Source organism: Pelobates fuscus, chromosome 3, assembly GCF_036172605.1.
Source record: "Pelobates fuscus isolate aPelFus1 chromosome 3, aPelFus1.pri, whole genome shotgun sequence".
NCBI lineage: Eukaryota > Metazoa > Chordata > Amphibia > Anura > Pelobatidae > Pelobates > Pelobates fuscus.
In genome coordinates this window covers 175,762,706-175,884,601 of record NC_086319.1, presented here as the reverse complement: position 1 = coordinate 175,884,601, position 121,896 = coordinate 175,762,706, and the positions used below count along the sequence as shown (strand labels likewise).

The following is a 121,896-nucleotide window of genomic DNA, read 5'->3' as shown; positions in this document are numbered from 1 at the left end:
TCATCATTGAGTAAACTTTGACCCTGCCTGTACCTCACAGTCAGCAGACACATTCCAGCCAATCAGCAGCAGACCCTCCCTCCCAGACCCTCCCACCTCCTGGACAGCATCCATTTTACATTCATTGTGAAGCTGCATTCTTAGTGAGAGTAGGGACAGTGTAGCTGCTGCTGATTTGATAGAGAAATTGATAGCTAGGCTCAGTGGCGTACACACAACCCATGGGACCCCTGTGCGAATACTGATCCGTGGGCCCCCCGCGCGTGCACTTACTCTGCGCGAGCTGGGGCCCCAACACATGGTGGTGGGCACCTGGTCGCAGGGCTACGACCCGTGCAACCACGGTATGTACGCCAGTGCATGCATAAACACATACACTTAACCCCTTAAGGACACATGACATGTGTGACATGTCATGATTCCATTTTATTCCAGAAGTTTGGTCCTTAAGGGGTTAAAGGACCACTACAGACACCCAGATCACATCAGCTCAATGAAGTGGTCTGGGTGCCAGGTCTCTCTAGTTTTAACCCTGCAGCTGAAAACATAGCAGTTTCAAAGAAACTGCTATGTTTCACTGAGGGTTAATCCAGCCTCTAGTGGCTGTCTCAATGACAGCCGCTAGATGATTTTCTGCAATTCTCACTGTGAAAATCACAGTGAGAAGACGCTGAACGTCCATAGGAAAGCATTGAGTAATGCTTTCCTATGGGCGGTTTGAATGCGCACGTGGCTCTTGCCACGCATGCGCATTCGGAGCTGAGAGGCGGATCGGGTCGGAGAGATCCCCAGCACCAAGGGAGTCCGGCGCTGGAGAAAGGTAAGTGCTTAAGACACACACACACTCTCATGAAAAGATGCACACATTTACTGACAGACACACACTCAGTGACAGACATACATACACACTCACTGACAGACACACACTCACTAACAGACGCACACAAACATAATCAGTAACAGACACACACACACTAACACTAACACACTGTCATGTCTTAACTGGCGGTATTACATTGTCTCTTCCGGGTTGACGGAGCTTAGCCACACCCCCTTCTCCGACGCGGTCTCCCCACGCTACATAATGAGACCGCGCCATATTCAAGACGCTGGATTATTGAAAAGCGTTACCGCGAAATCAAACCGGCTAGCAAGATTCCTCTAAACCTTTTGTGCACCGAACCCAGACTGGAAAACTATTGACCCACCTTCTCCTCACCTCGACCGCGGCTTGTTACTGGATCTTCTTCTTCCTGCTTAACCTCTTCCCTCCCCGGAGGAGAACTTAGGGAAACCTGGACTTCCACCATTGAAAGCTAAGTCATATTTGAATCCGTAATGGGTGACTGCCTGCTCTCAAGCCTGCTTACCTCTAAACCCAAAACTAATCATTCCTGCTGCAGCCTGCTCTCAAGCCTGCTTACCTCTAACTCCAAAACTAATCATTCCTGCTGCAACTTTCATTTCTTATTTTGCTCCTTTTTCATGGACTGGCAAACTCCTATCTGCTATACTGCATGCATACCAGAAGTTGCTTACTCCGTTTAACAAACATTCACTTAATTAAAGATACAGTACCTGTGTTATTCTCTAATATCCTAGTCATCAATCTAAATCCTAAGAGATCTGCAGTTGTTTTCCATTTAAATACATGTAAGCATTACAGAATAATCCAGCCTTTGTAATGGATCCAGCAGATTTCAATTCTAAATCTAATGTGTTGAATCAAAGAGTCGATACACTTGCCCAAGGCATGCAAGACCTACAGGTTGCAAATGAATGGATTCTTACTTATGTAAGAGACTTAAAAACACATACTCCTCATACTGTTATGCACTCGGCTAGCGACCCTGCTGTCTGTAATCCCGAAAAGTTTTCTGGAGATCGATCCAAATACAGGGAGTTTCTTAATTCCTGCAAATTATTGATTGCTTTAAAACCCAGATCTTATCCCACTGAAAGATCTAAGGTTTGCTCAGTTATCTCCTTTCTAAGAGGTGAACCTATGGCCTGGGCCCATTCCTTTTTGGAGAACGATGACCCCATCTTAGACTCATTGGATGATTTTTTTGAAGCCATGTCTCTTCTTTATGAAGATCCCAACAAACAATCTACAGCTGATTTAACCATTAGAACCTTACATCAAAAATATAGACCCGTCGAAGACTACATTGCTGAATTTAAAAGATGGGCAATAGAAACTCAATGGAATGACATAACCCTACGCAACCAGTTCCGAATTGGGTTATCCGAAGCAGTAAAAGATTAACTTTCTAGAACTGAACTCCCTACTACATTAAATGCTCTGATTCAACTGTCAATCAGCATTGACAGAAGGCTTAGAGAAAGAAAGGCCGAAAAAGCTCTCTCGAGTTCATTATGGAAAAAAAACATTCAGTCCTTCAAAAACGCCTGAAAAACCATCTTTACAAACAGAACCTATGGAAATTGGGGTAATAAGAAGTCCTCTCACTCTAGAAGAGAAAACCAGAAGACGACTATTAAACCTCTGCATGTATTGTGCCTCACAAGATCATGTGATCCCAGAATGCCCCTTATTGAAACGTCCAAAAGGCGGTAAGCATGCTTATATCACTTCTATACTAAGTGCACTTCCCTCAAAGTCAACCACTCAATTCTCCTCTATTTCTCTCATATTACAGTGGGACAAAGAAAGAATTATGACTGAAGCCATTATTGATTCTGGTGCAAACGGGGTGTTCATCGATTCATCCTTTGTGTTCGCAAAAGCACTTCTGTTTCTGTCAGAGTGATTGATGGCTCCTTCATATCCTCGGGCCCTATACTAAACGAAACCATTCCTTTAAGAGTAACCACTAACAATACTCATACCGAATTTCTTATATTTGATGTTATCTCATCACCTCTTTATCCGGTTATACTGGGAATCAACTGGTTAAGGAACCACAACCCACAAATTACATGGTCTCCCTTCTCTCTCACCTTTAGCTCTGCTCATATTCCAATCTTTCAGGTTATTGAAGAACCAATTATACCTTCCTGTTATTCTGAGTTTTCAGATGTATTCAGTAAAAAAAAAGCTGAGACACTTCCACCTCATCCTCCCTATGATTGTCCAATAGACCTCATACCTGGTGCCCCTATCCCTTTTGGGCACATCTATCCTCTCTCTGAATCAGGGTTCATTAGACCTTCCAGCTCACCTGCTGCTTCCAGTATGTTTTTTGTAAGAAATAAAGACCAGACTATACGTCCCATCATAGATTACAGAGCTTTAAACAAAATAACAGTTAAAAATCGTTACCCTCTTCCCAGAGGCGGCTCTAGACTTTATGAGGCCTTAGGCGAAACGCAAACATGAGGCCCCACTAACAAAAAAGTGTCACATATACACATTGACGCACTGTCTACCTGTGTATGTGCCTGAGAGTGTGTCTGACAGAGAGTATCCTTGTGTGTGCGAATGTATGTCTCTGTGAGCATGTTTGTGTTTTTGTCTGAGACCCTATGTGTATGGGGTAGCTGATGGTGAGAGGGAGCGGGGGGTGTGATGGTGAGAGGGAGTGGACGGTGATGGTGAAAGGGAGCGGGGGGTTGATGGTAATGTGAGAGGGAGCAGGGGGTGATAGTAATGTGAGAGTGAGAGGGGGTAATGTGAGAGTGAGGGGGTTAATGTGAGAGTGAGGGGGTTAATGTGAGAGTGAGGGGGTTAATGTGACAGTGAGAGGGGGTAATGTGAGAGTGAGGGGGGTTAATGTGAGAGTGAGAGGGGGTAATGTGAGAGTGAGAGGGGGTAATGTGAGAGTGAGAGGGGGGTAATGTGAGAGTGAGAGGGGGGTAATGTGAGAGTGAGAGGTGGGTAATGTGAGAGTGAGGTAATGTGAGAGTGAGGTAATGTGAGAGTGAGAGGGGGGTAATGTGAGAGTGAGGTAATGTGAGAGTGAGAGTGAGGTAATGTGAGAGTGAGAGGGGGGTAATGTGAGAGTGAGAGGGGGGTAATGTGAGAGTGAGAGGGGGGTAATGTGAGAGTGAGAGGGGGTAATGTGAGAGTGAGAGGGGGGTAATGTGAGAGTGAGAGGGGGTAATGTGAGAGTGAGAGGGGGTAATGAGAGAGTGGGGGGGTAATGTGAGAGTGGGGGGGTAATGTGAGAGTGGGGGGTAATGTGAGAGTGAGGGGGTAATGTGAGAGTGGGGGGGCTAATGTGAGAGTGAGAGGGGGTAATGTGAGAGTGAGAAGGGGGTGATGTGAGAAGGAGGGGGTGATGGTGAGTGGGGGGAAGCTGAGGGTGGTGACGGAGGGTTATGCTGAGGGTGGTGATGCTGAGGGTGGTGGGGGGTGATGCTGAGGGGGGTGGGGGGTGATGCTGAGGGGGGTGACGGGGGTGATGCTGAGGGGTGGTGAAGCTGAGGGTGGGGTGAGGCTGAGGGTGGTGGGGGGTTATGGGGGATGGTGAGGCTGAGGGTGGTGGGGGGTGAGGCTGAGGGTGGTGGGGGGTGAGGCTGAGGGTGGTGGGGGTGAGGCTGAGGGTGGTGGGGGTGAGGCTGAGGGTGGTGGGGGTGAGGCTGAGGGTGGGCAGGGGTGAAGCTGAGGGTGGGCAGGGGTGAAGCTGAGGGTGGGCAGGGGTGAAGCTGAGGGTGGGCAGGGGTGATGGTGGTGGGGGGTGATGGTGATGGTGGTGGTGGTGGTGGGTGTAGCTGAGGGTGGTGGGGGTGAGGCTGAGGGTGGTGGGGGTGATGGTGGGGAAGGGTGATGGTGGTGGGGGGTGATGGTGGTGGGGGTTAAGCTGAGGGTGGTGGGGCGTGAGGCTGAGGGTGGTGATGGTGGGTGATGGTGGTGGGGAATGAGGCTGAGGTTGGTGGGGGGTGATGGTGGCGGTGGTGGGGGGGTGAAGCTGATGGTGGTGGTGGGTGTAGCTGAGGGTGGTGGGGGTGAGGCTGAGGGTGGTGGGGGTGATGGTGGGGAGGGGTGATGGTGAGGGTGGTGGGGGTGATGGTGGTGGGTGGTGAGGCTGAGGGTGGTGGGGGGTGAGGCTGAGGGTGGGGAGATGGTGGTGGGGTGAGGCTGAGGGTGGTGGGGGTGATGGTGGTGGGGGGTGAGGGTGGTGGGGGGTGAGGCTGAGGGTGGTGATGGTGGGTGATGGTGGTGGGGAATGAGGCTGAGGTTGGTGGGGGGTGATGGTGACGGTGGTGGGGGGGTGAAGCTGATGGTGGTGGTGGGTGTAGCTGAGGGTGGTGGGGTGATGGTGAGGGGGGTGGGGGTGATGGTGGTGAGGGTGGTGGGGGTGATGGTGGTGGGTGGTGAGGCTGAGGGTGGTGGGGTGAGGCTGAGGGTGGTGGGGGTGATGGTGGTGGGGTGTTAAGCTGAGGGTTAAGCTGAGGGTGGTGGGGGGTGAGGCTGAGGGTGGTGATGGTGGGTGATGGTGGTGGGGAATGAGGCTGAGGTTGGTGGGGGGTGATAGTGACGGTGGTGGGGGGGTGAAGCTGAAGGTGGTGGGGGTGAGGCTGAGGGTGGTGGGGGGTGAGGCCGAGGGTGGGGAGATGGTGGTGGGGTGAGGCTGAGGGTGGGGTGATGGTGGTGGGGTGAGGCTGAGGGTGGTGGGGGTGATGGTGGTGGTGGGTGAAGCGGAGGGTGGTGCGGGGTGATGGTGGTGGGGGGGTGAGGCTGAGGGTGGTGGGGGTGAGGCTGAGGGTGGTGGGGGTGATGGTGGTGGGTGGTGAAACTGAGGGTGGTGGGGGGTGATGGTGGTGGGGGGTGAGGCTGAGGGTGGTGGGGGGTGATGGTGAGGGTGGGGGGTGAGGCTGAGGGTAGTGGGGGGTGATGGTGAGGGTGGGGGGTGAGGCTGAGGGTGGTGGGGTTGATGTGGTGGGGGGTGAAGCTGAGGGTGGTGGGGGTGATGGTGGTGGGGGTGAGGCTGAGGGTGGTGGGGGGTGATGGTGGTGGGGGTGAGGCTGAGGGTGGTGGGGGTGATGGTGGTGGGGGTTGAAGCTGAGGGTGGTGGGGGTGATGGGGGGTGAAGCTGAGGGTGGTGGGGGGTGATGGTGAGGGTGGGGGGTGAGGCTGAGGGTGGTGGGGTTGATGGTGGTGGGGGGTGAGGCTGAGGGTGGTGGGGGTGAGGCTGAGGGTGGTGGGGGGTGATGGTGGTGGGGGGTGAAGCTAAAGGTGGTGGGGGTGAGGCTAAGGGTGGTGGTGGGTGGTGATGGTGGTCGGGGGTGAGCCTGAGTTTGGTGGGGGGTGATGGGGAGGGAGAGCCTACCTTTCCCTGGTGGTCCAGTGGGCTCCCTGGTGGTCCGGTGGCCCCTGCTCCCGGTCTACAGCTCCACAGAGCTGCAGACCGTGTAATCTCGCGAGATTCAGAGCGTTGCCGTGGTAACCCGCGGCAACGCTCTGATTGGCCAATTCTCGCGAGTCACATGGTCTGCAGCTCTGCACACTGCGGAGCTGCAGACCAGTGTCTGCGGTGGCCGGCCTGGCAGCAAGGAGGGGCCTCGCACCCGGCGGCATAACGGGCAAGCCGCCGGGCCCCCTCCTGGTGTCAGGTCCTCGGTCACTGACCGAGGACCTGACACACTCTGCCAACAGGCGGTTTAGGCGGCCGCGAGGCCCCAGCCAGCGCGAGGCCTTAGGCGGCCGCCTAAACCGCCTAATTAGAGAGCCGCCTCTGCCTCTTCCCCTGATAAATGAATTGATTGAACGGTTAAAAACAGCTACCATCTACACCAAGCTTGACCTCCGTGGGGCATATAACCTTATTAGAATCAAGGCTAACGATGAATGGAAAACTGCTTTCCGGACCCGATATGGCCTTTATGAGTATCTTGTGATGCCTTTCGGCACTTTATAAATGACATCTTCAGGGATCTTCTAGATGTTTGTGTTATCATTTATTTAGATGACATTCTTATATACTCTAACAATCCCGGAGAAAACAAGATACACGTGAGATGGGTGTTATCCAGGCTCAGAACGCACAAATTATACGCTAAACCAGAAAAATGTATTTTCAACGTTAATGAAATTACCTTTTTAGGATACGTTATTTCACCTCTTTCGATAAGCATGGATAGTTCCAAAATCAACTGTATCCTCAACTGGCCCATTCCTTCTAACGTAAAAGAATTACAAAGTTTTCTGGGGTTTGCCAACTTCTATAGAAAATTTATTAAAAATGACTCCGACGTAGCTCATTCACTTAATCTACTTAACAGCAAAAATCATCCTTTCACTTGGAATGAAAAGGCTCAAACAGCCTTCGATTAATTAAAAAGAAGATTTACAACTGCTCCTATTCTTCAACTTCCAAACCCCACATTTCTCTATGTCCTGGAAACCGATGCTTCAGAGACAGCCATCGGAGCTGTCCTCTCTCAACACAAAACACCTCAAGAACCTCTTCATCCAGTTGCCTTCTTCTCACGATCCATGTCTCCTGCTGAGAAAAACTACCCTATTGGAGAAAAATAATTACTGAGTATAAAAGCAGCCTTCGAAACCTGGCGACATCTTTTTGAAGGAACACAAACTCCTATAATGGTATATACTGACCACAAAAACCTTGAATATCTTCACTCCAACAAGACTCTCTCTGCTAGGCAAGTAAGATGGAATCTTTTCTTCTCTCGGTTTAATTGTCAAATTGTTTTTAGACCCGGATCCAGAAACAAAAAGGCGGATGCCCTTTCCAGAATTCACCAAGATCTTGACTTGAGAGGTCCTCCTGTAACTGGAACTCCTCCTCATACAGTCATTGGAATCATAACGTCCCTTCTAGATGACATAAAAGGTCTAAGCGAAGATGCTCTTGAACTTCCCAAGTCAACCAAACTATCAAAGAAAAATGGTCTCTATTATTTCAATAACAGGATTTACATTCCTCCCATATTCCGAAATAAAGTACTCAAATTTCATGATTCTCCTTTGGCTGGTCATCCTGGAATAAAAAAGACCCTAGAATTATCCAAGAGATATTATTGGTGGCCTCGCCAGGACAACACCATCGAATCCTATGTCAAAACTTGCTCAACCTGACAAAGATCCAAGTCTGAACATCATCAACCATTTGGTCAATTATTGAATCTACCGATTCCGGAAAGGCCTTGGCAATCCATTTCTATGGACTTCTTGGTAGAACTCCCTCCTTCTCAACATCATACCACCATTTTAGTAGTAGTGGACCGCTTCACGAAAATGTCCCATTTTATCCCCTTGAAGAAATTACCCTCATCATCTGAACTTTCTAAAGTATTCCTCGATAATATAGTGAAACTTCATGGACTTCCTGATGAAATCATATCAGATCGAGGAACCCAGTTCACCTCCAAATTCTGGAATGCATTGTGTTCTTCTCTCCATATTCAACGCAAACTATCTTCAGCTTATCATCCCCAAACCAATGGGCAAACTGAAAGAGTTAACCAATGCTTAGAGAAATATTTACGATGTTATTGTTCCCACCTACAAGATGATTGGATCACATGGTTGCCTGTGGCCGAATTTGCATACAACAACTCAGTTCATACCAGTAGTAAAATGACTCCCTTCTTCTCAAATTATGGGTTTCATCCCTCTTCGTTTCCCACTCATATCATTCCTTCTTCTAACCCCACCGTTTCAAATCAAAACTCTTACATGTCTTCCCTGTTTCTTAAATTGCATGAAAATCTTAAACTCGCATTGTCTAATCAAAAGAAGTTTTTTGATACTAAGAGGCAACCTCCTCCAGCTTATAAAATTGGTGATCTTGTCTGGCTCTCCTCAAAAAACATGTCCACCGGGGGGCGGAGCCTAGCAGCTAAGCAGCCCAGACGTGTTCAGCACGAGCTCCCACGTCTGGGTCGAAAAACAGGGTGTTTCACCCCAAAAAACGGCACTTACCAACCGCAGCTTCTACTGCTGACAACCGGGAGAGGCTGCTGCACCAAACGGTACCTCTCCCGTTCTTCTACGTTAGTGGATCAACCAACGAGGCTTGCGGCCTACAGAGGACTGAGTCCGGGAGAGACGGCCGCTCTCCAGGATCTCCAGCAACGAGTGGGCACCCTGTGAATCCTCCCCCCCCCCCGGACCGGTGGGGGTCATCCCGGTCCATACCACGCGAACCATACGGAAAGCGGGTACCGAAGAAAGCGGGAAGCTGTTAAACTGTGATCTCCCCCAAAATGGCGGAAACAGTTTCTGCAAGCGACACGAGGCAGACCACAGCAGATGGATGCGCTGCACTCGACCGCATGCTGCTACACATCGACGAGGTCTTCGCCCGGTTCTGGAAGGACTTAGACGAACGCGTAGCAACGGCGGCTGGGGGAGAGAAAAACGGACGGAGGCGAGCAGGGGAAGGGGTAAGTGGGACCATGCCATGCCAGGCACCACAGCCCACCGAGCACCCAGGCCGCACGCAAACAGCCCTTCTGGGCAGAAAGCCAACGAGAAACTCACCCCAAGAGCCACAACGAAAGGCCCCTCAACAGCCGACGCAGCATGATACTCCCAGGCGGATTGCATCCCCAAAGCAGCAGCCAGCGGCACAGAGGAAGGCCCCACCATGGCGGCGAGCAAAGCACCATCCGTCGCACCGGATGCGGGTACAGCTTGGGCCCCACACATCATCCTGGCACAAGCAGAAGACAAAGCAAAGCCGGATCCATAAGAGACATACCTCTACACAGCACAGAAGACTCCCGGTACTCCCAGCGACTACCACCAAAGGGTCTGACCGAGCCCACTTGCCAAGACAGGAGACGGGAGGCCTGGGCTACCCTTCAAATAGACCTGAAAGAAAACGGAAGACCGGTCACCATACAGCCCACGGCAACAGAGCTCCACTAACGGTACACGCAAAGAAAGTGGTACTGCAAATCCAGCAGAGCCAGAGGAAAGCCAGGCCACACAGAGCCCCACGGAACAATGGCAGAATCTACCCAATAGCCCTGCTCTCATACAGGCTAAGGCGATCGGCGGACTCGGATACCACCTACCCGACCGGAATAGGCTGAAACAGGGCTTTACAGCAGGCTAACGGACACTCTGAACTCAGCATGGCAAATTCACACAAGCAATAAGTTTGTTCTCTCTTAGTTTTGGCTGCCTCCAGTCCACGGTGGGAGCGGTCCCAGTGGTTATACCCATGTCGGTTTAACAAGTTTATAAGCTGTTTAACATGTAATGTAATAGCTAGTACACCTAACACATAGATAGGTAAACGATATGTTATCAAATGCCTACTAGCCTACTTACACACAGCATAATTTATCTTAGTATTGAATATTGTCCGGCTACTACTACAATGCATGACATATTGGCACATCGCAGCCTTACTAGCACAGACAATCTGACACATTAAACACTAATTATTCCTTTGACAGTATAACTGTTTAGCAGAACGAGATATATATCTACATAAATACATGTAAAGAAAATGTGCGAATACTAAAAAAAATATGTGCAGAACCCTCCACATGCTGACCAACTGTTAACAAATGCTTATGTATATGCTTGTCAAAGCTGTTGGGGCATGACGAGCCCACTTGTTATGTTTTACTTGCACGCAAAAATAAAGAATTAAAAAAAAAAAAAAAAAAACATGTCCACCAACCGTCCTTCAAAGAAACTGAGTTCCCTCTTTCTTGGTCCTTTTCGAATATTGTCAATCATCAACCGTAACGTTGTGAAATTGAAGCTTCCACCTACTTTGAAACTTCACCCTGTCTTCCATGTTTCCTTGCTCAAACCTCATCTTTCTGACCCTTTCCATAGAGATGCACTTACTACTCCTGATCCTATTTTGGTACAAGGTGAAGAGGAATACGAGATCCAAAAGATTCTGGATTCACGGATCCATCGTGGCTCCCTGCAGTACCTCATTAGGTGGAAAGGTTACGGAATCGATGAGGACACCTGGGAAAACTCCTCTGTGATCCATGCAAACAGGTTAATTACCGCATTCCACAAACGCTATCCGTCGAAACCATGTTGATAGCACCCTGTGGGTGCTCCTTACAGGGAGGGTACGTACGGTCATGTCTTAACTGGCGGTATTACATTGTCTCTTCCGGGTTGACGAAGCTTAGCCACTCCCCACGCTACATAATGAGACCGCGCCCGATTCAAGATGCTGGATTATTGAAAAGCGTTACCGCGAAATCAAACCGGCTAGCAAGATTCCTCTAAACCTCTTGTGCACCGAACCCGGACTGGAAAACTATTGACCCACCTTCTCCTCACCTCGACCGAGGCTTGTTACTGGATCTTCTTCTTCCTGCTTAACCTCTTCCCTCCCCAGAGGAGAACTTAGGGAAACCTTGACTTCCACCATTGAAAGCTAAGTCATATTTGAATCCGTAATAGGTGACTGCCTGCTCTCAAGCCTGCTTACCTCTAAACCCAAAACTAATCATTCCTGCTGCAGCCTGCTCTCAATCCTGCTTACCTCTAACTCCAAAACTAATCATTCCTGCTGCAACTTTCATTTCTTATTTTGCTCCTTTTTCATGGACTGGCAAACTCCTATCTGCTATACTGCATGCATACCAGAAGCTGCTTACTCCGTTTAACAAACATCCACTTAATTAAAGATACAGTACCTGTGTTATTCTCTAATATCCTAGTCATCAATCTAAATCCTAAGAGATCTGCAGTTGTTTTCCATTTCAATACATGTAAGCATTACACACACACACACTCTCTTACACACACACTTACACACACTTACGCACTCTAACACTAACACACACGCTCACACACACGCTCACACACACACTAACACACACACACCAAAACACACACAAACCAATATGTAATATAATAGCAGTCGGTTTCCCTCACGAGTGTGCGTTTCACTCATATCTGGTGTCCCAATAGCTTGCATTTAAAAACAACAAAACTTTTTGGACTGTAATATAATAGCAGTCAGTTTCCTTCACAAGTGTGCGTTTCAGGGCCTGCCAGGGCACAGTGTCACACCAGTGCAACTCATATCTGGTGTAACAGTAGTGTACATTTTTAAAAAAATAAATTTTTTTGACTGTAATAGATTGAATAGCAGTTAGTTGTCTGCCAGCGTGTGTGTCAGGCTCACAGCGTATACTGTGCCCACTTGCCCAGTGCCACCACTCATATCTGGTGTCACAATAGCTTGCATTTAACAAAAAAAAACGTTTTGTTCTGTAATATAATAGCAGTCGGTTTCCATCACGAGTGTGCGTTTCAGGGCCTGCCAGGGCAAAGTGTCACACCAGTGCAACTCATATCTGGTGTAAAAGTAGTGTACATTTAAAAAAAAAAAAATACAATTTTGACTGTAATAGATTGAATAGCAGTTAGTTGTCTGCCAGCGTGTGTGTCAGGCTCACAGCGTATACTGTGCCCACTTGCCCAGTGCCACCACTCATATCTGGTGTCCCAATAGCTTGCATTTAAGAAAAACTAAACTTTTTTGACTGTAATATAATAGCAGTCAGTTTCCTTCACTAGTGTGCGTTTCAGGGCCTGCCCAGTGCCACCACTCACTCATATCTGGTGTCCCAATAGCTTGCATTTAAAAAAAACTAAACTTTTTGGACTGTTATATAATAGCACGTATATACGTACAGAGGCCACGTACCCTGAACTTGAAAAGTTCTGAGGACATCGTTGACTGGCTAACACAGGACACCCAATCTTCTACAGCTTCCGCTCGGAACCTCGACGCACCATCCTCCTCCAGCTTAGCTTCGGGCACCTCTCAAGTTACCACTTGCCCGCCTGCCGCCACCACCAACACTAGCACCACAGCCACTTCACTTGGTATGTCAGAGGAGTTATTTACACATCAGTTGGAAGAAATGAGTGATGCACAACCATTATTGCCAGAGGATGTAGATAACAGGGATATGTCTCAGTCAGGCAGCATTACACACGTACGGTGTGATGATGATGATGTTGTACCCATTGCTGCTTCCTTTGCTGAGTTGTCAGATACAAGTGAAGCGGTTGATGATGACAATGCATCCGTGGATGTCACGTGGGTGCCCGTTAGAAGAGAAGAAGAACAGGGGGAAAGTTCAGATGGGGAGACAGAGAGGAGGAGGAGGAGACGAGTTGGAAGCAGGGGGAGGTCGTCGCAAGGAGCTAGTGGCACAGTCAGACAGCATGCATCGGCACCCGGGGTCAGCCAGACAGCACGCCAATCAACGTATGCTGTTGCCACCACCAGAATGCCGTCATTGCAGAGCTCAGCAGTGTGGCATTTTTTTTGTGTGTCTGCCTCTGACAACAGCGATGCCATTTGCAACCTGTGCCAAAAGAAACTGAGTCGTGGGAAGTCCAACACCCACCTAGGTACAACTGCTTTGCGAAGGCACATGATCGCACATAACAAACGCCTATGGGATCAACACATGAGTACAAGCAGCACACAAACTCAAAGCCGCCATCCTCCTCCTGGTCCAGCATCTTCAGCCACGTTAACCACTGCTGTCCTCCTTGCCCCCTCTCAACCATCCGCCCCTCCGTCTCTCGCCTTGAGCAGTTCCTGCTCATCTGCCCACAGTCAGGTGTCTGTCAAGGACATGTTTGAGCGTAAGAAGCCAATGTCACAAAGTACCCCCCTTGCCCGGCGTCTCACAGCTGGCTTGACTGAACTCTTAGCCCATCAGCTTTTACCAAACAAGCTGGTGGAGTCTGAGGCATTAAAAAAATTTGTAGCTATTGGGACACCGCAGTGGAAAGTACACGGGTGAAATTTCTTTGCACAAAAGGCAATTCCCAACCTGTACTCGATTGTGCAAAAGGAAGTAATGGCATGTCTGGCACACAGTGTTGGGGCAAGGGTCCATCTGACCACTGATACCTGGTCTGCAAAGCATGGTCAGGGCAGGTATATCACCTACACTGCGCATTGGGTAAACCTGCTGATGGCTGCCAAGCATGGAATGCGTGGCTCTGCAGAGGAGTTGGTGACACCGCCACGACTTACAGGCAGTCCTGCTGCCACCTCCTCTACTCCTCCTACTCCATCCTCTTCTATAACCTCCTCGGCTGAGTCCTCTTCTGCTGCTGCGTCTTGCTCCACATCAACGGCACCCCCCCAGCTCCCCAGGTACTGTTCCACATCCTGGATACGGCAGTGTCACGCCGTCTTGGGGTTGACTTGCCTGAAAGCAGAGAGTCACACCGGACCAGCACTCCTGTCCGCGCTGAACGCACAGGTGGATCAGTGGCTGACTCCGCACCAACTGGAGATCGGCAAAGTGGTTTGTGACAACGGAAGAAATTTGTTGGCGGCATTGCATTTGGGCAAGTTGACACATGTGCCGTGCATCGCTTGCTGGACCTGCGGCAACGCTGGAAGAGGATTGTGAGGAAGAGGAGTGAGAGGAGGAATGTGGCTTTGAGGAGGAGGAGGAAGACCAACCACAACAGGCATCCCAGGGTGCTCGTTGTCACCTATCTGGTACCCGTGGTGTAGTACGTGGCTGGGGGGAAGAACATACCTTCATAGAGATCACTGAGGACGAGGAACAGGACATGAGTAGCTCGGCATCCAACCTTGTGCAAATGGGGTCTTTCATGCTGTCGTGCCTGTTGAGGGACCCTCGTGTAAAAAGGCTGAAGGAGAACGACCTGTACTGGGTGTCCACGCTACTAGACCCCCGGTATAAGCAGAAAGTGCCTGAAATGTTATCGAATTACGGCAAGTCAGAAAGGATGCAGCAGTTCCAAAATCAATTAAAAAGTATGCTTTACACAGTGTATAAGGGTGATGTCACAGCACAACGGGAATCTAACAGGGGAAGAGGTGAAAGTAATCCTCCTCCTCCCACGACCACGCCGGCAAGGACAGGACGCTTTACAGACGTGTTGTTGATGGAGGACATGCGGAGCTTTTTAAGTCCTACGCATCGCCACAGCCCTTCGGGGTCCACCCTCAGAGAACGACTCGACCGACAGGTAGCAGACTACCTCGCCTTAACTGCAGATATCGACACTGAGGAGCGATGAACCCCATGACTACTGGGTGTGCAGGCTTGACCTGTGGCCTGAGCTATCCCAATTTGCGATAGAACTTCTGGCTTGCCCCGCTTCAAGTGTCCTGTCAGAAAGGACCTTCAGTGCAGCAGGAGGTATTGTCACCTTTATTAAGATGAATGAGGGATGGATCCCGAAGGGACTGACAGTGGGCGATACATTCGACTAAAAAAGGCCTGATGACGGGGACTACTTAACACACCACTCCTATCTGGTGGCACATTAGATTGCATGCGCAGTGCCCCAAATTTAAAGTAGGAGGACCGACCAAGCATCTTTTTCCATTTCCCGCTTCCTAAAATCGATGCCTTATATACACGTCCCCTGATAGGGGACGTAACAGGGATTAAACTGATAAGACTAGTACTACTTAACACACCACTCCCATCTGGTGGCACATTAAATTGCATGCGCAGTGCCCCAAATTTGAAGTAGGAGGACCGACCAAGCATCTTTTTCCATCTCCCGCTTCCTAAAATCGATGCCTTATATACACGTCCCCTGATAGAGGACGTAACAGGGATTACACTGATAGGAATAGTACTACTTAACACACCACTCCTATCTGGTGGCACATTAGATTGCACGCGCAGTGCCCCAAATTTGAAGTAGGAGGACCGACCAAGCATCTTTTTCCATCTCACGCTTCCTAAAATCGATGCCTTATATACACGTCCCCTGATAGGGGACGTAACAGGGATTAAACTGATAAGAATAGTACTACTTAACACACCAATCCTATCTGGTGGCACATTAGATTGCACGCGCAGTGCCCCAAATTTGAAGTAGGAGGACCGACCAAGCAACTTTTTCCATCTCCCGCTTCCTAAAATCGATGCCTTATATACACGTCCCCTGATAGGGGACGTAACAGGGATTAAACTGATAGGAGTGGTGTGTTAAGTAGTACTATTCTTATCAGTTTAATCCCTGTTACGTCCCCTATCAGGGGACGTGTATATAAGGCATCGATTTTAGGAAGCGGGAGATGGAGAAATATGCTTGGTCGGTCCTCCTACTTCAAATTTGGGGCACTGCGCGTGCAATCTAATGTGCCACCAGATAGGAGTGGTGTGTTAAGTAGTACTATTCCTATCAGTTTAATCCCTGTTACGTCCCCTATCAGGGGACGTGTATATAAGGCATCGATTTTAGGAAGCGGGAGATGGAAAAAGTTGCTTGGTCGGTCCTCCTACTTCAAATTTGGGGCACTGCGCGTGCAATCTAATGTGCCACCAGATAGGAGTGGTGTGTTAAGTAGTACTATTCTTATCAGTTTAATCCCTGTTACGTCCCCTATCAGGGGACGTGTATATAAGGCATCGATTTTAGGAAGCGGGAGATGGAAAAAGTTGCTTGGTCGGTCCTCCTACTTCAAATTTGGGGCACTGCGTGTGCAATCTAATGTGCCACCAGATAGGAGTGGTGTGTTAAGTAGTACTATTCCTATCTGGTGGCACATTAGATTGCACGCGCAGTGCCCCAAATTTGAAGTAGGAGGACCGACCAAGCAACTTTTTCCATCTCCCGCTTCCTAAAATCGATGCCTTATATACACGTCCCCTGATAGGGGACGTAACAGGGATTAAACTGATAAGAATAGTACTACTTAACACACCACTCCTATCTGGTGGCACATTAGATTGCACGCGCAGTGCCCCAAATTTGAAGTAGGAGGACCGACCAAGCATCTTTTTCCATCTCACGCTTCCTAAAATCGATGCCTTATATACACGTCCCCTGATAGGGGACGTAACAGGGATTAAACTGATAAGAATAGTACTACTTAACACACCAATCCTATCTGGTGGCACATTAGATTGCACGCGCAGTGCCCCAAATTTGAAGTAGGAGGACCGACCAAGCAACTTTTTCCATCTCCCGCTTCCTAAAATCGATGCCTTATATACACGTCCCCTGATAGGGGACGTAACAGGGATTAAACTGATAGGAGTGGTGTGTTAAGTAGTACTATTCTTATCAGTTTAATCCCTGTTACGTCCCCTATCAGGGGACGTGTACATAAGGCATCGATTTTAGGAAGCGGGAGATGGAGAAATATGCTTGGTCGGTCCTCCTACTTCAAATTTGGGGCACTGCGCGTGCAATCTAATGTGCCACCAGATAGGAGTGGTGTGTTAAGTAGTACTATTCCTATCAGTTTAATCCCTGTTACGTCCCCTATCAGGGGACGTGTATATAAGGCATCGATTTTAGGAAGCGGGAGATGGAAAAAGTTGCTTGGTCGGTCCTCCTACTTCAAATTTGGGGCACTGCGCGTGCAATCTAATGTGCCACCAGATAGGAGTGGTGTGTTAAGTAGTACTATTCTTATCAGTTTAATCCCTGTTACGTCCCCTATCAGGGGACGTGTATATAAGGCATCGATTTTAGGAAGCGGGAGATGGAAAAAGTTGCTTGGTCGGTCCTCCTACTTCAAATTTGGGGCACTGCGTGTGCAATCTAATGTGCCACCAGATAGGAGTGGTGTGTTAAGTAGTACTATTCCTATCTGGTGGCACATTAGATTGCACGCGCAGTGCCCCAAATTTGAAGTAGGAGGACCGACCAAGCAACTTTTTCCATCTCCCGCTTCCTAAAATCGATGCCTTATATACACGTCCCCTGATAGGGGACGTAACAGGGATTAAACTGATAAGAATAGTACTACTTAACACACCACTCCTATCTGGTGGCACATTAGATTGCACGCGCAGTGCCCCAAATTTGAAGTAGGAGGACCGACCAAGCAACTTTTTCCATCTCCCGCTTCCTAAAATCGATGCCTTATATACACGTCCCCTGATAGGGGACGTAACAGGGATTAAACTGATAGGAATAGTACTACTTAACACACCACTCCTATCTGGTGGCACATTAGATTGCACGCGCAGTGCCCCAAATTTGAAGTAGGAGGACCAACCAAGCATCTTTTTCCATCTCCCGCTTCCTAAAATCAATGCCTTATATAGACGTCCCCTGATAGGGTACGTAACAGGGATTAAACTGATAGGAATAGTACTACTTAACACACCACTCCTATCTGATGGCACATTAGATTGCACGTGCAGTGCCCCAAATTTGAAGTAGGAGGACCGACCAAGCATCTTTTTCCATCTCCCGCTTCCTAAAATCGATGCCTTATATACACGTCCCCTGATAGGGGACGTAACAGGGATTAAACTGATAAGAATAGTACTACTTAATACACCGCTCCTATCTAGTGGCACATTAGATTGCACGCGCAGTGCCCCAAATTTGAAGTAGGAGGACCAACCAAGCATCTTTTTCCATCTCCCGCTTCCTAAAATCGATGCCTTATCTACATGTCCCCTGATAGGGGACGTAACAGGGATTAAACTGATAAGAATAGTACTACTTAATACACCGCTCCTATCTAGTGGCACATTAGATTGCACGCGCAGTGCCCCAAATTTGAAGTAGGAGGACCAACCAAGCATCTTTTTCCATCTCCCGCTTCCTAAAATCGATGCCTTATCTACACGTCCCCTGATAGGGGAAGTAACAGGGATTAAACTGATAGGAATAGTACTACTTAACACACCACTCCTATCTGGTGGCACATTAGAGTGCACGCGCAGTGCCCCAAATTTGAAGTAGGAGGACCGACCAAGCATCTTTTTCCATCTCCCGCTTCCTAAAATCGATGCCTTATATACACATCCCCTGATAGTCAACGTAACAGGGATTAAATTGATAGGAATAGTACTACTTAACACACCACTCCTATCTGGTGGCACATTAGATTGCACGCGCAGTGCCCCAAATATGAAGTAGGAGGACCGACCAAGCATCTTTTTCCATCTCCCGCTTCCTGGGTGGAGGAAGAGAGACCTTCAATGACATCAGTGAGGACAAGGAACGGGACATGGCTAGCTTGGTATCCAACCTTGTGCAAATGGGGAGTTTGCGGTTGTGCAAATGGACTGTTTGCGGTGTGTTAAACGGGGAGTTTGGTCTGTCACTGTGAAGCGAGGCGTAACCCTTACACTACCTGATCGATACAACATCATACCTGATGTTTTAAAGCACGTTATTCCAAACAATTTAGGAATGTTAGGTGATTTATGCCCTTTATGGATTAAAACCAGACTGCATCAACTATGTAATTTTCCATGGGAGTTTTGCCATGGACCCCCCTCCGGCATGCCACAGTCCAGGTATTAGTCCCCTTGAAACAACGTTTCCATCACTATTGTGACCAGAAAGAGTCCCTGTGGGTTTTAAAATTCGCCTGCCCATTGAAGTCTATGGCGGTTCGCGAACATTTCCGGAAGTTCGCGTTCGCTGTTCGTGAACCGAAAATTTTATGTTCGCGACATCACTAGTGCAGACCCCTAGAATGTAACCTTGTTTGAGCAGGGCCCTTAATACTCAATACTTAATACTCGTATGTGTCCAACTAGTCTTTTTTCCCTTTCCCATTGACTTCTCCTGCCTTAGGTTGAAAATAGCACAGTGTGCTGGTTATGGTACTTGGAGCGTTCTTTTAATATTTTTTTAGAATCTCAGGTTGAGATTCTGTTACAAACATTGGTAAGCAATCACATAAGGATTGGAGCCAGCATTCTCTCTCTGTTGTGCAGATCTGTCTTTCGCTACCTGTGTAAAATGATTCTTTGCCATAGGTAGCATTCTATGAATCACCCAATACTCACTGACAGGGTTTAACGATTATTTGTTCTTTTGTGTAACTTCAACAAGATCACATTCTGTTTGACCAGCAGGAGCTTCAATTAACTCTTTCATCATGTCTTGTTTGAACTGAGGGGGAAGGGGGAAGCAGCTTTTTATTCAATGCAAAAACCTAAAGTGGTCAACGTAATTCCTTTAAAAAGACCACACATTCTAAGAATTCCTTAAAAATCCCTAGAAAAAATAAATAATGTAATCATTAAAAAAATAATAAAAGTTATATATATACTGCATTTTTTTCAGTGAACTTCAACAGAGGTGAAGGCTCTCAACAGGACCAAAATGAGCAAGTGGAAAAAGTAAGCACTATTATAAATATTTAAAACACAAAATCTCCATGCTCCAGGGGGCACAAAAACACAAAGAAAACAAAAAGTTTTTTCCTTAGATTTCCATGCATATACTCGTAGGCATCTATTTTCTCTGTGGACTTTCCTGTTGATTTTTGCCCGCTCATTAGCTTTTGATGGTAAACTGCGTTCTGCTACACTATTCAAATTCAATACAATGTGTCCTAACTAGGACTGCCGTCTCCACTGTTTTCTAGGACAACTACATCTTCTATAGGGGATAGAGTTGGACATGGAGTGTTGTCACATATTATATATAATACAATTTGTCAGCTTCAAATGAATAAATATAAAGAATTGCCCCCACTGATTAATTTGTTAACTCTGGCAGCAGATCAATTCATCATACTACTAGGCAGTGTTATTTGTGAACCACATGAAATAAAATATCTTTTCTAATATTTTTTATTACTGGTGCAATGTTTTTCTAGTTATGTGTAGGTAGGAAAATATCCACATGACCGTAACATATTTATTATTGTAGTGACAGGTGCTTATCATTAAACACTCATTCACTTATTCACTGATGCATTTTGGGAGTTCTCTTTTAACAGTTAAATATGGTTATTTTATGTTTTGGAATAAATTACAGATACAATTATTTGATTGGGATGTCCAGCTTTCCTGTTAAAAACATTGCTATGGGATTATATATAAAAAGGCATAAGAGGCAAATTTAAAAAGGAGCAAATAGAAATAAATTGCCATTAGACTTACGGTGACTGTTCCACAAAGCACGCTGCCCCATAATGCCTTTTTTTTTTTTTTTTTTTACAAAAATACCCTCAACGAGTTTTCATGATATGAGTTATCAGTTGAAACTAGCATGTTTTTCTTGGATGCACAATTAGATATTTTCCACAATTCTAGATAAGTTATATCCATACAAATGTAGAAAACAGAAAAAAATTCCCCTTAGTCCTAGATCAACAACAAAGTTAGACCTATGGCTGGGGGAATGGGTCAGAATGGGTGGTACCAGCTCCACCAGATATGGGCATGAACCCTTTATTTAAAGATAATGAAAAAAACACATACAATGCTAAGGTTGTGCCCTTGTGAAAGGGCAGCTACAAAGCCGGCTGGTAAGGTTGTTGGTATAATATATATTGAGCCTGGATGAATCTTAGGATCTGGAACCCAATCGACAGAAAAAAGGCAGGGTAAGGAGAACGTTCCAACAGAGCAATATTTAAATGCTGTTGGATACAGTGCCTTAAAAAATATAAATAAAAAATTGAAACTTTATTGGCCTATTACAAGATAAAAGGGATACATGAGCACCTATGTATCAACAGATTGGCTCTGTTATCTATAGTAGCCTTAAGTATCTATCCTTGGTATATAGTAAAGGCCTCCTTGATTGGGGCTTATGCCAAGGAAGCTTAGGCTAATATTACCCTAGAGCAGCACGTACCCTTCAAGATCTCTCTGTGAGGTCGATCAGTTAGGTTGTGAGTCCACCCAGTCTGGACAGAGTGTATTCATAGGTATGAATAGCAGATATTGGTAACAGGGAGTAGCAAAAAAGTGGTAACAGAGAGAGCAGTGAGATCAAAGTAAACGGTTGGAATAATAATAATGAAGTCTAATGTAGCAACAACCTGACAGGTTGTTGCTACATTAGACTTCATTATTATTTTTCCAACCCAACCGACCTCACAGAGAGATCTTGAAGGGTACGTGCTGCTATATATGGATTTGTGAGGTATGAAAAATAAAATAAAATCCACAACTCTTAATCTTGTAAACTGCCTGTCATTTGAATCTGGCAATCAGCATAGAAATGATAAAATGCAAAAATGAAACAATGTTCCTAGATATCTCTTTATTTCCAATATTTGTCCTGGCTTTGACTTATCTGAACTGGATTGTGATGTCTCCTGCTAAAACTTTAATATACAGGTTATACTTGAAAAATACCTTGCCACGCCGCATTGAGGCAGTAATTGCTGCAAAAGGGGCCCAAACCAAGTACTGAGTCCATATGCATGCTTATACTTTTCAGAGGTCCGATATTGTTCTATGTACACTCCTTGTTTTATTGATTGCATGTAATATTCTAATTTACTGAGATCGTGGATTTGGGGTTTTCATGAGCTGTAAGCCATAATCATCGCACTTATGACAAATCACGGCTTGAACTATCTTGCTTTGCATGTAATGTGTCTATCTCATATATTAGTTTCCCCTTTTACGTTGCATTACTGAAAAAAATGAACTTTTGGACGATATTCTAATTTTTCGAGTATCACCTGTAAATTTAAAGAAAACAGAGCATCGCATCTCATTTAAAAAGTTTAACACAAGGTATAAGGTGATGTTTAGTTTTTTATTGAATGGTGTAATTTCCACAGAAGAGACAGACCTTTTCTAACCTGTATGTTTAATGTTGTGTTGCCCTTTATCAAAAATAGTTTTTAACACTCACGAACTGCAGGCAAGAAAAGGCCAATCTTAAAAATCTCTTTGCATGCAGAATGTATTGTATGTGTATAAGTGGTTTCAACTTGCAAATAAGTTATTTTATTTATTTTATTTTACCTTGGTTCTCAGTGTTTCAGAATTCTTGATTGACATATTACAAAACTGATATTTATGCCACTCTACCCAAGCTAAAACACCCAGCACATAATTTTCCAGTAAATAGAGGCCACTATCCCCATCTTTAATAGCTAATCTTTTTAAAGTCTTTTTAAAGTTTTAACATATCACATATATTGCTTTAACTGTAAGATAGCTCACTGGGTTAACACACCAATTAATAATAGAACCTTCTGTGGTTACATCTCCTGAGGTCTGCATATTTAATACTTTTGAAACTGAATGAAACATTTATATCTCGTTGTTGAAAATAATAGATGCAGCTATTATTCTATCTATGCTATTTTGTTACCAAATAAATATGCAGGAATATCTACAGCAGATATTGTGTGAACATATTTGAAGAATCTTTCAATGCATAATTTTTAACATGTCAATTTATTAAATGACAATATCAGAGTTATTTACATAGATCCATCAAAAATCATAGGGTCTTAAATAAAAAGAGCAATATACCCAGAAATTGGCCAAAGCTAGTCTCACTTCATATCTGGGGACAAGAGAAATGCAGGTTTTTTTTGCCATTCCTTTTGAAACTTTATGCACCTTTTTAGCACATACATTTAGATTATACATGGAACTGAGGGAAATTGAAGAAAGAAAAAGTTCCTAATCTTGTGGGGTTTCCATAATGTGTACCTTTATTAATTAATATTAAATCCAAAACTTAAATTTGAATACAATATTGGGTTCCCTTTTCTGTTCTCTGCATTTTGCACTAGTACAGTAGCATTACTTAGTAATCAATTATGGTTTGACATTTCAACCAAAAAACTATTTAGGAGATTTTAGAATGAGCTGTCGATGCATTTTTTTTATTCTAACTGGCGTGATAAACACTGAAAACTCAATATGCATAATTCAAGTCAAAACAGTTCATTTTGACCCTAATTTTCCAGATTGAATGTTCAATTTCCCACAATTGAATGTTTGGTGAATAAAACTACAACTCCTTGTCAAATTTACAGATTGCAATACAGAGTAACCCTTATTAGTGTATGTGCATTAAGGGATCTGAATTATATAGTATAAATATTATATCAAATAATGATAAATTACACAATTGAAGTTATGAGATGTACAGTAAAATGAAATGCCACTATTTGATAACTTATCTCAATTATAGGTTTCCAATAGAAATATATAAAATTTGATGGTGGTTGTTTTAATTTATTTTGGATAATTTTTGCTGATGTGCGCAGCTGGGCATTGAATGTATACACCCAGTAAGAATACATAAAACCAGAGCTATAATTTTCAATGACGTTCAATATATATTTGCTCTTTTTAAAGGGTCGAGGTGTTTGTATGTGTCATATAGCTTCTCCTTCACCACAACCTGTTCAAGTATCCTTTCTGCCTCAAAATATATTATCTTAGCTTCTCTTTTGGGGTGGATAATAATGACATCTATAATAAATGTTCTTAGGATCACCTTGGATTGATCGCCACCCTGGGTTAAATGGCAAGATTCTCAGTGAGCAGAAAAAAAACACAACATAGTACAGAGTTACAATAAATAGGAATATAGAACAAATGTATGGGGATGGAAGTTTTGAAGTCAGCCATACACCTAATTCCGGGTATGACACAGATTGTTCCCGGTAAGGTTGAAGAGCACTGGGCTAATGCCCGTTGTAGAGCAAAATACTTAAAATACTTTAAAACCAATATAAAACCATCGTCACTGCGCAGATTGCATCACATTTATGAGACTTGCCACGTTGATTTTAATCCCAGTAATCTCCTGAGTACTGCTTAGAGGTGAATCAACACCCTTTAACGTGGCTATGCCCCATCACTGTCCTGATGCTTCTGTCGTCGTAGGCCATGTAACTGTATGGTGACAACTGAACACACATGCACCACAACAACATGGGATTTGTCACTGATCCACGTCTCACACTATGTCCTTGCATGCTATTCAGCAGGTAGTGGCCAGTGACTGGTGAATGGGTGGCTGGAAGCAACGAACATGTTCTACTGTGGAACTGTCGCTTTCTACTGATTTCATGTATTTGTTTAGAACAGCAAAAATCTCGTTGTTTAGAATCTGGTATTTCCGAATTCGGTCTGCCATCTTCTTCAGAGGCTGTAAAAACAAATTAACATATTCATGAACTATTATTCAATTTAGGTTTTATTAGTGTACCTTTCTGGGACATTTTTACACATGGTAGGTAGTTTAATTGAAGGCACACAAGTCATGTTATTTGACATTTCGAATTAATAACCATGGATTTTTTTGATGACTGATTTTAAATTAAATATTTTGTATAATTTGACATTTCTAATTTAAAGATATGTCAAATTATGTTTCTACTTTCTTGCACTTTGGGGAAATCTTTTTCACTTGTACTTTATACTTCCTAGTAAACTATATATATATATCCATCAAATATATACACATATGTCACATGTGCCTCATCCCAGGGCCCTATGTAGCCTTGTACTGCAGAGAGCCACAGATGGATTTTTTCCCCCAAGTAAGTGGATTAAAGGAACACTATAGTCACCAGAACAACTACAGCTTATTGAATGTGTTCTGGTGAGTAGAATCATTACCTTCAGGCTTTTTGCTGTAAACACTGTCTTTTCAAAGAAAATGCAGTGTTTACATTACAGCCTAGTGATAACTTCACTCCTTAGATGGCTGTTAGAGATCCTTCATGGGTCATGGCTGCCTAAAATGCATCCAAACATTCAGTATCTCCTCCCTCTGCATGCAGACACTGAACTTTCCTCATAGAGATTCATTAATTCAATTAATCTCTATGAGGAGATGCTGATTGGCCAGGGCTGTGTTTGAATTGTGCTGGCTCTGCCCCTGATCTGCCTCCTTGTCAGTCTCAGCCAATCCTATGGGGAAGCATTGTGAATGGATCAAGCCACCACTTCTGATGATGTCAGAGGTCAGAGAAAGTTCACAGGCAGAGGCAGCAGTACAAGTACGATTTTACTATCTTTAGGGAGGCAAAGGGGGTCAAGGGGGCTAGATAGTGGTTTTAACACTATAGGGTCAGGAATACATGTTTGTGGTCCTGACCCTATAGTGCTCCTTTAATCTAATAAGAGCAGACATTAGGCTGTTAGAGTAGGACCTGCCAAAGATGGGGTACATTGACGTTGTGGCAGGCTTATGCAATGTATGATCTAAACCCCCATTATTTTAGCCTAAAAATTTTTTTGAAAATCTTTCAACATTGAAGTTGCTGTTTAGTGCATAAGTAAGTGCGCTGGATCTTGTGTATAGTATAAATTGGCCCCCAGCAGCACTCCATTTATGCATGTTCAGGTGAGTGCAGCCCCCTGGTTTCATATATATATCTCAAAAACCAAAAAGGTTATGGTGGGGGAAAAATTGTGATTGAAAACCCCTTCCACCTGAAGTCTGTGGATAGCTAATACAATGTTAAACAAAAATCTGCACAACAGTCAATCCATAAGACCAAGCCTCAATAAGCAAACCAGTAACCAACCTCATGCTGATGAGTTGCATTAACAATGAAACAGCTGTCCATGAGTGGTTCACTGGCTTTGCATCTTTTCCTAAGTTGTGTTTCAAAGCTGTTGTATACAGCAAACACAGACTAAAAGAAATCCATGTTTAAAATTGAATGATTCTTTGTTAAACTAATTTGCATATGCCTACCCAGAATCCTTTGGGGTAGTAATATCACTGCAGATTTATGATTTCTGAGGGAAAAGCAAGTCTTGTGGCTTGACTCGTGTGCAGATTTTGGTTTAACATTGTATTAACAATATATATATTTATATCAACATTTATTTATGGTTTGTTTCGTGAGACTGAGTTAATCTGTTTTGATTTGTAAAAGTTTCAGGAATTGCTTCTTAAAAAACATCTAATAGTTCTTTTTTTGTTTCCAATTTTCACACGTACACACATCAAAAGTACATTTTATTTTCTTGAAATGATATTGGCAAAAAACTATTTTGGAGATGCTCCTGGATTTTTCCTACATATTTGAACTCATTATCTAGAGATTTTCTGTCTATCTATCTATCTATCTATCTATCTATCTATCTATCTATCTATCTTTATCTATTTCTTTTGTAGAAGTACAAAGAGGTAAAGGGCATTTGGTAAGAGAAAAGGTGCAAAGCAGTTAGAGCATAAACTCACCACATTCTTTATGATTTCATCTTTCCCATCCTGGCGTTGCACCTTCAGTAGATGGTAGCAGAAGTCAAAGAGATCAAAGCGGCGCTGTTGTCCTAGAAGTACAATGATGGCGCAACCTGCCCAGTTTAACCCGTCACCAAAGCACTGCCTGCAGAGGAGGTAACAGAAAAAAGTGCCAAGAAATGCATTAACTTGAAGAAGAATTAATGTAAAATAATGAATATGTAACAGAACAAAACATATAGTGAAGGAATAGCAGTGGCCTAGTAATCAGGTACTAAAAAGAGAAAAAGTAACTTCATTGTAGAAAGAAGAAACTGAGTTTAACAATACTAATATCAAAATAAAAAGAGTATTATATGAGTCTTACAAATATTCAAAGGGCTACTGACTTTGATTACTATTATGATACATCATTATATATTTTTACTGCTGAATAAGTTGAGCTTTTCGCATAAGGTAGAGAAAAACACATAAATGCTTAATGCATGGAATAGCATTGCTGAAGTAAACAAGCATACAGGTAATGAAATGAAACAAAAATCAAATGAAACCGAAAATTATTTGTCTGCATAATATTCAAGTGATGCATGCACGATGTCACAAAAAAGACAACTGACTCACTCCGCTGTAAACTCATTGGTTCCCACAGGGATGCAATATACAAACTGCATGGCACTCCAGAGCCGGTGAAACTCTACACATTCATCCACATGCATTACGCCATTGGTAGGGGGTGGTCCTCGCCAGATGGGATCCTGCAGGTAGCTGCGGATTCGAGTCAGGATGACTTCAAACATGGAAAGGCCACAACACAATCTCTCTTTGGTCAGAAGGTCTCCTTCCCGAGCAATGGCAATTTGCTTAGAGAAAATATGTGAGAGAGTACAAATCTGTGGATCATGAATTATATTTCCATTGAAATATCAATGGTACAAAAAGAGGACATTGATTTTTCATATTTTCCCTCAGTCACTGGTCTGTCAGTGGCTAACAAGTCATAACAGGGTTATTCACTAAAGTGAGAATTCATGGTGAATTCAAAGTGAATTTCAAATTTTACTTCAAAATAGCTGGATCTGTAGTATAGCAAGGGAGTATATGCCAGATATACCCAGTGTACTGAAAGATAAGAACAATGAAAATCACTGGGTAATGAATTAAACATAACCTTTAATAGATTCTAGTTAAAAATATAATATAACTCTTATATACTAATACCATCACCATAGTTTTAAAGGAATATTCCTTCCGCTGGAGACACAAATATGTGTTTAATCAATGTAGGACATAATGGATCCTGCAATAAATCAGAGCTTCCAATACAATCTGGGTCTCAACTCGTTCCGATCGGAGCTAAAACAAAAATTTCAAGCTGAAGACAGAGTGAGGGTAAGGTAGGGAATTTTTGCTTCAGCTCCGATCGGAACAAGTTGAGACAAATATTGTTGCAACCATATTTATCAGATTGCAACCAGTATATCTGCCAGTTACTTTTTAACTTTTATGTAGTTGTCAATTTTACAGCTCAATACATTCTTAATAGGGCTGAATACCTTATTCTTGCACCCTTTCCCTATAGGTTCACTGATTAATTCCCGTGGATCTAAGGGGGCTCATTACCGTAAAGACAACAATCTCTACCCGTTTGGTGATATTTCAGCAGCTTCACAAAATGGTACTAGAAGCTCCAACAGACCGCAGGATATGTTACCTGTCTGAGGATCTGTCAGCTGCTTCACATAGTTGTACTAGAAGCCCTGACAGATCGCAGGATCCATAAATAAGTCCTTTACTGATCTGTTCCTGTTGATCTTAGGGGACTCAAATCACGATTTTCAGCCATCTGGGGTTCTGTCAGCAGCTTTATATACCGGTATTGGAAGCTCTGATTTATTGCAGGATCCATTATTATGTCCTACATTGACTAAACACATACTTGTGTCTCTAGCAGAAGAAATATTGTTTTAAAACTATGGGGATCATATTAGTATATGAGTTATATTATATTTTTAACTGGAATCTATTAAAGGTTAAGGTTTTTTCATTTTCCAGTGATTTTCTTTGCTCTTGTGTTCCAGTCTGGCATATACTCCTGATTTACTCTGTCTTTTTGTATTTAAACATCCTAGAATGTTGTCTTAAATGTAAATTGTCAAACCATTTGCAAATGGTATGACTACTTAGACTGGGGGGTACCAGGACACTTATGGCACCATAATAACATCAGTGCTCCATAGTGATTATGGTCTTTGGAGAGTTCCTTTAATAATGGAGACCTGTGTGTCAGTCAGCACTCCCTAGTAATTTAATGTACTGTTATAATTATGTAGAAATTGCTTATGACACATATGTGAAACACTCCTTTAGTTTTGCAAAGTGTTTCACAAATACCACAAAAACTAAATTCTTATGGACCATATAATAGGTTTCATTTTTAATGTGGTAATTAACCTTTGAAAGGGAGGTATTTAAAAAAAATATATATATAATATAAATACAATCTTTCCTCTTAAACTACTTCTCTATATTTGTAGATATCTATTGAATTAATTGTTTTTGTTTTTTTTTTTACAGATACTTTTTGAGCAACTCATCCTCCTGTAAGATCAGTCATTGGTTTTATTCAAAAACCTAAAGAGGTTTATTTATAAAAATAAAAAAATAAAAAATATAATTCTGGGGTAAACTCTAAGGAAGGTAAAGAAAGTACTGTGTTACTGTTGATTTGTATAGTGTGCACACACTGCTCAGATATGTGGACAGACACAGCACAGAATATAGCTTTGTCTTTAGACATCAGGTACAGAAGGAGCAGGCTTTTGCAGATGACTACAGTTATATGCTGCTCTGTGCTCATATGACAGATTCTTTTAGCAACATAATCTAGGCAAAAAGCATAAGTCCTCATGGTGGACACTTAAAATAGAAAAATATAATTTCTGTGGTTATCTCCATAGCTTTGTGTGTAGTCAGTTTTGGCTATTGTCCATGTGTGTTTGAAGTACCTGGCCAGAGTGCATTCAGCTTACTGAAGGAGGTTGCGGTGTTTTAGGTCATTGTCCTACTGGGTCATTTGGTTATATTTGCCCTGGGGATGGAATTTGCAGGTTTTGTCTTTTATGTCATTGTTCTGTCTGTCCATGGAATTACAAAAATGTTTATTGTCAGTCAAACAGTAATCTTCCAAAAAGTAAGATATATCTATATATATACCTGTGGAGTTCCCAGCCTTTCAATTAATGGAACCAGATGGAGAGGGGCATACTTGGCTTCCAGTCGTTTCATCCTCACCTCCAATCGTTCACCCTCTAAAAAACAGAGAACAACGTGGGAAAGACATGAAATTACATTGTGATAACCAATAACCAGTAGGAAATGTCACGTGATAACCTCAACAGTGTGCTGGCTCTTTTAAATCACCACCATGACTTGCCTTTAATGTAGACACGTGGCAAAATGTTTTGGAAGGGTGCAGCATGAAGAAGGTCGCACACTTCCTCCTGAGACTGGAATACAAAAAGACAAGGAGAAAGAAGTGACCATTAGATAAAGTGAACCATGTACAATACCCAAAGATGTATTCAAAGACTAGAGTTTGGAAAGCTGGGTGTTATTGGTTTATACACCCAAACAATTATCATTAGGAAGGCAAATAGGATGGACTTGCCAAGTGAACTTCATGGCCTATATTAACACCCTTTTGAATTCAATAGAGAAACTCGGCAGAGCTGTGACTGTAATTAAAGGAATACTATAGGGTCAGGAATGCACTTTTGTATTCCTGACCCTATAGTGTTAAAAAAAAAAGATTTTAAGTGTCTGCCCCCACACCCCCCATTTAATAGGGTTAGAACTTGCCTTCAACCAGCGCTGACTCCAGCTCCTTTGCTGAGATCATCAAAATTGATGATTAAAGCTAATCCATTGTTTTCCCATAGGAAAGCATTTGGAGACTATCGCACATGTGTGGAAAAATGCTGAGTTGGCCAAGCAGCCAATGCATCTCTATGGGGAAAGTTCAGCGCCTCCATGCAAAGAGTGGAGATGCTGAATGTCAGTGCTGCACACCCAGAAAGCATCACTAGTGGTCGTCTGAGTGACTGCAATGTAAACCCTGCCAATGGAGGTGTCCCTAGGGAGCAATGTAAATACTGCCTTTTCTCTGAAAAGGCAGTTTTTACAGCAAAAAGTCTGCATGGACTGACTGTACTCACCAGAACAACAACATCAAGCCATAGTTATGTTGGGGGCTATAGTGTCTATTTAAATTTTGCAGAAAGATATAGCATTTGCTACTTTTCCTGCCAGATTCAATGGCAGCACAGAGTCCAAGAAAAAGATAATATGGCATTAGGTCTTGTGGGGAAACAGCAATCAGTCACAAAATGTCGCTACTAACAATAAGTGGTAGCTTATAGCAGCTACAAATTAACACAAGGTTTCCAAATTTATGTAGCCAATCAGCTTTCCCTACAGATGTCAACCAGGGCATATTACCGACTTGCTGATAAACACCTGAGTATGGGCACTTCACCCTGTGTAGCTGGTAGTAACCGGTAAGTAAACTTTCGCAACAAGGTCGGAAAAACACTTTTTGCTTCAATATTAAGTAGTAATTTAATGTTGTTAACCTCTGTACACCAGGCCGGAAGCCTTTAAAGTTAATGGTAGCCGATAATGAAGAGTGACAGAGTTGGAAACCAACCAACAGAAAGCTGCCCCTAAATAGTGGTAAGAAGCTGCTTCCATAGAAAATAATGGGAGCCATAATGGGAGCCACGTTACTTAGCTACCGGCTTTCGAGAATTGGCTACTGGTAAATTCCTGTCACTGCTGTTAAAATTTTGCAGTCAGTAACCAGCTGCTACTCTCTAAAAGTAGAGCTAGAAATCCGGTAATAATAAGCAACAAGCCCTTATTGTTTTATTTTATTTAATGTTTGACTTTTTACAGTGGCACTGTCACCGATAAATGTTAAAGGTGTGTTTCGGATAAATTGGATAATTCAGTCTATACAGTATTAACTAACATATGTACAGATTAAATTATACACATACCCCGAAACTGCATTCATTGCATACACGTGGATATTATAATCATGGATAACATGTATTGTATCATGCACTCATCTCAAAGACTGTGTGTTCCTTACCAGAGCTTGCTCTATAAGCAGACAGAAGAGTACTGCATTTCCCACCTCTCGCAGGCTCTGGAAAACATCAGTCTTTAGCTCTGCATACTCTATAATATCCTTCAGCTGGTGATGAAAGAACTCCAGTATCCCTGATTCAGTGCAAAAAGTTCAATGTTAAAGAGCTGGCAAAAAAAAAAAACTGACAGCCTGGAAAGGGAAGCTACCAGAAAGCATATTACCTATTACATGGAATGGGAAGGGATGAGGAAGTATATAATATGATGTGTAATATAAGAGATACAGTAGACAAAAATAAAAACTATACACAATGTTTTATATTCTTGACAAAATTTACATAAATAACCACTTTTGCAATTTATGGAATGAATAAAAAAAGAGACCACTGGAAAACAGACCGTTTGGATTTGGTTTTATTTTTATTACTCCATCCACTTTATGTTCCTTTTCAGACTTACCAGGAGATCCGTACTCGTGACGTGGCAGCCGACAGATTTTTGGCATGACCTCAATAAGTGTTTTGACATACTGGAGAATGGTTCCCTGCAGCTGCAAGTGACAAGAAAATCAAACTGTTCAATGACACAATGAGGGACATTTATAGGTGGAAAGTGCTAAAAAGTAAAACAGTCAAACCAACTTTGCTTGAAACCTCTGTATGTTAAAAAGTCGAGATCTCTACACTACATTTACCAGTGGCAGACCATTGATTTGCAATCATTTATTTTTCATGTTTTTAATAAAATGCTTTAAGGGATACTATAAGTCCCAGGAATACAAAGCTGTATTACTGGCACCATAGATCCCTTTGCCTCCCCCATCCCAGGCGCATCACCACTGCAGTGAATAATGGGTTAAAAACCATGTATTTACTTACCTTACCCCAGCACTGTTGTCCCTCAGTGCTGGGTCATGGCCCCGCTTCCTCCGATGTCCAGTGACATCTTATGGGGAAAAATCTGATGCTGGATGTCCTCATGCAGAGTTACTGGAACTAAGGTCCATTAGGATCCAGGAAGCGCCTCCAGTGGCTGTCTGGGACAAAGCCACTGGAGGCAGGCTTAGTGCTGCAATGTAAACATTGCAGTTTCTGTGGAGCAATAGGGACAGTGCACTCAGACCACTTCAATGAGCTTAAGTGGTCTGGGTGCCTATAGTGTCCCTTTAACAGCTTTGCTCAAGGCACCCAGTCCATCATTTATAAACATTCACAATCTCCAATAATTAATGCATTTCTTTACTCACAGCATTATGCAGAGTTGAATTCCCTCCATTACATGAGGTTTTCAATTGGATGATTGAGCTAGGGGCAATTGTACTTATTCCACATGGACATTATATCCATATAACATAAACTGTTAAAATTATTTTTTATCTAATTAACCTAATTTTTTAAATTCAGCAACTCAGTTTCCTTATATATACTAAGATGTAGGATATTTGGCATCTTTATTTTTAGCTGTCTACACACAAACTTGCTGTTTATGTGATAGATAAGCATGTAGAGTGTAAGCTCGTTTGAGCAGGATCCTCTTCAACCTATCATTCCTAGTCCTAACTGTGGCAGTCCTAGCCACACCTCCCCTGACTGTGACTTACACAGCCTCCATGAAAAAGATTGTTTACTTTTCAAACCAAATTTACAGCACCGTGTGCTTACTTTAGCAATTTAACGTTGAAAAAAATAATGGTTTTCAGAGATGTGTCAGTGGCAAGGGCTTCATAAAAAGGTTGATTTAACTTCTAGTTTAGCAGTGAGACTGCAAAAAATTATCTATACACCAAAACTGCTTCATTAACTAAGGTTGTTTTGTTGCTTAGTGTGCCTTTAACTATGGACATAACAGACAAGTCCATTTGTTTATATCTGCTATCTTAATTTGTGTATATACTGTATACTTAGTCAGTTTTGATCTAATTTATAATAAACATCACAGTCTGTATCACTCAATGAGCTGGATTTAATTACCAAAGATTAGCTTATCACTGATGACTAAATAGCCATTTTCCTACTGCAGAGATAAAACAGAGCCCACTGAGTCATTCATTCTGTGATTACTTGCAATCCATTTCAGATAACGGCATCTCCATTCATAAAGCCTCCCTCCTGTACACAAGCTCTCATTTCACTCCCTTCTCACCAGGCTCTTGACGATTTTAAGAAGCTCTTCCATTACTACTGCAATTCCCTGGTACCCTAGCAGGCGGCAAATTGTTTTGAAGTGAGGAGGTCCCACAAAATTCCGATACGAGCTATATATGTGGCTGTAAGCAATATTGAGCGGCTGTAGGAAAAAGGACCAGAGGAAAATAATATTTTTTAAACACAATCAGGTTTATAGAGATACATTATATCATATACATTTAAATAAAATATTTCGAAACAACAAGCTTTCAGGAATTGCTCATAAAAGCCCATGGCTCCAAATTCTGTTAGTCCCGTAAATGTATTTCCAAGATTCTGCCATACCAAGTTAGATATTACATGAAAATGTCATTACTAAGACAACGAAAATAGAAACACCAACATATCTACTCAGTAAATAAGGAACAACTGGCAATATTTAAGCTGCATATGAACAATATTTTACAAGCAACAAACATGTTAAAAATCAGACTAAATCACATTGATGCATTTAACCTTAGTAAGTATAGCGTTTACCTACAGATGTAAAAGCCTAATGGCAATCTGGTATCTCTAGTACAGGAGTGCCCAAAAGGTAGATGCCCAGATGTCTTAAAACTACAGCTTCCATGATGCTTTGTCATTGAAAAACCATTTTCAAAGGTATGCAAAGCATCATGGGATTTGAAGTTCTGCCACATCTGGTGATCTACCTTTTGGGCACCCCTGCTCTAGAAGATCTGGTTAAACATGGTAGGGCTCCTAATACAATACCAGGCTTAGTGATTAGGTTTCTTAAAGACTATTAGATTCACTGACCTTTGACCCATACAGGTAATACGGCTGGACATTAGCAGGTTTATCTCTTTGTGGCTCCTGTGTGAAGGGAATTGCAGTACGGACAAACCTAGAAATATGATACCAAAATGAAAAAAGCAGGAATGATTTCATCAGCCTTTCATCATTCTTTCAATACAAATAAAGTACCATATAGTGTTTAGCAGAGCACTTGATTTGTATATAACTGATCAACTACCAATACTGAAAGGATTATAGGGAGCTATACAGGGTATAAGGGTTTAGTAGTGAAGTTAAATACCACAGGAGTGCATTGGACTGCCTGCAGCTTTAAATTTACCACAAATCATACAACATGTTTAACTGATGATGCATGCAACTTGGCATTTCTACGTGTGCAGCTTTAGAAGGGGTTGGACTGGAATGGTCAGTGTTATAAGACTCACTTCCAGCCCCAAAGTATCCTGTACATCGGCGAGGTGGGGAACACTACCCACAATATATGCACTGGTACAATTACATTCTCTAAGTCACACACATTCTGATGCACTGATACTCCAGCAGTTAAGAATTTAGCATTTCTTTTTCAATGAGATATGGATGAAACCTTTGGATATTGGTGTGCATGAGAACTGATTTAGACCATCACATTTCTAGGCTACAGAGGATGCTAATTTTCTCTGAGGAGCGGCTATCAATAAGTCTACCTTTAGATTTAACATAAGTATTGCTTCAAAGACTACGGAGTTAAAAGGAAACAAATTAAAGGACAGACTGAATATTTAATGATCAGTTTTTAAGAGCACAGCATGAGCACCGTAGCTATCTCAACAATAGCACTGGGCTTTATTTTAAGTCCTTGAAAATACTGGAATTTATCTGTGTTTGACTTATCTGGGACACAGAGTGCTTTTTACATAAATTTGCATAACAGCAATACACTGATTTCTCACTGAGAATGTGGGAGTCTGTAAGCATTTTAAATAAGATATTCTACAGTTATTTTACCATAGGTGGCATTATTCAGTTCCAAATCCTTAAAAAAAATGACACCCTACAATTTAAACCATCTTTAACCCCTTAAGGACACATGACATGTCTGATATGTCCTGATTCCCTTTTATTCCAGAAGTTTGGTCCTTAAGGGGTTAAACATCATTAACTTGTAAATGTAGAAAAAAGATACTCCCTTAATATTTAACAATAACGTTTTGTGTATTTTCAACATGGACAATTCACCATGAATACCCCAAATTTGGGTGCTGAGACTCACCTGTTTGTTGAGCCATTGTAGCAGTAGTTTGGCAGAAAATCAAAGTTGAGCTCCCAGAAGACATGTAGCGTGTTTCTCCCATAGGGAGCTGAAACATTATGATTGGCTTCTCGGAACATAGCATCAAAACTGTCCAGGGTCAGGTGCTTGGAGAGTAGTCGGTGAGTCAGCCGATTAATATCAAGAAGCCATTCCAATTCCTAAGATTAAAAAGCATTGCAAGGAGTTAAAAAAAAGGTTGGCTCAGGTGTTACCTTTATCTGGAAATCATATTTTTGAAAAGATGGAACTCGAGTATGAAATTACAGAGCACCATTCATGAGTATTTTCAGCCTCCCTAATAGCAGTCACAATAATTCCTACGTACTTTCCATGTTAAGTCATCTAGTGTGTGAAGAGGAGTGGGAGACCACTGTCTATTACAGCAACTATTTATCTTCCCTGCATTACAAACACACAGCACTGGAATATGCTGCAACTTAATGTGCCCTCAACCTGCATTGAAACGCCACAAAGTTTTCCATTAAGGAAGAAATTAAATGGAGAAAAAGCAAACCATTGCTTACAGCCTACATCCTTTTACAAAGCTAATATATTGCCAAAATGTTTTTTTCACATCTTACAAATATTTGTAAGGTGTTGATGTAGCTGTTTAGGATATTTTATAAACCAGTGTATCTTAACGTTTTGTGGAAGTGAGCAAAATGATGTCCACGGCATTATGTTCTTGGCTCATTCTTCAGTTGTAGAATTAGCTCAGGATGCCATTCTTCAAAGGTAATATGATATATAGTGAAACTAATTCAGCAAAACACCTTCTTTAGGCTTTTCCCAGGGGCAGATATATATGTTAGGCAGCTTTCTTGGGTCCAATAAGTAAGATATATCATGCCAACCATAGGTGACCCATAAACCATAATTTAGGGACTTAAGTTTAGATTTAAATCCAGGGATTAAACTATTGAAAACTATTTATTCTTCTTCCAGATGAATTCCTTTAGGCTGAGATATCACTAGGAGGGGTCTTTGCGTAAATGTGAGCTTGCGTGACTGCATAGATAAGAACTCCCAATAATATTTTAGTCTGGACCCCAGGTAGGTTCCTCCGTGCTCTCTATGTTTAGACAATCTGTTGCAGTGGTGAACCCCAATTCTTTTGCGCTACAAGTCCTATAATTAGACCAGACATGCTAGTATTTACACCCTTGCTCCATTGTAATCCTTATATCTAACATGAAGAGAGATAGAAAATCTAATAAACACCCTAAGCACTGTAGCTTATTGACAGTGGCAGGACTCACCACGATGGAGGTCAGGTCCTCACTTTCAAAGCGGCTGATCGCCTGATCCAGAGATTTATACATGGCAGCTGAGATCCTCTGAGTGATTAGTCTGTTCAGGTCAATGGATCTCCCCAACAACTAATTGGAAGATAAGAATGAAAATTACAAATCACTGTTTTTCACTGAATGTTTGAATGATGATAACACTTGTCATGAAGCTTCTTACGGTCCAAACAGATCATTTGGATTTAATAATGGTCACTGTTCTACTATTGGTATTTTCAGGCATATGGTCTATATCTACTTTGTCTGTTACCAGTGATATCTCAAATTGGCTTTAAAAATACATTTTAACCGGTTTGTTGTCGTGATAAAAATAACCAGTGTTATGCAATAACCTGGGTATATTATGGGACGGAAACATCAAACTTTGGCTGATAACGGCTGCTCACGCAATGATGCTGATAATGGACTACAGAAAACAGAGTTATTACTCCAGTCACTAACAGAGTAGCAGTAGCTCACAAAATAAAATATTTTTTGTTCCAGTCACTAAGTAAAGTTTTTGGCGAGTTACAAATCACTGAAGTGAGCTCAGCAATAGATGGGTATATAAGTGCCTGGGAAAATACAAAGGGAAACAAGCTTGATTGTGTGTTTGTAGGACTGATAGTGGGAAAATAAAAATGTCTGCTTATAGAAAGCATGTGGTATTGTCTTAAAACCAATAAACAAATATATGGCGTGTGCATGGTCTTTTGGACTCTTTAAACAAATATGCTTATTATTACTTATATTTATTAAAGTGACATTGTGTTGCCACGAGTCCTCATGGGCCATCCGCTAATAATCTGTCAAACTGTTTATGAGCTGAGGTTCACAGACAGCTGGCACCTTGCAAGCATGGGTGCAGGAACCAGGAGGAGGGGATGAGGGAGACAAATCACCACAGAAAATCTGATGTAGCTTTAATGATTGTATGTTTCACTGTTTAAGAATGATAAGAAAAACAAAACGTGCTAGGAGTTGGTTATCCCATTCTATAGACTACCTAGCGATAATATATCATTTTGCCTGAGAAAACTGCAGAAATCTGTATGCTCCGTAAGTGGGGCTGGGGTTACTAAAAAGGCAATCCCCCCAGATTTTATTTGGTTCCTACGCTGATGTCTGCAAGGTAAGAGTCAAGCTGTGTGTTAACAGTCAGACAGATTGCTGGCACAGTGCCCAGGGACTCTAGGTACTATAACTGCTGCAAGTGTGCTGAATGGTCATTGTGTCTTGAATGCTCTCTTGAGATATAACTTTTTATGCTCTTTTTTAGTATGTGTATCAGGGGTAAGCATCATTTGGCACTCCAGACGTTGTAGACTACATCTCCCCTGATTATTTGCCAGTAATTTGGCTGTAAGAACATTGTGGGAGATAATGCTCACGGCAGCATCAGGAGTGCCAAAGATTGCCTACCGCTGATGTTGGCCTGCCTTCTTCCCATGGTACACCCTGCTGCCATCTTTTCCCCAGGTAAATGACGCACATGCACACAGCCATTCACATTATCTAAAAGAAAATGTGATTCATCAGGCGAGGCAGACTGTGGCTTTGCAGCCCCATATGCAGCAAATTTGTGTGTTCTGACACCTTACTATCTTGTAAAGCATTAAGATTTTCAGTAATTTGAGCTATAGTAGCTCTTCTGGGTGATTTGACCAGACAGGCTAGGCTCCGCTCCCCACGAGCATCAATTAGCCATGGCCATCCAAGACCATGACGCCGGTTCAGTGACTACTACATACTGGGAAGACCCCACAAGACATGATGTTTTGGAGATGCTCTAAACCAGTTGTCTAGCCATCACAGTTTGGTACTTGTCAAAATCACTCAGATTTTTTCATTTGGCCAATATTTTTTCTGCTTTCAACACATGAAATTCTAGAACTGACTCTTCATTTGCTGCCTTTTATATCCCACCTCTATTATCAATGTTATTAATTACACCTGTACGTGGTTTTAATGTTGTGGCTAATCGCACATACTTACATTTATACCTATGCAGTTGTCAAATATGAATATTTTATTTTAGATGTTTTTAGGCCTGCAATGTCTAGTTAATACATTCTTTATATCTGTCTTTTGTTGGGTTGGGGAGCAGGGGACTCTAGAATTTGGTACCTACAGGCACCTTATCAGGCTCTAATAAGAGATCAGTGTGAGTGAAGCTGATAACATGTCTTAGCTACAAACAACCACGGGAAAGAGGGCAGATATTAAGAAGACAGTGATTGACTATGGGGCAGAGTCATGTGTGCAGCTCATCTGACATTGAGTTGAGTACATAGTCAATATATGTCTAATAATATATGTCTAATAAGGAAGTATTTTTTGGCAAAAGTAATGAGATTTGATTGTGGATAAAAATACAGCATGAACATGAGGCCAAAACTTATCACATGCACTTAATATATGTTGGTGCATAGATTCTCCCCCAAAAATCCATGTCTCCCACCTGCACATGGCGCTGCTTAAGGAGAGTTTCATAACGATTAGATGGTGGATATGGAATAATCACGCCGTAATTCTTGCACTCTGCACGGAAGCGTTTATCAAGCAAAACACTGTTGAAGAGAGAAGACAAGCTGGTTAGAACAACATTTTCATTCTCTAAAGGTATTCCTCAATACAGTGCTTCTGAAATCAGTTTGCTCTGTGCCACTAATGATCTGTTTAATTTGTATCCTCCACTGGACGAACTGGGTGGTCCCTAAATCAAGGACTGTTAATGGTTTGTGAAAACTGGTGTAGGAAGTACTTCATATCTTTGGAGGAAACAATGCAACAATCATTTGAAACACATGATGCATGTACAAAATAAAGTAATTTTATGTATGGAGTAATTTTATGTATCTACCAAACAACCACCAGAGGAGCCTCCTACTGTTTCACAGAGTCTAAAGCTGTGAAATGACGCTGGACGTCCTCAAGGTTTGCATGAAGATGTCCAGCATCCTCAAAATCCCCATAGGAAAGTATTGATTTTTAATCCATTAATTGCTATGCAAAAGGGGGTGGGGGCAGAGAGACAATCCCAAAAACTATAGTGTTCCTTTAAATTATGCTAATTTGCTAAATTATGCTAATTTACAGAATTTTCTTTTCACTTATGCATTTTATCTTTATAGTGACTTCTATAGTTTTTCTGGTAAGTATAGTCAGTCCCTGCAGGCTTTTTAATGTACACACTGCCTTTTCAGAAAAAGGCAGTGTTTACATTACAGCATATGAACACCTCTAGGTATCACTCCTCAGACGTCCACTAGAGGTGGACAGTGTACAGCACTGACGTTTAGTGTCTCCACTCTCTGCATGGAGACGCTGAACTTTCCCCTGATTACAATCAAATATACTGAGCTAAACAGGCTCCTATACATTGAGTTTATGTGTCTCTGTTTTGATTGAGGGTGTGAAAGTGTGCAATTCTTACCTGCCTGACATGGCTTTGTAATATGCAAAGATCTGATCAGATAATTTGTACACAAATTGATCAAAGCACAGATTGACCTGTAGCAAAAGTAAAAGAAAACACCAACTTATAACATTGAGGAAAGAAGGCAATATTAAGGTACAATTTAAAGAAGAGAAAGAGAACATTACCCTAATTGAGAATACGTTTAATGCCCAGTGGCATAATTAATAATTTAGCTTTTGGTAGAGCAGCAAGACAATAATTACTAGCACATCACCTACAGTCATTGTCACTTCCAATACATAAATGTATATACAGTTCTTTCATATGTAATTATTGCCTTGGTTTGATCATTTTTGGATAAGCTTTACAAATGATTCAATATTTTTGGATCAACTTTTTAAATGATGTATCTAAAGATGTCACCATTTAAGTCTGAAAAGTTAAGTCTGAAAAGCTTATCCAGAGAGAGTTGTACAAAAGCAAACAAGAACAAACAGAACCAATTAAAGGGTTTCATTGATATATCAAAAATGAACACAAACCCTGAGAAAACCATGAGAAACGTATGCTGCAGGACAAGTACACAAGAGCACAGGAATTTATAGAAAAAGAGATCTTGATTGGAGAATGAGGATAGATAGATACACAGACATATATATATATATATATATATATGTATATGTATATATATGTATACATATATATACATATATATATATATATATATAAATAGATAGATAGACAGACAGAAAGAGAGAGAGAGACAATCAAACAGACGGACAGAAAGACAGACAGACAGACAAATATAATACCTCTAGATACATTCACAGTGAAAAATACATTTAAATTATCTGTAAATGCGACAGTACTGATGCAAAATGTATGTCATCTTGTGCAAGATGTACAACATCCTAACCAACAACTTCCTGTTTGGTGACAGTGCTGTAAGTATCATTGGCATCTCAACAGTAGTTTTTTTTGCCAATATAACCTTTGTCTCCCTTAATGTTGTTCAGAAGAAAATAAAATATACTTTTAGTGTGCGTTAGCGTGACAATTGAAAACAAAAAAGCGAACAATTAGAGGGTTTTTAAGAAATAATACCTGAAACTTTTACAATTCAAAAAAGTTTCACTTACTTTCACAAAATAAACTCTTTTACGTTACGGCATTATACGGAGATCTCTACCACTGTCAGAAATGCAGCACTCACCTCAGCTTCAATCTCATCATAGAGAAACTGCTTCTTGAATTTAGTGAGAGCATAGTAAGCACTGTCATTATACAGATCCAAAGGATACAGCACATACCTAGGGAACAGGATAAATGTTAATACGAATACACAAGAAATAAGACTGTCCACATTCAAGTCAACAACAAAAGGGAAAAAAAAAAAGCACAAAAAAATTAAAACTCATTAATATGATTCTGACATTAGCCTCCCTTTTGGGTTTGTATGAATAGGATTGAAAGCAATCCCACTCACCTTGTTCTGCTATTATAGTTTATTTTTTGCATATTCTTCTAATTTTACGTATTTCCATAAAACAGAAAATAAGTACTGGAACAAAGGAGTGGCAGTTTGAAATGCACAAGCTCTGGTGTGAAACAACTCCCTTTAGAACGTTAGTCAAATTGTACAGCTCTGCTACTAAAACTAGTCTTTTAGCTTCAGGTTGTATCATACCCCATTGATTAATACCAAAAGTATTGGACATCCAGATTTTATCAGGTACATTTTGCACTAAGGACTCCTCATGGGCTACAACTGATTTCTGTTTAGACAACTGAGTGATGACTATTGTGAGATTTCCACAATCTCTTACTCCATCATGGACGGTTCCTTAGTCTCTAGGATGTGGTCAGTAAGGATCCATGGCATTGACATCTCGATAGGGAATTGGATGCGCCTTCCCATTGTAAGCTCCAGGAAGAATTCACGGAACCAGAGCTGGGAAAGGTCACAGCACTGCTGCAGAGCCTCTGAAAATCAGAAATACAACTAAATTAAAAAGTAAACAACATAATCTAAACATAATCTAAAAAAAGTAATATTACTTCATTATAAATGTGTGCATTAGACTTTATTTCCCACTTTTTTTTACGGGTGCCTAAATACAGCCTCTTTCTAGAGTCAGTGCTGCTTCAATATAAATTGTTTGTATTAAACAGCAAAATTAGTGAAGCTCAAAAATGCATATGCATTCTGAAACAGAGCACCATTGCATTGCTCAAGGAAGGAAGCCTACATCTGATAACAGAAAGGTTCCCTATGCATGTTTCAGTTTTAGGTGCATTCTGATGGACTGTTTTGTGCAGAGGTAGACAAAATGTGGCACTCCGGTTTTAGACTACATCTCCCATAGTGCTCTTACAGCTAAAATGATGGCAAAGCATCGGGGGATGTAGTCCACAACATCTTGAGCGCTGGTTGTCTACTGTTGGCTTGGTGTTTCCTTAAAGTGCACTTTGCACAAATCTTAGAAATTTCTATAGACATAGTAACTCTGCTATATTAGCCATTTACCGCTGAAGTTCAGTAGGTGAGTGAAAAAGAAGGAGTGCTTGTGAAACTCTTCAATGGCTTGTACGATAGGTCCATCCAGGCTGCTGCGTAATGTCTTTTTTGAGCCACTTTTATCAGCAATCAGAGACTCTAGCATTGTGCGAACCATGTACAGCTACACAAAGAGATAATAACAGGAATAATTATATGGGCTGTGGAAATATACCATGCTTAACAAGGGTTATATCACAGTGAGAATCAAGCCATGATTAAAATAAATATTTATATTTATAATTAATAATAATTATAGAAAGGGGAATAATATGATAATGCTCGTACATAAAGCTGGAGAACAAAACCACACAATAATAAAAAACAATAATTAATAAAACATGAAACAATTAACTGAGAATGCAACGCATTGTAACTACAAAGAAAATAAATAATTTTGGAGTCTAATAATGACCTGTGTACTGGAAGGTCCAACTGCTCTCCGAGGAACTTTGATATCAAAACCACCTTTTGGGTCTTTTTCTCCACGTAGGCACGGATCATTGGGTGGTTCTCGACCTCCCTCCCAGTCACAGATTGTCTTACGTATAGCCTGTAGGACACTAAAAAGTGGGAAAACAAAACGAGTCAGTCCGGCAGACATCTGATTACAAAGAATTATGCAAATGCTGTACAACAACTTTGCTGTTCCATGGTTTGACATCACTGCTATACTCTATTTAGGAATTACAATAACACATTATATCTACTGCACACTTTTATGAGCAATGCAGTAAATTAAGACTGTTTTGCACAATCATAATTATGAATCTCATAACAATATTGATAATCAATAAACTGTTTTATTGCATAGCAAAAATTATTTTTATTTTTTTCAAGAAGCTGTCTGAATGTAGATCTGAATTTACAATCAAATACCATCCCCAAAAATGATAATTTTACAGGTAAAGCCAGAGTAACATGAAGGGGTATACGAATGTGGCTTACATATAGCTACAGTCACTAATCTTTTGTATTGTGCATGTAAAAGAAAGATTTGTGTGGCTTTCAGTATTCAAAGAGAGGGGTAAGTACTCTTCGGCCAATGGGATGGTCATGACAAGAATCCTACCTTCCAGGATATTTTTTTCCCCGATATATAGTTTTTATCAAAATAGATAATAGAACAAGTAAAAATATACAAAACATGGTACATGGTGCAGGGGGTAACGCTCATACATTGCGAGTGCCGATCATACATTCCAAGATATTTTAATGTAAAGTAAACTATTCCATAATCTTCACAACAGTATTCTTTAATGTAACGTGTTAAAACTAATCATCAGGCGAAATCTGTAATTATTTAACCAACTGACAAACCCCATCCCTTGGATGGTTTAAAAACCCATACCTAATCAGAACATTTTTCTTCTTGCGCACTGCCTGTCTGAGAGGCTCGCGGAGGATGCTCTGAGCAAAATCCTGTAGTGCAGCATATATTGTATTGCGTATGGCTTGATTAAACACACTCTCCATCCGACCCATGAGCACCTGTAGACCCTTCACCATTGCAATCACCTACAAAACACATGTTCAAACGTGAGATGCACAGTAAAACAGTCAGTGTTATTCAAGTTGTAGATTCAAAGTGGATTAAAACAATTTAGACCAAATTAGCTGAAATGGAAGTATAGTTGGCTTTGGAATTTTAAATAATAGAAACTTGGTTCATAAATATCATCAGTAAGAAATGGCTATTTTACACTCTCTATATTTACTATAATACTATGTTGAATGATTAATTCAATTCTGGGTTTTTTGTTTTTATTTACATATTCTATAAAGTGAAATGGAATTTTATTTAAAGCATATAACTTTAAGGTCTTCTTCTGAACTGAGATAGAACACATCTAATTACTTCGCAGAAATGTAGCCTGCCAGTGGTAATAATATAATATAATTCAAATCTCATGGTTGACCCTCATCAGAGATTTTTTTAGTCCACAATAGCTTTATATGGCAAGTCGCCACTTTAATAGGCACATAAAAATGAATAGTTAAAATAGCACTTGAACTAATAGAGCCCAAGTCTTAATAAAACCACCCATCTCTCTATCAGAAGATTTAGAATGGAGATGTCTCCCTAATGCTTCTCTCTGACAAGCATTTGACTTGAAAACGGGGTCACTGATGGGCAAAAAGGGGTACATCTTGATTAGATACATAGATAATTTCTGTAGCTAATGAAATGTATGTTTTTAAGGCTTAGGAAATAAGTATTTTAGTATTTAAAGGAACACTATAGTCACCTAAATTAATTTAGCTAAATAAAGCAGTTTTAGTGTATAGATCATTCCCCTGCAATTTCACTGCTCAATTCACTGTCATTTAGGAGTTAAATCACTTTGTTTCTGTTTATGCAGCCCTAGCCACACCTCCCCTGGCTATGATTGACAGAGCCTGCATGGAAAAAAAAACTGGTTTCACTTTCAAACAGATGTAATTTACCTTAAATAATTGTATCTCAATCTCTAAATTGAACTTTAATCACATACAGGAGGCTCTTGCAGGGTCTGGCAGGCTATTAACATCGCAGGGGATAAGAAAATCTTAATTAAACAGAACTTGCAATAAAGAAGGCCTAAATAGGGCTCTCTTTACAGGAAGTGTTTATGGAAGGCTGTGCAAGTCACATGCAGGGAGGTGTGACTAGGGTTCATAAACAAAGGGATTTCACTCCTAAATGGCAGAGGATTGAGCAGTGAGGCTGCAGGGGCATGTTCTATACACCAAAACTGCTTCATTAAGCTAAAGTTGTTCAGGTGACTATAGTGTCCCTTTAAGTAAGTGCAAATTGTTTAAACTATTAACATTGATTGAAAGAAATGCATTTTGGACACAGAGTTTCCATTTAAAGGGACGCTCTAAGCACCATAACAACTACAGCTTAATACAGTGGTTCTGATGCACACAGACTGTGAGTGCAGTCTCTGTAATGTAAACACTGCCTTTTGTGAGACCCTAACAAATATATATATAAGCTAAGTTTTAGCAGAAAAAAGACCAGAGAGTGATGTCTATTCTTTGATTTTTTTTTTGTATATGGCAGAAGTATTTGCACCGGGCATAAGTATTTGGATGAGTGCAGACCTATTGTGTACATATATAAATATATATATATATACATAACGAGGAACAATATACATAACAACATGGATGTCAGAGTATGGCGTGGAGTATTACAAGTTACTGTTACCCCTATATTTCATGATCAATGCTCTTTTTTTATTATAAAGATTTACAGGTCATTTATTTGCATGCCTCTAGAACAATCCAAGATCCAAATGTCCTGTGCAATATATGGCAGAAAATAAATTCGTAATGTCTAGATGAAGACTATGAGATTGTCCTGGAAATTTTTCCATACCTCCACAAAGGCAAATTTCTCTTCACTGGTATAATTATACCGTGTGGCTCGTTCATATTCTTCTGCGGTTCCAGGGCAATCTTTGTTACAGAACTTGTCAGTGGGATGAACCAGCTTCCACGAATACTGGGCAAAGAATAAAAGCAGACAAAAACCCTATTAGTGGGGACAATTATCTCCCGAGCACTAGAACAGCAATTATTGTGAGAATAGTTTGTGTGTCTATTCAGAGAACCAAGCTAATTATTGTAGCATTTTAATGAACAATGTAACCTGGCAGGATCTCTCTGCAACTTGGAACTTTAATAGTCACATCTAAAGAACTGCTGAGTTTAGTTATAACTGTGACTACAATATGAGGATTTAAAGGGACACTATAGTCAATAGCCTGTCCCTGCATGCTTTCTAATGTAAATTCTGCCTTTTCAGAGATTTCCATGATTATTTTACAACTAAAACTCTAGTTTGGTTGAACTCCAGAGCCTTAAAATTGACTAGTAACCATTTTCAGCTGATATATATATATCAGCTGAAATATATATATCTGCCACATGATGTTAATGGATTGGAGCTATATCATGGAATAGCAGCATCCAGGGAGATCACCTGGATTTATCAACTACACAGACTTATTACTGGACTTTTATTTGCATTTAAGTCTGTTTCATACAGTTTCACATATATAGTTTTCTGTTCTGTGTGATTATTCTTTTTCATGTAATATATATTGTCACTGAAATAGAATATAATTTGCTGTAGGATATCATCCTTTGGCAATATATTTTGAAGTTTGACAGAGATTAAGGGTATTCTCCTATATTTTGTATGTTCACATTTAAATAGTAGAATAGAGCACTGTAGGAATACATGTTTGTACTCACAAAGCTACAGTGTTTCTCTAAGGCTGATAAACAGTGTCAAGGTTAGTCAGACTTATATGAGGCCAGGTTGCTGTTTGTTTACCATTGTATGTAAACACTTGCAATCCCTTTCATTGTGTTGAATGAACAAGATGGAAATACACTTTTTATCACTCAAATCCTACATACATAGTTACATGTTTTATTGCCAAACAAATATTTGTTCCTGATATCCTTATACATAACAGTAAAAATATCTGATCAAATTAAATGTGAAACATGCAAAGTTAGGTAGAATATCAGATGGGGAAAACACAATTTTCACTCGTGACATAATGATAATGAGTGGGGGGGGGACCTACTGTCCTCCCCCTCTCCGGCCCCCACCTGGGGCGGCGGGTGGGGGCCATAATGATAATAAGGGGGGTGGGGGGGAACCTAGTGTCCTCCCCCTCTCCGGCCCCAACCCCTGGGCAGCGGGTGGGGGCCATAATGATAATGAGGGGGGGGGGGGACCTTCAAGCCATCCAATAACAGTGCTCTGTGTCATTTCACACAGCGTGGGAAAATTCCAAAGAACTTTCCCACGCTGTGTAAAATGACACAGAGCACTGTGATTGGATGGATTTCAAGCCATCCAATCACAGTGCTATGTGTCATTTTACACAGCGTGGGAAAGTTCGTTGGAATTTTCCCACGCTGTGTAAAATGACAAAGAGCACTCTGATTGGCTTAAACCCACCAGAGTGTTCTTAGCCTAATTGCAGGGCGGGGCAAGGCTTTATAAGCCTTCCTCCGCCCTGCAGAGCTCAGTCTGTGTGGAGCCCTCCATGGGTGAAGAAGGATTATTTTTTTTGCGCTCAGGTTTTTTCTTTATCATCAGGTTTTTTTTTTTGCGCTCAGGTTTTTTATTTTATTTTAAGTTCGACGGGTATGATGTTTTTTATTTGGCCCTTTTTGGGGCTGAAAAATGAAGATTTTAGAAAAAAGAAGACGTTGAATGGTAAGTTTCATTTTACTTTACAGGTTAGTTATTTTATTCCCCCCTCACTATTTTTTAGGGTGAGGGGGGTAGGTAGGGGCCTTTTTATTTGGGGGGGGGAGGGGGGGGGTGATTGACTAGGGGCTTGGGGACCCCTAGTCACCTTTGATGGGGGGGGAAATTTGACTTAGGGCCCCCACCCGTGGTGGGGGCCGGGGGGGGAGGACAGTAGGTCTCCCCCCCCTCATTATCATTATGGCCCCCACCCACCAACAGGGGTGGGGACGGGGGAAGGGAAGGACAATAGGTCCCCCCCCCTCATTATCATTATGGCCCCCACCCGCCGCTCAGGGGTGGGGGCCAAGGGGAGGACAATAGGTCCGCCCCCTTATTGTAATTTATGGCACCCACACACCGCGTAGGGGTGGGGGCCAGATAGTAGGTTTTTTTTTTACAGTGAGCAGCCATAGGCTGCTTACTGTTTAGTAGACATGCCCCTACTCATGGTATAGCGAGTAGGGGCATTCGGGAGATTTTATTCTCCTTTATGCTAATATGGGGGTCATATTGACCCCCATAGAGTGAGGGAGGAAATGGGGGGGCTTAGGAAGTGGCGGGGAGCACTGCTCCCTGCCGCTTCTATCTTTACATATTACAAGGAGAGAGCTGCGCGCCTGTAGCTCCCTCCTTGTAATAAACTGAACGAACAAACGAACACTGATACACAGTGTTAGTTTGTTCGTCTGATTTTTCTATTCATTCATTCGTGAATGAATAGATGAAATTCCCGTTCGCATGTCCAAGTGTTTCACTGGGCATGTGTGGGAATCTCAGTGCTATCTAGTGTGGGCAGATGACGTGTTCCACAGGGACTTCATCTACCCACACAAAGATGGCAGCGCCCTGAATATAGATCGGGGCAGAAAATAAAGATTAAAATATGGGGGGCCTAGGGGCATTTGGGGGTGACTAAGGGGTCAATTAGATGTAGTGGAGGGGGGTTTAAAAAAAAACGTGATTTGGCATGACAGTGACGTTTTAAGGGGAACTGTCACTTGTCAATTTACTGCATTGAACAAAACATTCAAAATCACCTAAAATTTGGGGCGGGGCCTGACCGCCATGCTCGACAGTCGCATGCTGTGCTAGCTCTCACAAAATATTGTAAATAACTCCTGATTCTAGCTTACTCTGGATGATTTTTCGGCTTGGTGGTGAGCCCGCACGTTGCTAAAGGGAAGGTGCATCTTTCGCTGACTGGAAGCAGCCGGGTCTGGCCCGAGCAAAGGCAGACTGCAGCTCCCGGGGCCGCGGCAGATGAACACATTGGGGAGGCGGCCGCTTCCCCAGCACCTGATCGTTAACCCGACTACTAGGCCTTTCCCCCCCCACCCCCCGGACATATAGTGTGCCTCACTATTACTGTGTATGTGGGCATTATCCAAGATGGTGCCAGAGCAGCACGCACCGACACAAGGCCCTCTCCAAGACCATCTCTCAGAAGCACTTGACCGGCTGTTTGATGAATTCTGGGCCAAGATTCAGAGCAGATCATCTCTCATGGCACAAGTCTCTCACCTGGAGCAGGAGAAGTGGAGTCAGCACTTCAAAACCCATGTGGGGAAGGACTCCCACACTATAGGTGACTGGGTCCGTGGGAAACTGGTGAGGGCTCATGTAATACCCCAGGGCAGGTGCGGGGTCCACATTCAGACACCCTCTCCAGCTATAACACTCCTGCACAGGCTGGGCATTGGCTGAAACTGACAAACCTTCAATGCATTGGCCCTCTACCATGAGGTGCAGGCAGGTCGGATAACTAGCGTATAAGCCTACCATTATTTCTTACCCACTTATACAATGGGACACTCTCCTGCAGTGAACGTTTATTTGGTTTTGCCTAGTATGTACCCCAAGCATGCCTCTGTGCTAGATCGTATAATGTGGTACATACCTAGCCAGCATGATTTAATTTTTCTATGCAATCACCATGTCTACTATATTTTCTGTGCCTGAATATCCTCTCTAAGTTGTATCAACATTGCTTATTCCTACACCTACAAAAGTGTGCGGATTATCAAATGCCATACTATTGTTTACTATGTTGATATAACTGAGCTTGCTTCTGCTGTTGTGGCATAACAGGCATCTTGGTATTTATCTGCACAACAAAAAGAGAGAATTTTTAAAAATCACCTAAAATTTGTGGAAACCTTTTCTTTTTTTTTTTTTTAATGTATTGCCCAAATTCAAAATAAATAATAATCACTATTTAGTAGATACACATTTTTGCTCATCGGTATATCACAAAGAGTTGAAGATGTCTTGTCTGAAGTCTAAATCCTCCACTTCTTCTCCAGCCTAGACCTTCTGTGGCAGTCCAATCATAGACTTCACAATGCAGCTCAATGAGAAGTATTTGCAAGACAGGTGCTCTGAGCAATTGTCTACCTTTAGCGTTTAGCTCCGCTGCGTTAAGTAACAAGGAAGAAACAGGACCAGTTGTCTGAATGACAGCCAGCGGGGTATAACAAGGTTTCTTTATAAAAGTGTCAATTTAAACTTTTTGTAAAATGAAAAAAAGTGATCACACTCTTCACACATAAATCACTTCAGCCTGGGCTGGGCCTAACAAGCAAGCTGAGCAGTCGCATGATAGCTGGGCTCCTGCTTTACTAGCCGATTATCTAAGAATATTCACCATAACCGAGATTGCACAAAAAACGAGGTGCACTACCTGAGTTCGGGGTACCCTGGTGAAAAGCCTGATACTTTACCCAAATGTTTTTGGTGATCAGGGGTCCGAGGTGGTTCAAAGGCCTGCAGATGGTGGAGCTAGGGAGAGACGGCCCCTCTCCTTGTCCCTGCAACAGAGGTGTGGATCCACCAACATTCTACCCTCCCCCCCCACTGGACCGGTGGGGGTGATCCTGGTTTGCTCCTGAGAGGCAACCCACCTGCAACGAACTCACATAATGGTGCTGTGCGAGCAGAATGTAAAAGCGGTGTCAAGCAAAATGGCGGAAGCAACATGCGCTCCCAAGTACAACGAAGAGAAGCCTAACTTGTTGGCTAGGTTGGACGACCTATTCAATGTCAATTGGCACTTAGGGAGCAGCAGGCTAAAAAGCACAAACCTGAGGAGCACTTACCCATGGTGTTGCCGGCACACTCCCTTCACGGATACGCACTTCCTCGAGAAAGAGAGGGCCCGAACATGGCGCCGAAGACGGCAACATCTCCCACAGGCTTGCAAACCCATATGCCAAAACCTAAATCCAGCTCACAACCATGGAGAAATGCAGCTAACCCTGCTCCAAGAAGTCAGTCACATCCAGATCCGGCTAGCTCGAAGAGCCTGTTTCACAGCTTACCCTGGGTTTCCGCGCCACTCGGACCCTGCAAGCCTCAATATGCCTGCCTTATTCCCACAATATGCCTGCAGGTCTCTCTGCATTGAGACTCTCCTGGCTGGAGTGTCGAGCACCCCAGCGAGGCATGACCTGAATACTGAGCACAGGAACCTCCATCTTACGCATGGTCTTTCAGCAATGCACCGAAGATACATATACTATGTGCTAAGCATAATAGTCGTTCATTTTACCGTCTCCTGCACGTTTTTACTTTTCTTTTCTGTTCTCAATGAGGGACTCATACCTAGCTTACCTGGGAGGCCTCATGGGAGGATTTTTCAGTCACAGTGCCTATAGTGGGCATCTCTATACTCTGATAGTCTATTACTAGCCTGCACTGATTTCATGTTGGCCTGAAACCATTCTTCCTATTATAGTGGTTAGTCATAGCTAATGACTTATTTACTATCTACCATGTTATTGTAATATTAACTACACTTCAAGCTCTCTACCTATACCTGTTACCATTGTACTGCCGTAAGCTATATCCTATATGCCTAGCATGTTCCATATTATAAAAAGTGCAGTCTCTCTTATGACATTTGTTAGCTACACCGCTCACGTTCACTCTCGTAATTATCTGCTAAAATGTCTCTCAGCCTGTATGTACCACTCCTGAACGCAAAACGTATTCTTACTAAAAATGTGCTGTATTATAGATTGCCCTATACTGTATAACTGTGTATACTTATTCTATTGCCACTGCTGTTGGTGCAGTGCAAGACTGTCTGTTCCTCTGAAGCACAAAAAAATAAAAAATAAATAAAAAATCACTCTAGCCGGCTTTAGGGGCCTAAAGTGTCCCTTTAAACCAGGGGTGTCAAAAAGCTGGTCCCTTTAAACCAGGGGTGTCCAGATGTTGTAGAACTACAACTCTGCTGATGTTTTGCATGCATTTAGAATAACAAAGCATCATGGAATCTGTAGATTCAAAACATCTGGGGATCTACCTTTTGGACAACCCTGCTTTAAACATTTAGCAAATTACATAATAATACAGTTCAGACATGGTAACATTGCACATGAAGATGAGAAATTTAAACATTCACCTCTTCCAAGCTGAGTGCTAGTTGCATAATGACTGACAGGGAGTAAAGATGGAGGCACCCAGTTTCAGAAGAAATAGGTGTGGGTTTTTACCCTTAATTTAATTTTCACACCTCACAGACAGAGATGAATAAACAATATATCAGTAATCCTGGGAAATTATGTTATCCCTTAAATGAACGGGCATCTATTTCTGACCAACAGAAATGTTAGGTCTCTAGTACTCACCACTTCCATGACATGCGCACTCCACTTGGACAGTAACTGCAGACCCCTTAGAGCTAAGTCAAACAGCTCCCTGTATTCTTCGTCAGACTTCTGGCTGTCCAAACCTGAGCCAGTCACCACCTGTAAGCAGGTAAACAAGTATAAATAATATACTAAAGAATAAATCTCTATGCAAGAATTTAACTTTTTAAACTATTTGGTTTGAACTTATTATTATTGGCATTTTTATATTGCCAACATATTACTCGGTGCTTTACAATTAAAGCACTAAAGCAAAATAGCACTACTAAAGGAATGCACTGCATTTATGCAGCATATTCCTGTAAATGACCTGGAGCACCATGAGAAGATAATATTGCTGTGGTCATAGTAGTGTTGCAGATATAATTGTGTTGGGTTTTTTAATTTGCCTGCCCTGCATTAATAAACACCAGAAATCCTTTATATAGCAATTACAGGTGTCAGGTATTGAGGAACTGTCACTCCCACAAAAGTGAGAGATTTGTTTTAAAGAAACACCCCAAGCACCATTACCAAGCACAGTAGTGAGTATGGTGCCACGAGCATGCCCTCTTACCCACTGACTTGCCAGACCATTTTAGAACAGCTCCCTATCTTCTCTACATCAGCCAGAGAGCTGGAAGATCTCGGGCAGTGCAGGTCATTAGAAGAGAGGTACCAGCCGATGCTCTCCACCAATGAGCTTGTCCTGCACTGTAGGGCTCAGCTCAGGAATGCTAATGGAAACTCCTAAGTAGGAGTTTGCAGCTCTCTGACTGATGTAGTGGTGGTGGAGACTGACACTTGGCAGACCCCAAGTAAGAAGTCAAAACTTTCTAAAACCCTACTGGCACCATAACCATTATGTATGTGTTAAGGAGCTTAGAGTGATCATTTAGCCATGTGTAAACATGTCTGAAATAATTTATTAATATGAACAAAAATGTCCTGAAGCCAAAAAAAACATACATTATGTATATATAGGGATTAAATAAAGAATAATGCTTCAATTTAGGTTTAGTGTCTCTCTTTTTTATTTAGTTGTACTAGTGCAAACTATCTGTTGACGATGGATCTCCTATCTATTTGGATACATAGTCTGTCAGCTGTGAAGGGAGGGATAAAGAATCCATGCACAGCTTTATCACCACAAGAAATATCCTTTTTAATGTGCCAGTGGCTTTGGGGGCCCCAGGTGTTTTATTCATTAAGAAGCAAATTGTAGTGGATTTAAAACTGAATTGCACAATTTAAGAAAAATAGGCAAGCTGTGACTATAGATTTTTTTCCACATCACCTATATTTCCTAAAATGTTGCATTTCAATTTCCCATTTACTACAAATCACTGCGTGTTGTTTCAGATAAAGGCAAATTATATTTATTGAGACTTTAATGTTACAATCATAAACTTTTTATTTATTATTAATTACAAACTAATTCTCACCTCACTGTTGCTGTAACGCGCCAGCTCGGAGATAAAACGGATGTGGTCGTCTCGAATCTGGACCATCTGCTCACAGATATTGTATTGAGGGCTGATACTGCTCTGAGTGCAGGTCCACCTGGGCAGGAAACAGGTGCTTAAACCTGTGGATTGGCCTCAACAGGACATGTAAACAACCTCACAAAACAAATATATATCATACAAAACTGTATGAATAACCACAATTATAGACAGCCCTGAGCAATGGGTTTGCCCCAGGTGTATTTGCTTTTGACAAGTCAGACCAGAGTAATATCTCCAAGAGGTGGGGTGGTATTTCTACTTCTACTTGATTTCCAACCCAACTATGCCCACAACTCACTCTTCTTTTCTAGTTACTACCCACGTTAAGTCTAAACACCGCCCACCTAGATGGCAGACACCAATGCAAATGTAGGGTACTACACTCATGTCAAAACTTAATAAAGAACTAATCTCTTATTCACAGCCCTGTTTTTAAAATATTGAAATAATTTTAACTTCTGGTCATAGCATTTGTCTTCCCAAAAAAAAGAATTGTCAAGACATTAAATGTAAATTAACTTACTTATCTTAATGTGGACTCATCTTTGGAGAAACTAACATGGCAAACTCATGCACAAATGCCCCTTTTGAAATCAACATGTTCTCATCTCTGTGTGTTTATTTGCATGAAAGGGGGGAGTCATGGATGAAAACATCAGAAACATAAGTATATTTAAAAGTAGGCACATGACAACCTTAAAATTAATTATTATTAAATAATAATTGAAAATGGCAGCACCTGTCAATCCGTTTAGTTGTCAGAGGTAATATGAGTTCCTACACCCTTTTCTTGCCTTTTAAAAAAACCATTTGCATGAACAGTGGAAATTAATAAATGGAAAAACATAATATATAACTTCAACAATACAAACTGACAGTTCCTCTTTAATAGACTGTTCTCACCGTGCACTGACTACCGCTTATTGTTCTTGATGATAGAAAGTAACGTTTCTTTTTTTCCCAGGTGTCAGCTATACTGTGGAAAGTTCCTTTTACCGAGTTCATATTCAGGGCACATCAAATGTAATAGGAACTCATTTTTTTCAGATGGACTAAAGAACTACTTATGCTACGTGTTATATACCTGTGTGTCATGCTACATAACTACAGGATTATAGTCCTATTGTGACTATTTATCTGTTCCTTGTGATAACGAATTTTAGAAGTGCTCAAATACCATCCAATTTCACAAAAAGTCAAAACGCACACACGTACACATCATAATAAACTATAAAATCAAGTCAAGTCACAACGAAGTATTGTTTATATTGCATAATATTTTTATGGTTAGGGTTGGGGTTCTACAGCGGCAGTATAGAGGTTAATGTGGGTTCATTTTAGCAATAGTGTTAAGGTAGTCTAGGGGTTAATATTTAGTGATAGTGTTAGTTTAGCGGTTAACGGTTAGTAATACTGTAGGTCAAGCATGTCAAACTCGCGGCCCGGGCTGCATGCAGCCCACAATGGACATCTTTGTGGCCTGGCAAGCCGCGAGTGCATGCTTAGTGTCAGGGCCAGATTAAGAGCCCCGTGGGCCTGGTGCTGACAATTATGATGGGGCCTAATTACAGAATCTTATCAACCAAAAACACTAAAACAGTCATACCTCTCAAGAGTCATGTATCTGATGGAGTTGGTGTTTGAGGGAAACTCAAAGGATGCAGCTATAAGTAAACACATACTCTATGCTAATCTCGTTATCTAACTTATGCTTTCATCTTTCAAGTAAATCCATACCCCCTAACAGCAGTGTCCAGTGAAGCAGGAAGTCAATGGGTGGGGTAAAAGAATGGGCCACTGACCAAAACTGCCAACAGGGGCGAACATACCCAAATAGGGGGCATGTCTGTCCAAAGAATTGGAAGGCCAGCCTGGCATCAGTGTCCCTATGTATCACAGTTTCAGTGTCCCCATGTTGCCCAGTCCCCTAGTCTCCCAGTGTCTGTGTCCCCATTTCTCCCAGTGTCCCAATGTCTCAGTGTGTCCCCATGTCACTAGGATACTGGGGACACTGAGAGACCTGGGGACACAGAGACATGGGGACACTGAGACATTTAGGGAAACTGGGAGAAATGGGGACACTGAGGCACTAGGGACACAGACACTGGGAGACATGGGGACACTGAAACATTTGGGGACACTAAGACACAAGGGACACAGAGACATGGGAACGCAGACACTGGGAGACTAGGGGAGACTAGGGGACACTGGCTGGGAGACAGACACTTGGGGACAGTTGTGGACATAGACATGTGGACACTGGGACATATAGGGACACTGGGAGACATGGGGACATCAGGCACACTGAGACACTAGGGACACAGACACTGGGAGACATGGAGACACTGAAACATTTGGGGACACTAAGGCACTAGGGACACAGACACTGGGAGACTAGGGGACACTGGGAGACTAGGGGACACTTGGAGACTAGGGGACAGTGGGAGACAGACACTTGGGGACAGTTGTGGACATAGACATGTGGACACTGGGACATATAGGGACACTGGGAGACATGGGGACACCAGGCACACTGAGACACTAGGGACACAGACACATTTGGGGACACTAAGACACTAGGGACACAGACACTGGGAGACTAGGGGACACTGGGAGACTAGGGGACACTGGCTGGGAGACACTTGGGGATACATGGGGACACTAGGCACACAGAGACATGGGACACAGACACTGGGAAATTTGGGGACACTGAGACACTAGGGACACTGGCTGGGGGACATGGGAACATAGTGTCTCCGTGTGCCAATGTCTCAGTGTCTCCCAATGTCTCTGTCTCACAGCGTCCCCATGTGTTTCAGCATCCCCATGTGTCTCAGTGTCCCCAAGTGTCACAGTGTCCCCAGATCTCCCAGTGTCTGTGTCCTAGTGTCTCAGTGTCCCCTAGTGTCTGTGTCCTCATGTGTCCTAGTGTCTCAGTGTCCCCTAGTGTCTCAGTGTCCCCTAGTGTCTGTGTCCCTAGTGTCTCAGTGTCCCCATATGTCCCCAAGTGTCTCAGTGTCCCCATGTTTTCCAGTGTCCCCAAGTGTCTCAGTGTCCCCATGTGTCTGTGTCCCCTAGTGTCTCAGTGTCCCCATGTGTCCCCTAGTGTCTCAGTGTCCCCATGTGTCCCTGCTGCCTTTCCCCCCATCCCTCACTTACCTGAGCTGTAGATCTGCTGTCTGGACTCTCTGTGCTGTGTAGCTGCTCCCCCACGGATCAGTGAGTAGTAGAGAGAGGCAGGGATATTCTGTAACTTCCTATCCCTGCCTCTCTCTCCTGGTATTGCAGAGTAATTTCCATTTATTCTGAGAAAATTACCTGCGGATTGCTGGTATTACTGCAATACCAGCACGGCCAGGCAGCCTCAAATACCGGCTGTGCCAGTAGAATACCAGTCAGGTGGCAAACCTAAGAGTAGTGTGTAAAAAAAGAAAAAAAAAAATTCCAAATTTTTTTTTTGTCCATTTTTTTTTTTTTTTTTTTTAAATGGGCCTATTCCATGGGCCTGGGCCTGGAGCTGCAGCTCCATCAGCCCCTATGTTAATCCGGCCCTGCTTAGTGTTAAAGCAGTGTAAGCACCTGCTCTCCCCACATTGCAGGTGCCTACTTTGCTAAAAGTTACCTGGCAGGAAGAGAGGTTCCTGGCGGCAGCGAGGGAGCTCAGACTTCCTGCTCCTCACTGCTCCTTCGCGCATGCTGTCTGTAGTGATGCCAGGCGCTGGAATATGACGGCATAATCTGGCACCCGGCATCACTAAACTGCGCGCGAGGGAGCTGTGAAGAGCAGGAAGGCTGAGCTCCAGATAGAAGAGGGCCCACACCAGCTACCAAAGGTAGGGAGCAATAAATCAAATGATGTGAGTGCAAGAATGTGTAAATGTGTGTGTGTGTCAGTGAGTGTGTGTCTGTCAGTGAGTGTGTGTCTGTCAGTGTGTGTGTCTGCCAGTGAGTGTGTGTTTGTGTGTGTCTGTCTGTCAGAGAGTGAGTGTCTGTCAGTGAATGAGTGTGTGTGTGTCTGTCAGTGAGTATGTGTGTGTCTGTGTCTGTGTGTGTTAATGAGTGTGTCAGTGAGTGTATCTGTCAGTGTGTGTGTTTGTGTGTGTCTGTCTGTCAGTGAGTGAGTGTCTGTCAGTGAATGAGTGTGTGTGTGTCTGTCAGTGAGTATGTGTGTGTCTGTGTGTGTGTGTGCTAGTGAGTGTGTCAGTGAGTGTATCTCTCAGTGTGTGTGTGTGTCTGTCAGTGTGTGTGTCTGTCTGTCAGTGTGTGTGTCTGTCTGTCAGTGAGTGAGTGTGTGTGTGTCAGTGAGTGTGTGTGTTGGTCAGTGTTACATTGGCTGTGACTGCACAGTGGAGTACATGGAGGCACGCAACGCCACGTCATATTCCGACATGACAATGTCGTGCTTCACCTTCACAGGGTTTTAGGAAGTAGCGGGAGGTTCAGATTTGGCACAGAGTGCAGACGGTGCCATTTGGCGTATATCGTAGGCTGGACTCTGCAGTTGCATACTGGCAGCGGCAATGTGAGTAGAGTCTGCTTGTTGGGGTACTGGGATTTAGTATATGGGGGAGGGAGGGACTGAGATTTAGTAGAGGGGGGACTGGGATTTAGTAGAGGGGATGCTGTGGTTTAGTAGAGTGGGATGCTGTTTTTTTTTTAATACTGTACTTTTCAAAATAAACCTACGTTTCTATGAAAATTTAAGGTTTGTTTTTTTTGCGGCCCACATAAACTTAAACCTTGTTTATATGGCCCGTGCTAGACTGAGTTTGACATGCTTGCTGTAGGTGTTATTGTGTAGATTGCATATGTTAAGGGGAGGAGTTTACTGTAAAGGCAGCATTGGTACACACATGTCTCATTGATGTCTGAGGTTACAATCTTGGGTTGAATCTATTTCAGCTGCCGTCATTAATATTTGGCAACTGCCACTCAAGAACTCCAGAGTGTAGCCCTCACTCTCATAAATATATAAATATGAGATTGGTGCTCCAAGTCTGCACAGATGTGATCCATTCAGTGATCCACATTCAAACATTCAAAATGGAGAATAATTACACGATACGGTGATATGATCATCATGTGTATATATATATATATATATATATAGAGAGAGAGAGAGAGAGAGAGAGAGAGAGATTGTGAGCCCTATACTCAAGGCTTATGATTATGACATTTATCTCTCACCTGTATTTATCTCTCACCTGTTTTCTTAAAGAAACACTAAAGAACACTAAACACTAAAGAAACACTATATTAGGAATACAGACAAGTTATTTACCTATTTAGGTTACTATTCTTCCCTCAACCATGTTGGTCTCACTGTGGCCTCCCTAGACAATATCATCAAGATTGACGATCTCCGCCAAGCCAAAGTTTCCCCATAGAGAAGCATTGTGAGTCTAGCATGTGATTGAAAATGAAGTGTGACTTGGTTCTCATATAGAAGTGTCTCTCTAGTGACTGCCAGGAAGACAGACACTAGAGTTGTGTTTAACCCTACAATGGAAACATTGCCATATCTACAAAACTGTAATGTTTTACATTGCAGGGTTAAAGCTAAATGACCACTGCAGCAGGGGAACTTCTTAAAGATGAATTGGTCCTTGTAACTTCAGTGGTCATTTAAATCTTCAAAAAATACAATACTCAAACTAATCAGCCACATGCTTATTCACTAAAATTAAAATTGCTGGGAATTCAATGTGAATTTAAAGTGAATTTTAAATTGAAAGTTAAAATAGCCAAACTGAAAACAGAATTGACTTGGGAGATTTTTTCTAATTCAGCAAGTTTGTCCTACATTTTGAAATTCACTTTGATTCCCTGACAATTCTCATTTTAGTGAATAATCCTGCCAGTGTCAACTATGATTGATACAGAACATTACAAAACATTGCTAAATGTGCACGTGAAGGGGTTAATCACTTAACCAGCATTCATTGGGGATTGGAAAGGGAAGTGCAACCCTCATGTTAATTCGTAACAATTCGTGGTTTAGTGAATAAGGACAAATGTGAATGCAATGAATGCAAAAAAATATGTGAGCTAATAAAACAAAACAAAACAAAAAAAAATTATGACATTGATCTAATTATGACATTGATCTTGTCAACTTTCAAATCAGTTGCTGCTCCTGCCCATTTTAAAACTTCTGACCAAATTCCGACAGTTATTGGGCACTGGGACCAAAGATTTAGAAATGCATTTCTTAAACTGCACCTTCAAATATTTGGTTTTGTGCCCAATTACATGTCAGAATCTGAGTGCTCCATAGTAAACTGTCCAGGAGCAACATTCCTTATCAAAGTATCCAAGAATTTTTAATACACAAAATAACTACAATATTAAACAGCTCATGGCAGCAAACTAGGCTATCGTAAAAGCATTTTTACAACCATAAGCTGCTTAGTACTGTAGTAAACCTTTCCAATGGGACAGAATTCTGTAAGGCGGCTCCATGGCGATCCTATTCGACTTCTTTTTCCAAAGCGCCGAGAGACATTACGGCACGCACTCACTTTGATTTGTTCTCTTCATAGTGAGCACTGGTCTTAATGTATCTGGCCAGCTCTATCTGCATGTCACCAAATAGCGGCACCACCTGCAACTGCTGCAAAAGAGAAGAGACAGGCGCCGGCCATTTAGCAAAACTTCAAAATGGCGGCATTCTGCAATCAGCACAGACAATTTTTGAGACTGTATATGGACAGATAGTTTTGAAACACTTCTTAGAAAACATGGTTTGAAGAAGAACCTGGAAATACTGTATTTACAGTTGTATTAATAGTTGTAAAGAAAACAAAAAAAAAACACTTACGGGGCACTCCGAGCACCAATACAGCTTTAATGCTATTGATAGATTTAAGCCTCATAATTATGCCCTGGCATATTCAAATCTTTATAGTTTTTGCACAAAAAAAGTTAGGCAGAATGCTGCACCATTTTAGCCACTCCCCCTCATGCCTGAATATACTTCCTTATCAAAGGTATGCAATCAGTCTCAGCCCCAACAGCGCTGAGTGAGATGTTTTTTAATTCACATTTTGGGTGCAGACAGTCACAAGAACTATAAACTGGTAGTGATATTCTTACTATATGTCTCCATGGGTGTCCTGTCCTAATGCAGGTTTTTTGTTTCCAGATTATTCACTACCGTCAGTGGCTTAGCTGTATGAAAATATATCTGATAAGGAAGTCTTTTTCTAGTTTGAGTGGGTGTGGCCTAGTAGGCAGGCTTATTGTGCAGCATTTTGCAAAACATTTATTTTATGCAAGAACTATAAAGTTTAGAGCCTGCAAAAATACAGCATGTTAATGAGGCCAGTGCTTTAAAGTGGTATTGATGCCCAGAGTGTACCTTTTACGTACATGTATTTAGTTTTAAGTACTTTTATTTCTTTTTTATTAAAAATGGTAGCAAGATAGAGCTGTATGATATAGTTTTAGTACTTATATTCTGAGTAATTATTATGTTTAGTTTTTATTTTAACAATTTGAAAACACACATTATCATGTCTGTCTAGGGCAGGGGTATCTTACTATAGCATAGGAATTATAGTTTAGGGTTGGGATACCTTGGAGTGTAGTTCAAGACAGGGTTATATTACCATGGGGAGTGTAGTGCAGGGTAGGGATATCTTACTATGGGGAGTGTAGTTCAGGGCAGGGATATCTTACCATGGGGAGTGTAGTTCAGGGTAGGGATATCTTACCATGGGGAGTGTAGTTCAGGGTAGGGATATCTTACCGTGGGGAGTGTAGTTCAGGGTAGGGATATCTTACCGTGGGGAGTGTAGTTCAGGGTAGGGATATCTTACCGTGGGGAGTGTAGTTCAGGGTAGGGATATCTTACCGTAGGGAGTGTAGTTCAGGGTAGGGATATCTTACAGTGGGGAGTGTAGTTCAGGGTAGGGACATCTTACCATGGGGAGTGTAGTTCAGGGTAGGGATATCTTGCCATGGGGCGTTTAGTTCAGGGTAGGGATACCTTACCCTTGGGAGTGTAGGTCAGGGTAGGGATATCTTACCATGGGGAGTGTAGGTCAGGGTAGGGATATCTTACCGTGGGGAGTGTAGTTCAGGGTAGGGATATCTTACCGTGGGGAGTGTAGTTCAGGTTAGGGATATCTTACCATGGGGAGTTTAGTTCAGGGTAGGGATATCTTGCCATGGGGAGTTTAGTTCAGGGAAGGGATATCTTACCGTGGGGAGTGTAGTTCAGGGAAGGGATATCTTACCGTGGGCAGTGTAGTTCAGAGTAGGGACATCTTACCATGGGGAGTGATGTCCAACAACAGCCGGTCGGTTAAGGGTCACCAGCAGTTGTCTAGGGTTCATTCACTACTGACATAAAACCTTTGCCACCTTTGCATGAAGAACTTGCAGAGAACTCATGCAGAGATATTCTGAGGTTAAATACAAGTGCTAAGGCCATATTTTAAACATCACCTTGAAGAATTTGTCGATTTTGCTGAGGTTGATTCTCTTCTTTGCATCCAATTTATAAATGTTACTGACATTTCCATCCATTAGATACAATCCAAATCCCATTACCTGAAACATTGAAAAGCACTGTCACACACACAGATTAAGCATATTAACATTAGATGGCATACGTGGCCCCAGAGCCAAGGCCACCATCAATGAGTAAGGCAGTAGTTTAGTAAAGGTCCCTTTTGGGACTGGACTTCTCCCTAACCAGGAAGAGACTCTTATGCCATAAACACATGTTCAGTAGAGAATTTTGATATACATAGGTTATCCTCCAAGAGCAGTTCTATTCATCATTTAGCAGTGTAACTTTTCTACAAACTGATAAGACCATATCATGGTTGTAGTTATGGTGCCTAGAGAGTATCTTTAAAGAATTGCGACAATACCATCATAAAGTACGCATGCTTCCTGACAATCTTTTAAGGACACACAGAACGAATGAAAGCTAGATCAAGAAAGAAAGCAGTCTTCAATGTTCCTTAACACATTTTCAATTTGTAACTTTTTGTCTATTAAGTGAAAATCATTTCACATGTCTAATATATTTATTAAAACTAATTACTTGGTTTACATGTATGGATCCATACAAGAACAGAACTGTTTATGAATTAGAGTATGCAATAACGGAAGGTTTCAATCTGATAATTTGACCAACACAGATTACTTTTTTACACTTGTGTTTCATGGAAAAAATCTTCTATCCTGAATTTACTCAACTAATCTCAACTGTTATGCTTTATGAAAATTCCACTCTAACGTAAGAAACATGTCACTTAATTCAATCACGCACGCACTTCAATGAATAACAAACTGTTTTACCTTGAGAAGCATGTGTTTTTCACTTGGAGTAAGGTACATTTTGTTTTCATAATAATCAACACAGATATTCACAATGTCAGCCAAAAGCTCCTCATATCCAGGAATCACCTCTAGCTGTTGGTGCAGACACTAAGAAGAAAGCAGAAATTTCTTAAAAATGAAAAAAAACAAAAAACGTTTGCACTATCCTAAATTCCTCGAATGTCTTTTTTCATTTATTCCAAAACTTTGGCAGCTATGACACGTACGGTTAAATTTTGAATGGTGAAGTAAATAAAAATATATGCATCATGCCAGGTATATCCCAAAGATGCATATCAGTACTATGTTTAGATTATACGACTGGCTTTTTAAGATGCACCTCAAAAAATATAAGATCTGCATGATAGGTGGCCCTAAAACATAATTACTGTTATATTATTTTTGAATAGATAAAATAAAATCTGTGCATTACTTCAATCTATTTTATATAGCCTTTCACAGATAAAGCACACACCTGCAATCTCTTTGGACATGATCTTAATATAGGGTGATTAATAAGTTTGATGTACTGCTTGTTTTGGAGCAACAAATTCTACTGAAATGTCTCCTATAAAATGAATACCCTTTACTTCTTAAATAAAACCGTCAGTCCATATGCAGGTCAGTCTATATTTGCATTCAAATCATTGATTAGAACACAGTCCCTCCCATGCAGTCACATTTACAATACCAATACTACATGGGCCACTTTTGTCCTAAACACACTCCTCTTATATGACATTTAGCCCACAACAGCCTTTGCCACGACAAAGAAAACCTTAAAGGGACACTCTAGTTACCAGAACAACTACAGCTTAATGTTGTTGTCCTGGTGAGTATAGTCAGTCCCTGCAGGCTTTTTGCAGAAAATACAGTCTTTTCATAGAAAAGGCAGTGTTTACATTAAAGTGTAGGGACACCTGCAGTGGCCACTTGTCAGATGGCCACTGGACATGCTTCCTGGCAACTCAGGACTGACCTTTCCGCATAGAGATGCATTGATTCAATGCATCCCTATGAGGATTTGCTGATTGGCCAGGGCAGCTTTTGGACCAACCCTTGCCACTCCCATCAAATCTAATGCTCTCCTTGTGGGAAAGCATTGGATTGGCTGGATCATCAATTCTGATGATGTCAGCCAACAAGGTGGATTGGGGCAGGGCCAATGCTTGCAGACTTATGAAGAGCTGGAAATAAGGCAAGATGTAACCTTTTCTAAGGGAGCAAGGGTAGGGGGTAAGCCACCTAAATGGTGTTTTAACACTATTTGGTCAGGAATACATGTATGATTTCCTAACCTTATAGTGTTCCTTTAATACGTAAAAATTGGAAAGAAAATCTTGGGGAGGAGTATGAGAACTGCATATCCTGGAATGCTATAGTTTAGTATTACACATACAGAATTTCTACAGGACTATTGACACTTACCTGTGTAATCCGATTGTGATTGGCCAGAAACATTGAAAGATTCTGCGATTCCTGTATAGACTGGGGGTCAGCCATCTTTCTAAGAAACTGAGCAGCTCTACCAGAGACATAAACCAGGGACTGAAATTACCAAGACCTTTTAATGAAAGTGCTATTGAAAAATGTTAACAATGTGTAAATAGAAAAAAAAAGGAAAGTATCCTTTTTTTTTTTTAATAACAGAAGAACTGTATTCTGTGAAATCCAGCTAGAAGTGTATTATTTTTCTTTATAATTTTCTTACCATATGAAAATTTATCTTGTGGATAAACTTAATATGCTAAAGCAGCGGTTCCCAAACTGTGTGCTGCGTGCCGCAAGATATTTTCCCGGTGCTATAATCATAGCACCGGGAACTGTGCTCTCCCCTGCTGGCTCTGCAGGACCGGAGGGGAGATTAGAGATCTCCCTCTCCGTCCCGCTAGCACTTTGCTTACAGCCGGCAGGGGACAGCTCCCCCATACACACACACACTGCCCCCCATATACACACTACCCCCTCACACACAATTAGCCCAACCATACACAATCACTGCCCCCCCATACACAAACACACACACTATCCACCCACACACACACACAATCCCCCATTCACACACAATTACCCCCCATACACACACACTGTACCCCTCACACACACTGCCACCCACACACAATACGCCCCCCACACAACCTGCCCCCCCAAAAAACACACACTGTACCCCTCATGCACAAACTGCCCCAAATACATACACACTGCACCCCTCACACACACAAACTAGATCCTTCACAAACACAATGCACCCCTGTACACACAGTGCACCCCTCACACACACACTGCACCCCTGTACACCCCCTCCTCCCCCCCCTCCCCCCCCCCCCCACAAACACTACAGCCCCTATCCTGGCAGACCCCAGGTAAGTTGTCAAACTGTTCTTAAACAGTTTGACTACTTACCCTGGGAGGGCACTATGGCACTACTGACACCATAACCACTACAATGTAATGTAGTGGTTATTGTGACTGGATTGTTTCTTTAAATAATCTACCAGTGCCATTTCCAAGATTTGGGGCCCAGTATATGCCGCAGCGCTGTACATATTTACAACCTAGAATTTTTTTTTGACTTGAGGTGCCTTGGAAAAATATTGAAATATTAAGGGCGCTTTGAACCTAATAAGTTTGAAACCACTGTGCTAAAGGGATATAAGGGAAATGAACTAGAGTCTGATTTCTGCAGAGAGATAAAAAAAAATCATATAATGTTAAAAAAAATAGGGTCATCCAATGAGGAAATGGCCTGGTGTACAAACAAACACCAAATCAGCTTACACGGTACTCTTGGACCACAAAGGTTTATAAATTAAAACAATCAGATGACTAGAGACCATGTACACCTCTCCACTGCCAGTACACTAATATCTGGGCATGGTAAATCATGTCACACATGCTTACACCTAGCTGCCCACTTTCCCATCCAGTCTACCACTTGGGTACACTGGTAGACACCTGTATAAACACATGCATATACTTTCCAGATCCATCCACCCTGTGCGTTCTCTCACCGTTTATAAGCCGAGTGATCATTTTTCACGCTGCACTTCATGTTTTTCAGTTCATCCAGCACTGCAAACATGTTAATGAACTTGCCCAGAGTAAGCAGGTATGCCTCAGAAACAAAATCCTTCCTGCGCTCAGCGTGGCACAATCGCTTCACCTCATTACAGAATCTCTCTATTGCTTTGCGCTGCAGGGATAACAGGTAGAATGGTAAAAAGTTAATCACTATGGCGACATTTTGTACAATGGAGCCTTTGTCAGAGTGTACAGAAATGTTCTAACAGTTGTCTCTTCTGAATCCTATTAAAAATTATCACACAATCTTTCAAGTTTTTTGCACAAATAAAGTGTATAGAAATTAAAAGGAAAAGTTGCATCAAATTTTATTTTTCTGTTAAACAGCTTCACTGCAAAATAGAAGCAGCGTAAAAAATGTCAAGTAAAAAGTAAGAAAAAATGCTTTTCATTTTGAAACCTAACATTTTAATTGTTCATAGAGACCTGAATGAAAGCGGCAGGTTCCTCCCCAGCACTTCCTGTTTTCACCTCAGGTTCCTGTATGACACAGTCTGTTATTTGCTTTCTTTCATCTACTTTTGCTAAGCGAGGGCAGCTGGACTGTACACATTTATTGGCTCTTTTTACAGGACTATCATTGCTGTAGCTAAGAGACTTTGTTCTAAAGAGCACCTAACCACCTTTGGGAGAGGTTATGGAGTAGAACAATGCTGTTTATGTGGAGAGTTTTTATCACTTACCTGAAAATACATAAACTTCATCAATTTTGTGACTTCTGGCTCTAAAACTTCCACTGTCTTCTCATAAATTTCTACACGATTTGGTTGCTCATTGCATTTTACCTGTAATAGGAAATCATATAAGTGTATGTTTACATTAAATAACAATTTCTATACAATATTCCCAAAGTGTATTGTAAATAATGATTAAAAAACAAGTTTCAGAAGAGCACAAAAACATTTAAGTATCATTCTGGCTGTCTGTCTGCCTATCTATCTATCTATTTATCTGTCTATCTGTCTGTCTATCTTCCATCCTTTCATACAAGTCCCTGATAAAATTAGCAAAGTAGTCACTGTCATTAACATGAGGTAAGAGTTTCTTGTAGTCCTGGAATCAGCATACACAGGGAATATTTATGATACATTTGTTTTCATTAGTTCTGTGGCTCCCCTATGCATTGTCCCTGGAGTTATTTTGTTCCCAACGCTATAAAAAGAGAACAAATTTGCTCCTACATAAGAATGTAACTGTTCTTGAGACATTCTGTGCCATCTAATCTTTCATATAACAATGACATATTCTGTAGCGCTGTACAATAGAGGGAATTAAGACAAATAAAGAACATGTACCGATACAAAACTATATGATTCCATATCTTAGCTTGGTGTCCTCAGTCACTATGAGGGGCAGAAATTAAACTGGCAGCAGTACAGAATTTAAATCTCTATTATTTAAATAAATAAATACATTATTTGGTCACCTTGGGGCGCTGTTTATTGTTTGTCTGGCTCCTGGGCCTGATAACACACTCACCTGTGGAATGGCTCTAGAACAGCTTCTCCAGGTATACAACATGACAGCATACTCCTGCCCCTCCTCCAACATCTCATTCTGTAAAAAAACAATTGCAATTTCTAAGTAAAATTCCCATCTACGCCAGTCTATATGCTCTCCTGATGGTAAATCATAAAGTAGATTCCTAGCATCTGTAGCATTGCTAACAGCCCTGTTCATAAACTGTAAACAAACTTACCGTATATCACCAACTGTATGTCTACCAACATTTTTAGCAACTTCACTCATCTGGAACAGTGTTTGTGGCTGAACTACCTAGACCATAAATTTTGCTAGGTAGGAATTAATAGGATACAATCAAATTAATCTGACCAAAGTGAGCGGATTCTTATTGATCAAGCAACTTTCTGGTCTGGAAAGGAGTATTGTGCAGCTGAAGACTGTCTCTTCAAGCACAGTACCAACAATTACAGTGAAGGTATATTTTTATTTTAAGTTAATGGTGCAAGTCTAGGCAACCTTTCAGCAGCACTGTACCAAAACAAGACTTTGAAGTCCCTCGGCGTGCAGGTCCTATTTTATTTTTTTAAGTTGTTTTTTGCCATAGTCTGCTTGTATTATGCATGAATGCTGCAGCTGCTTTGTAGGGTTGCGTTTGTGTGTATGTGGACTGTGTTATATCGCTTATGTGCGTGAGAAATTTGTGGTATTGCATGTGTTACGTACGTATGTGGTCTGTGTATCATGTTGTGTGTGACTGCGCTCTTTACTTAATTAGATGGCTAACTGTGAGATTGTGTTTTCTGGTGATATGTTGTATTGTGTGTTTGTAGTGTTGTGTGTTGATGTGTGGGTGGGCTGTTTGTAGTATTTGCCTGTGGTGTATGTCTCGCTGTTTGGATGGATAAATTATTACATTACAAAGTACATATAATATATTTTGAAGGAATGTGGAGCTCATAACATTTTGCTTTTTATAATCCTTTTATGATATAATATAAAAGATACTTGCCATGCTTGAATGCACAGTTGCTTGCTCAATGTATCGGGCTATTCCTGTTACAAATGCATTACGATCTTCAAAGTTGGTGTCAAAGTTAGCCTGTGAGAATTTGGGATAGAAAGCTTTAATGTACAGCAATACATTACTAATTCCTTATCCCAGCCTTTAAAAACTTTATGACTAATTACAGACAAATCAATTCCTACTGTGACAATCCTGATATGTCTTTGTTACTGAACACGTAAGAACTGCTGCTGTGTAGATAGGGTTGGACACAAACATATACACAATGTTCACATTGCAAACTGGATACACTGAAGTGTTCATCTTCATATCTCCGTTAAAGCATTTACATCCTTAGTAGATCCTTCTAAACAGAAAAGGCCCAGCTCCACACTTTTATTAATGTTTCCATATTGATACACAATAATGAAAATATTTTATCTTATTACTAAATATGTCATTATGTCTAATCTGTCCAACAAAAATGTTAGGCAGGTAGAGAAATATACCTGGTACATGATGGATGAAGGTGGAGGTTCAATGCATGGCTGCTGGTCGGGGAGGGGCAGCTCCTCCAGAAGGTCCACGTTGGATAACGCATCTTCCAGCGTTACGTGGGTTGTCATGGTTACTAAATCCGGTAGCAACAGTCTCGAGAAGGTTTAGTTACAACAGTCTGAGGGGAAAAAAAATTAATAAAACACGATTTATTCACAAATGAGCTTAAACAAACAAATGTCTGTTAGGAAATTAATAACATTAATATTATTAAATTATTATAATTATTACATTACATTACGAACATGTGCTAAGCATCTTAAAAACAAGCTCAATTTTAGTCATTCAAATTGTTCCTTGTCTTCAATCATTTAAAGGAACACTCCAGTTTCAAACTGATGATGTCTAGAGTGTTCATTTAACCATGTAGATGCCAGGCACCCCAGTACAGCAAAAATAAAGATAATTTACCCTTTTCTCTCGTGGATTGTCTAATGACTAATGCTTCCCTATGGAAGCTTTCACTTCCTCTTGAATGATCATCAAACAGAGTGAATCAGGAAGCCCTCCTGGAAGTCAGCTTAATTGTTCCAATTTATTTCATAATAGTGCCAACTTTTCATATAATCATCAATTTTATGATTGGGGACAAGAGTTAATCCCTAAGGCAAGCAAAAGTGCTCTCTGGATCTGGAGTGTACCAGACAGTCACTAGAGCCACTTCCCGCTGTTTAACAGAATTTGACTCTGGACACTTTGCATGAGGGCGTCCAATGTCTTTAAAATCCCCTTAGGGAGTAAATGCTTTCCAATTGGGAAGGCCTAATGTGCACAGGGTGCTCACTGTGCATGCTCATTAGGTTCCCCCTCGCGATGACGTTGGAAGAGGCAGAGACAAGGACAGCACTGAGGGACTTTGGCGCTGGAAACTGGTAAGTGTTTATAGGGTTTTTAACCTTTAGAGTGCGGAGGAAGAGGGCTGGGGCGCAAGGGCAGAGGGACACTATAGTGTTAGGAACACAGCTTTGTATTCCTAACACTATAGTCTTCCTTTAACTCTTTCAGTGCCAAGTTTAACATGTCCAACAGTTCAGAATACAGAGACCAGAATGAGAGGTTCTTAACTAATCAAGTCATAATTAGCCAAATGAGTTGCTGGTGTGAGAATTTGCACCAGAAGAAGTATTTGTATAATGTGTTGGGAGTAACGTTCATCCTGGAGTGACCTATAAACAGTAAGAAATATTTTTACACATTTGGCATAATGGATAAGTATTACAGTTACAAACATGGAAGACTTTTAATAAAGCTATACATTAAAAATATAATTTTACAATAAATATGATAAATATCAGGGACTAAAGATATGCTGTAGAAAATATATGTCATTATTTAACAGTTGTGAATTATTGAATAGCGGATTTAGGTGCAGTATTATTTTTACAGTTTTTTTATGAAAGAATTAAGCCACTGTTCAGAATACACCAAACCCCTTTCATTTAAAGGAGCACTCAAAAACACCATAACCACTACAGCCCAAAGTAGTTGCTCTGGTGTCAGGAGTGCCCTGGAACCCCACCAATGTAAGTAGTCAATTAGTTAGCTAAGCTCGTTGGCTGAAATCGATCAGCTGAATTTCATATTCCTTTTTTTAAATACAGGATATATTGATTATTTAAATTGATTTCCCAGTTTTTATATATTTTTTTTGCAAATGGGTTACTAATATAAAACTATTATGCCATTCTGTATTAGGTTTCAAAGGCAAGAGAAGAGGAAGTAAAAATAGAGAGGCCAGTTCTTTTTAATTTAATATGACTCTTTAGTGCAAGTATTTATTTATTTATAAAATATTTTACCAGGAAAGATACATTGAGATTTCTCTAGTTTTCAAGTATGTCCTGGGTTTTCAAATATGTCCCATTCATAAATTTAACAACTGTAGCATGTCTGAGCTGAATAACATGTTGCAGAGGCACCACTTTTAGATCTCCATAGATGTTCCAGTTGGACTTGATGTACTGGATGTGCTTCAACAACAGTTCCATATTTCTCTATATTTTTTTCATGTGTGCCACATAGTTAGCAAGTATTTAAGGGTGGACATTGCCACTGTGTAAGAAGGCAGCCTTGAGCCTAACAGTGATTAATCAACAAAGGTGCCATTATTGTGGGTTATGCTCACAACCCAAACAACCGTCAATGTCAGTACAGAAAATGAAATTGTCAACCTGTGCAAAACTATTCGTACCTGGTGAAAGTAAACACCATCCATGCAGTCTTGAACCCAGTAGTTCTGATTTTGCTTTTAAAAATCCAAAGTCCCTGATCAGGTTCTTTAATTCTGACTGTGTTATGATCATCAGAGATACATAGTTCAAAATCTGGATAAATGCATGCCAAGATGCTCCATTGCAGCATCTCCACCTATTTTCTCTAAGCTGCATTTCTGGTGTCTTCGGTACTGGAAGACTATTGTCATGTGGCACTGGTCTTATTGCTGAAGGTTGATTGGGGGCATTCACTTGATTTCTTATTTTCAACAGAGAAACCAGAGACATTTTTCAGACATAAGTAACAGTTTGTCAAGTCATCCTTCTATCATTGGGAGAGGACAGCAAATGGAATTGTCTTCTGAACCACTGAGCCAAGTTCTAAGATAGACACCGCATCTTGCACAACAAAAGTGGTGATCACCAATCTTACAACCAAACTAAATCTGAAGAATTGAATTTTTTTACACCTGCCCCTCCATTCCTGCTTCACTACAAAACTCAGTTATTCTTAGTAAATGAGTTTGACAGCCATGCACTACATCTTCAAACAGTTTCAGCAAGGGCTGCAGCCATCATCACATGCTGCCTATGCTAAGCTTGCCTTAAGATGGCACATTTAATGTGCAGTAATTGAGGTAAACCTAAAACACAATCCTGCTGTGTAGGAAGGAAATTCTGCAGGGAGCCATTTAAAAGCACCAGTTTCTCCTTGTATGTTTTTATAGTATTTCCTTTTAGGTTATAATCTATTTTCTATTTTTACATTAGATGGAACGTACAATATTAAAAAAACAAGCATATTATCTGAGCTTCTGATGCACAGGGAGTGATATTAGTCAGCAACTTTCTGTAACATGCAGACGGCTATGAGACTGTCGTTGACCACATACTATCTGATGCTTAGTGAGCAAAGGCTTTGCATAACAAGAGAAATAAGGAGATGACACTTCCTATCAGCTATTTTATTTCAATAAAGCATAGTAATAATTAAGATAATTATGTATGTACCCTTAGAATGGAAGTTCGTTTGAGCAGGGCCCTCAGAGCCTTCTGTTCCTGTACATCCAACTTGTTTTGTAGCAACTACTTGCTTATTAGTTCACCCATTGTACAGCGCTGTGGAATTTGTTGGTGCTTTATAAATAATAATAATATGTATGTATAACAGGAGTAGTGCCTGGAAATGTCCACATTAAATTTTAATTTGTATACACAGGATTACATCTTTTGCTAGAAATTGTGGCAGATTTTAAAATTAAAATTCACTGTTCCCTTTCCTTTTGTGTAGATGTTAGTAAAGTGTGGTTGTGTTAACACTTTGTACTTAACTTGTTGTAGTGTAATTACACTGTTTTTTTATATCCACAAACTAAGCAAGGTCTTTCCATGACACAAAATGATTTATTACTTTGTTCTCAGAGCTGCAAATTATGTTATGCCATCCAATTTCGACTCTTGTTTTTAAACAAAAAATCAAATAATAGTTTAAATATTTTTTTTATATGGGAACTGTTCCTATACACTTGAGTTTAATCTATGATTTTAATAATAAATTTGAGTGATACTCATCCTTGAGTTGATAGTGGATTGATGCTCTATTGAGTAGGCACTTGTGGGTATCCTTCACATTTTGCTGTACCAAGGAATTCCACTGTTCGAACATGCGGCCTGCTTGACTGGTGGCCTGGTGAACAGGGGAGGCGGGCGATCCCCTAAAACGGGGTTTGTTTGACCAGTAACTTCTCTGCTGGCACTTCTGGAGATATCTCCGACCAGTCGCCCAGGTGCCCGGAGGGTTGCTTGAATCCCAGAGTGCCATTGGACCAACACTCATGCAGAGGGTCCTGGACTATGTGGATGTGTCTCTGCTTACAGTTAGGGCTCTGAGAGGTGGAAAAAAAACCTCATACCTAACACAGTTCTTCAGCATGAAACTTGGCTGGTGCAGTGTGTGGGGGAGAGATGGTATTATGTCTGACATTGAGACAAACCATATCCTGAGGCATGCCTGTGGCATTGAATAGATCCATGCATCCTTTCTGGTGGAGATTCTACTTATTCAATGCCGCCAACCTGTTACCTGTATAGAGATGATTGTTTTTCTTTTTACTCTCTTCTTCTCTGACCAGTACCCAGTGGCCTTAGAGCTATTTTGTTAAAAATGTTAGTTCAGCATGTGTGATCATTTTTATGTAGTTTACTTCCTCCATGTCTGGAGGCCTTCCTTATTCTTTAAGCTCCACAGATATTCTTATTATCCAGTCCTTTCTTCCTAGCCTGCTTGACTGAGATATTGTTTACTTACTCAATGTCTAAACTAATGTCTTAGCTCACTGATTCTAATATAGAAAGGCCTTCCAGATATGTATGTTTAGCCTGTTGTTTTTTAAATTAAAAAAAATGCAGTATTGCTCTAAGAATGTACAGATTCAGCAAATGTCATGCGCACATTATATCCTGAATGTAACTTTGATTGCATATTTCTGATGTTATGGCACTATAAGTCCATTTGTATTCACATGCACTTCAAAAATATACAATTTACACAGCTTTCCACTCAGTGCTTAAAGGGAAAGTGTCCCTTAACAGTATTTTTATTATTATTATGTTTACTTAACCCTTATTTAACAAATATGTGTTTATGAGGTGTGAAAAATAATATTATATGTAGAAACCCACACCACTGTATTTATCTCTGTGCTGTGTGCCTCCATCTTGCCTCTCTGTCAGTCACTCTTATACGCTTTGCCCTTTTCTATCACTTTGCCTTTACAAAGTATACCAATATCAAGATATCTTACACAACCGTCTCATATTAAAGGGGCAGTAAGGCAAAGTATGTTGTTATTGATCTGTGTGACCATCTAGAATTTAAAGGAACATTTCAAGTACCATACCCACTACAGAGAGTGCCCTGGCACTCTCCCACAGTAAGTAATGAAATCGTTTAAGAGGGGTTTGAAAACTTACCTGGGATATGCTAGGCACCTCTCCTGAAGCTCCTTGCAGGCTAAAGTAATTATGTTGCTTGAGCTGTTCGTTTAAATTGATACTATAGGCACCAAAACCCCTTAATCTCAGTCAATGAAGTAGCCTGGGTGCCATGTCCCTGTTGTTTTAACCCTGCAACTGAAAACATTGCTGTTCTGCATAAATTGCATTTTTTACACTGCAGAGTAGAAATGCTTCTAGTGGCTGACCCTCTCACATCCACTAGAGGTGCTTCTGTCCAAATAACCAAGTGATTCTCAGCTTGAAGTGCTTTATTTAGCAGAAATGGTGGGTGAAGAGAGGGGGGGTCACTATATAGTTAGGAATACACATTTGTATTCCTAACGCCACTGTGTTCCTTTAAGTTATTATAGAAACTTGGCTAAAACACTTACCTCCCGTTTTATTTAGTGAAGTTGCAGGTTCAGTGAATAAACCCAGCCACTCAGGGTAAGCAAGATACACAACCATCCTGGAATCCAGCTCCAGTCAATCCATGATGATGGCAGAAAAACATTCTTGAAAGCCAGGTTAGGCTATTGTTTGAACATGTTTTTTTTTAACTAATCTGCATAATTTTAGTTGTATAATTTGCACCTTATGACTGGCTGTCATGCTACACAGTTTAATTTAGTTTAGCTCCTGATATTTCATATGAGTGAGTGTGTGCATTGCACAATGGAATGCTTTCCATTCTAGTCTACTGTACATATTCAGGTACACAGGCATGCCCAGAGCATCATGGGGCAATAATATACCCCGAAGATAGAAATGTGAGGTACCGTAAGTGCATTTTATTACCACGCCACTACACAACCCAGCAAATCATTCAGTGGTATTTACTAGGCAAGGCAAAGAGGAACTGTAGATCGCAGAGAATGTTATTTTGTTAGTATTTCAGAGATGATCAGATATAATAACTATGAATTCACGTTTACTTTAGCGCTGTATTTTCTGTAAATAAATAAACATCATATTTTAATCATGCTATTTAATAATACATAGCAAGACAATTTCTTCACCAGCACAAACACCTGTCTGGTGGCTGATGGCATTTCAAAGGACAGTAGAAAGCAAATAATCATTGTAAAAGATTCCAAATGCTTTGAAGTGGGGTATTTAAACTGTGGCAAAACAGCAATTGAAATAAGGGGCTGCCGAGATGTGAGCATCACCTCCCATTAGAATGGATGTATAGTGGTTTAACCCCTTAAGGACACATGGCATGTGTGACATGTCATGATTCCCTTTTATTCCAGAAGTTTGGTCCTTAAGGGGTTAAATCCCCTGCTGTACCACTGTAATGGCATCCTAATGCTATGTATCTGATGGAACATCTCACACCGCTAATACCTCACCTGCCACTTACTTATATTTTGTTTATTCACAGCACATTTTATTATTTGAAAAGCAACAACAATGTGTTAATTTGTTAATTTTTTTTTGCATTAGTCTGTGTGACTGACTATATGTCTAGCTCTAGCATATACATTTAACAACTAATTGTAATAAGTAATGTAAGTAAATTGTAATAAGTAATGTCTGAATACATTGCACCTGATGCTATTTGTAGTTATACCCCCATCCTTTAGAACGTGTTTGTGCTAGCAGCATGTCCCCTCTAAATTACCTGTACCATGTTTAATCACATGATACCACTATATTTCCCCATACACCACAAATGCACTATGCACATTCAATGCAAATTACTTCTCATGGTATTGCTCACCCTGCATAAAAATACACAAAGCAAAGCCCTAAGGAAACTGAGGAATTTACACAGGTTTAAGTTAAACAATAAAAAAAAAAAACCTGATACTGCAGTGGGTGGCTATTTCTGCAAAAAAATAAATTAAAAAGCATGTGACTGCAGAGACACAAGACTAACAGAATTTCGTAGATGTACAGAGACAAAACAGCATTGGATAAACAATCTATGCAAGTGTTTGATTCTCAAAATCAGTGGATCTCAAACTGTGTTTTTAAGAATACTGAACAATTACTGGATTTGAGAAACTTCCCATGTAAATGATAACATGTGGAAGCAAGTGGAAACTGTTCTTTAAATGGACACTCTGAACCCCTAAAGCCCTTTAGCTTGTTGAAATGCTTTATGTGTGAAGAGTGTGTACTATTTTCTCATTTTACAAAAAGCACGGATTTCAATAGAAATGGTCACTTTTACAAATTAAATGTGTTGCACTCCTGGGCTGTTAACCAGACAACTGTCCCTGTTACTGTCTAGTTTGCTTAGCTTAGTAGAGCTGAACTCAAAAGGCAGGTAATTGCCCGCAGTACCTGCCTTGAAAAGACTTCTTGTTGATCTGAGTCTGTGATTGGACATTCACAGAAAGTCTGGGTGGGGAAAAAGGGGAGGGCTTGACAAGACTGCAGACAAGATATCTGTAGCTATCGCAAACTGTCTTAGCTATACCCCCAATTAAAATAAATGCATATTTAAAATGTTTTCATTTGGAGTATGTCTACTGAACAGTGTTTTTTTAATTTTTTTTATTATTTGGCAAGTGGAGTGTCCCTTAACTCTTTTTTTTAGGTTTTATACTAAATTTAAGAATACAGTTATACATCACTGTAACGTATTTTTGATATGTTTGCATTCCAAAGCACATCTGTTGGCATTGTGTTGGCATTCAGCCTTCTGGGAAGGATGTCTGATTTTTTTTTTTTTTTTCATTTATGATACTCTTTTCCCCTTCCAGATCTTATTGTGCTGTCCAAGCATAAAAATTATCTTCCAGCCCACCTCATTGGATCTATTAATCCTCTGATCCATGCAACGTGGAAACAAATTAAGGTACAAATTCTAGAACAGTGGATTTCTCTTGTGAAAAGAATTAGATCTATGTAAGAAATTCAATAATCAGCCTTAAGTCTGAAAGTTAAACATAACAAAATCTGTCAACCATGGCTTGATTATTTGCTTTCTTTTTCTGAGCTCTTTCTATCTTTTCCTGAAAAGTAAAACGATTTCTGTCTTAGATCGGTTTCGTTGTATCTCACCTTTATTATTCTATTTGTCACTTGTTTAACTCTACTAGATAGTATGTGGCTTTAACAGAGCGAATACATTTATTTGGTTACTTATGATTTAATTTGGTTTGTTTTTTTCTTATTGCTTTTTATATGTGATTCTACAGTGATTCTTTTCCTGCAATCTGACACTTCATCAGGTCTTTTTTGGGATAAAGATTGTATCCAGCTTTCTAATTTGATTTACAATTCATAAATGTATCCTTCATGCAAATTTTGTTACCACTATTTATGCTCTTTATATGCATTGCAACTTTACTGTTATATCCTGCATTTATCACCTTCTTTGTTAACATAACACTTGAAAAACGCATTAAAGGTCTAATTATTTTACTAACATACTGCATTAAAAGTATATTTAAGTTTGAATAGGGTCTCTAAAATAAGAATGCCTTACTTGTTTCATTACATGCTTTTACCCTCAGCTGGGGTGATATTGGCTGAGTTTAGAAAGAAATATATAGCACTGTATCTCCTGAATGTCCCATTCCCTGGCACAGTTCCTAGGTAATGGGGGAAACCATTTTACAAAAATCTGCTATCTTACCTGGGTCACGACAAACACTATGTCTCCTCTGCAACAGGTTTATGACATCCAGCTTTTGCAGATTTGCAGAAGCCAGATGCCAATCCTGCCGGTAGCTCATTGGTTAATGATATACTATTGATGGTTCTGGGGGCGGAATTACACTTCCAGCAGCATCAATTAATATCTCAGTAGGTGCTGCGTGTCATACCGAAACGCTGTGCATACTGATTCCAAGCACCATGAGCACTTCAAAACACTGAAGTGAAGTGGTGGTGGTGCTTGGAGTAACCCTTTAACCTATTTTTAAACATGGGTATCCATTTCAACTGTGAGAACATATCCTTGTCGACTCTGCTAAGATATTAGAATTTTGGAATATATAATCCCTCTCCTGTAGCATATTAAAGGACTGTAGTAGCATAAAAAACAAAACTGAGGTATTTGATGTCGTGCACAAATATTCAATTGGTTTCCATGGTGATCCCCCACATTTTGTGAATCATGTCCCAGAACTGATTTTTAAACATACCCCATTGCCAAGGTTGTTCACTAACGTGAGGATTGAAAGTGAATTTCCCTAATTCAGCTATGCTTCGAGTTCAGCTCCTTTGGCCTTATATTTGAAATTCATTTTGTTTCTACTTTGAATCCTCTCTTTAGAGAATAACCCTTTATGTGTCTAATTACTATCACCTCTCTCACAGACATTGGGGGAGATTTATCAAAGCAAAAGCCGGTGCTATTCTGGGACAATATTCTAAATACGGAGAATTAAGAAAACCAGAGGAATGCCTCACAATCATACACTTTGCACCCAAAATATCACCTGTTTTGCTTTGATATATTTCCCTCCCAGCCTGCAGACTAACAAAGCACTTCAAAATCAACTGTTTTGCCTCTTGTTTTATATATAGTACTTTGTGTTTGTACCTTTAAACAATTGACGTTTAGCTGCGTTTCACTCCTTATGCAATGAACTAAGTGGCTTTAAACTTGTATTGTAGTACAGTTACATTTTGCAGCCCTGGCTATTGGGTTCAGTTAGGAAATTAGTTAAAACTAGAAGAAATGCTGTCCAGCCTCCTCATCTCTTATATAGGAGCTATTCAGAATCCTCTACAGGGGGGTCACGCCGGACGACTCTTATTGGCTAAGATTATCAGCTCTATCTCACTGGATGAGAACATCAGCTATGAAACCATTATAACGGTTGAAATTAAATTACACTGTGATGGCACCAAGGCGCTCCTGGCACCATAACCACTACATCAATTTGCAATAGTTATGGTGCTTGGAGTTTTCCTTTTAAAAATAAAATTACAAACTAAGAAACATGCATATCTTCTTTAAAGTTTCCCAGAGTGTAGTGTTTAGCATAGCTGCAGTAGAATCCTCCCATACCCCTGTATCCCTTGAACCCTGCACAACTGCAGTTTATAGGTACTATTCATCCCAAAGAGCAGTTCCACTCATCACTTGGGAAGTGGAGACTACTCTGTAACCTGACAGCAGCTATGCTGCAGCTACCCTCACCCAATTCACCCATGCTGCACAAAAATCCTGCACAGACCAAGCCTTTTGTTTTTCAACTTTCTGTAGTGGTTATAGTAAAGGATTTTATGGGATACCTATTATGGGAGAGGACTACCTACACAGTGTACTAAACAGTGCACTTAAGGAATAATAAAACTTTTTTTTTTCTTAGAATAACCCTTCAATCGCCACTTTGTGGTATTTACTCTAGCCCATTTGACTCAGTGGACTATATGAAGAAAGAGTCTTTCTAGATTAAAGTGATGATTGCTTTTTATTAACGCTGATCAATGTTTAGTAGATTAAGTGAAACACGGCTGGAAATGAGCTTCTAGTCAAAACATCCACATCACTAGAAAGTATTAGCATCTTATGAGCCAATGACATTTAAAACCATTATGCCAGTCTGGCCCTTAAATGCCCTGTGCCATAACAAATATTCAGCATTTTTCAGCGTTATATAGCTCTGCTGTCACTAAATGAATAGAACACTGTTGAAATACAGGATGTGTATAAATTAGATTGTTATGATGAAATGATTTCTTCATTGGTCCTTAGTTAAAAGAACACACTAACCACCACGTAACCTATACAGCCTGCTGTTGTGGTCATGATACAAGGTATGTGTACCCTGGAGCTCCCCAATGGTAAATAGTCAAAGCATTTGCGAATGGTTTAAAAACTTACCTGAGGTCTGCTAGGATCCAATCTCCTCTGTAGTCTAAAAGCTGGAGCACAGAGCTAAGCCCACATACCAGCAGACCCTTTTTGTAAGTTGTCAAACTGTTCATATATTATTTGACTACTTCTTGTCGGAGGGCATCAGGCACTCCTTGCACCATAACCACTACAGCAGACTGCTTGGAGTGTTCTTTAACCTGGCAGCCATACTGACCCATTCAGCACCTTCAAATATTTATTTATAACAGCACTGAAAAAAAGGTCAAACTTACTGATACATCCACGCACACATCCTGCTCAGCTGGAAATAACTCATTTCGAACAAAACTCTGTCACTAGGTCTCTGAACACACTAAAATATACTAATTACATGAAAAAGGCAGAACTTGATGGACGCATGTCTCTTATTAGCTATGTAACTATGTAAGTAACACTAATTTGAGAAACCTCAAATACCAGAGGCGTTGCAGGACAATACACTGCTTTGCCCTCTGCTCTGGCACTCAGATGGGGTGTTCCTGGTAACTAAGTAATTTGCATTTGTGTAGAAGCCGCCCACACATTCAAATCCTTTATGGTATGTTGCTATGGCGATACCTTTGACAAAAGCATTTGTTACAGCTATTTCACATAAAGTACTAACATTTTTTTTTGCATTGATATGTCAATTTAACAATTCTATAAAATTTAAGCTGTTTGAATTTTACCTGAAAAAAATAACTGACACAAATGGCCCAGGGAAGAGATCTTCAAAACTGCAGAACCATTGATTAATCTGAAAAACATAAAACAGTAAAGTATTCTTTTAATACTGAGAAAAACACTTGTGTTTATTGCACTCTGTACTGGCTAAATATTTACAGCAATAAGAGGTACTATTAAAGGGGCACTCTTAGAGACATAACTACTGCACTGATTATGTTACGTAGAGTGTCCTGGTGCTATACTCTGATTTAACATCAACCAATTTCTGAATGTTTGATATAAACCAGCAGTCTTGCTGGAAGCCAGGGACCGCCACCATCTTAGCCACATTAATTATGCAGAATTTCATCCAACCTAGATAACATTGATGAGAGACCTTGATTAAACCCAAAGCAAATTTAAAAAGTGGCAAACTTACAGAGATCCCCGAATGATTCTCATAGATGCAACCAGGTAGCCTTCACAATACTACTGAGCTACAAACCTGTATTTCTAACACCGTAGTATCCCTGTCCCTATATATCTATTAACAGAGAGGCTGAAGAGGGAACAGGCCCTGGGTGCTGAAAGGACCTTTTTTTGTCAAAGCACTCCAAGATGGTTTGACAAAAAATAAAGGGGGAAGATGCTTATAAACACATAGCAGCATAACCTTTTGAATGAACTGTAGCAGTTGTTATGGGAAACATTAGAAATGAAAAGGCTTCAACACCGATGGCTATCCATAGTTTGTGGATAGATTTTTGTGGATAGATTTTCCAATAAGCTCTGGTGCCCTTCAAATGCTTTGCTATGACTTTATTATTATTTTTTTTTTAGAAACGTCTGCCCTGTGCCCTATAGGAACATACTAAGCTGCAGCTGACACCACATTTTAATGCATTATATGGATAATAATTAAAACAAGGAAAAAGACAAAAACAAACAAACAAATAACTGACAAAAATACCCAAAAGCAGTTGAAACCTTTCAGTGTGTCAGCATTTTGCTGATATATTGTGCATTCTCCATTGAACTCTCAGCTTTCCTTTGTTTCAATTTGTAAACAGATGTATTCTTGTAGGCATTGGACCTTTTCATTACTGTCAGAATTACCCTTTTGACCACTGACTTTAGCGATATGAATATAGGTGGGGAGATTACTACTTGCTATTTTGTAACAAAGTTCCACAAGTTGCTAAGTATTTAGTGGGGGGAAAAATCACATCAGTATCTTTGATAAGTAACAACAGTTAAAGTTAATTTTGTCACTATGGGAGAGCCTTGTCAAAGTGTGCTGTTCTAAAAGTAGGCCAATCACCCTGGAAACCAGGGCATCATATATATATATATATATATTATAATAAATAATAAAAAATAAAAAAAAGGATGGAAGGAAGAAATTAATAGACTTTAGGGGCAACTCTCCTAGTCCCCCACCTATTCGCAAAGCTAACTCCCCACAGATAAGAAATCCCCACTGAAAATGATAACCCAGGTTATAGTTTAACCAGGGTGAACAAACAGTTTTAAAAGTTGTAATAGCACCCCTATCTCTGTCAGACATTTATCTCTCAGCTTGCGAAGTTAGGAAGCTCTTGTATCCACCAACAATCCGAGCAGTCAGGGTGAATTTAGTTATAAATTTGTTATCATGAAAAGGGTACCCTTTCACTGGTTTTAACAGCAAGTATGTCCACAGAGGCAAGTCTACTGGATTATCCAGAATTTCACTTCAGATGTTTTGCTTATGTTACAAAAATGTTTAGCTTTAAGGCATCTTCACCACACATGGAAACAAATATGCTTCTAATCCCACAGTTTCTCCAGAAAATATCTGTGCTGCTCGCACACGTGAGCCAATGTTACTGGGGTAAAATGTCACTTTATCAGCATCTTGTAGCGCTGCTCCTTCAAAATCAAAAATCAAGAATTTTGCAGCTACTACCCACATTTCTTCCCATACCTCACCGTTCAGGAATTCTTCAAAATATATCTCCCACAGGGAGATGAGTCCAATTGCCCTGAGGAGCATAAATGCTAATTCAAGATGGAGATGCATCATATCTGGATATATCTAAAATAATCTCTGGGGAGTGTCTTTTATTTTTAACATGTAATCTGTTCATATCTATTAAAGAGTTCTAAATTTTTTCTAAAAGTGACTTCTTTTGTTTTCTTTAATTCAGCATTTATTTTTCACCATTATTCTACCATCTGGGATTATCCCAAGACTGTTCCGGATGGATTCTGCATTTGCTCAATATGCTTCCTATGGCCTATTTGTGCTTGAATTCTGCTTCTGTGAGGCGTTATTGTCAGTATATGCTATGAATTAGTGTTAAAAAAAAAATTCATTTTCTAAAGAGCAATATGGATTAACTAAAATGTGAATTCTGTTGAATGTGAGATGTTCACAGACTGTCCACAGTTAATCAGAAAATTAAGAAAGATCAAAAGTTAAAGGCACACTTTACAAACATGTATTCCTCACACAATAGTCCTGAAGCTGCAGTTTTGACCAATCGCGCTGAAAAGGTGTCTTCAATCTTGATTATTTCAGCCAATCCAATGTTTTTCCATAGGAATGCATTGGGAGGCTATTGAGTATGCACAGCAAAACGCTATGCTCCACATAGAGATGCACTGAATCAATGCATCTCTATAGGGAACGTTCAGCATCTCTATGCAAAGTGTGGAGATGCTGAATGTAGGTGCTTCACATTGTGCAGCGCTGAGATATGAAGCACTTCTAGTGGCTGTCTGAGTGACTTCAACAAGAGGTATAACTAGGCATCAATGTAAACACTGCCTTTTCTCTAAAAAAAGGCAGTGTTTAAAAAGAAAAACGCTAATATAAGTTAATAATTTTTTTTCTAATGGTTTATTTTAAAGCATGCACCTTGCATCCTCTTCCTGTTTGGATGTTCGTTTGTATATTTTTAATGTTCGCAATGCATTCCATGATAAGTGTTAAATATGCAGACAACTGCTTAACCCTAAATGAAATATTAATAAAGGGTAACTTACTTCAACCCCCATAGCCACTTCTGCTTTTAGAATTGGTCGTGGTGGTGCAGTGTTTTTACTTGAAATTTTGCAAATCCAGAGAAATTTGCACTTTTGCACTTGGGACTATTTGTGTGTTAGGCAGCCTGGAACTCCGTTCTGGATTATCTAAAGTCAATTCTGTGCAAAAATTATGTCAGAGCATACAGCGTGTTTTTTTTTTCTTTTAACTCCTCTCCGTCCACCCCATCTTTCTCTCCCTCTTTACCAGGCTGAGATTGCGCACATGCACTCTGAGCCCTGAGCCAGTGAATCAGTCCCGTGAAATGCGTTTCTATGCGTAAGGGACATAATGAATAATGCCCACTAGGGCATTGTAAAGTAAAAAAATTAGGTTTTTCAAAAATTGTTAAAATGGTTAGAGTAACACTTTAATTTTTATCCTAGCTTATCCTGAATGGAGGATTTCATTACATGTAGAACTTCGCTTTCAAACAACATTTGATATTTTGAGTTACAAAACACTGCTTCAGCGATATATGCTTACTCCATGTGTGCATTTATAAATCTGTGCTTTTCTACCAGTGTACTAAAGAATGTAAGAAGACTAAGGCTTGCTGCACCAAGGAAAGTTATACCTTACACAACCAATTAAACAAAAAGGGTATTTTGGGATTGGACTAAACATGCACTAATACAAATAATGTGACATTGTGTCGTTTTGTCGTTTGTGAGTAGGGGCTTGACTATAGTATCAAATCCATTGGCATGTCCCTTCTGCATCTTTCACTGCAATGCAAGGCGTGCAGAGACAGACCACTCTCTACTGAAGGACTATGCTTGCATTACAGCTTATAAAAACAGCAGTGGGACCATAACATGTATATAACACCAAGCTTATTCCTGTGTATCTCAGCTCAGTAAAAAAAAGTGTGTCTTTTAAACATGAGCTTAAAGGGACACTATAGGCACTCCTACCACTGCATCTCAATTAAGTCATCTGGGTTTCATGCCGCTGTCGTTTTAACCCTGCAACTGGAAACATTGCTGTTCTGCCGGAACCGCAATGTTTACACTGCAGGGTTGAAATGAGTGACAGCCACTACAGAATGAAAATCGGCTATTTTGATCAGAAGTTCCCAAGAGACCATCTGATTGTTGCAACACTGAGTTTTCCTGCAGATGCGCACTAACCTCCCAATGCCTTCCTATGGGAAAGCTTTGCATTGGCTGAGATCATCTACACTGATGATCTCAGGTAAAGAGGTGGAGCTTACCCACAGAGACCAAAGTGGCATGGGCTAACTCTATCATGTTCTTTTAAACATTCATTGAATTAATCACAGGTGTGTGCAAGGGGTATGTTATGTGTGCCTAGGCACATCCTAATGAAGGCCAATGTTTACTTATTGTCCCCTATTTAGTTGTCTGTGTGCAGTTTTGCATGACTGTGGTTTAGTTTTTTTTCATGTGTTTAAAGTTCTCACTAGAGGGGGGCGGGGCCGGGCCGCCGAGCTGAGCGGTCGCAGGGCGGTTCGGCTCCTGCAAATGGCGGCACATGTAGCCTATAACACCGGATTCTGAGAGAAATTGCCGGCTCAAAACTGCGACCCACGAAGTAACCGGGCTACCTGAGCTGGGGTGAGGCTTGCTCACGGAGTTGCAGTCCCTCGGAGGAAGGGGCCCGCTGCATCAGGCGGGACCTGTCCTGGCGGTGAGTGAAGCGGACGGCCGCCGCGACACTATCCTGCCCGACGGAGCCCGACACACGTGGACTACCTGCGGACCCGGTCCTGTTCCCCCCCCCTTTGGACCGGGGGGGTGATCCCGGTCCACGCCATAAAGCCACACTCGGAAGCACTGATATGCCGACGCGCAGACCCAAGACCCACAGCTAAGATGGCGGCGGCCATGTGCGCGAGACCTGCATCGCTGAGCATAGTAAGTGCAGCCATTCCCTGACCTGGCACATGGGACGCAGTGCAACAATTGCCCGATACCAGGCAATGGTCTCTGAACCCGGGGACTCTCCGGGCGCAAGGCGCTCCTAAAACAACGCACACGTGGATACCACTACCGAGAGACCCGCTCACTCTTCTTCTGAGCTGGGCACTCACCTGGAGGAATCCCTCCGTAGCCTGCCATATCCCCAGGGAGAAGTTCTGCATCCGGCGGAACCCTGGGCCCACGATCCTGGAGATGGGATCAATGGCACAAGGGCACGAGTGCCTACTAAGGCCTCAGGCCGAAGACAAGCGGCCCTCGGAGGTGGAAAAGCCCCACGGAAACCGGAGCCGTCAGCACCTGCTAGAGGAATCGGTGAACTCAGGAGCCTTAAAAATCAAGTTGGAAGAGACGGCGCACGGAAATAAGGACTGGCACTGGATACCCACTGGTTGGATCGCATGGTTTAACGACACCAGTCTGGGCTATACCCCTCTAGGACTGCTCAGTGCTGAACTAATGAGACCTCAACCCACGCAAGTTATGGGGCTGTGCATGACATACTTGACGTGGACTCTAACCAATATGGCTTCACGTAATGAGTACTATTATTAACCTAGCATTATTAACCTAGCATATTGTGTTTTGTATTGTTTCACGTATGGTAGTCTGTGCGGGCAACGCTAGCGCTAGGCACCAGGGGGTGTGATTTTGCTATGTCCTCAGCTAACAGCCTGACGCAGCCACCAGGAAGACCAGACCATGTACACGCTTTACGCGCCAGACACTGACCCAGACTGCATATAACAGGACAAACCACTCCAGCACAGATCACACAGTTCAGCCTACCTGCCCTATGACCACCGTGGCGCCGGGCCGCCTAACTCACACATGAGCACCCAGTACCGACATAACTGAGCCACGAGTAATTGACAACGACGGATAGGCAGCAGAGCCCCAGTGCGAACAACGTGACCAGCCAGTACACAACTATATCTACGTTCTAACACTGACACCACTATCCATCTCACAACCCACTTGCCAGACGCAGACCTGATACTCTATGCAGACCTGCATTAACTTTTCGACTACTTAACCTGTCCAAGCGATGCATCCGAGTGAATCCGCACTACTAACTCCGACTTACCAAAATGTACACAGGCCAAGCCATCTAGATACAGCGATAGATATATAAACGCAAGCAGATATACCTGTGCATACGTATTCATGTTAAAAGCTACTGCAAACACACGACTACCTGCTACTGTATTACCCATTCTTGCTTTAGGCTCAGCTTACGTTCAGCGACTTACAAATTAATATAAAAAATGAGGCATTGAAAGCATGGAAATGTAACTAACAATGTTATTGCTATATTAACCCTACTCTGTGAAAATCCTTGCATTTCCCTTTCTTTTTTATGTACCCATCACACGTGCCTTAATAAAAGAAAGATTGACAACAAAAAAAGTTCTCACTAGAGATTTTAAGCAAATGTTATGAAACATTATCCCATCCTTAACCCCAAGGGGTGCAGGGGATAACTTGTTGTGCTAAAGCAAACACTATTATTAAATACTATCACTACTCACTAAAATGAGAATTCAAAGTAAATATCAGATTGAAATCCAATATAGCCCAACTGGAAACATTTTCTAAGTCAACTATGATTTAGTTTCTGCTGCTTTGGCCTAATATTTGAAATTTACTTTGAATTCTCACGTTAGTGAATAACCTTGTCTGCTTTTTAAGTCATTGGATGTTAATTTATCTCTCTTTTTTTTTTTTTACATGGTATTTAAAACGCCTTTGCCACCTCATTAAACAATCTGAGCATTTCATAACGGTACAAGGATCCGAAATGGTGACAGTGCCACTTTAATGCTCTACTTAGAGAGCTTTCCAAGTACAACAAATCCCTGCTAAAACGTAAATATATAAAAACAAAAAAATATTAAACTCACTATTCATCTCCTAACTCCACTCAACCCAATATAAATACCATGTCAAAGATAGGAAGAATGGGGATCACCACTTAAAGTGACAATGTCACCGTCTGGGGACTTTGCAGAATTTGCAAAGACCCCAGACGATGACATTGCTGCTCGGTGTCCAGTGCCTCGGGGGGTGAACCTGTCCCTCGTTGTTGCCGCCATCTTCTCTTGGCGGGTCCTCTGCAGCTCCTGGCACAGCTGTCATCACTACGCGAGAGTACAGCTTTGCAGTCTATGGAGGATCCTGTGAGACTGTGGGATCCCCTATAGACAAAGCCATATCACTGCAACAGTGGAGGATTTGACACTTCTTGATGATGGTAGCTCGGTCCAGTGTCAAGAAGTGGCAGGTGGAGGAACAATACTGAGAAAAAGTAGCCCCTACTTTGTCTCAGTATATCTCTCGTATGGGTATTTCATTTTTCAAGGAGGTGGGGGGGAGGGGCGGGTGGCAGTGACACTTTAATCCATATTGTATTCAGTGAGGTGGATGTTAATTACAGCTGAAAATGAAAGAGAGAAGTGGAGAAAGGAAGAAAGAGAGAAAGAGAAAATGGGCATACAGTAATTTTTATGTGATTATTGTCAAGTGATTGTTAATGTCTGTTGGAATTGTTCCAGGTAGTGTTCTATTACTTTTCCCTTGAAAGTGTTTGCCAGTTAGGGGGTGCGGCCAAGCTGCTCAGATATAGCTTATAATTTTGTGGCAGGGCAGCAGCAATTGTTTGTCCCTATGGGAAAAAGGGAAAACTGCTGAAATGTTTGTTAGAGGTGAGAAATATGTTTTGTTTGTTTTTTTTACAAAATGGTGGATCGTGTAGATCGTGTATAAAATGTTTCACTTATGTTTTTCTTTTCTATATGTTAAATAAATAATTTGTTAAAGACATAGACATATGTGGCAGAGAAGTAGCAGTTGTTTGTCCTTGTTATTAAAACCACCTTTATTGGGGCGTGGCCAACAGCGAAACAGAGCAGACTTCTCCTACCTGAGCTCCGCTAAGGCCTAAGATAAGCAATAATAAGCCACGAACAACACAGCCCATGACACGACTATTCCTCAACAGAGACTATGGGGCGAAAAAATAAGGAGGCTCACGGACCTGCCGGTCCCCTCCAGCCAGATATCAGAACCTCCTTTGAGAGGCCGTCGAAGCCGCAGACCACAAAGATGGCGCCCAAGGCCCGCTGCACACATGAGGCATCAGAGGCCTCGCCAGTCAGAGTCAGAAGAGGATGAGACACCCTCCACAAAAGGGGACATTAAAAGGCTCCTAACGGAACTAAGAACTCTATGGGGAGCGGACCTTAAGAAAGTCCAAACAGAAGTGGAGGAGGTGCACCAGAGAGTCCATGCACTGGAAAAGCGTGAAGCAACCAGAGAACACACCCGGCAAACCACAGATACTCACCTGGCCAAGTTAACCTCTCAGGTGCAGCAGCTAAAACGCACAGTGACCACAATAGAGGCACGGAACCGACTAAAAAACCTCCGTCTCAAGGGTGTCCCGGAAACGGTTACCAATGAGCAGCTCCTGCCCTACATACATACGCTAATAACAACCATGGGTGTGGGAGGCAGAGGCGACAAGCCACAGATCTCTGCGGTTTTCTGAGTGCGGAAGTCGACGGCAGCCCCGAGCGACGCACCCAGGGACATCATCATGCTGACCCAAGATGTATCGGCAAGGTCGGTGATTGTTTCAAGATCCAGGGAAATGGGAGCAATCATTCACGAAGGACACAAAGTGGCAATATTCTCTGACATACCATTTACAGTCCTTGCAGAGAAAAGAAGACTAGCACCCATTGCCAGAAAAATGAGAGACTCAGGAATAAGGTACCGCTGGGGAGTGGAGGGCTCCCTCCTAACAGAAATAGGGGGGGAGAGCATGCAACTAACCTCAGAGGACGATCCGGAGACCTTCATGCAAAAGGTGGGTTTGTCCACCTGGCTAACCAAAGACGCTCTTCACCTACCAGAGACAACAGAAGACCCCAGCGACACTGACAAAGCACGGAGCAGACCACCTAGTTTTAAAGTCAAGAGACTGACTCCAGCACCAAGAGCCACAGAGTCGCGACCACCTGCAGAGAAAAAAGACCGAACACAGACCGGGACTAACAGGGGCCCCCTCTGGTAAACCGGACTAACGTGTGGACATACCTATAACATTGTAATGAACAGGTTCACCTGACCCAAAGAACTAATCACTACCCCGGCACTGCCGCCCACATCTAGACGTGCTAGATAACCACGTTGCGACACTACAGCGACCTCACAAGACATCCCTTACCGGGACCCGGATGCCGACATACTTATATGATTATATACCTATATGCTTATATACTTACATACACCACAGCGGCAACACAGTAGCCCCAGTTAGGGCCATCAAGATGGCAATTCTATTCTTTATGTATCTAACTGAACGCATTGCATAATTGTTAATGTTGATCTCAACCTAATTAAAAAATACAAATTTAAAAAAACACCTTTATTCTGTCATCAGGCAATGAGGCGCTACATTGTGGAGGCCCCCAGTGAGATTGAATGCATAGAGTCAGCTTCCAGTGATGACAGTCTACCTCTAGTGTCATTCTCCTCACAACTCAGCTTTGGAGAGCGGAATAGTGAGCACGGTCAGTGACTGAATGTTGATTTAGGGAGGAAAGTGCATGCAATCTGAGGTAAATCGTTTAGACAAAGAGCGCTGCAATCAGCTAAGGACATTTTCTGCATCACACTACACACACCTCCATTCCGAGTGACTCATGGATCAGTTAGAAGATCTTAAACTTACGGTAAAAGAAGTGTTGCATGCATTATCAAAAGAAAATCTCACAAAATTGTGTTAATTTGTCAACTTTGTAGAGCATGAAAATCTTAGCAATAAAACATGCTGGATTATTATTTCTGAAATAAAGAGACATTTAGAGAGGGATGTACTAGAGGAACTTAAAGATGAGGGCATGTCAGAGCGTTGTGAATTTCAGTTGACCAATGAAAAATGCTTCAGGGCAACACGTGGTCCAGACACATAAGCAAATGTCTGTTTATTTAGTAACACTGATCACGGAGCAGGAAAAAATGCAAAAAGAAATTGACACTTTACAATTATCCTTGCAAAAACTGATGCAACAGAAACAGAATGCAGTGAATAGCTCATGACACAATGCAACTTGTTCAATCACATTTCCAGCACCTGGTCAACCACAGTTTAAGTAGACAGGCCAAAATGGTGAACCTGGACAAAAAGACAAACTCTATTTCTTTAGTCTGGCTCATCAAATTGAACATGGATTGAGTAGAAAATTTGTTGTGCGGGAAATTGGTGATGCTATAATCAGAGCAATTTCACCATCATGCAGCTTTGTAGTTATCTGGAAAGAAAATCAAACATTACCATATAAAGACAAATACTATGACCTTATTATCAAGAAAGGGGTGCAATTGAATTGAATTAACAACTGATCTCAGAAGTACAGAGCAGCAAAAAGACCCCACAAAGCTTTCTTGTCCGTTGCCTAGATTTAAGGAAAAAAACCTGTTTAAACAAAAACAAAAGTGGATCAGCTCTAAATAACTGAACAAAAAATAGAGTGTCTGCAATAAAAGTAGAGACCGAAAAAGCCAAAAACCAGGATGAACCTAGGGTAAAATATATATTTTTAACAACCCACACAAGTAATCCACATATAAGAAATCCCTGACTAAACACCTTCTGGATGTTGCTAAAACCCTAAATCCCACTAAGTGGAAACAATCGGGGGTGCCAACCCTCCAGCAATGGGTCTCCAGAGTAGAGGAGTTATATAGTATGGAATCAATGACCGCAGCCCTCAAAGGCCACTCTGATAAGGGTGTATCCTCACCTGGACTCCATGGCTGGAATATGTTTCCTGTTCGGATGTGATGACCTAAATGACAGACATCGGAAGACCTGAGGTCCTGCCACACTACTCCGACTTAGACCTAGACATACCCATTGGACATACCCAATTTTTTTTCTTACTATATAACCGATGTGCCCGCCCAACCAAGAACATCTGCCCTACCCCACACACACCCTGCCCCATTTAAACATTGGTAAGCACCACAGGGCTACCAATCTAACCACTCTCTCACACTCTTGACATTTTCATGTCTGATGTTGACTAAGGCATTTTTGGGAGTAGGGGATTAATATGCATAAATGATTGAGTGTGAAAAGAGGACTCAATATTGTGACTTGCGAGTCAAACATGTGAAATTCAAGGGTATTGGCGGTCCTCTGACAAAAGAGCGGAGACAGTGCAATGGCAGCAATGGCTAACAGCACAATGCTATCATGCTTCTTTAAATAGCGTAAGGAAATGCCTCGGATGCCAGCAAAGTGGGTTGGATGTGTACTGTACTCATTGTTATAGATGTGGCAGCAGTGATCATTTTGTAGCTGGCAGTAGAAAGCGAGTGCCAACAACCTACAGAATTAGCCTTTGAAACAAAATGGGGTCACAACCATGAGACAGGAAGTCACTAGTTTCCCAAAAATGTCCCCTCAAACCTGTGTATATTGTGGCAACAGAAATCCTGACCTCTAGTTGAGGTGACGTGCAACGTGTCAACACTGTATTGCTCAGAAGAATGCCATGCAGACCACTGGTAAACCAAAAACTAGTGAACACAGTATTTAAACACTAACGTAAATTCTGCGTCCCCTAAAACAATTAAACCACACAAACCTACATGTACTGCATTTGTATGGTGTACTTTCTTTCTTTTTTCCCATGATTGTAATATTACAAGCAAGACGGAAGACGGTCATAGGCACAGTGCACCCAATAGATGCTGTGTCTCCAACTACACTTTTTGAGGAACAATGCTTAATATCTGTAAAGTTCCCTCAAGTTACAAATGAAATCAATCAAGCTTCAGACACAGTTTGGAATCCACCAGTGGAATTGAGCCATCTTATGACCTGTTTCCACTAAGCGGTACAGTTCGGGCCGGTACGGTCTGGTACGCTATTTTGAGTGTTTCCATTGTGAAAGTGGCCCATACAACTGAACCAAACCACACCATTCCTGGGCCCCCTTTATATGTAGGTCCATAGGAAATGGTACGGTACGGTTAGGGCGGAACTACTGGTATCACACTATACAATCCATTGATTGGCGGACATGAAAACGTCAATGCTCATGACAAATGACACGCTAGGCATTTGGTCTAAACCCCGCATGCCCCCGGCAGTCCGACTTGCAGTGGAAATGCTCACCTGAATAGGCTGCACCATTCTAACCCTTCCGAACCGTACTGACCCGAACCACACCGCTTAGTGGAAACGAGGCATATGTGAGTCTGAAAAACAAACTGTATAACGAATGCTGGAAGAGGAAACCACTTCATTCTCCAAACCTGATGATGACAGTAGTTGTATAGATAAATGCAGTTGTCTGTTTCACTGATAGACACTAACCCTTTACAAGGAAATAAGGATTAACTGCATGATCTCATTGCACAAATATAGGTGCAAAAGTCAAACTCACCTTATACCTCAGCCATGTTATATGTTCGTATAAAGGATGGTAGCTTACGTTTGTGCACTGACTACAGGGAACTGAACAGGAACAGATTGGCGGCCCATTCCTATTGTGCAAGTTATTATGAACAGTCTTGGAGAAAACTCTTGGTTATCTTTACTCGATCAGGGAAAAGCATATCATCAGGGTTTCATAGCCAAAGAGAGTAGACCTTTGACAACCTATGTAATGCCATGGGGGTCATACAAATGGATTTGTTCCCTTTGGGTTGATTGATGCAACTGCAGACTTTCAACTTTGCATGGAAGAGTGCCTGGAAGATCTCAGAAATAATGTTTGCATCCCATACCTCGGTGATACATTAGTGTTTAGTAAGTCCTTTGGTACCACATCAATGATGTAAGAAAGGTGCTGCAACATTTAAGAAGGTATGGTAACCAAATTAAAACCCAATAAGTGTGAGATGTTTAAATGGGAAGTGTTACCTGGGAAGGATTATTTCCCCCGAAGGAAGTAAGATGGATCCTGCTGATATGGTTGCAGTAAGAGCTATGATAGAAAAACATCCATGCACTGTTGGATAGTTATAAACAACTCTCGGTCTATTAAGATACTACCAATAATACATCAAAGATTTCTCAAGAAATACTGGTCTGCTTTTGTGACTTGCTGAAAGGGACAACTGAGATAGACAAAGAAAGTTGGAACAATATTACAGCCAGACACACTAAAGTAAAGAGTAAAGGAGTGCCTTTGGAAAAGCCTATCATATGGACAGACAAGCATCAATGCATAGCCGAGATACTAATATTCTGTCTGGTAGAGCCACCAGTACTTGGGTTTCTAGACTTCTCATCCAGCCATGATGAATGTGTTTGAATTTGACAGGTAGTCAGTCTGATGATGTCACTGCACTGTGCATGGAGTGAAGCAGGGAAGATCATAGAGACTATCTACTGATTTTCAAACACTGTTTGACCCAAGGTGTATGTATATGGCTGAAGGATCCTATCATATACTAAAGGTAGGGATGAGATTTTCTCATTTTACTTTACATTTCAGTTGCTAAGCTAATTTGCCCACAGTCTGTTGGTCAAAATAAACCAAAAGAAGGGTAAACCTCAAACATCATGGACAGAGTAGAATAAAATGGCAGCACTCCGATATTGAGATCCATCACAAGGAAGAAAAGATGATAAATATAAAAAAAAGCAAGTGGACAAGTGTGAAGTATGATCTTTAAAATACAAGGGGCATGAGAAATGGAAAATCAAACAATATAAAGTGACTGTGCCACTTTAAAGGGGCACTTCTGTTGAAGTCAGCCCATTCTTTTTTAATTGATTAGATCATTTAAAAAATATATGTAGGGGGCGGGGCCTGGACGCAGAGCTGAGCGCCCGCAAGTCAGAGCTGCTCCGGTTATATGCGGCAAAGTTCATTGACTAGTAGCCACAAAACTACACCAAAACTAACTAAAGGGCTACTAACAAGAAGCTGCGGAAGCAGGCTACACAATGGCACCAAATATAAGGCACCAACCGCTGAAAACCCGGCAACACAGCCCGAGGCCTACCAGCATGGCCGGCACGGGGGAGGCGGCCGCTCCCCCTGAAGGCTTACAAAGAGAGGCCGGGTCCACGTTCGCCCCCTTATGGACCGGCGGAGGATATCCCGGTCCCAGCCACCCACTACCTGCAATCAAGCGACGGAGGGGCTGTCCGACAGCGACCACCGCACAGTCCAGCCACGAAAAAGATGGCGGACTCCATGTGGGCCTCCAACACACAGGTCCTACTGGAGCCGCTCGAGATCCGACTGGACAGGCTGTTCGCAAAATTTTGGATGAGGCTCGAGAGCAGACAGCAAACCATGAAAATGGCACCTGACTCACCTCAACCTCCTCGATGCTCACCTAACTCGAACAGCTGGAAGGTCCATAAAGGCCCCCCCAAGCATCGACGGAGACAGGTGAGGCCCAAGACACACGGGCCGCACAGGCAGAAGAACAAAGGCCGCCAGCGAAAAACCCCATAAGAAGCCTCAGGGAACTATCTGCCGGGTCGCAGCGGGATCACAGGGTCGCGACACTGTGGAACAGTCACGGGAACCGACCGCTGACAACAAGAAGAGCGTTTTACTGACGCACAGCAGCAGGGCTACCACACACGACACCTACCTCCTTGCGGCACTCCCCGCCGAAAACCTCACCTGTCCTCACTTCCAGCACACCTGTCCAGCCTCTAAAGACGTTGTCGGATGAACGAGACGGAATCTAGCCTCCAGCATGCCAAGGACAGTTCCTGCAGGCATTGGCTGATTAGGCTGCTGACCACTCTACAGCAAAGCATGTTTATATATTTTGCTCCCTCGCAAGTTAGCCATATTTCTGCCATTTTGACACCGCAGTTATCGCATTTGCTATGTTATAGTTACATTAAAGGACCACTCTAGTGCCAGGAAAGCATACTCGTTTTCCTGGCACTAGAGTGCCCTGAGGGTGCCCCCACCCTCAGGGACCCCCTCCCGCCCGGCTGTGGAAAGGGGAAAAGGGTTAAAACTTACCTTTTTCCAGCGCTGGGCGGGGAGCTCTCCTCCTCCTCTCCGCCTCCGTTCCTCCCCGTCGGCTGAATGCGCACGCGCGGCAACAGCTGCGCGCGCATTCAGCCGGTCACATAGGAAAGCATTCATAATGCTTTCCTATGGACGCTTGCATGCTCTCACTGTGATTTTCACAGTGAGAATCACGCAAGCGCCTCTAGTGGCTGTCAGTGAGACAGCCACTAGAGGAAATAGGGGAAGGCTTAACTAATTGATAAACATAGCAGTTTCTCTGAAACTGCTATGTTTATAAAACAATTAGTTAACCCTAGCTGGACCTGGCACCCAGACCACTTCATTAAGCTGAAGTGGTCTGGGTGCCTAGAGTGGTCCTTTAACGCAACCCAGTGGCACTTTTATTTTATTACTCTAACTATGTAAACAAACATCTAATATATTTTATTCTTTGTTACCTTAAAACATGCATATATGCAATCTTGAGAACAGACCCACATGATTCCAAGCCTATCTTCATATATGCTAGGAAACTAGGCAGTTCATTATAGCAACGCGATTTCAGGCAAACATAACCAAGCTAAATATTACTACCTGCCTTAAAAGTGCCTCTCTTGCTCACTAAGCAAACATGTGTACAATTCTGCTAATATGTCAGAGGAATTATAGCATGTCTACTATCTTAGCCAACATAATAGGCGGGCAAAACGTGCATGTATTCAGTATGTTTATAAGCTTTAAAAATGTTCCTAGCTTGTTTTATCCTTTTCAAAAACTCTTAACTAAGCGAGAATTTAAGTTGTTGTACATATGGCATAAGTATAAATATTAACCCTTCTCATAAAAGCAATGCCATGTATTTAACATGATCTTAAACGTCACTAAATCAATCCACTGATGTTACAAAGTCAGATATTTTCATGTTAAAAAAAAAAAAAAGTGCTGTTTAATATGCTACGAAAATGCCTGCAGCAGCTGTTGTGGCTCTGCACGCTTGTTGTTACTCCATGCACAAGAAAAATAAAGAATAAAAAAAACAACAACAAAAAAAACAAATATCAGAGGGTCAGACATCAGCTGAGATAGACAAGGATGAAGTGGACTCTTTGTAAATACTGTGCAGTACGTAAGTATTTGGACAGTGACACAAGTCTGAATAGTTTGTACTCCGAAAAGACAATGACAGAGAGAATAATGTGCAGACATTCCCTATACATTAACGTCACCAAACTATGAGTTACTCCAAAAGCAAATATACCCACAGTCTGTATGAAATAAAAATAAACTAAGAAATAAAAAATAAAAATATATATATATATATATGTAAAACATTAAATTATAATAAAATATAGCCCAACATTTGGAGTTCTTACATTTGCTCCACATATTCTGGCTTTGCCGTTCTTTTCCGACCAGGACATTACTCAGCCAAACATGTACTCATTAAACTATCTAGTATATAGTATTGCTGAGTTTATCCAATTAGTAGTGTATGGGTACAGCATGGATATCTTGGACACTGTAGTTCAGTTGTCCACATTTTTACTTCAAACCTTAAATGCTGAACTACAACTACCAGAACCCAACATCATGATGTCATGTACAGCAGTTTTATTAGAGTAAAATCACATTACAAGTTTTCAGGGAAAAGCAGAATTGGTTGGGCTTAGCAAAACTTGCAAAAAGAATACAAAATATCCACCACAACTGTAGCCTAAAGTGCACATTGAACCTAAAATAAGTGAGGTTGCTTGGAGTGTTTTTTTTCATGACTGCTAGGGAATTGAGGGCAGGTTTAATCATAAAGTGGTGACATATATTCGTTCACAATATATACTTGTTATTTTATTATTATTGCCATTTATGTAGCGCCAACATATTCTGGCAATAAGTTGTTTTTACCCCAGTGATGAAGTAAAATCCAGGCCTAGGCCTAGGCCTGAAGCCTCTGCATAGCTCATTTCATCACATGAAGTGCAGCATCACACCTTCCTAATGCTACTCTGATTTAAAAAAAACAAAAAAACAGAAAGCTCATTTATTTCTCTAGTTTTCTCACTGTGCTACAATATGCATCTCTCCAGCATACATTATTTCATAAAAAGTGCAATACCCAGCCCTTTTCGGCATATCGCAGTACACAGCAGGGAGTTGAGCACCAGCACTTTAACAGCATACCTTAACTCATCACAAATACAGGGCAAGAACATATATTGTATTTTGCTTTTCAACAGATAGCACATAGCCATCTATAAAGCTTAAATGGGGAGCAGTACCAGGTCTCTATACAGCTTAATTGGTAAACAGTACCAGGTCTCTATACAACTTAAATGGGGTTCAGTACCAGGCCAATATACAGCTTAAATGGGGATCAGTACCAGGTCTTTATACAGCTTAATTGGGAAACAGTACCAGGCATCTATACAGCTTAAATAGGGAGCAGTACCAGGCATCTATACAGCTTAAATGGGGAGCAGTACCAGGTCTCTATACAGATTAAATGGGGAACAGTACCAGGCTTCCATGCAGCTTTAATGGGGAGCAGTACCAGGCCTTTATACAGCTTAAATAGGGGGCAGTACCAGGTCTCAATACAGTTTAAATGGGTAGCAATACCTGGCCGCTATACAACTTAAATGGGGAGCAGTATCAGGCCTACAGCTTAAATGGGGAGCAGGGCCTGGCCTCTATACAGCTTAAATGGGGAGAAAAAAATAGTCTCTGTCTTGAATACTTCAGCTAACATGGGGTGCAAAAGCAGTACTCTCATACATATCTTAGGGCATCACTGTAGTGCAGAAACAAACATATCATAACAAGAAATGCAGCACCAGAACTTATTGTGTATTTTTCAGCTCATCACAAGTCATCACATTGCAGCACTAGGCCATTCTCCTGCATATTACAGCTCATCACTAACTAGGAGAGCAAAACCATTCCTCCTAAATTAGTGTATCACAATTAATTAAAACCACACACTGGCTGTTGTTTCCCTACAGGAATAATAGGTATCATTTCAGCAACAGAAACGAAATATAATGCATTTATACAAATATATAACAGTCTTCTATAACATTTTATATGCCTCACTGTACACCCACCATATCAATCCACTTTGCCATATTTTGATGTTATCTCGTAGATTGTATTCAACTCTTATTTAAGGATTTCTGTGAGGATATAATCTATAATAACCAACACATTTGTTTGTAAAAATCGGTTATATAATTACTGGATCGATTCGCAAGATTCTCATCGATAACACCCTTCACCCTCAATCGTGTAGAAGCAAGGCTGAGAGATGCATCACCCCAGGGGCAAATAAATACGAGCGATGACCTTCATACACCCCACTCATCGTATTCGGTTGCCATAGAACCATGATGGAACTGGGTGAAATGCAACAAGCTTAGTGGGGGATACAAATCATTTAATGACTCAAGACCATTAAAATAGCCTTTTCTACCCCACCCTTGTTTAAAGAATATCCATTATTTGTTAAATAAGCCCGGGTCTGCGTATTAATATATGTATATTGTGTGTGGGTGTGTATACACATATATATGATCTGCATGGGCATCCATTTCCATGGAATAGTCAGAGCAATATCACCATGTTGGCTTACCTATCCAGTCAGTGCCTGTGATGTTGTGATCTGCCTGCTGTAAAGGAAGGGGCAGCATGTGGCTGGATCTGGATATAATAATAATAATAAAAATAATAACGTTGCAGGCAGCCAGACCCCAGGGTTGCAGCTGTTTGTTCTTGATGTGCAGTAGCAGCAGCAGCAGCAGGGAGAGGAATCAGTGAGTTCTACAGAGCTAAGCCCGTCCCTTCCTGTCTGAGCACCTGCTGCCTGCACAGCCCATCGCGTACACGCAGAATAATGCTCAATAATGAGCCTTGCTAAGGAGGGGTAGGGGAGAATCCGCTGCCAGGCCTGCATAAACACACTGCTGAGTGCTAGTATTTAACCCCTGACAGCATGGTGTGCTATGAGAAGCACATTGCCTTGATTAACCCAATGAGTGAAAGTACAGTTAGCAAATCCTTAGCGATGGTTCTCGAAGGGTTAAGATGTTGAGCAGAGAAAAATGATCGCCTGATTTACAAATAAGTGCTCCCACGCTACAGCATAAATAGAATGTTGCGCAGCTGATAGCCGGTGATGGAACTATGCGCTGATTCCATTCTTCTACAGAAATACAACGTAGCACAGAGAATGCAATACAAACATGGCCACTATACAGTCATACTGGCTCGTATTTACAGACCTTGTGAAGTAGACTGAGTGTTGTGGAGTAGGCGGTGGGTAGAACGAGATGATGAACATGGAAGTGGGCAGAGGAAGCCCCCCACCCTCTTATGACATCTGATGTCACCCAGCCCAGTTTCTGTAATCCTAGCCATAGAACAGAAAAAGATGAATGAAATCAAAGGGTATGTGGGAGATCCGATTTCCAAAAGAGAGCAGCAGGACCACAAAATCATCGTCACCCAATAGCAGCCTGAAACTTGTCACCTACCATTGAGAGCAGAGCCTGGATGTCAGTATATGGCCACACTGTTCTGGAGGATGCTGGCTGGACACAAAGCAGCTTCTGGTTCCCTCTAAGATTTTTATTTGAAAGCCCCCTCTGTCTTCCTCAGTGTTATTGTCCCTTGTTTTGTGCTGTGGCTGATGTCTCCCACCCCATCCTCCATCTCTCTCTCCCCTCTTCTAAATTTTCTCTCCTCCCACAACCCGTAGAAACAACTCAATATGGCTGCAAAAGAAACAGATGGCGAAGGCTCTGCTGATAATTCCACCCTCACATATACATTGACAAGAGGCAGCCTCCATCAGAGGTCAAACTATTAATGTCTAATTACAGTCAATGCACGACATGTCCAGCAGACAATAGGGTTATGAGTAATTCAAGAGTGACTGGGAGTTGGGGGAATGTAGACCAAATATTATTACCAGGGAATTAGAATAAGTGCATTATAGCTCAGCTCAGTTAATACAGCTAAATACATGCAACACAAAAATCTACTTACAGTTGGATATTAAAATCAATTGTATAGACCGGTATCTTTATAGTAGCAGGTTTGTAAGGCTTTTGATTGTAATACAGAATTGATGAAATAATAAGTGTATTTGGAGTATGTGTAATGTATTGGATTTTATTATGGATATTTTTTATTATTATAGATACATATAAGTTAAAGGAAAATTCCATTTACCATAGCCACTGTAGTGGGTATGGTGGTGCCATAAGTTCCTAGAGCCTTACAGGGTAAGTAGTTAAACCATTTGTGAATGACTTCACAACATTGGCTGAAAGTCCCTAGCTGAAAATATCAGCCAATGAGCCATCCCTGCAAGTTATTGCTTAGTTCAGCTGAGCTAACAAAAGCTCCTTACAGTTACTTCCAGCTCCAAGAGAGGTGACCGGCGACAGATTACCCAAGTAAGGTGCCAGGGCATTTCTGGCACCATAACCACTATGGTCAGGGCTGGATTAACATAGGGGCTGATGGAGCTGCAGCTCCAGGCCCATGACCATGGAATAGGCCCATTGCTAAAAAACAAACAAAAAAACAACCTATTTTTTGTAACTAAACTTCACATGCTCTTGCTTAATTATGGATGTAGGGGAACACAACTTGTGTGTGCTGACCCAATTCTTCAGGCTGATTTGTTTGGGCATGTTTGCCCCTTTGGGCGGTTCTGGTTACATGATTTGTGTTAGTGGAGTGGCCCACCTTTTTACCTCACCCATCGACATCCTGCTTCACCGGACACTGCTGTTAAGGGGAATGGATTCACTTGAAAGATGAAAGTGAGACATTGGTATAGGGCATGTGTTTTATGTGAGTTTCCCTCCAGCGCCACCTCCGCCAGATACATGACGACTAGGAGGTATGCAGTGGCGTACACATGACCCATGGGGCCCCGGGGCGAAAATTGATCTGTGGGCCCCCCCCCCTCGCGCTTACTCTGCGCGGGCCGGGGCAGCAACACATGGCGGCGGGCACCTGGTCGCAGGGGTTGCAGGGCTGCGACCGCGGTTTGTACGCCAGTGCATGCAGATGCACACACACTTAAAGGACCACTACAGACACCCAGATCACATCAGCTCAATGAAGTGGTCTGGGTGTCTGGTCCCTCTAGTTTTAACCCTGCAGCTGAAAGCATAGCAGTTTCAGAGAAACTGTTATGTTTCACTGAGGGTTAATCCAGCCTCTAGTGGCTGTCTCACTGACAGCCGCTAGAGGCGCTTCCGCCATTTTAAGACACTGAACGTCCATAGGAAAGCATTGAGTAATGCTTTCCTATGGGCGGTTTGAATGTGTGCGCGGCTCTTGCTGTGCATGCGCATTCGGAGCTGAGAGGCGGAGTTATATGTGATTGGTGATTGGTCCAAATCCATGAACTCCAAAACATTACGTGTACAAATCATGTAACAAATATCTGCAGATCACAGGGGCCTTTAAAAGGACATGGATGTCCCGAGCACGCAGCCCAAGGACTGTCTGTGACGCTGATCGCATGGATACATACCTGATGTTGGTGAGGTGATCTCTACAGCAGATGGTGTTTGCAGCAGTATCATTACACTACACAGGGCCGGCGCTACCTGTAAGGCGGACTAGGCAGCCGCCTAGGGCGCCCCTTAGGAAAGGGGCGCCGCCAGGAGCGCTGGCCCCCTTCATGCTGCAGCTGCCCGAGCGCTCTGCAGAGAGCCTCAGGCGGCTGCAGCTTTGCCTGGGCTGGTGCGTCCATGAGGGCGCACCGCCCGGGCGCAGCCAGAGGAGAGGAGCTGACAGGAGGGAAGCGCTCAGCGCTCCCTCCTGTCACTCCCTCACTGTAGCGTGTCCGAGCTCTGTATGGTCCGCGGGTACAGGGAGCATCTGTCTCTTGTACCCGGTCGGACTAACAGGAAGTGAACACTGAGTGTGCACTTCCTTTTAGTCCAGCCAGGTACAGGAAACAAAAGCTCCCTGTACCCGCGGACCATACAGAACTCGGCCACGCTACAATAGAGGTTAGGGGGGAGGGAGGGGGCGAGAAAGAGAGTTGGGGGGGGGGGAGAAAGAGAGTGGGGAGGGAGGGAGGGAGGGGGAGAAAGAGAGTGGGGAGGGGGAGAAAGAGAGGGGGGAGGGGGGAGGGGGAGAAAGAGAGTGGGGGGGAGAAAGAGGGGAGGGAGGGGGAGAAAGAGAGTGGGGAGGGGGGAGGGAGGGAAATAGAGTGGGGAGGGGTGGAGGGGGAGAAAGAGAGTGGGGAGGGAGGGGGAGAAAGAGAGAGGGGAGGGAGGGGGAGAAAGAGAGTGGGGAGGGAGAGAAAGAGAGAGGGGAGGGAGGGAGGGGGATAAAGAGGGTGGGGAGGGAGAGAAAGAGAGAGGGGAGGGAGGGAGAGAAAGAGAGAGGGGAGGGAGGGAGGGAGAGAAAGAGAGAGGGGAGGGAGGGAGGGGGAGAAAGAGAGTGGGGAGGGAGAGAAAGAGAGAGGGAGGGGGAGAAAGAGAGTGGGGAGGGAGAGAAAGAGAGTGGGGAGGGAGGGAGGGGGAGAAATAGAGTGGGGGGGAGAAAGAGAGTGGGGAGGGAGGGGGAGAAAGAGAGTGAGAAGGGGGAGAAAGAGAGTGGGGGAAAGAGAGGAGGGAGGGAGGGAGAGAAAGAGAGTGGGGAGGGAGGGGGAGAAAGAGAGTGACGATGGATGGGGGGAGAAAGAGAGTGACAAGGGAGGGGGAGAAAGAGATTGACATCCATCACACACACACACAATCATGCAACCCTTACACACACAGAAACACACAATGCATTCCTTACACACACTCAATGCACCCCGTACACACACATAATGCACCCCTTACAGACGCACACACTGCATCCCGTACATACACAGAAACACACCTTGCAGCCCTTACACATACAAACACAGATTCACACAATGCATTCCTTACACACATATCAGGACATCCCCTACACACTCCACCCCCTGTGAACAAACTCATTGGTGGAACATGAAGGTGGACCCTGGGACCCATACCTTGAGCTGTGTAAAGGGCCCCCCCCCAAAAAAAAAAAGCTGGGAGCTGCTTCCCGTTCTCCCAGAACATTGATTTTTGTGACCACAGTTACAAACAGCCTCCAGAGACCCTGTTCTACACCAGACCAGTGGAGCCAGACTGCAGCCAGAGACCATCATCATCCTCATCTGGTTGTAAGTAGGCAATCTAGTATATTATTCGTGGCACTAATCTCTAATTTACCTCACATTAAAGAAACACTATAGTCCCCAGAACCACTGCAGCTTAATGTAGTGGTTCTGGTGTCTATAGCCTGTCCCTGCAGGCCTTTTAATGTAAACACGGCGGCACTGCAGCACTGGCGTTAGTTATGGGGTGGGCGGCAAACTTTACTTTTGCCTAGGGCGGCAAAAATCCTTGCACCGGCCCTGACACTACAGAGGAAGGTTTGCCTTCTCAGCCTGCTGGAGCAGATTCACCTCCTTCACCCTCTTCACTTTCATCTACTTCATCACAACCAGGAAAACCCTCCTGCTCTTTAAGCCCTTCATACAAAGAGGATATGGTGAGATCCACCTATATATAGAGATCATTATAGTGCACTATCTTTTTGGACTGTTACATACAAGGACTCTTTTTTCCCCCTTCTTTTGCCTTTTTTCCCTTTCATCCCCCTTTTTTTCTTTTTTTCTTGACTTCGTACAGTCAGCAGCCCTTGGTACCGTGCCAGACATTTCATCTCTACACCACCAGTGGGATCATTACCAGCTGTATATATATCCATATAATGAATTTAAACCTTGTGAAAGAAAACAGTATTTATGGAGGGTTTTGCAATTATTTGTAAATAGCAACTGTACATACGATGAAATTATTGCAACTGTACATATGATGAAATTAATCCATGGAAAACAATTGTAATTACTTATAATCACTTATTGTCAGTATTTTTCAAAAGTAGGTTAAGGGAACAATAAATCAATTGCATTATCATTAACGTTTGTTATGGATATTTGTCATATATATGACTTGAGTGCGGTATTCATGTTTATTTATTTTTAGATATTATGAGGCCTTACCGGGGTTAACCTCGAATACCTGCACCTGGGACGGGATTGAGTGCCAGCACATTTTGTGTTTTTCAATATTCTAGGCTCACAGTGTCCCACTCTAATCAGCTAAGTAAGCCATAACACCTGCAAAGGGTTTCTGAGCCTTTAAATGGTCTCTCAGTCTGGTTCAGTAGGAATCACAATCATGGGGATGACTGCTAACCTGACAGTTGTGCAGAAAACGATCATTGATACCCTCCATAAGGAGGGAAAGCCTAAAAAGGTAATTGAGAAGGAAGTTGGATGTTCCCCACAGTGCTGTATCAAAGCACAATAATAGAAAGTTATGTGGAAGGTAAAAGTGTGGAAGAAAAAGGTGCACAAGCAGCAGGGATGATCGCAGCCAGGAGAGGATTGTCAGGAAAAGGCCATTCAAATGTGTTGGGGACTTTCACAAGGAGTGGACTGAGGCTGGAGTCAGTGCATCAAGAGCCACCACACACAGACGGATCCTGGAAATGGGCTTAAGATGTCGTATTCCTCTTGTCAAGCCACTCCTGAACAACAAACAATGTCAGAAGCGTCTTACCTGGGCTAAAAAAAAACAGACCTGATCTGTTGCTCAGTGGTCCAAAGTCCTCTTTTCTGATGAGAGCAACTTTTGCATCTCATTTAGAAACCAAGGACCCAGAGTCTGGAGGAAGAATGGGGAGGCACACACTGCAAGATGCTTGAAGTCCAGTGTGAAGTTTCCACAGTCTGTGTTGATTTGGGGAGCCATGTCATCTGCTGGTGCTTCACTGTGCTTCATTAAGTCCAGGGTCAATGCAGCCGTCTACCAGGAGATTTTGGAGCACTTCATGCTTCCTTCCGCAGACAAGCTTTATGGGGATGCTGACTTCATTTTCCAGCAGGACTTGGCACCTGCCCACACTGCCAAAAGCACCAAAGCCTGGTTCAATGACCGTGGGATTACTGTGCTTGATTGGCGAGCAAACTCGCCTGACCTGAACCCCATAGAGAATCTATGGGGCATTGCCAAGAGAAAGATGAGAGACATGAGACCAAACAATGCAGAAGAGCTGAATGCCGCTATTGAAGCATCCTGGTCTTCCATAACACCTCAGCAGTGCCACAGGCTGATAGCTTCCATGCCGCGCCGCATTGAGGCAGTAACTGCTGCAAAAGGGGCCAAAACCAAGTACTGAGTCCATATGCATGCTTATACTTGTCAGAGGTCCGATTTTGTTCTATGTACACTCCTTGTTTTATTGATTGCATGTAATATTCTAATTTACTGAGATTGTGGATTTGGGGCTTTCATGAGCTGTAAGCCATAATCATCGCACTCATGACAAATCACGGCTTGAACTATCTTGCTTTGCATGTAATGCGTCTATCTCATATATTAGTTTCCCCTTTTACGTTGCATTACTGAAATAAATTAATTTTTGCACAATATTAAAATTTTTCGAGAATCACATGTATATACTGTGTAGTGAGTGTGTGTCAGTGATCTTGTGTGTCAGTAAGCTGAGGGAGGGGGGTATTGGTGGTGTGAGGGGGGTATTAATGTAGTCAGGGGGAGTGATGATGGTGTGAAGGAGGGGGGTATTGATGGAGTGAGGGGGTGATGGTGTGAAGGTGGGGGGGTATTTTAATAACTATTAAAATATAATCATATAATATACTAGGTATTAAAATAGTGATTATATAAAGGAAGGAGTGCAAGTTCGAACTGTATATATATGTATGTGTAATATATATATATATATATATATATATATATATACCTACAAATACACGTTACGTGGCACAAGGACTTATTGGGCTGGCATACATTCTTTTCCAGGGCTGCTTTGAATTCCCAGTCCGGCCCTGTCTCCAAGCTGGCACTGAAAGGGTTAACGGTATACACCTGGTACTGTTTAACCCTTGATTGCAACTTAATACTTTATTGCAAGTTAATACTTTGTGGCTAGTTTACCTTTTTGACCAATGGCTGGAATGGACAGTCCTAGTTCAATAGACCATTAAGTCACTAGAGATCAGTATAAGACATTCAGAAGTTATCATAATGGATATTACAAAGGTGTGAGGTTTTATTATTTGCTAGCCTGTCTCTTACAACTAACTTTCGGTCAATACTCAAAGCACTATAAACCCTATAGCTTTCTGTAGTGACTTTATAACCAGACGTGCACTGGAACTGCCCCCCATTGTGGAGCAATGCCCAACGGACCCCAGGTAAGAAGTTAAACCATATTAGGGAGCAACCGGCATTCATTCCAGAGCGAGGAAAGAAAAAAGAGGTCCTTAAGCTGTTTAATAACAGCCATTGCAGATGGTACAGTTTTTATTGATTCAGACATGAATGCCCCTACTGCAGTGGTGCTCAGCTTTAAGAAACGGAAAAGTTAACACAGTAAAGGAGGTTAAGCATGCGTGGGCATAGGCATAAGGCTATCCTAACTATAAGATAAGGCCAGGGACTAATGAAAGTATTCAGAAAACTGGGCAGACTAGATGGGCCGAATGGTTCTTATCTGCCGTCACATTCTATGTTTCTATGTTTCTAAGTCCAAGAAGGATGACGTTTAACAATCAGAGGACTTCTACGAGCGAGGCAAGGATGCTACCCTAGTTAAGTAAGTATCCCAGAGTTAGGAAAGCGGAGGAGTTGTGGAATAGCTTTTTATAGCGTTTATGGATTCTGTTTGTTCAGTTTGACCTACTGCTTTTTTTTCCACTAGAAAAAAAATTAAATAAATCCTGGTGGCTAAATTTGTGAGGAGGTTGAGTTTGGCTAGGAAAGTCGTGTGTATTATACACCCTTGGAGCTGGCTCGGATGATGGGTCCGGGTGCATTGTTATCTAAGTCCGATATCGAATTTGCTTTTCGTTTGCTTCTGGTTCATCCCGCATGTTTCCATCTGTTAGGTTGTTCTTTTCAGAACAAAAGTAGTAGTGGCCCAAGTTTCTGGATTGTCTTAGTTGTTGTACTGTCTGTATGATTTTCAGTTTGTGGGTTCTTCCACGGTCATTCCTTGCATTTGCGGTAGACTTTGGTGTACCATGGTCGAGGACAAGACATTTAGTCTTTGTACAGTTAGCTCTTTTCTGTGGGTTGAGATTGCCTTGGAAGCTATGATTTTTGCTGTCGGATAAATTGAAACCCTGGTCACGTTGGTGGATTGGGTAAAATCGCACGTAAAGTCCAGCTTCAACTGATGTAGTCCTGCTGTGTCATTTAGCCTTTACGTGTCGGGTGATGCAGATGGCGTGCACTTTTTGTCGACAGTTATCTTTGACAACTGTGTGGGTGTCGAAGCCCTTCTACTTTATAAGGATCATGAGATTCTGTTCTCATTTGGAAGTGTGGAGCATCTCTCTCTTGAATCATTCAATGGGCATACGTGTTGGCAACTCCCGGAAGTGTGTAATTCGGAATTGGATATTTTTGCCAATGTTTCAAGTTCAATTGAGTTGGGTGCATCTCTGCAAGGTCAATGGTGCACGATTCGGTGGCTGGTGGATTGGCCCTAGCTAGAGATTATCCATAACATGATCTATTTGGAACTGTTTTCGCTGTTTGCTGCTTTGGAGCTGTGGAGCAAGGTGCTGAAAAATTGTTGAATGTTATTTCACATTAACAACAAAAGTGTGATTGAGATGGCCTTAGGCGGCTGCCTAAATTGCCTAATTAGAGAGCCGATATATATATACAGGGAGTGCAGAATTATTAGGCAAGTTGTGTTTTTGAGGATTCATTTTATTATTGAACAACAACCATGTTCTCAATGAACCCAAAAAACTCATTAATATCAAAGCTGAATATTTTTGGAAGTAGTTTTTAGTTTGTTTTTAGTTATAGCTATTTTAGGGGGATATCTGTGTGTGCAGGTGACTATTACTGTGCATAATTATTAGGCAACTTAACAAAAAACAAATATATACCAATTTCAATTATTTATTTTTTACCAGTGAAACCAATATAACATCTCAACATTCACAAGTATACATTTCTGACATTCAAAAACATAGCAAAAACAAATCAGTGACCAATATAGCCACCTTTCTTTGCAAGGACACTCAAAAGCCTGTCATCCATGGATTCTGTCAGTGTTTTGATCTGTTCACCATCAACATTGTGTGCAGCAGCAACCACAGCCTCCCAGACACTGTTCAGAGAGGTGTACTGTTTTCCCTCCTTGTAAATCTCACATTTGATGATGGACCACAGGTTCTCAATGGGGTTCAGATCAGGTGAACAAGGAGGCCATGTCATTAGATCTTCTTCTTTTATACCCTTTCTTGCCAGCCACGCTGTGGAGTACTTGGACGCGTGTGATGGAGCATTGTCCTGCATGAAAATCATGTTTTTGAAGGATGCAGACTTCTTCCTGTACCACTGCTTGAAGAAGGTGTCTTCCAGAAACTGGCAGTAGGACTGGGAGTTGAGCTTGACTCCATCCTCAACCCGAAAAGGCCCCACAAGCTCATCTTTGATGATACCAGCCCAAACCAGTACTCCACCTCCACCTTGCTGGCGTCTGAGTCGGACTGGAGCTCTCTGCCCTTTACCAATCCATCCATCTGGCCCATCAAGACTCACTCTCATTTCATCAGTCCATAAAACCTTAGAAAAATCAGTCTTGAGATATTTCTTGGCCCAGTCTTGACGTTTCAGCTTGTGTGTCTTGTTCAGTGGTGGTCGTCTTTCAGCCTTTCTTACCTTGGCCATGTCTCTGAGTATTGCACACCTTGTGCTTTTGGGCACTCCAGTGATGTTGCAGCTCTGAAATATGGCCAAACTGGTGGCAAGTGGCATCTTGGCAGCTGCACGCTTGACTTTTCTCAGTTCATGGGCAGTTATTTGGCGCCTTGGTTTCTCCACACGCTTCTTGCGACCCTGTTGACTATTTTGAATGAAACGCTTGATTGTTCGATGATCACGCTTCAGAAGCTTTGCAATTTTAAGAGTGCTGCATCCCTCTGCAAGATATCTCACTATTTTTGACTTTTCTGAGCCTGTCAAGTCCTTCTTTTGACCCATTTTGCCAAAGGAAAGGAAGTTGCCTAATAATTATGCACACCTGATATAGGGTGTTGATGTCATTAGACCACACCCCTTCTCATTACAGAGATGCACATCACCTAATATGCTTAATTGGTAGTAGGCTTTCGAGCCTATACAGCTTGGAGTAAGACAACATGCATAAAGAGGATGATGTGGTCAAAATACTCATTTGCCTAATAATTCTGCACTCCCTGTATATATATATATATATATATAAAGAAAAAGCAAATAGTCCTTGCACACAGGCTAAATTAAATACAAATGCCGGGTGCCAGCCAGGGTTGAGTTTATCCAAGAAAAAGTAAGGAGAGCTGCACTCACGGTCTTCCATTAAAATCCTATTTATTGGGTATACATTAAAAAGATCAACGTTTCAGTTCTATAACAAGGACTTTGTTCAGGATCAAACATTTGTAAATATACTGTCAAGCTAAGGTCTGGTTTGGAAAAATATTGTTAGCTAAATCCTGGTTTCTAAAGTTAATGTCTAGCTAAATCCTGGTTTGTAAATACTGTTTAGCTAACTACTGAATTGTAAATAGTGTTTGACTAAAATATGGGTTTGTAGTAATATTGGGTAGTTGGGTAGTTAACACATTGGTCTATTGTATAGATAATTGTATAGCCTTTTGGTGGGTTTTGACTTTCTTCTATTTGTGTGTAGTGATGTACCGAACTGTTCGCTGGCGAATAGTTCCTGGTGAACATAGCGTGTTCGCGTTCGCCACGGCGGGCGAACACATGCGCGGTTCGATCCGCCCCCTATTCGTCATCATTGACTAAACTCTGACCCTGTGCCTGACAGTCAGCAGACACATTCCAGCCAATCAGCAGCTGACCCTCCCTTCCAGACCCTCCCACCTCCTGTACAGCATCCATTTTAGATTCATTCTGAAGCTGCATTCTTAGATAGAGGAGGGTAAGTGTAGCTGCTGCTCATTTGATAGGGAAATGTATAGCTAGGCTAGTGTATTCAGTGTCCACTACAGTCCTGAAGGACTCATCTGATCTCTGCTGTAAGGACAGCACCCCAAAAAGCCCTTTTTAGGGCTAGAACATCAGTCTGCTTTTTTTTTTGTGTGTAATCTAATTGCAGTTTCCTGCCTGCCTGCCAGCTTCTGTGTCAGGCTCACAGTGGATACTGTGCCCACTTGCCCAGTGCCACCACTCATATCTGGTGTCACAATAGCTTGCATTTAAAAACAAAACATTTTTTTTCACTGTTATAGATTGAATAGCAGTTAGTTGTCTGCAAGCGTCTGTGTGTCAGGCCTACAGCGTGTACTCTGCCAACCTCTGCCAGTGCACAGTGCCACTCATATCTGGTGTCACAATAGCGTGCATTTAAAAACAAAAACATTTTTTTCACTGTTATAGATTGAATAGCAGTTAGTTGTCTTCAAGCGGGTGTGTCAGGCCTAGAGCGTGTACTCTGCAGACCTCTGCCATTGCACATTGCCACTCATATCTGGTGTCACAATAGAGTGCATTTAAAACCAAAAAACTTTTTTCACTGTTATAGATTGAATAGCAGTTAGTTGTCTTCAAGTGGGTGTGTCAGGCCTACAGCGTGTACTCTGCCAACCTCTGCAAGTGCACATTGCCACTCATATCTGGTGTCACAATAGCGTGCATTTAAAACCCCAAAACTTTTTTCACTGTAATAGATTGAAGAGCAGTTAGTTGTCTGCCAGCTTCTGTGTCAGGCTCAGTGGATACTGTGCCCATTTGCCCAGTGCCACCACTCATATCTGGTGTCACAATAGCTTAAGCTTGACATTTAAAAATAAAATTTTTTTTCACTGTAATAGATTGAAGAGCAGTTAGTTGTCTGCCTGCTTCTGTGTCAGGCTCAGTGGATACTGTGCCCATTTGCCCAGTGCCACCACTCATATCTGGTGTCACAATAGCTTAAGCTTGACATTTAAAAATAAAAAAAAATTTCACTGTAATAGATTGAAGAGCAGTTAGTTGTCTGCCAGCTTCTGTGTCAGGCTCAGTGGATACTGTGCCCATTTGCCCAGTGCCACCACTCATATCTGGTGTGACTATAGCGTGCCTTTAAAAACAAAAAAAGTGTTTCACTGTAAGCTAATAGCAGGTAGTTGTCTGCAAGCGTCTGTGTGTCAGGCCAACAGGGTGTACTCTGCCAGTGCACAGTGCCACTCATATCTGGTGGCACAATAGCGTGCATTTCAAATCAAAAAACGTTTTTCACTGTTATAGATTGAATAGCAGTTAGTTGTCTTCAAGTGGGTGTGTCAGGCCTACAGCGTGTACTCTGCCAACCTTTGCAGGTGCACATTGCCACTCATATCTGGTGTCACAATAGCGTGCATTTAAAACCCAAAAACTTTTTCCACTGTTATAGATTGAATAGCAGTTACTTGTCTGCAAGCGGGTGTCAGGCCTACAGCGTGTACTCTGCCAACCTCTGCCAGTGCACAGTGCCACTCATATCTGGTGGCACAATAGCGTACATTTAAAACCAAAAAACGTTTTTCACTGTTATAGATTGAATAGCAGTTACTTGTCTGCAAGCGGGTGTCAGGCCTACAGCGTGTACTCTGCCAACCTCTGCAAGTGCACATTGACACTCATATCTGGTGTCACAATAGCGTGCATTAAAAACCCAAAAACTTTTTTCACTGTTATAGATTGAATAGCAGTTACTTGTCTGCAAGCGGGTGTCAGGCCTACAGCGTGTACTCTGCCAACCTCTGCAAGTGCACATTGCCACTCATATCTGGTGTCACAATAGCGTGCATTTAAAACCAAAAAACTTTTTTCACTGTTATAGATTGAATAGCAGTTACTTGTCTTCAAGCGGGTGTGTCAGGCCTACAGCGTGTACTCTGCCAACCTCTGCCAGTGCACATTGCCACTCATATCTGGTGTCACAATAGCGTGCATTTAAAACCCAAAAACTTTTTTCACTTTTATAGATTGAATAGCAGTTACTTGTCTTCAAGCGGGTGTGTCAGGCCTACAGCGTGTACTCTGCCAACCTCTGCAAGTGCACATTGCCACTTATACCTGGTGTCACAATAGCGTGCATTTAAAACCCAAAAACTTTTTTCACTGTTATAGATTGAATAGCAGTTACTTGTCTGCAAGCGGGTTTCAGGCCTACAGCGTGTACTCTGCCAAACTCTGCAAGTGCACATTGCCACTCATATCTGGTGTCACAATAGCGTGCATTTAAAACCAAAAAACTTTTTTCACTGTTATAGATTGAATAGCAGTTACTTGTCTTCAAGCGGGTGTGTCAGGCCTACAGCGTGTACTCTGCCAACCTCTGCAAGTGCACATTGCAACTCATATCTGGTGTCACAATAGCGTGCATTTAAAACCAACAAACTTTTTTCACTGTTATAGATTGAATAGCAGTTAGTTGTCTTCAAGCGGGTGTGTCAGGCCTACAGCGTGTACTCTGCCAACCTCTGCAAGTGCACATTGCCCCTCATATCTGGTGTCACAATAGCGTGCATTTAAAACCAACAAACTTTTTTCACTGTTATAGATTGAATAGCAGTTAGTTGTCTTCAAGCGGGTGTGTCAGGCCTACAGCGTGTACTCTGCCAACCTCTGCAAGTGCACATTGCCCCTCATATCTGGTGTCACAATAGCTTGCATTTAAATCCCAAAAACTTTTTCCACTCTTATAGATTGAATAGCAGTTAGTTGTCTTCAAGCGGGTGTGTCAGGCCTACAGCGTGTACTCTGCCAACCTCTGCCAGTGCACATTACCACTCATATCTGGTATCACAATAGCGTGCATTTAAAACCCAAAAACCTTTTTCACTGTTATAGATTGAATAGCAGTTAGTTGTCTTCAAGCGGGTGTGTCAGGCCTACACCGTGTACTCTGCCAACCTCTGCAAGTGCACATTGCCACTCATATCTGGTGTCACAATAGTGTGCATTTAAAACCCAAAAAGTTTTTTCACTGTTATAGATTGAATAGCAGTTAGTTGTCTTCAAGCGGGTGTGTCAGGCCTACAGCGTGTACTCTGCCAACCTCTGCAAGTGCACATTGCCACTCATATCTGGTGTCACAACAGCGTGCATTTAAAACCCAAAAACTTGGGGGCGGGGCCGGGCCGCCAAGCCTAACGGTCGCAGGAAAGATCTGCTCCTGCGAAACGTGCAAAATTAAGCCTGAAAATCGGGACTTTTGACCGTTTAAAGGGCCCACAACTGCGACCCTCGGTGATTGCGGGCCACCGGAGCCAAGGAGAGGCTAGCTCGCGGAGTTTTAGTCCCTCGGGGGAGAGATTTCCGCCACACCAAGCGGGACCTACCTGGCGGTGAGTGGAGTGGACGGCCGCCGCTCCACTATCCTGCCCTACGGAGCCCAACAATGAAACTGACCATCGCGGTCCCGGTCCTGATCCCCCCCCTCTTGACCGGAGGGGATATCCCGGTCCTCGCCCCATAGCAACAGCACTTGGAGGCAATGCCACGCTGACACATGAGCTCGAGGCCCAAAACAAGATGGCCGCCAGACCGGAGCTCGCTTCTTCTACAGCCTACTCACATGGCGGACTCACTTGCACAAGACTGAAAAGTCATACACGCAACTTGGAACAAAGCGGCAAAAGAGCAGACAAGCTCCTACCCACCAGTGCCAACCTACCGGAGAACGGTGCCTGGAGCAGCCCCAACTGTGTGTCCCTCACAGGCAGACGGCGCAATCCGAGCACCAACCGTGTGCAGACACAGGCAGACGGCGCAATCCGAGCACCAACCTCGACGGCACAGCCCTCAAGCCAGCTACCTCTTACCAGCAACACACAGGGAACCCAGGTATCCTGCCAGCCTCATAAAGAGCCCACCAACCGGGAAACCTTGCTCTGCCCATGCATGGCATCAGAGAAAGGGTACATGGGACTTCGCCTGTGGCACGATGGCAAGATGCCTGCCTGGCGCCTCCAGCTCCAACGCCTGCCGAGTACCTACTCCAATACAAGTGACTTTCACCTAACGTCCAGAAATCACCATGTCTTTGTATTTGTATTTGCCCACCTGCACATATATGAAGTATTGCAGCATTATTTTACGTTACTCAGCTAGAGCAGCCTGTTGATTGATTTATTTTACTCTCTCTTTCCTGACAAGTCTTCCCTTTATCATTTTATTTTTGGTTATTATAAAAAGTGCAGTATTTTGAAATTTCCCAACCTTATTAAGCCTACTCTTGTATATTCCTGTATACTCCCATGTGTAATGTCACTGTAAGCTTGTCTGTTATACTCTGCACTCACAAAATCTTGGGACTAAACTAGTATACACGCGGACTGTATAGATGAGATAGGCTACATATACAACCATATAGCGACTAAATAAGCGACTACAAAAACGAATCCACTAGCATGTAACTCAGCATGTAGACACAAAAATAAGTGCTAGACCACTGTTTTCTTTTTATGTGCAACGCTGGGGCCCAACGTAGATATAATCGTTTGTCAAATAGATTGCTAACGTATACACAAAATTGCCTAGATTAGCATGTTCAACAAACACAAAATTTGTGCAAGTTTCTCATGCCACTGTTTAACTCATATGTAACTCTATGTATACGAACGCTGTTGTGGCGTATGACAATGCCCTGTAATCACCTGCACAACAAAAATAAAGAATTAAAAAAAAAATTTAAAAAATCTTTTTTCACTGTTATAGATTGAATAGCAGTTACTTGTCTTCAAGCGGGTGTGTCAGGCCTACAGCGTGTACTCTGCCAACCTCTGCCAGTGCACATTGCCACTCATATCTGGTGTCACAATAGCGTGCATTTAAAACCAAAACACTTTTTTCACTGTTATAGATTGAATAGCAGTTACTTGTCTGCAAGCGGGTGTCAGGCCTACAGCGTGTACTCTGTCAACCTCTGCAAGTGCACATTGACACTCATATCTGGTGTCACAATAGCGTGCATTTAAAACCCAAAAACTTTTTTCACTGTTATAGATTGAATAGCAGTTAGTTGTCTTCAAGCGGGTGTGTCAGGCCTACAGCGTGTACTCTGCCAACCTCTGCAAGTGCACATTGCCACTTATACCTGGTGTCACAATAGCGTGCATTTAAAACCCAAAAACTTTTTTCACTGTTATAGATTGAATAGCAGTTACTTGTCTGCAAGCGGGTTTCAGGCCTACAGCGTGTACTCTGCCAAACTCTGCAAGTGCACATTGCCACTCATATCTGGTGTCACAATAGCGTGCATTTAAAACCAAAAAACTTTTTTCACTGTTATAGATTGAATAGCAGTTACTTGTCTGCAAGCGGGTGTCAGGTCTACAGCGTGTACTCTGCCAACCTCTGCAAGTGCACATTGCCACTCATATCTGGTGTCACAATAGCGTGCATTTAAAACCAAAACACTTTTTTCACTGTTATAGATTGAATAGCAGTTACTTGTCTGCAAGCGGGTGTCAGGCCTACAGCGTGTACTCTGTCAACCTCTGCAAGTGCACATTGACACTCATATCTGGTGTCACAATAGCGTGCATTTAAAACCAAAAAACTTTTTTCACTGTTATAGATTGAATAGCAGTTAGTTGTCTTCAAGCGGGTGTGTCAGGCCTACAGCGTGTACTCTGCCAACCTCTGCAAGTGCACATTGCCACTCATATCTGGTGTCACAATCGCGTGCATTTAAAACCAAAAAACTTTTTTCACTGTTATAGATTGAATAGCAGTTAGTTGTCTTCAAGCGGGTTTGTCAGGCCTACAGCGTGTACTCTGCCAACCTCTGCAAGTGCACATTGCCACTCATATCTGGTGTCACAATAGCGTGCATTTAAAACCAACAAACTTTTTTCACTGTTATAGATTGAATAGCAGTTAGTTGTCTTCAAGCGGGTGTCAGGCCTACAGCGTGTACTCTGCCAACCTCTGCAAGTGCACATTGCCACTCATATCTGGTGTCACAATAGCGTGCATTTAAAACCCCCAAATTTTTTCACTGTTATAGATTGAATAGCAGCTAGTTGTCTTCAAGCGGGTGTGTCAGGCCTACAGCGTGTACTCTGCCAAACTCTGCAAGTGCACATTGCCACTCATATCTGGTGTCACAATAGTGTTCATTTAAAACCAAAAAACTTTTTTCACTGTTATAGATTGAATAGCAGTTACTTGTCTTCAAGCGGGTGTGTCAGGCCTACAGCGTGTACTCTGCCAACCTCTGCAAGTGCACATTGCCACTCATATCTGGTGTCACAACAGCGTGCATTTAAAACCAAAAAACTTTTTTCACTGTTATAGATTGAATAGCAGTTAGTTGTCTTCAAGCGGGTGTGTCAGGCCTACAGCGTGTACTCTGCCAACCTCCGCCAGTGCAAATTGCCACTCATATCTGGTCTCACAGTAGCTTGCACGCATAGTACCACTAATCCCCAAAAAAATGACAGGCAGAGGCAGGCCACCCTGCAGGGGCCGTCGTGGTCGTGGTGCTGTGATTCCCTTTTGCCCTAGAATAATGCCCAATTTTCAGAGGCCCCGTACCCTGAACTTTAAAAGTTCTGAGGACATAGTTGACTGGCTAACACAGGACACCCAATCTTCTACAGCTTCCGCTCGGAATCTTGACGCACCATCCTCCTCCAGCTTAGCTTCAGGCACCTCTCAAGATACCACTCACCCGCCTGCCGCCACCACCAACACTAGCACCACAGCCGCTTCACTTGGTATGTCAGAGGAGTTATTTACACATCAGTTGGAAGAAATGAGTGATGCGCAACCATTATTGCCAGAGGATGTAGATAACAGGGATATGTCTCAGTCAGGCAGCATTACACACATGGATGTACGGTGTGATGATGATGATGTTGTACCCGCTGCTGCTTCCTTTGCTGAGTTGTCAGATACAAGTGAAGCGGTTGATGATGACGATGCGTCCATGGATGTCTCGTGGGTACCCGCTCGGCAAGAAGAAGAACAGGGCGAAAGTTCAGATGGGGAGACAGAGAAGAGGAGGAGACGAGTTGGAAGCAGGGGGAGGTCGTCGCAAGGAGCTAGTGGCACAGTCAGACAGCATGCATCGGCACCCGGGGTCAGCCCGACAGCACGCCAATCAACGCATGCTGTGTCCACCACCAGAATGCCGTCATTGCAGAGCTCAGCAGTGTGGCATTTTTTTGTGTGTCTGCCTCTGACAACAGCGATGCCATTTGCAACCTGTGCCAAAAGAAATTGAGTCGTGGGAAGTCCAACACCCACCTAGGAACAACTGCTTTGCGTAGGCACATGATCGCACATCACAAACGCCTATGGGATCAACACATGAGTACAAGCAGCACACAAACTCAAAGCCGCCATCCTCCTCCTGGTCCAGCATCTTCAGCCACGTCAACCACTGCTGTCCTCCTTGCCCCCTCTCAGCCATCCGCCACTCCGTCTCTCGCCTTGAGCAGTTCCCGCTCATCTACCCACAGTCAGGTATCTGTCAAGGACATGTTTGAGCGTAAGAAGCCAATGTCAGAAAGTCACCTCCTTGCTCAGCGTCTGACAGCTGGCTTGTCTGAACTATTAGCCCGCCACCTTTTACCATACAAACTGGTGGAGTCTGAGGCGTTCAAAAAATATGTGGCTATTGGGACACCGCAGTGGAAGGTACCCGGATGAAATTTCTTTTCACAAAAGGCAATCTCCAACCTGTACTCGATTGTGCAAAAGGAAGTAATGGCATGTCTGGCACACAGTGTTGGGGCAAGGGTCCATCTGACCACTGATACCTGGTCTGCAAAGCATGGTCAGGGCAGGTATATCACCTACACTGCGCATTGGGTAAACCTGCTGACGGCTGCCAAGCATGGAATGCGTGGCTCTGCAGAGGAGTTGGTGACACCGCCACGACTTGCAGGCAGGCCTGCTGCCACCTCCTCTACTCCTCCTACTCCATCCTCTTCCATAACCTCCTCGGCTGAGTTCTCTTCTGCTGCTGCATCTTGCTCCACATCAACGGCACCCTCCCAGCTCCCCAGGTACTATTCCACATCCCGGATACGGCAGTGTCACACCGTCTTGGGTTTGACTTGCTTGAAAGCAGAGAGTCACACCGGACCAGCACTCCTGTCCGTCCTGAATGCACAGGTGGAAAAGTGGCTGACTCCGCAGCAACTGGATATCGGCAAAGTGGTTTGTGACAATGGAACAAATTTGTTGGCGGCATTGAAGTTGGGCAAGTTGACACATGTGCAGTGCATGGCACATGTGTGTAATCTGATCGTACAACGCTTTGTGCATAAGTACACAGGCTTACAGGACATCCTGAAGCAGGCCAGGAAGGTGTGTGGCCATTTCAGGCGTTCCTACACGGCCATGGCGCACTTTGCAGATATCCAGCGGCGAAACAACATGCCAGTGAGGCGCTTGATTTGCGACAGCCCGACACGTTGGAATTCAATACTCCTAATGTTCGACCACCTGCTCCAACAAGAAAAAGCTGTTAATTAATATTTGTATGACCGGGGTGCTAGGACAGCCTCTGGGGAGCTGGGAATTTTTTTGCCACGTTACTGGACGCTCATGCGCAATGCCTGTAGGCTCATGCGTCCTTTTGAGGAGGTGACAAACCTAGTCAGTCGCACCGAAGGCACCATCAGCGACATCATACCATTTGTTTTCTTCCTGGAGCGTGCCCTGCGAAGAGTGCTGGATCAGTCCATAGATGAGCGTGAAGAGGAAGAGGAAGAGTTGTGGTCACCATCACCACCAGAAACAGCCTTATCAGCATCGCTTGCTGGACCTGCGGCAACGCTGGAAGAGGATTGTGAGGAAGAGGAGTCAGAGGAGGAATGTGGCTTTGAGGAGGAGGCCGAAGACCAACCACAACAGGCATCCCAGGGTGCTCGTTGTCACCTTTCTGGTACCCGTGGTGTTGTATGTGGCTGGGAGGAAGAACATACCTTCATTGAGATCACTGAGGAGGAGGAACGGGAAATGAGTAGCTCGGCATCCAACCTTGTGCAAATGGGGTCTTTCATGCTGTCGTGCCTGTTGAGGGACCTTTGTATAAAAAGGCTGAAGGAGAACGACCTGTGCTGGGTGTCCACGCTACTAGACCCCCATGATAAGCAGAAAGTGGCTGAAATGTTACCAAATTACAAGTTGGAAAGGATGCAGCATTTGCAAAATAAATTAAAAAGTATGCTTTACACAGCGTATAAGGGTGATGTCACAGCACAACGGGAATCTAACAGGGGAAGAGGTGAAAGTAATCCTCCTCCTCCCATGACCACGCCGGCAAGGACAGGACGCTTTAACCCCTTAAGGACACATGACATGTGTGACATGTCATGATTCCCTTTTATTCCAGAAGTTTGGTCCTTAAGGGGTTAAAGACATGTTGTTGATGGAGGACATGCGGAGCTTTTTAAGTCCTACACATCGCCACAGCCCTTCGGGATCCACCCTCAGAGAACGACTCGACCGACAGGTAGCAGACTACCTCGTCTTAACTGCAGATATCAACACTCTGAGGAGCGATGAACCCCTTGACTACTGGGTGTGCAGGCTTGACCTGTGGCCTGAGCTATCCCAATTTGCGATAGAACTTCTGGCCTGCCCCGCTTCAAGTGTCCTGTCAGAAAGGAACTTCAGTGCAGCAGGAGGTATTGTCACTGAGAAGAGAAGTTGCCTAGGTCAAAAAAGTCTAGATTACCTCACCTTTATTAAGATGAATGAGGGATGGATCCCGAAGGGACTGACAGTGGGCGATACATTCGACTAAAAAAAGGGGAA

At 42.2% G+C, this 121,896-nt stretch overlaps 1 protein-coding gene across 1 annotated transcript; it reads right to left on the bottom strand.

Moving 5' to 3' along the window:
- Positions 1–23,014: 23,014 nt before the first annotated feature.
- Positions 23,015–100,895, bottom strand: CYFIP2 (cytoplasmic FMR1 interacting protein 2). The gene is made up of 32 exons (XM_063447757.1): positions 100,638–100,895; positions 82,010–82,077; positions 70,253–70,419; positions 69,750–69,839; positions 68,756–68,833; positions 67,960–68,061; positions 67,207–67,388; positions 65,624–65,720; positions 64,175–64,303; positions 63,311–63,415; positions 61,381–61,472; positions 54,797–54,914; positions 53,352–53,471; positions 46,822–46,947; positions 44,806–44,972; positions 43,870–44,017; positions 43,425–43,578; positions 42,724–42,880; positions 42,111–42,207; positions 40,913–40,989; positions 39,938–40,046; positions 37,450–37,569; positions 36,149–36,348; positions 34,897–34,984; positions 34,094–34,237; positions 32,411–32,501; positions 31,953–32,083; positions 30,234–30,306; positions 30,014–30,108; positions 27,422–27,660; positions 26,798–26,945; positions 23,015–24,745 (listed from the first exon to the last, which is right to left on the bottom strand). Exons 3-32 carry the CDS (start codon positions 70,367–70,369, stop codon positions 24,578–24,580), a joined length of 3,762 nt encoding a protein of 1,253 aa, XP_063303827.1. The 5' UTR covers positions 70,370–70,419; positions 82,010–82,077; positions 100,638–100,895; the 3' UTR covers positions 23,015–24,577.
- Positions 100,896–121,896: the final 21,001 nt, after the last annotated feature.

What these genes read in the sequence shown, in the direction of transcription:
- CYFIP2 (XM_063447757.1), bottom strand. Translation starts at nt 70,369, where the DNA reads ATGACAACCCACGTAACGCTGGAAGATGCGTTATCCAACGTGGACCTT. An exon ending in ATCACAATCGGATTACACAG is followed by an intron (nt 64,304 to 65,623) that starts GTAAGTGTCAAT and finishes CTTTCTTCTTAG; the next exon opens with TGTCTGCACCAACAGCTAGA. An exon ending in GTGCGCATGTCATGGAAGTG is followed by an intron (nt 46,948 to 53,351) that starts GTGAGTACTAGA and finishes TTCTTTGCCCAG; the next exon opens with TATTCGTGGAAGCTGGTTCA.